General features: G+C 42.0%; 1 protein-coding gene, 2 non-coding genes and 1 pseudogene across 9 annotated transcripts; 2 read left to right on the top strand and 2 right to left on the bottom strand.

Moving 5' to 3' along the window:
• Window positions 1-1,972: 1,972 nt before the first annotated feature.
• LOC114691763 lies at window positions 1,973-33,375 on the bottom strand (annotated as a pseudogene).
• A 20,556-nt stretch (window positions 33,376-53,931) lies between these two features.
• Window positions 53,932-127,045, top strand: Lin54 (lin-54 DREAM MuvB core complex component). Of its 7 annotated transcripts, none has more exons than XM_028867265.2 (13): window positions 53,932-54,076; window positions 72,751-73,469; window positions 78,583-78,706; window positions 88,888-89,030; window positions 103,054-103,270; window positions 110,891-110,964; window positions 111,302-111,499; window positions 114,365-114,456; window positions 115,114-115,185; window positions 116,455-116,557; window positions 116,709-116,846; window positions 121,340-121,542; window positions 124,790-127,045. In XM_028867265.2, exons 2-13 carry the CDS (start codon window positions 72,783-72,785, stop codon window positions 124,989-124,991), a joined length of 2,253 nt encoding a protein of 750 aa, XP_028723098.1. In that variant the 5' UTR covers window positions 53,932-54,076; window positions 72,751-72,782; the 3' UTR covers window positions 124,992-127,045. The 7 variants fall into 7 exon arrangements, with proteins under 7 accessions (XP_028723098.1, XP_028723102.1, XP_037065115.1 ...); XM_028867269.2 differs by having other exon boundaries at window positions 53,935-54,076; window positions 72,751-72,803; XM_037209220.1 differs by lacking the exon at window positions 53,932-54,076 and adding an exon at window positions 54,349-54,766 and having other exon boundaries at window positions 124,854-125,003.
• Window positions 87,121-87,243, bottom strand: LOC114691893. Its single transcript, XR_003734294.1, has one exon. It is a non-coding gene; the product is annotated as a small nucleolar RNA SNORA40 (small nucleolar RNA).
• Window positions 101,523-101,659, top strand: LOC114691892. Its single transcript, XR_003734293.1, has one exon. It is a non-coding gene; the product is annotated as a small nucleolar RNA SNORA7 (small nucleolar RNA).
• Window positions 127,046-127,284: the final 239 nt, after the last annotated feature.

The following is a 127,284-nucleotide window of genomic DNA, read 5'->3' as shown; positions in this document are numbered from 1 at the left end:
GGCAATAAAAAGGATCGAAATAACATGGATAAGTCATTACACTAAATGAGAGAAGCCAATTATGAAAGGCCATAATAATATTATTATGATTCCATTAATATCAAATGACCAGAACAGACAAATCTATAGGGCAAAAATATATTGGTAGTAATGCTACATGACTCTAGAGAGAGAATAAACGGAAATGTTCCTGAAAGGTAGTTAAAGGACGGCTCAGACAGTGGGGGTTTGAACAGGAATGGCCTCCATAGACTCATGTGTATGAATGCTTGGCCCATAGGGAGTGGCACTATTAGGAGGTGTGGCCTTGTTGGAGGAATGTGCCACTGTGGGAGCGGGCTTTTGTGGTCTCTTATGTGCTCAAGTCATGCCCAGTGTGACAGTCTCCTTCTGCTGCCTGATGATCAAGAGGTAGAACTCTCAGCTCCTTCCCCAGCACCACGTCTGCCTGCACACTGCCATGTTTCCCACCATGAGGATAATGGACTGAACCTCTGAATTGTAAGCCAGCCCCAATTAAATGTTTTCCTTTATAAGAGTTATCATGGTCATGGTGTCTCTTCACAGCAACAGAAACCCTAAGACAATATTTTTCCACTTACCTTTTATGACAAGAAAGCTCAAATTCAAATCCAAAGATCAACTATGTTAATTCTGGAAACTTTCTACCTAGCTTTTAATTAATTTATATATCAGGCATTTTTTAAAAAGAACCCATGGCTGCTTAGAATATAGAGAGTTAAAAATTCAAAAGGTAAAAAAAAAACAATCAAAAACAGGAGGAATAACTTCAGTTAAAGCACATACATATTACTCAGTTGGGCTGCAAATTTAATTTTAATATTTCTAGAAGCAAAGCAAAATATGAGAATCAACTTATATTCACAATGTGTTTGACTAAGATAAAAGTTAATTGCTTAGAAAGAACCAGAAATAATCTTACAACCATAAAAGAATTTTTCTGAGATTCCACATAGAGAAAAACAGCCTGAAAAAGAAAATGTTAGGGTGAGACACACAACTCAGTATGTTTTAGGACCTGAGTTTGAGTTTCCCCACAACCACACTGGGTGGATTACAATGGTTTCTAACACTAGCTGATGAAACATCATCTTCTGGCCTTCCAGGACATCTCCACATATCAGGCATATACTCATACTGACACACACATATACACATAAATTTAAAAAAAAAAAAAAAAAAAAAAGAAAACCTTAAAAAAAGTCATTAAAAGAAATGTCTTTAAGTAGAAAGATGGGGAACACCTGAGTGCTTCTTAAAAGTATAATCAAATACAGAAAATGCAAACAGGTCACTCATCTGGCTAAGCTCCAAGCAGTAAAGACTGGATAAAACGTCACCTTTCTGCTAGCCCCAGTATAAATGACTCCTCACAACTAATTTCTCTTTGGTACAGTGTGACAGTGAGTCCAAGTCAGTGGGTCTAGCTGACATGCATGTTGAATCTGTTCTTTGAATGTTTCTCCATGTTTACATCTATATGTTTAGTATCATGGTCACTATAGCAAGTACTTTAAAACATCTGTAGACAAAGGTACATAAAATAATACTATGAAGAAAATATTTAAAAAATTTTTCCTGGCAAAGACATTCTGATTTAAGTAGACACATCATTTAAGCAGAAAATGCAAAGGAGCTCTATACTGACCATTGAGCTCTGACAAACCTTAGGCAAGCCATGGAGCTGAATTTTGCTCTTAATCAAGAATGGATAATTATGCTCTATTACAGTCTATTATTTCATGTTATTTACTAGTGGCTTAAGCTTTTTAAAATCCAGGTGCCATAGGTATTCTCTATAATTTTTCAGTTTTCACAAAATGCTCTCTAATAGGGCTCTTTTAGACTATACCACAAACCCATGTCTGTGTTTGACATTCCTCATCTGTTAACAGTCCTCCTTGTATGAATCAGGAAAAGTTACTTGAAATACTCATCTAGCGTACTCCTACTAGCCTGTACCTAAGCGTTCCACCGCACACACACGTAAGACAAGGCCATTACCGTCGGCTGTAGTTGCTTTCTGGTGAGGCATCAGCATTGCAGCAAACTCTTGAAGCTGGTTCCCTCGGATGATTCTGTCTAGGTACATTTTCTCTAGGATCCCATATGCAGCGAGCTGCTGGCACCGTTCATCCTTAAAAAGAGTAGCGAGCATCCGAGAACGTTGCTGTCCTAGGGGAACACAGGACTGTTAAATATTGTTTCTTCAATGACAAAAATCATCGCATTCTACGACCCCATGTCTGCCTGCTAAAATACAATCCCCATCACAGATATGTAGTATAACATACAGAATGTTCTAGGAAAGTCACTGCACCACTTAGTTAATGCTCGGCTGCTGCTTCTATGGGAGATACAGAATTGGGTTCTTCTAAGCCCATAGGTAATTTTTTGTCAGCCTTAATCAATCTGCAACTTTGTTTCATGTTTCTGTTTAGAATCTTACTTAACATATACTGTTAATTCATTAGCCTTGAACTCACAGCTGACACTAATTCTGCCAAAATAAAGTTTACATGACACTATTTTGTCACACAAAATCCCCATATGAGACTGCCTCTCCTAAGGAACACTAGAGGGCATGGTAGTGCACGCCTGCAATCCCAGCACTCGGGAGGCTGGAGTATGAACAAGGATTGCCAGAAGTTGGAGGCCGAGGGCTGCAGGTCAGCCAAGATCTGGTCCACAGCAAGATCTGGTCCACCTCTAGTTCCCACCAACACCTACACACCTACACCTACACACACACACACACACACACACACACACAACACACACACACACCAAAAAACACTAGAGAATATCCAGCAGTATGTCGGGGACCATTTTAAACAGCAAAATCACCAAAAAAGGGCACAAAAACTATAGAAAATGAAACCCCCATTAGCCCACAAGAAGGACACTTGTTTACAGTTTAAAAGCTAAGCTACTCAAAGATCACTCTCAGCTGGAACAGGAATTGGATAACTCAGATTTTGCTACTTACTCTGCACATATCTGAAAATGATTTTTTTAAAGAAAGCTGAGAGTTTGGGTTAGTTAAAAATAAATGTTAATGAATAGATATGTTCACCAACAAAAGACTACAAATAAATGAGGATAACTGAATATTCACATAAAAACTATATACGCAAAGCATGGAACACCCTTCTGTAACCCCAGAACCAGTCTGAACTACACAACAAGTTCTGGCCAGCCAAGCTGAACACTAAGATCTTGTCCCAGAAACAACAATAAATTCTTCTCTGCTAAGAAACAATATTCAGTTTCAACTTCTACATTTAAGGATCTTTATATAGCTGATGACAAAAAATACCAAGTGAACAGAAGTAGTACTGTCAATCACCTTCCCTTTAAAATATAACTCTAGGTTTACAGAATAAGAATGTAGCCACAAGGGCACCTAGTAGCATCCAGTGTCTAAATCTTGGATTTTGTCCTGGCTAGTTTTATACCAACTTGACTCAAGCTACAGTCATTTAGGAAGGAGAAACCTCAACTGAGAAAATGCCCACTAGACTGTTCTGTGGGCAAGCCTCTGGAGACATTTTCTTGACAGTGACTGATGGTAGGAGGGCCCAGCCCACTGTGGATTCCCACCCCCCTACCCCCCGCCCCTTGGGCTGGTCCTCCTGGATGGTATAAGAAAGCAGGCTGAGTAAGCAATGGAACAAGGCAGTAAACAGGTTCCTCCAAGGCCTCTGCTTCAGTTCCTGGTCTCCAGGTTTCCTGCCTTGGCTTCTCTCAATGGATTAGGACCTGGATATATAAGCAAAATAAACCCTTTCCTCCTCAAGTTGTTTTTGGTCCTGGTGTTTTATTACAGCAATAGAAATCCTAACTAGGGGGCTGAGAGATGGGTCAGTGGTTAAGCACACCAGCCGCTCTTCCCGAGGACCCTGGTTACATCCTCAGCACCTACACAGCAGCTAACAAAAGCCTATTAATCCAGTCCCAGGAGTTCAGGTATCCTCTTCTTGCCTCTGCACACATAAAGCATACATGTGGTATACAGGCATTACATGCAGGAAAAACACTCATACATGTTAAATAAAATAAATGAGAGAAAAAAAAAAGGAATCCTAACTAAGATAGTATTCCATTTAAAAGAAATAAAAATATTTATAAATAGATCTTAAGGCATGATTTTGGCATGTTTTTTTTTGTTTGTTTGTTTTGTTTTCCAGTGCTGGGAACGGAACATATTCCTAATGTATAGTAAGGGTATTCTTTTATGTTAGAATGTAGGGAAATATTGAGAGACTAATAGGAACATGTCCAAGTCATACTGGGACAGTGGAGCATCAAAAAGTATAACAACTCAGGAGGCAGAAGACTTCTGTGAGTTCAAAGGTCAAGCAATGGTCTACACAGCAGTCAGGACAGCCAGAGCTACACAGAGAGACCCTGTGTCAATCAAACAAATAACAATTGTACACCATCAATGAATAAAAATAATCTCAAATATCTAAGAAAGACTCAGGCTGGGGATGTAGCTCACTCAGTTGGTGGAGCTTGCCTGTCATGCGCACCCAAGTGGGAGCCCAGAACTGCACAAACCAGGCGTGTAGTACATGCCTGTAATTTTTCACATGTCCTCTTACTAGTTATTAATTTATTTGGGACAGTTTTGTATGTAGACTGGCCTCAAATTTGTGATCCTCCTGTCTCCATCTGTGGGATCACACCACTGTACCCAATGAGAACAGGTCTTCTACTATTTGTTTGACAAAATAGGAAATGTCCATCAGGCAGCTCTGCGTGTACAACAGCTGTCCCAGAGAGACTGCAAGCTTAAGTATTCTTACTGCACAGATCCCTGAGATAACTGAGGGACAAGGTATGACTAGTCAGGGTGTGTGTGTGTGTGTGTGTGTGTGTGTGTGTGTGTGTGTGTGTGTGTGTTGTGATTTTGAGTGAGAGTATGAAGTGTGCCACAGCACACAAATGTGGAGGTCAGAAGATAACTGTCAGGAGTTGGTTCTCTCCTGCACTAGATGAGGACTAAACTTAGGCCACAGGCTTGCATTTTGGAACCATCTTGCTAGCCCTTGGTACTTTTTTTATAAATGAACATATAAGGGAGTGTGGGGAGGGGAGAGGTAGAGGACACAGCTCAGTAAGAGCCTTGCCCACTATGTGCAAAGCCCTAGATTGAATCCCAGCACCAAAAATACTTTCAAAGCAAAAATGAGCAAAGTGAACCTGTAACAATAATAGAAACAAGCAGTGGTATTTGAAAATTAGAGTTTTCAAGTACAATTTAAAACTTATACTTGTTTCTATGAGCTTGATAGCTTTTTTATACTTGAAAGTTTTTCTGATAAGATCAATAATATAATATTCAAAGTAATTTTTATAATGTCCACTAAAATGTGTCACTATTAGGAAGTTTACATAATTCAGGAAGCCAGTATTTTCCAAATCTAGTAAATGACAGCAGAAAATTCTGCAGGGTAGACACTTTCAAAGTGGGAGACAAAAAGGCTGGGTGAGGTTCATGGCTGTAATCTTCAACTCAGGAGCCAGAGTGTAGGGACAGGTTTAAGGTCAGCCTAGTCTAAGCAGGGAGATGCTTCCCAAAAAAAAAAAAATGAAACGAAGAAGAAGAAAGAGAAGAGCGTACAAGTACAAGGCAAACCAAAGCTCACCGGTGGTGTCTCAGATCCCACACAGCAATTAAAGTAGAGGAAACTACAGCATTTGTAATGTTAAATATAGTGTCAAAACAGTATACCCACAATTCCTTCAAAAGTCATTAAAATGTGCCTCGATTCTGGGCGATACACCTGAGCGAGCTAGATTTCCTTCACGCACCTTAAAATGCTCATGGAGACAGTGCCTGGAGGAGCACCCAGACACAACTCATCGGTGCTCTACTAACCCGGCCATGTGACAGCTGCAGAACAATGGCAGAAAATCCTGTGATGTGCTTAGCATGCATGAGGCCCCCGGGTCCTTCCAGTGTTTGTCTGTCTGTCTGTCTGTCTCTCTGAACATATACACATATGCACAAATAATAATGAACTTATGCATGCAAGGTTTCACAAAGTCCATTATAGGCAATAAATTGGGGGGAAAAATTATCATTTTCTTTTATACGTGAAGAGCTTTTACAACTCAAAAAGAAAAAAAAAAGGTCAATGGACATGCAAGGAGCCAGGTGTGGTGGTGCACACCTTTAATCAGGTGGAACATTGACGACTGAGGCTTGTCTGGTCTACAAAGTGAGTTCTAAAGACAGCCAGGGTTACACAGAGAAACCCTGTCTCAGAGAGAGAAGAGAGAGAGAAGAGAGAGAAGAGAGAGAGAGAGAGAGAAGAGAGAGAGAGAGAGAGAGAGAGAACGAGAACAGAGGGTTATCAACAATGACTTCTTAAATACACAAGAAAAGATGCATTCATTATAATAAAATATGAACTAAAACCAAACTGAAATGTTATCTTTCATCTACTAAATGGACAAATAGTGAAAAAAAAACTGTTGATACCTGTGAAAAATCAGGTACTCATGAACATCTTTGTTTGGAGTGTATTATCATAGCACAATGTACATTTTCTATCAAAAGGTTATGTACCTTTGGACTTAGAAGTTTAACCTAATCCACAAACTCATCCCTGTGCACAATCACTGCTGCATACAGGTGTGTTCAATCTTTTGACGCTGTGAAATGATGTTATCAACTACAAAGTTCACACCAGAGAACCGTGCAATTGAGTTACAAAAACAAAAAAACAAAAAACCCCTCACACTTTAGGTGAGTTTACAATTTCATGTTGGATCACGGTCATAGCCATCCTTGGCTGCATACAGCTTACAGGCCACGATTGGATAGGTCTGGATGATAAAGTAAAACAATAGAAAATCAAAGTGAATTTATATACTAACATGCAATAATCACTGATACTTAGTTGAAAGAAAAAGTGGTGGCTTAACCCTTAACCCTAGCACTCTGGAGGCAGAGCAGGTGGATGTCTGTAAGTTCGAGGCCAGCCTGGGCTATATAGGGAGTTCCAGGACAGCCAGGACTAAATAAAAAGACCCCGTGTCAAAACAGAAGAGGAAAATAAATGAGAGTTCTAGGTATGTCATGAGCTCTCAACTTATTAGAGTTCCTGGAGGATTTGAGAATGGTTAGAAAAGCACGGCTTAGAACTAACATTCCTTCACAACAGTCTTTTCTATTTAAAAGTTGTGTGCTTTACAATACCACACTTTAGTAAAATGTTGATGTGCTGAGGAAAGAATGAATGCTAGGTCTAAAACTGAAGCTCAAAGGGTTAACAACGGAAGGGCAGAACACCTGAGATTCTTTGAAGATTGTGTTACATTTCTTTATTTTGTATGCATGACATGATACACCTGTGGAGGTCAGAGGACAACTTCCAGGCGAGGTTCTCTCCCTCCACCATGGGTCACCAGGTTGGCAGCAAGACCCTCTACTGAGGGGTCATCTCACTCACCCAATCTCTAGACTTCATCTCTGCTTTCTCCTCAGTAGTTCTCAGTTAATTCAGCAACCAATTTTTGATTCAATGAAATTTTAGAAATAAACTGTTACTTCTTACTATTCTTTTTTTTTTGGTTTTTTGAGACAGGGTTTCTCTGTGTAGCTTTGCGTTTCCTGGAACTCACTTGGTAGCCCAGGCTGGCCTCGAACTCACAGAGATCCGCCTGCCTCTGCCTCCCGAGTGCTGGATTAAAGGCGTGCGCCACCAACGCCCAGCTTACTTCTTACTATTCTTAACATGTGGTTTACAGGCGGATACATTCACCTTAAATTTTTTAAGAGAAATCGTTTTGTTCCTGTTTTTTGTTTACATGTTTAACTCACCTTATTGTACACAGACACCCCAGAAGGAGAGTCCCTCGCTAAGCAGGCCAAGGGTTACCTTATCCTAGCGTCCCTGAGCAGAGCCCCGCCTGTGAGCACAGCGCACGCGTACCTGCCGATGCCAAGATGGTGCAGTGCAGGGCGTGCTTCAAGGCCTCGAGCCTCTCGCTCTCGTGGACGATGGTCTTGTAAGAGAGTTCGTTGTATCTTTGGGCAGCTTCAATAAATTTTCTTCTGTAATCAAGGACACGTGCATAGCATACCTGCGGAGGACAAATGTCCAATTAGGGGAACTGGAAAGACAACGTGTCCTAGTTAGGGGAGGAAAGGGAGCTTGTGTCAAGTTGACACAAAACCAGCCAGTACACGCAAAGAAAAGAAGCAAAGGAAATTCCCCAAATTTATCAACATTCGTCAGATGTTTTGAAACATCTTGGTATATAATTCATCAATACAAAGTTAATTCCAAATTAGCTCATTTGTTACCTTATAATGTATTTGTAACTGTTCATTGGTGGATTCATTCTGAAGCAGGGATGCTCGATTTATATAGGCCTCAGCCTGAACAGGATCATCATCCTCCAGATACAGCCTAGCAATCTTCAGGTAAGTCTCCAGTTTATAATCTACATTGTACTGTCTAGGATAAATAAAAAGCAAAAACAGACAAACAGACTGAGTATTTTGTCAAGAAAATTTTTAACAAATAATAAAATTCTTACTATAATTACATTATAGAAAAAAGCTAAGATTCCCTGATCTTTTATATTTTATCATCACTGGTCATATCAAAGCTGCTCCTAGTCCTCAGATAGTCTCACAGAACAAGTACACAAGTGCCACGTTTCAGGCTTATCAGACATTGCTAGTGGAACTACACCCAGGCTCAGCCTGCCTGGACAACAATCTGGCATTAATTCCCCAGTGATCCTCTGAATTCTTTACATTGTATGCCTTTAAGTCACTATACTATACTTCCAGATACCAAATCCTAAAGACTAGAGGGGATGTAATTACAGTAAGTAACAAGAAGTAACTTGTAAAGTTACTCATAATTACTTATGCTAGGAAAAAATGGAAATCACTGTATCGGATTTATAGGAATGAAGCTGTGGTGTGTAAAAAGGTGGAAAAATACGTAGTGATAACATTACTAGGTGCTTACAGACACCATCTATTTTTTTTTTTAAGTGAAAAGGCAGGCTATGGTGACACACACCTTTTATCCCAGCAATCTGGATGCAGAGCAGGCAGATCTCTTTGAGTTTGAGGCCAGCCAAGTCTACATACCAAGCCAGGGCTATATAGCAAGACCCTATATCAAAAATATAAACTGTGGAATACAGTAGTATGTCAAACATCATTACAATGTACTTCTGCTACCCAAGTAAAGTGCGTTTGTATACAGACAACAAAACCTCATCTTGATTAGGGGAGTGGGGAGAGCGCAGGCGGCCTGCCTTCCTGCTGCCTGCTTCTTCTTCCTTCCTTCCTACTGGTTACATCGTATTCCAGGAATGAGAACTGGAGACCTTACATAACTCAAACTCACAATTCAAGATGAATACTCAGAAAAGTAATCTTTTCTATTTGCCAGCCAAAGCAATAATACCTTATAGCAAGAAAGGGAAAAAAAAAAAGCCATTAAAATTCACTTGGCTCCCCCCTGAAATTAATTCTTGTTCTTGATTGTTGTGGGGAAGGGACAGACCATGGAAGCATGTTCATGAACTGAAATCGTTTTGTTCAGCTTATTTATTATCAACAGTTTATGTTTTCCACTCACAATTTAAACTGATAGGAATTGTTATATCACGTTAAGCTTCTTTAATTTTCAATTTTCTATCAGGTAACTATTTCCTATTTTAAACAATCAAATGAATAATTTTAAAGGGAACTCGTTCCCTTTTATCCAAAGTTCGACTCCACTATTGGTCCCACTCTCTGGGTTCCCAGGCCCTCTACAACCGCAGCTGGTGCCTGCACTTGACTTCACTGAGACAGCAACCGAGGACCCGCACAAACCCACTAGCACACACGGCCTGTTCTCGCGTTCCTCACATCCCTGCGCCAAGTCTGCCCGCAGGGAACATCTGGCATTTCTGACGGTTACGGCGAGGCATGGCAATGCGCTGCCCCTGAGAAGGAGGGTCAGGGCTGCTTGACCTTGCAGGACAGCCCTAGACGAAGTGTGGCGAACCAAGATGATGCCTGTCTAAGATGCCACACCTCCTACAGATTCCTCTCTTTTATACTCTTCTTCGAGGTTCCATTGCCAATTACTCAACATCAAACTTTTGTTTTTTTGAGATAAGGTCTCTCTATGTAGCCCTGGCTTGTCCTAGAACTCACTCTGTAGAGCAGGCTGGCCTTGAACTCACAGAAACCCACCTAGCTCTGCCTCCAGTGCTGGGACTAAAGCGTGCACCACCATTCAAATCTTAATTTCCAGATTTAGTTTATGGATCATAAACTAAAAAACCTCTGGGCTGGAGAGATGGCTCAGAGGTTAAGAGCACTGGCAGCTCTTCAGAGGTCCTGAGTTCAATTCCCAGCACCCACATGGTGGCTCACAACCATCTGTAATGAGATCTGGTGCCCTCTTCTGTAGTGCAGTGAATATATGCAGACAGAACATTTTGTACAATAATAAACAAAAAACAAACAAACAAAACCCCTCTAACCTTCACGTGTGGTCTCCTACACTAATTATTGTCTCCTTTTTTTTTTTTTTTGAAAACTCCACCAGAGAGCTGTCTACATTCACTTCTCCAAAACAGGCTTCAGTTCTCCTCAGTCTCACCAATGCCTCCCGTAGCCTTGCCCGCCCCACACCTGATGAATGCTAACCCCAGCCAACCCTTAGTCCACTCGTTATCAGCATGGCCTCACGCCTGTTCTTTCCTCCTTTGGCGTCTAGGAAGGAGCACACTCTACTGTTCTCACCCCAATGGACAATCCTTCCCACGTGCTATGACTCCCTCCAGCCAATTCTCTCTTAAGGTTGGAGTGCTCCAGGCCACAGTGCTCACTCCTCTTCTCTAACTACATCCTTTACCTCCCTGGAAAGGTATCAATCCAATCTAGTAGGGAGGCAATGGCTCCCAAATGTCTACTTGTAATCAAGCATGCTGCACTACCTGCAGACTAAAATACTCTACTCACTACTAGTTAACTTAACCTAGTTATCGCAATACAAAATGTACACTTGAATGCCCCTTAAAACCTACTCCTACAGGGCACGGCAACTCCATGTTTCCAACTGCTCAGACTTGACTATTTTGTATATTCCACAGAGGAAATTAAGCAAAGCCACAGGCAATCTCCAGAAGACAGCATTTCTCAGATCCTCCTCCTCAGCTATGGCTGTGCATAAACTAATATCGCTATTTCTACTTCTGCTGCTAACAGTTTATTCTCTACCCAGTAGTTAGTGATTCTGTAAGACACAGATCACATCATGTCACTTTGCTGCTCAAAGTCATCTAATGGCTCACTCTCATTTTCCTTTTTTTTTTTTTTTTTTTTTTTTTTGAGGGAAGGTCTTACTATGAAAGCCCTGGCTAGCCCACTACTCACTGAGTAGACCAGCCTGGCTTAGAACTCACAGAGATCTGCCTGCCTCTGCCTCTTGATTGCGTGGCCTTCTCATATTTCTTTGAATCAAAGTCCTTACAAATGGCTTCAAGAACCATCGGCTCTGATCCCTAGGACTGACTTCCTTCTCTTGTCTTTCTCTGTGTTACCTCTACTCACACTGGTATCCTTATTCTTAAGAAAACACTACAGGTACGCTGACACCTTAAGACCTTTGTGTTAACAACACAAAGTGACTTGTCACACGCTGCCCTCGGACAGCTCACAGTCACTTCCTGAGAAGCACTTCCTACCATCTGACATACGTATTTGTATCTTCTACATTAGGAGTAAGAAAGAGTGTTAGTGAGCACTTCTACACGTCCATCCAAATCCACTCTTTACTATACTTTTGTCCTGTTCCAGAGGAATCCCCACCAACACTTGGGCTGCATTTCTCCAGTCTCTTCTTTCTCATAGATGGAGGCAAGATGCTGTCTTATGAAGCAACCTGGAATGACAGAGATTTACTCTAACAGTGCTCTCCTTCAATACAGTAAGCTGATAAGAATGCACAGGTTATGTAGATCATCCAATTTTTCCTATCAAGTGTGCATTCACAGAATATCAAAATAATGCACTGAAAGGACACATTTCTACATTGTGGATTGTGGCAACATTTTGTTTTCAGTATTAAATTTTGCTTTTGTGTTGCAACATACATGATGTTGGAGTTTCCCTATGTCTTTAATCTTAACTTGTAAATAATCTTACTAGGGCTACTGAGATTGCTCAAGACAAAATGCAACAAAGGCTATAATCTGAGTTTGAGCCCTAGAACCCATAGGCACGCCAAAGAGCAGAACTAATTCTACAGACCTGTCCTCTGACTTTTACCTGTGCATGGTGGCACCTGTTTACATACCCACATATCACATAATAATAAATAAAATCAAATAAAAAATCTTTACTAGGGCTGGAGAGGTGGCTCAGAGGTTAAGAGCAGTGGCTGTTCTTCCAGAGGACCTGAGTTCAATTCCCAGCAACCACATGGTGGCTCACAACCATCTGTAATGAGTTCTGGTGCCCTTTACTGGCCTGCAGGATATATACAGGCAGAACACTGTATACATAATAAATAAATAAATCTTAAAAAAAAAAAAAAAAAGAAAACTTTACTAACTCTCCAGTTAGAGCTGCAATATCCTAATACTTATTGTAAATGCTGTTTGACACAGCTTCATACAAAACATGAAACCAAGCAACTTTTTCCCTTAAGGAGTTAATAACATCAGATCATAAAATAACCTATTATTTTAAGATCAAAATCTGCTGTTGTAACACAACACGTCTGGTACACATGTGAACGCACAGAGACTGAGCGGCCAGCACAGGGCCTGCAGAGGTTAAGCCAGCCTGGGCTCCAGCCCCGAGAGGTGCAGTAAACACACAGCCGTACACCTCCCCAAGAAGATGTTTACAACGGATACCCTATGGCAAAGGGACCATCAGTCTCTGTGGGTCTATCAGGCCCACACCCAACTCAATGGGATTTCTGTGGACTTCCTGTTTCATTTTGCTTTGTTTGGGCATTTTATTTATTTTATTTTATGTGCACTGGTGTTTTGCCCACATGTATGTCTTTGTGAGGGTACTGGATCCTGGCATTACAGACGGTTGTAAGCTGCCATGTGGGTGCTGGGAACTGAATTCGAGCCCTCTGGAAGAGCTGTTCGCTCTTAACCGCTGAGCCATCTCTCCAGCACCCAACTTATTTTTGTCTTAGTGCTTCTTTGTTCCTTTGTTTTTGATTTTTGTTTCTGTGTCTTTGTAGGTTTTGTTCATTTGTTTCTTATTTTGGTTTCTTGGAGGTTTTTGTGTTTTTTTGTTTTTTTAAAGAAAAAAGAGGCAGGGTGGTGGTGGCGCACACCTTTAATCCCAGCACTTGGGAGGCAGAGGCAGGTGGATCTCTGTGAGTTCGAGCCAGCCTGGTCTACAGAGTGAGATCCAGGACAGGCACCAAAGCTACACAGAGAAACCCTGTCTCAAAAAACGAAAAAAAAAAAAAAGAAAAGAAAGAAAAAAAAAAGAACATAAAGTTGGGGTGGGTAAGGAGGTGGGAGCTCCTGGGATAAATTGGGGAGGAGAAAAACATAATTAAAATACATTGTATAAAAATTTCTTCCAGGGCTGGAGAGATGGCTCAGAGGTTAAGAGCACTGGCTGCTCTTCCAGAGGTCCTGAGTTCAATTCCCAGCAACCACATGGTGGCTCACAACCATCTGTAATGAGATCTGGTGCCCTCTTCTGGTGTGCAGACATACACACATACAAACAGAACACTGTATACATAATAAATAAATCTTTAAAAAAAAAAAATTTCTTCCAAAAAAAAAAAATTACCAGGAATTAGGACTTCAGTCTCCTGATTCATTAAAACAAAATGAAAACAAAGCAACAAAATCTCTTACCTGTTCTCAAGGAAATGACTCGAGCTGGATCTTCTCCAAGGTGAAGTGATAGATCTCCTTGGCTGTGCTGTCCGCAGGTTAGGGAGGTGTGTGCAGAAATCTGTCAGCAGTTGCCGTGAGATCACAAGACTGACGTTCTCATTCACCACTTATTAAAAATAAGATGAGAAATATGAAACATGAATAATCCTAAGTTTCCATTAAGCAGTTAAATTTCACTTAAAATTATCATTTAAAACCTCTATGAGGGCAGCTTTCAATGTATTACTCAGAGACTTATCTCATGCTACATAATTAGTTTCCTTATGCTGGATTTTACTAATTAGATTATCTACCACAAGGCAGGAAAAATATAGTAACTTTTCTAAGAAATGGAGAGACTGGGGAAAATTTATTTCTTGAAAATTTTACACTTTTCCTTTTTTCTCTTATTTTTGTACAAAAGGAAAGCAAAGAGCATCTATACAAAACCTTAATTGGGGTTTTCAAATTTGAAGATAATTCAATTGAGAAATAACCCAACTGTAAGCAGTTAGAAGTCTGGAATAAAACAATCTCAAAGCACAGTTACTATTGGTTGTTGTACAACAGGCTGACAAGGCTTTCAAGAATTACTCAGTAACAGAAGACAAGCAGGACACTTCCAGTCTACTCACTCGCTTCCACAAAAGCTTTCAAAGCTTCTAGTTGTTCTGTCCCAGATAACTGGATGGCTTTTTCCAGAATCTGACGATACCTAAAACAGTATCACATAAAAATAATGAATGTTTAGTTTCTACTTGTCAACTTGAACTGATCTAGGACCACTGAGGAAGAGTCTCCACGAGGAGTGTCTTAGACTGGCCTGTGGACACTTCTGCAGGAGACCCCGACTGCACTAACTAAAGGTGAAGACCCTCCCCTGCGGGCAGCACTATTCCCTAGGCAGGGGATCCTGAACACAACTACTGAGAACGAAAGCTGAGCACAATCACACATGCACTTATTCTCTCTCTGCTCTTGACTGTGATGTGGAGCAGCCTCAAGCTCCTGCTTCCTTCACTTTCCAGCAGTGATGGACAGTCACCTGGAACTGTGACCTGAAATAAACCCTTTCTCCTAAGTTGCTTTCACCGTATCTTATAGTGGCAACAGAAATGAAACTAAGACAGTCACTGTCTAATAAATAAATTCCTAAGTTGTTTATTCATCTTACTGTCTATCTGTTTCTGGGGTTTCTGAGTCAGAGTTTGACTGTGATATAGGTCCAAGCTGGCCGTGAATTCTCTACGTAGCCCAGCTAACTTGGCAACCCTGAGCTTCCCAAATGCTAGGATTGTGGTTGTGCCACCATGCCTGCCTATTTATTCCATTTCTACCACTAATTTGACACGTACTCAGTCTTTTCAATTTACCCTACTTCCTCTCATTAATCTGTAGTTGGCAGTTTTCTTTACAGCATACTGAAAAAAATATCTGTATTTTTTAAAGTTTCCAGCCCATCACAAGAAATACTAAGCCTCAGGACTGGTGAAACAACTCAACAGATAAAGTTACTTTCCACCAATTCTGACACCTGAGTTCCATCCCTGGGACCCACACACTGGAGAGAACTGATTTTCCAGAATTTGTTCTCAGACCACTACACACACACACACACACACACACACACACACACACACACACACACCAAAATAATAATAATAATAATAAACAAACATAATCTTAACAATCTGGGGCATGAGCGGGGGTGGGGGCTGATGGGTGGGGGTGGATTCAAGACAGGGTTAGTTCTCTGTGTAACCCTGACTGTCCTGGAACTCGCTCTGTAGACCAGGCTGGCCTCGAAGATCCGCCTACCTCTGCCTCCCAAGTGTTGGGATTAAAGGTGTGCACTATCCCCGACTGCAATCGTAACAATTTAAAAATAAACACGAAACCCGTAAATCTAAGGTGCTACCTCTAGTTTTTAATATTGGGTACCAGATTTTTTTTTTTTTTTTAAATTTTCAAGCCCATCAGAAGAGAAGTAAATTCATAACTCTGTGTTACTAGCTCTATGTAACTGAATCTAACATGCCTTTTTTCTTGAAAATTCCATTTAAAATTAGAACTAAAACACTAATTTTGGGGCTGGAGAGATAGTTCAGCTGTTAAAGGCTAGGTTCACAACAACAGAATACCAATTTTCTTTCATGTGTCTTCTTTGTTTAGTTTAGTTTTGTTTTTTTTTTGAGTCAGGGTTTCTCTGCATAGCCCTGGCTGCCCTGGAACTCTTTTTGTAGACCAGGCTGGTCTTGAACTCACAGAGATCCGCCTGCCTCTGCCTCCCAAGTCCTGGGATTAAAGGCATGCACCACCACGCCTGGCTCTTTCAAGTGTCTTAAAACAATGAGCTACATTTTTCTTCAATTGTATGTTATACAGACACACAAGACATTATTTGAGGTGACCAGCTTGTCAACCTCCTGAATCTAGGATCATCAACAATAAGATAATATTGCCTAGACAGACTGAATGTCTTAGTATGTCCAAAACAAACTCCACCAAGCCCAATGCACTAACAATGATCTTTATGTTGTCAGATGTCTGCATTCAGTCCTAGCAACTGGTTTACTATCCATCACCACATACGGTTCAAATTGGCACTATAATACAAGTAAGAGAAACGCTAAAAGTAAACAGTAACGATTACCAGGCAACAGTGAGTTCCTTCCTAAAACACAAGCCAAGAGGACGGGAGCTTCACCACTGAAATACACTGTCTTGAAGGGTATGTGGCACCAAGTGAGCAGATATAACATTGTACTTCCTAAACTGAGTCAGAAGAGGGCTAAATTTTATTACTTTCATCTTTTTATTAATCTTTAAGATTTTTTTATTTATGTATCTGTTGGTGTGAGCATCTGTCACATGAATTTGGGTGCCCATGGAGGCCAGGAAAGGACATCAGATCATCCCTGGAGCTGGTTACAGGTGGTTGTGAGCTGTCCAGTGTAGATGCTGAGATACTAACACCAGTTCTCTAGGAGTAAGTGACCAGCATTCTAACCAGTACCCATCTCTCCAGCCTCTCTTTTGTCTTTTAAAAACATTAACTGCCAGCAGTGGTGAATGCCTTTAATCCCAGCACCTGAGAGGCAGAGGCAGGTGATTTCAAGGCCAGCCTGGTTTCCAGAGTGAGTGCCAGGGCAGCCAGGGCTACACAGAGAAACCCTGTCTCAAAAAACAAAAACAAAAACAAAAACAAACCAAACAAACAAACAAAAAACAGAACAAAAACCAAGCCATTTACTATTGAGCTCGTGCGATGGCTCGCAGTTAGGAACAGTAGTTACTCTTGCAGAGGACCAGGTTCACTTCCCAGCACCCACACGGTGGCTCACAACATCTGTAACTCCAGTTCCAGGGGTCTGACACTCTTCCTGGCCTCTGTGGACACGAGGCACACGCACAATGCAGAAACACATGCAGGCAGAACACCCATACACATAAAATAAGTTTTAAAAATATTGTGGGTGGGGTAAAAATGCCATGGTGTACATGTAGAAGTCAGAGGACCACTTTGTTGAGCTGGTTTTCTCCTTCCCCTTTACGTGGGCTCTGGGGATCAAACCCAGGTCTCCAGGTTTTCCTAGCAAGCATCTTTACCCACAATCCAGGTCAACTACACCAATCTTTTTGTTTATTTGTTTGTTTTGTTTTGTTTTTTGAGACAGGGTTTCTCTGTGCAGCTTTGCACCTTTCCTAGAACTCACTCTGTAGCCAGGCTGGCTTGAACTCCGCCTCTGCCTGCCTCTGCCTCCTGAGTTCTGGGATTAAAGGCATGCACCACTACCACCTGGCTCCATTCTTTATCCTAACACATTATTTTTAAAAAGCACTAGTTAAAAACATTTTATTTGTTTCTGTTTTCTGAGCTAGGATCTCCCTTTATAGTCCACGTTGACCAGGACTCAGGATCACCTTGGCTAAACTCAGAGACTCCTCCTTCCTCAGTTTCCCAGTGTTTGAACTATAGGCACGAGCCAGCATATCTGGCTAGTTAAATGCATTTACAAACATAACAACATTTCAATAATTCAGAAAGTGGTTCAGAATGAAGCTTAGAAGAAAAACTTGCATAAATAGGACCTGAACTCATTCAGACTGGTGATATATTTTGTAGGCTCATTTTCAAAGTCACCATCCAGTTTCATTCCCAACTCATCCAAAATCCCCATCCCTAGTTACAGAAAACCACAATGGAAGCAGGAGTGCTAGCAGGTGTAAGAAGGAAAGGTGTAGTTAGAAGTTTTCCTGTGTCCTAGCTGGCCAGCGGTCAAAACAAATCTCTCCCACTCATTTCCCCCAAATAAACACACAGAGGTTTATATTAATTATAACTGCTTGGCCATTAGCTCAGGCTTATTACTGACTAGCTCTTACACTTAAATTAACCCATAATCTTATTTATGTTTAGCCATGTGGCTTGGTACCTTTTCTCAGTTCTGCCTTATCATCTTGTTTCCTCTGTGTCTGGCTGGTGACTCCTGACCCAGCCCTCCTCTTCCCAGAATTCTCCTCATCTGCTTGTCCTGCCTATACTTTCTGCCTGGCTACTGGCCAATCAGTGTTTTATTAAACCAGTGTACAAGGGCATTATCCAACAGCAGAAAGGAAACAGTGAGCCTTTAGAAACAGAAGTGTTACTTTATGTATTATTAAGTCTGACTCTTTAAGGGATAGGACTGATGTTAGAAAACTAATTCTAATGAATATCTCATTTTAGCTTTCTCACTCTTATAGTATGCACACACACAAATTCATGTATACACAAATTATTTACATATTTATTGATCTGGGTACATTTTCAGATAGGTCATTTTTTTTGACTGATTTATTTTCAAATTCAATTATATTCTATTAAATCAAAGTTATAGCTAAGGCTTATATTTACATACTTCTAGAGTTTTTATACATGCTAATATTAAAAGATGAGTACTCAGATAAATTTGCTGCCTAACCTAAAGTTAAAATTTTCTGATGCCAGGTGTGGTCACCCACACCTTTAGTCCTAGCACTTGGAGGCAAAGCCAGGTGAATCTGCATAAGTTCGAAGACAGCTTGATCTACACAGTAAGTTCCAGGACAGCCAGGGCTACATAGAGAAACCTTGTTTCAAAAAAACCAAACAACAACAAATTGAGCTTTATTTACTTTTACTTTGTGTATAGATGTTTTGCCTACATAGATGTCTGTGCACAACAAGCATGCAGTAACCACAGTGGCCTCTGTGGCCCTCTTCTGGAAGAGTCTGGAACTGGAGTTACAGATGGTTGTTAGCCACCAAGTAGGCAGGTACTGGGAAATGAACCTGAGTCTTCAATAAGAACAGTGTTAACCTGAGCCATCTCTCCAGTCCGATTACTCTAAATTTTAACACATAGTTTCAAAACTTATTAGTCTGTACTAGTAATAGGAAGAACAACCAAAAGCAAATAAAAGTTTTCAAATGAAGTTTTCAACTGACCCAAATGGCCTGCTTAAACTAGGTGTGGTGATGTGCCTATAACCAGCACTTGGAGGCAGAAGCAGTAGTAGGATCGTAAACTCAAGGCTAACCTGGGCTAAAAAAGGGGGACCTTTTTAGGTCTCAAAAAAACCCAAAGATAGCATGTAAGATTTTATGTATGGTACCAAAAAAATTTACAAATAACTTTAGTCTATGACAGTCTTATAGCAGAGAAGGTAACAGTAAGAAGTTTAGCAATGTATAGTAGCACATGGCCTGTAATCCCAGCTCCTGGAAGTCTCAGGTAACAGGGTTAAGAGTTCAAGACCAGGGGCTGGAGTTGGCTCAGCAGTTAGGAACACTTACTGCTCTTCCTGAACTTAATACTCATCACCAACCAGGTGCTCACAGCTGCCTATAACTCTAGCTCCAGGAGATCTGATATCCTCTTCTGACCTTCCTGGTCACCTGCACCCATGTGACATATACACTCAGACACACAAGCACAATACATATAAGTTTAAAATAATTCATTTTTTTAAAATGATTGGTACAAGTATGTACTTACTATTGGATTCCCATTTACAGTAATGATGAATATGTGACTGGACCAACTCTCTGTTAAAAAACAACAAGGCTGGATTGGAGAGATGGCTCAGTGATTAACAGCACTTGCTGCTCTTCCAGAGGATCTAGGTTCAGTTCCTAACACCCACATGGCAGCTCACAACCATCAGTAACTCTAGTTCCAGGGACTGATGCCTTCTCTGGCCTTCAAGGGCACAAAGCACACACACGTGTACATAGATGTAAGCAAACACTAACACATATAAAATAAAAAACAAGCATCCATTTTTTAAAAACACAGCCAGAAAGGCTCCTAACCCCCTGTGGTGGTTTGAAAGGAAATGGCCCAAAGGGAGCGGCACTAGTAGGAGGTGTGGCCTTGTTGGAGTGGGTGTGGTCTTGCTGGAAGAAGTGTGTCACTGTGGACACAGGCTTTGAGGTCTCATATATGCTCAAGCCACACCTGTAGCATGAATTCTAATTGGTCTTAATAATCAAAACTCCATGTCAGATATTGGGGTAAATGCTAAAAGATCAGAGAAGTAAAGGAGCAGCCACAGTCACCTCTTCCCTCCACGACACCTCAGACTGAATAGGGGGCCGAGCTCCTGTCTCCGCCCGTCTTATATTCCCATCTACTGGAGCTGCTTGTGCAGGGTCAGAAGGTGTCTCCCACCCGAGTCACCACCTTGCCATCTAGGTTTTCCTCTTTTTTCCCCAAGCCTCTGAGTGAGCTTGAGATTTATTCTGTTGCAGTCTCTCTGCAACAAACTCCACAGGTGCTTGGGCTCAATATACTGCCAGAGTGGTCCCTCATCACCAACCAGTGCTGCTTTTAGGCAGTTCCTGCTGCACATGTTTCTTCCCCATGATCCCTTGTGTGCCTTCTTCATACAGTGGGTTCCCTGGACCCCTCCTCGGGCTGCTGCCACACTAGGTGGCTGCCTTGACACACGCTCCGGCTTCTACTGTTCTACACAACAGCAGTCAGCCTGACACTTCATCATTATCTGAGTCGGCAGCAGATTTGGGGAGACAACTGGGAATTCTTAAAGGGAGGAATTGGTTAAAAGAGAGAGATTTTTCCAACATTAAAAAATGGGAAATACAGCAGGACATGGTGGTGTGTGCTTTAATTCCAGCACTCAGGAGGCAGAGGCAGGCCTCTGTGAGTTTGAGGCCAGCCTGGTCTACATCGTGAGTTCTAGGGCAGTCAGAGCTGTTACACAGAGAAATCCTGTCTTGGGAAAAAAAAAAAGGGGGAGGGAAACGACACTATTACAATGGAGGGAATTAGGTCTGATAATATGCTGGATGGTTTGAAAATAGAACAATTAAATGAGAGCATAATTAATTTAGATGGGATTTATGTAATGTCACTTATAAACATTATTGGTTTTATCTTTATGAATAAAAAAGTTGCTAATGTAGAAAAGCAATCTCTATATGATGACCACATTCTGGCTTTATGCCACACAGCAGCCTTGAATGCTTGGGACAGAATTGAAGAAGCAGAAAGAAAACTGGGTCATTTACTAAAGTTATACAGGGCCGAAAAGAAACTTTCACTGATTTCTTACAAAGATTGACTTCAGCAGTAAATAAAATGATACCAAATTCAGAAGCTAGACAAATAATAATTGAATCTCTGGCTTTTAAAAATGCTAATACACAATGCAAAAGGGTAATTAGGCCATTAAAGGCAAGGTCAGCACCCTTGGAGGAATGGATCCGAGATATAATTAATATTGAATCTCATAACCATGATGATGCTTAGATAGGAGAGGTGATTTCCAGAGGATTGAAGAAAAATCAAAATGTCAAGTGTTTCAATTGCAGTAAACAAGGTCACCTAAAAAGGGATTGTAAACGTGGCATTCCTAGAAACAATGTGTTTTCTAAGCATAATCCAAACAGAAAGCCCTCCCTTCTGGATTATGCAGGTGTGGCAAAGGCAAACATTGGACTAATGAATAAAAATCAATGAGGAGCAGAAAAGGTAACCTGTTGCCATTAGAAAACGCCTTGAGGGGTCTCTCGCAGGACCCATGTCAAATTCAGTTCAGTCATTTCCTGTCATCATGGAGGAAACTCCTTCCCAGAGCAATTAAAGAACTTAATGTTTATTGTAAGAAACCACACTGCTCTGGATGATAGACCAGCTATAGAAGAGAGAACAAAAATTCAGGAGAAACCATAAAGCAAAATTGATAAAGATTAGATTTGAACAAGAGAGACCACTTACTTAGAAGAGATGATAGTTCATCAAACAGCATGGCTGTTCAATCTAAACTAACCTATAAAACTAACAAATGCTTTTCATTTGATCAGATATAACTTGCCAAAAGGGAACTTCCCAAATTAGGGTTGGGGAAGAGTTTTGTTTTTGTCTTTCAGAAGAATGAAGGCATTCAGATAAAGAATCTGAAGAACACTGAACAAACAAGACATGAAGAAAAAGGACAAATTATCCAGAAAAAAAAAAAATGTCCCAAGAAAGAGAGTAAATTGACCTATTGGTGTGTCTCATATCCAACAGGGTAAACTTTCATAAATCTTCCCAAATGTTTGTTTCTGCTGTTCTGTACAAATATAAAATGCAAATAGTCTCTTTGTAGTCACAGTTCAATTGAAAATCAAAGCTGGCTTAAAGTTGGAGCATGGCTCTCTCCTTCTCTAAACCCAAGCATGCTTGTTAAAGTAAATTCAAAATCTCTGTCTCAAGTCGAAGAGCCACCTAATATGAGACAGAAGAAAAACCAAAATTAGGGACTATTCTATTGCCACTAATCTCATGATCCTTTGGTTTTATTTTGACTCTGTAAAGCTTTTCTTAAGGTATATTATCTCAAAATTTATAAGATCAATATATTATATATATATGTATTTTTATTTTGTCATGACATTAATAGTCATATAAAGTACTAATTCTAAAAAAAGGCTTCATCTAGTTTCCTGTACATGATTTCAGGTTTGAGTCTCTATCAGGTAATTGGGAATTAAGTTTTTGTACTCTGGATGTACATAACAAATATTCATCCTTTAACCTCTTTGAAATCTACTGCAAATGACATTAAAATGTTTAAGTGTTCTGCCGTGAACCATGACCACACCTAACAGCGACCTTTGAAGTCTCCAAAAGGATGATGGGACCCCACAATGACAATTCCGCATGCACTACGATAATGCCACTAAGCTGACAAAAGCCACCTAAAGATCAGCTTTGGAATACAAACTGCTTAGGACAATTTTGAGGTAGCTAGCTGAGATGATCCAGCCTCACAGACTACTCCAGCCAGGACTTGAGACAAGCACTGCACTTTTCTATTACCCAGAGAATGGACAACAAATAATACGGCTACCTCTCCCAGGACTTGACAATTAACCCAAATTTTTCTTTTCAGGGTCCCCTAAAGATGCCATTGCCCCAGGCAGCAGGAAGTAATTTTAAGAAAACAACACCCACATTCCCAAGAGGTGGGGGTAGGTAGTTTTTGGTCTTTCAATGGGTTATGGATAATTGTCATTGTTTAGGGTGGTTGGCAACAAGTTGTATTGGTAAGGGTCAGGAAAAAAGCTGAACAAAGGAGATTAGATCCAGGGTTCTTGTTTTGGAAAGAAAAAGGGGGATATAGAAATGATAGGATAAAAGGATAGACTGCCTAGCAAGTGCAAGTCCCTGGGTTCAATCCTCAGCTCCAAAAAAAAAAAAAAAAAAAAAAGGATTATTGAATCTATTCTGAAAAATAAAGTGGGATATAGATATGATAGGATAAAAGGGTAGATTGTTAAATCTACTTTTAAAAAGCAACTACGTGTTTTAAATATTTTACATTGATACGGATCTTTGTATATTGACACAAATTTGAGTTATTTTTGTTAGAACATACTGTATATACATTTCTATTGTTGTTTAAACTATTATACCTATACAACTCATCTAACAATGTAATGCAAATTTCTAGTCCTTGAAAGTTATTATTACAAACTATTTAGGATAATAAAGAAATGCAGGTGAATAGCCACCTATTACAATCAAACTTGTCATGTTAGGCATGTTTTCAAGGTTAAACAGATATTTTAGATAAACAAGTGGTCTTCAAACACTTCAGAGATCTACAGAATATGGCATTTAAGATGTTTTAAGCCGGGGAGTGGTGGCGCACACCTTTAATCCTAGCACTCGGGAGGCAGAGCCAGGCAGATCTCTGTGAGTTCAAGGACAGCCTGGGCTACCAAGTGAGTTCCAGGAAAGGCGCAAAGCTACACAGAGAAACCCTGTCTCAAAAAAACAAACTAACATTCTGGGTTAGGTCCTCAGCTCCGACAAAAAAAAAAAAAAAAAAAAAAAAAAAAAAAGTTTTAATAACATAGGTTTTTTTTTTTTTTTTTTTTAAATGACAATGAGACATGTCTGCTCCTGGCAGCACCAGTCTACGTCAGAGATGATGAGCATCGAAGAAACTCCATATGCAGTTTACTTTCTTTGTGGCAAAAGTTAGCCACTGGGCAAAAAAGCACTCTTGCCTCGACTGCTGACAGTATGCTGTCCAAATTGGACAAACAGGACACAAAAGAATGACTGCCGAACTTTGCTAAGACAAGATGGGACAGCCCTTCAAAAATCCTGCTTCACAGATAAGTCTGTCAGATATGTTAGGCCTGTAGGCCGAAGATGGATGCCCCAGTGTTGCAGAGGAACCTTGTGTGACTGTCCAGGCCCCCAGCTGTCTCTGTCATTTCTCACATTTTTGGAAGTCACTTGCTTGCACTTCCTGCTTACTCAGGTAATATTTCCTTCTCTGGTCTCTGATGGAGTTGAAGACTAGATAGTTATAGTTACGGTTTTCCTTGTTAACAAATTCAGAAAAGAAACTCACTAAAGAGATATAAATGTTTTAGGGTTGAGAGACACTAAAAGATAGTTTTGGTGATGTAAGTTAGAATAGAAATTGAATTAGATACAACTTTTTGGACTCACCAAGATAGGATAGATAATGAAGTATTGTCTCTGAATTTGTCAAGTGTTTATGGACTAGACATTGTTAATGTATTTATTGCCTGTGTATATTGTATACAGTTATTGTAGTTACTGTATATAGTCTTTCTTATATTGGTTATAACCTTTTAGACAAAAAGGGGGAAATGTGATTATTTGGTTTGTGCTCTACCAAAGCTTGCCTGAAGATCAGAGGGTGGGGCTAGCCATTAGTTAACCACAGAGGTCTAGAGGTCTGTACCACAGGAAGTGATAAGGCAGGTAGAGATAGGAGCTCAGCTCCCTTTTTGGTCTGAGTGTTGGGGAATATTATTTTAAGGTATGTTACTTTTGTTTATGTTGCATTTGTTTAACTCTGTGAAACTGTGTTACTGTGCCTGTTTAAAACACTTGATGGTCTAATAAAGAACTGAACAGCCAATAGCAAGCAGAAGAAAGGATAGGTAGGGCTGGCAGGCACAGAGAATATATAAAGGAGAAATCTGGAAAGAAGGAGGACCCAGGGGACAGCAAGCCACAGAGTAAGAAACAAAAAAAAGGTATACAGGAATAGAAAAGGAAAAACCCAGATGCAAAAAATAGACGGGGTTAATTTAAAGTTAAGAAAAGCTGGCAAGAAACAAGCCAAGCTAAGGCTGGGCATTTATAATTACAAGTAAGCCTCCATGTGTGATGCATTTGGGAGCTGGATAGCAGGGTCCCCCTAAACAGTAAAAAGCAAAAACAAACAACAACATCTGAGGAGTTGTGGAGGTAAGAGGTGACTTTGACTGCTCCTTTATTTCTCTATCTTTCAGCATTTACCCCATACCTGACTTCAGGTTTTGATTATTAAGTCCAATTAGAATTCATGCTACACATGCCCAGTACTTACTGTTGCTTACGTATTAACATGTAGCAGCTCTTTCTCCAGCACCATGTCTGCCTACTTGCCACCATGTTGCACCATGATGATAATGGACTAAATCTCTGAAAATGTAAGCCACTCAATTAAATGTTTTTCCTTTATTGAATTGTCTTGGTCATGGTGTCTCTACACAGCAACAGAAACCCTAACTAAGACAGACAGACAGACAGACAGACAGACAGACAGACACACACACACACACACACACACACACACACACACACACACCAAACAACATAGGCAATCACCATTGCTGTGGTTTGTCCACTAGAATTAGATGGTAAGGTGCTATTGCTGAAAATCACACATGCTCTGGTTACAAGACACAGAGATATCAAGCTGGGCTGGAAGCTTCCGCTCTGCTGGTTAACCCTCACCGTGACAGAAGGTACTGTTGAAGAAAGAATTGTCAACAAGTCTAACTTAGCTGTGGACCTTGTATTCAACACTACTGACTGGCCAAGCAAGGTATGCCCACTGGCATAATAATGCCAAGTCAATAATGGAGATAACCAACCACTTTCTGATTGGATTTGACTTTTGTGGGGGGAATTCATGTCTGATAGTGTAGACTGAGTCAAAAGCCCATGGCTGGAGAGGCTATAGGCCCTAGTATGGAAGCTGCTATAGGCATTTTGCAGACATATGCCCATCAAACGGTCTTCAAAATAATTATGCTTATTCTATAGATAGTGCTACTATCATCTTTAGTCAGAGCAGCTTCTTTTTACAGTGGGCAGTGGTAATTTATAAAGACTCACAACTGGTTATAGAGTGACTAGGATAAATGACTGTTGAATATTCATCAATGAATGAGATTTCTACACCACCCTCTCCAAGGCTCAAGAAACATCCCAGTAAAGGGAGTGGAAAGACTCTAAGAGTGCCAGTGAGCTAGCTCAGTGGAAAAAACACCTGCCATGCAAGCCTAATGTCTTGAGTTCTATCCTTGAAACCATGATGGAAGGAGAAAACTGATGACTTCTGAAATTTGTCCTCTGATCTCACGTGCACCTGCACACATATACACACGTGTACACAGCTTAAATAAGTAAATGGAAAAGACATGGGGAACAGGGAAAAAAATAAGAATGTAAAAGTGAACCACAGCTTCTTCCTGAAGGCATTTTCTAGTCCTCAAAGCAATGGAGGGAGAAGTGAGGTGGTAGACACTTCTAGTACAAAGAAAAGGTGGGCTCTACTTTGGAGCACTCTGTAAATCTGCTGGAAATACTGAAAAGCAAGTTGCTGTTTCTGGGAGACTAATTCAAGTTCTTTGTCTGCCAAACAAGGAAACGTAAGCACCTTGAAATAAGGTACAAATTCAATACCAAGGATTATCTAGAAGGAAAAAATTGGAAGCCCTTTGTCTTAAGACTGTTAGCAGGTGCTGAGAGAAGGAAATGAACATTTTTTGACACACGACTCTGGCTCCAAATTGTCTCTAAAAATAGCTTTGAAAATAATTTGCCAAAAGACAAAGATTAGTAAGGCACATGATAATATTAACAAGCATCAACAAAAGTAACAATCAATGCAAGAACTAGGAACATATGCTGAAGCCAGAAAAACTGTAATACAATTACACTAGGGAGATAAGGTAAGCTCTGAAGCTCAACAAGGAAGTAGGAACTGTGTTGTGTCGTTTGGAAAACAAACCATCAGGAATTACAGAACTGAGAAACACTATAACCAACTTAAATACTCAACAGCAAATGAGACAGCTGAAGAACTTATCTAGAATGAAGCACAGAAATAAAAAAATACACGAGAGAGAAGATATACAAGTTCCAGTACATTGTTCTGAACAGAGGTTTCACTGGAGTCTAGAGGAGAAAGAAATAAGACAGAACAGAGGTAATGAAGAGGTATTACTTAGACCACAAATAGCGGCTTATGCCTATAGTTGCAATACTTGGAAGGCCGAGGCAGGAGGATTATAGTGAGTTCAAAGTCAGTCTGAGCTATACAGACACTGTCAAATAAGGGGGGCGGGGGGCGGCACGCAGGCAGACAGGGAAACAGATAATCCAACAAACATTCTCAGAACTGCTCACAGAATCTAACCCACTGGGCTTCCCAGTGAAGCTCAGCTGAGTAAGTTTGAATATTTTCAGAAGGTGGCCACAATTCTTTCACTCCCAGTATCTATGTCCTTTTGCAATTTGACTTTGTAGTTTTTCACATAAATTTAAAAAAAAGTTTATTTCCCCACCACATTCTAAACTTGTTGACCAAGAAAATGCAGCAGAAATGAAATGCCCATTCTGTCATTATCTTTGGAACCTTGTTGTCACATATTAGCCAACCAACTCACAAGGCAGAGCAGTGCACCTGGTCTGCAGCTCACTGTAGATGCAGTCAGTGCACCTGGTCTGCAGCTCACTGTAGATGCAGTCAGTGCACCTGGTCTGCAGCTCACTGTAGATGCAGTCAGTGCACCTGGTCTGCAAGCTTGCTGTAGATGCAGTCAGTGCACCTGGTCTGCAGCTCACTGTAGATGCAGTCAGTGCACCTGGTCTGCAAGCTTGCTGTAGATGCAGTCAGTGCACCTGGTCTGCAGCTCACTGTAGATGCAGTCAGTGCACCTGGTCTGCAGCTCACTGTAGATGCAGTCAGTGCACCTGGTCTGCAAGCTTGCTGTAGATGCAGTCAGTGCACCTGGTCTGCAGCTCACTGTAGATGCAGTCAGTGCACCTGGTCTGCAAGCTTGCTGTAGATGCAGTCAGTGCACCTGGTCTGCAGCTCACTGTAGATACATGCAAATGACTACTGTTTTAAGTCACTGGGAGTTAGGAGTTCATGATATGGGGCTATATGCTGGCTTGACTACTATGTGACTTCAGTTTCTCTGTGTTTGTGTGTGTGTGTGTATTCCTCCCCCTGGAGTCCCTCCCACTCTCAGAAGTCCTTTCTCACTTTTCCTAAATAAAGCTGTTTACTTTGAACAAATAAAAAGTATATTTTCTGCTTTTTCCTCCATATATAATGCTAATAACATTATCTACTTGCTCCATAGTGTTTGCACACAAACAGCATTTATTCTAGACATGGGAAATCACTAAAACTGTCCTGGAGGATTAACAGAGAACCAAAGAACTTGAGTTAGAAGGGCCTTTGAGGTTACTGTCTCTCTGCCACTGCAGACACTCATGCATATGCTCATTTTAACACATCTATTCCATTATTATTAAGAAAATTCTAATCCAAAGTATACCTCGCTGGAGCAGAGTACACTCTTATTTTTTCTTCTGAAAAAGTCTTCTCAGAAAGCAAAGGCAACTAAGAAGTCTTCTATTACTAATAACTTCTTTAAAATGAAATGTTAGTTGGTCCTGGCAGGGCACATTTGTAAACCCAGTTTGGGGGAACCTGAGGCAAAAGAATCAAGAAGGAGTTTGAGGCCAGCCTGGGCTACAAGAAACCCTGTCTCAAAACAACAAACAAACAAAAAGAAATGTTTAAACTGCAAACACCTCCCAGCCTTCTCTGGATTCCTCCCATACTCTAGAACTGGAAGGAAGAAGTTTTAAGGGTTGTATTTTCATAAGATTGATTCAACAAAGACCTATAACTCATACCCTGATATCTGACCTCAAAGAAACATTATTTTAAAAATAAACTACATTCTGGTCCGGGAAGTGGACAAATGAACAAACAATCTAATCTATGTCCAAGTAAAGGTAGGCTATTGCTGGGCCCAGGCAGACCAACTAAGCAAGCTCAGTGTGGGGATGGGTCTGAGTATGTGAGCAAGCATCCCGAAGTCACATCTAAATCAAATGTTGAAGACCAAGTAGGTTAGTCAATTGAGTTAAGACAGATCATCACAACAATTATTTTCACAGGGTCCCTTTCCAGTTCCTCTTTCTCTTCTAAAGGTTTTGACTTTTGGAGTTTTTAAGATAGGATCTCATTATATAGCCCTGGCTGTCCTAGAACTCAGAGATTGATCTGCCTGCTTCCAACCCCCAAGGGCTGGAATTCAAGGAGCGCACCACTACCCCTGGCTTCTAAAGTTTTTCTTGAAAAGAGATTTATTTACTTTTATGTGGTATGTGAGTGTTTTTGGCTGCATGTATGTCTGTGCACCACATACGTGTCTGGTGCCCTTAGAAGTCAGAAAAGGATCCCCTAGAACTGGAGTTATAAAGGTTGTGAGCCACCATGTGAATGCTGGGAACTGAACCCAGGTCCTCTGCAAGAACAGTAAGTAGTCTTAATAGCTGAGACATTGCTCCAGTCTTCTCTTCGAAAGCTTCTAAAGTAAGAGGTAATAAATATGCATGTTATATGAAAAGAAAAGGCAGCCTATATCTGCAACAACAACAAAAAAAATGCTTTTTATATGGCCAGTTTCTTATACTAAATTTGGATAATTGTCTATTCAATATCAGAAAGCACTTCTAATTGAGTTTTGGTTTTTGGTTTTTGGTTTGTCCGTCCCACCCCACTCCCACCCCCCGAGACAGGGCTTCTCTGTGTAGCTTTGGTGCCTGTCCTGGATCTCGCTCTGTCGGAACAGGCTGGCCTCGAACTCAAGAGATCCACCTGGCTCTGCCTGGGTTCAATTAGTTCTGTCCCCTCCTGGCTATTTACTGATTTAACAATATTTCTTGAACAGCACACTGCATGGGAACCGAGGGCAGTAGCATTAGGAATCTTGTACTTCCTAATTCCTTAATGTGGAAGCTGTTGTTTCTCAGTTCCCAATATGAAAACCTTAGATGGACAGATGTCTCCGGTGTTTACAAAGGTATGTGGCTGGAAAACTGTTTTGTTAGGAGGGTAAACATCCAAACACAGGGTTTCTCTGTGTAGTTTTGGTGCCTGTCCTGGATCTCACTCTGTAGACCAGGCTGGCCTCGAACTCACACAGATTCGCCTGTGCTGGGATTAAAGGCGTGCACCACCACCGCCAGCCCCTAACACATTCTTACTGGTAAATACCCAGAGCCAAGGCCAAGAATATTCTAGAAAGCAGCACTGAGGGCTGGAGATGGCTCAGTGGTCAAGAGTGCTTGCTGCTTTTCCAGGGACCCTGAATTCAACCCCCAGCACCCGTCAGGTGGCTCACAACCACCCGTAACTCCAGGGCCAGGGGGTGACGCCCTCTTTTGGTACCCATGGGCTCCTGCACACAGACGGCACTCACACTCACACACGTAAATAAAAATAATAAACTGCATCTTAAGACAAGAAAGAAAGCAACATTGAGGGAGGACGCCCCAGCTAGCTAGGACTGCATGGCCTACCATTTACCAAGCCAATTATTTAAACTCACGTGGTAAACTACCACAGTAACAGTGACTCACACCACCCTTGTCCATATTCCTTTGCAGTATCACTTGGCTACTAAAAAGTGAGTGGTACATTCCATTTCCTTTTCCCGTGAGCCCGGGCTGGTTTTGTTATTGTTTTCATCAGTCTTACAGAGTTGATGGGAAACTTCTTAACTAGCCTCAAGCCTTGCAGCTTCCATTCTCACCCAGGTAGAACACTCTGATGGAGGAAGTCCCAGAAGAAAGCCAGAGCCAAACTATGGAATGAGCATAAAAGACCCTGCCAACAATCAGATATCTACACAAGCCCAGCCCTAACAGAACTGCCAGCCAAATTAATCTGCATAGTTGAACCAGGTAAGATCAGGGATACAACCCAGGCAACACCAGAATCCTGAGGGGGAAAAAGAACTTTTACACCACTAAACTGTGTATTGATTAAGCAGCAATAGACAAAAGAAACAACCCACTGGAGGCATACTGCTGTTTATCTCCACTTCAGCTTATGAAGTAGATAGAAAGTCAAAGTTCCAGAAGTCTTTCCAGTTGGAAAAGCTGTGTCTTATCTGATAACTGATACGTTTTCTGTAATACAGTGGAGAAGCAAACGAAATACAAGAGAATACACAAGCTAGCTTTACTTTCATCCAAATCTATAATTATAAAGTATTAATACACGTAAAAAAAAAAAAAGACTAAACAATGAAGACATAGTCAACTATTTGCAACTCCTGGAATAAGTCTGTTTGTATTTACCAAATGCTTAACAGTAACAATTCTATGACGTTTTCTATATACCAGGGACTGAATCAGTTATTTAAGTGTGGTAAGTACATAGACACACTCATTTTTTTGAAATCAGATAAGACTAAGTCTCATTTAATTATACTACCATTTTTTTAAGCAGAAAAATGAAGCATAAAGTAGTTAAGCCCAGGGTATAACTAAATTTACCAGCGGAAAAACAGCACAGCCGCCACACAACATACACAGCATTTCAACGTGCAGGCCTGAGCAAGAGTATCCCACCAATTAAACTAACGTGCTCTCAGCAGAAAGAGCCGGGCTCGTCCTTAATCCCAGGACTCCGGAGGCAGAGGCAGGCGGATCTCTGAGTTTGGGGCCAGCCATGTCCACAGAGTGAGTTCCAGGACAGCCAGGGCTACACAGACAAACCCTACGTCGAAAAACAAAAAACAAACGAACAAAAAAAAAACGCCTTTCCGCAGAAAGCAAAGCTGTGAAATCTACCAAAAGAGAACGACTTAAACTGTTCCACGACGACTACCTGGGGGAGCTGACACGTCTCCAATTCTGACGTGGAGCAGACCTAAGCATTCTAAGGGTTCGACAAAATTCCTAGGCAGCCTACGGAAACATCACTGTTCTTGACATCCTAGGCCTAGGGCAGTCTGCCCGTGTTCTCTTCTACGGAGTTGGTGACAGACTGAGCACCCAGAACAGAAAGGACCCACACACGCTTAGGAACTTGAGAGGTGCTGGACGTCATGACAGCGGCCATACCTCCTCGGCCCCCCTGTCATCCTGGAAAGCCTTCTCTTAAAAACCAAACACAAACAAACAAACAACTCTGCCTCGAATCGTACAATTATAAATGTATCTCCAGCAAGGCGAGGGCGGAGGCGGCCGCAAGCCCAAGTCAAACTCGGTGTGGCTGGGCCGGCCGGAGACGCTAACGAAGGCGGCCACCGCCGAGGGAGGCAGCCGTCATCTTCCTCGCCACGCTTCCCGGGGCCAAGGGAACCCACAGAGGACGCTATCAAGGACTTGAGACGCTGGCGGTCGGCCCGGGTCTCGGGGCGCTCAGGACCCAGCACACGGTCCCCTGCAGGGCTCCGCTGCTCCCTGCATTTACCGCCAGAGCCGCCTGGAGGCCCGCCCCCCTGGGCCTACCACCTCGGCCCCAGGCCCGGGGGCCTCCGCCACCCCCGGGAGGGTGAATGGGTGGCTTCGCTCCCGCCTCTGGACTCCCAGGGAGTACTCACTTGCCCGCCAGATCTTTATGGGAGCCGCTCGAATTCATGAGCTGGGCCAAATCCTGTCGCACGGCAGCCGCCATCTTTCTCCCAGCGCAGCCACGGCGGCGGGACCTCTCGCAGCCAAAAAGGAAACGAGCGCGGTCCTCCAGGATGCGGGCAGAGGGAACCCGGAGGGGCCATAGAGTCGCGCCTTGACGGGCCAGAGCGCCGGGTCTGGGAGCCGGCATTGGCTCCGCCCTCGGGCTTGAGTGACACGGAACTCCTCTCCTCCGCTTTGAGACCCGCCCAGGCCTCTCGAGGGACGCCGGCTCTCACGCTCCGACCTGGGATTGGCTGAAGGGCCTGAAGGCGTGTGCCTTGTGCAACTACAGGAAGGGCCCGGCCCGTTAGAACTAGGGCGGCGGTTGTCAGTTCCGGGCGTAAGGATGATCGTTCTCCCCTTCTTTTTTAAGGCCTCCCTTAAACTACCTGGGCTAAGGAACGAGCTGTGTGTGGTTTTTATTTCCAGGCACTATAGTCCAACACTGAGAAAACAAACAAACAAAAACCCCAACACACACACACACAAACACACACACACACACACAATTTACCTGGGAGAGAATGCACCATGATCAAGAAAATGACCCTCCCAGGACAAGGCTGCACCATTTAGGTGTGCCGGTGTCTGCGTGTCGTTCCCCCCCACACACACACAAACCCACACCTGTGAGAAACTCAGCCTGCATACTTTGTGATAATGGTGGACTGCTTTCAGCTCATTCCCCTAAAATAAAAACAATAAATAAGAAATAAATATTTTTTTTTTTTTAAAAAAAGCCAAGCTGTAATACCAGAGCTCCAGAGGTGGAGGCAGGAGAATCAGGAGTTCAAGGCTATGTCCCTGAATTTAGTGAGTTCAAAGCCAGCTTGGACCACCAGAGACCCAGTCCCACAAAAGTCTAAGATACAGATTTCATGTACACACACTCCCCTTTCTCTGTTGCACCCTGTATCTTTTAAAAGTATTGGTCACATATCGCACTTTGTTCAGAACAATGCTATTGTTCATCTATTGTCCTGAAGTAATTATTAGTGATACTGCCTTCGCTTTAGAAACTGTTACTTGAATGACAAGTTATATGGTCATCTTACTTTTACATGAGACTGTATTAGTACATTATTCATGTATTCTTACAAAACTTTCCAAAAGTACAATCAAATTAATGTAAGACTTGGTATTCTCTTCTTTTCACAATAACACAGCTTGTTGGTCTGCCTTTGGTGTTTTCACTTTTCAGGTGATCTAGCCATATAAGTCCAGTTCTTTTTTTTTTTAATCTTTATCCTTAAAAGTAGTGATGATAAATTATATTTAGTCCTTGCTAATTATATTTAGCAACAATGGTGCAGTGAATAACCTTATATATGCATGATTTAAGACAGCTGCAAGTAAAATACACTCCCAAAAGTGAATCAAGGTACACACAGTTTGGGGCAGATATTGACAAATTGCACTCTGCAGGAGGATTCTAGTATTTTGTCCTCCAGTCAGATATATTTAGGATTGCAATGCAATTTCTTTTTGTTTTCTTTTTTGTTTTGTTTTGAGACAGGGTTTCTCTGTGTTCCCCTGGCTGTCCTTGGACTCCCTCTGTAGACCAGGCTGGCCTTGAACTCACAGAGATAGGATTGCAATTTCTTACAGACTTACCTACAACAAATACTAAACTGAAGCATTTTACCATCCTGGTATGTTATAAATGGCATCTTCTCTCTACTGGAAAGGGCACAGAACAAGGGAAACAAAGGAAAATAGAGATTATCCACACCAATCCAATCATGTTCTTTTCACAAGGATGCTTAGCATCACTGAGACTGGAAACTTACTTCCCAATAAGGTTTTTAAAGGGGGGCTTATGCCCACAAAACAGTAGGTCAGGTCTGTTGGCACAGACCTCTTAAGGACTGCCTAGAGTACTTAGTGGGACCCTGTCTAAAAATAGCAAGTAAAAAGAAGACTAGGGCTATACTTTATACCTAAGTGGTAGAGCATTGGCTTACCATAAATGAGGCCCTAGACTAATTCCCAGTCCAAGAGTGAGGGAGAGGAAAAAATGAAGGAAGAAAGAAGAGAGAGAGATGGACCAAGGGGATGAGGGATGGAGGGAATTGGCCGTCTCTACTACAACCTGTCCATCTGACCACCTAAATATCTGTGTGTCCTTTTCACAGTAGAATAGCTTCCTTCCTTCCCCAAGGAAGAGAGTTCAGCTTCCCACACAGGGTTAGCAAAAAAAAAAAAACCAAAAAACAAAAAACAAAAAAAAAAACCCTACAATTTAAAGAACTTCAGTTGAATATACTTTTTTATTTTAGCACTTTTCAAAATAGAGTAAATGTTCCAAGAAGAGGCACATAGTTATATAGAAACCACCACCAACAACCCCAAAAAAAGAAGACACGGGGAAAAGTGAGCCTGGCATAGGAGGTGGTGCCTGCAATCCCAGCGCTCAGGCAGCTGAGATAAGGGGACTCACACAAGTTTAAGGCCATCCTGGACTACATAGTGAGTTCCAGGCTAGTCTGTACCACAGACTGAGATCCTGTCTCGAAGGGAAAGGGAAAGTGGTTTGGCTATTTCAAAGTTGTTTTCTTTGTAAGACGGGACCAAAAATATAATTTGAAAAGTCCCAAGTTATTTTGGGTTGATTTAGTTTTTTGTTTTGTTTTGTTTTTGAGATTGGGGAGGGGGGTTGTTGTTTTGTCTTTTGTTTTGTGAAAGTATAGAACGTTGAAGAAGTTTCATCAATATGCTAATTGAAATTGTTTGTTTGACAATCTCTTTAATCGTATGTCTCTGAAGGTGAAATAAATAGCTTGATGATATATGCTTCTGTGAGTCATTCTATTTTTGAATTCTAGCCTAGTCTTTAGGGGCAAGAGTGGGAGCTTGGTCCAAAGCAATGGGATTCTGTGATTTTATGTGACATGTTTACATCTGCTAAAAGTCTAGGATGTTAAAACAAAACAAGACAAAAAGGTTCCTGAGGGACTGGAGAGATGATAGCTCAGTGGTTAAGAACGCTTGCTTTTCTTGCAGAGAACCTGGGTTCAATTCTCACCATCTATATGGTGGCTCACAACTGCCTGTAACTCCACTTCCAGGGGATCTAATACCATTTCTGGCCTCCTGGAGCTCCCACACAGAAGTGGAACACATAAGCTCATACAAGCAAACACACATACACATGAAATAAAAAGAAATCTTTCAAAAGTAATTTTTAAAGCACCGGCTAAGGGGCTGGGGAGATGACCAGTGCATAAAGAGTTTAATATACTAGGAGTTTGGATTCCCAGCGCCCACGTAAAAAGTTAGTCTACGTGAGGTAAGTCCTGAAGGCTTGCTGGCCAGCCAGTCTAGCTGAAAGAGGAAGCTTGCAGTTTTGTGAAAATGAGGTGAAGACAGATGTAGGAAGACCGCTGGCCTCCACATGTGCATGCATGGGTGAGTACACATTCACACACTAGTGCAAAATCATAACAACACAGACTCACTCTCAAAGTTTCTAATTTACTATGCAGCTTAGCAATCTCCACATGATTAATTTTTGTTTATTGTTGAGAATGCTCACCTTTTTGCTTAACCAAACCCTCTTTGGCATATCAGGATTGCCAATATCATTGCCTGCTGCACTCTGGGGGGCATTTATTAAGTAGAATAAAGATCAGTTGAATGCAGGGAAGTGATAGTAGAGCTGATAACCAGGACAGCTACTGAATGATTGATAGAAGGGCGGCATACACATTGCCAACTCACCGAGCAAAGAAATGATTCATTCCCCAAGCAGCACTGAAAAGAATGGCCAGAGAATTTATCATACTACTTAAAACAGTGCTCAGCTTAAAACCTAGGGATTGTTTGCTTCTAGAATTTTCCATGTAGCATTTTCAGTTAACTACAGGTAATTGAAGTCTCTGAAAGTAGAATCAGGAAGGTGTGGCACAAACCTCGACACTGTCGTACCTCAAATACGCCTTCTTGATCTCCTTGGGGTCAAGCATGTGTGGTGTAGTGGGTGTGTAAGGGGTTGGATGAAATTAAGAGTTACTATAATTAAGGAGATGTTGAAGTTCCTTAGGGCTTGAACAACCGAGGTCTTTTCTGTTTTTTTTTTAATATATATTTTTTTACATTTTATTTAGATTGTATGTATGAGTGGTGACGTAATAGGTGGTGACTGTGGCTGTTCTGCTTCTCTGATCTTTCAACTTTCACCCTGATATCCGGCTCTGGGTTTTTTTTTGTTGTTGTTGTTGTTTTTTTTTTTTAATTAAAAGACCATCTAAGATTTGAACAACATATGAGTGCTCTGTATGCCAGAAGAGGGCAACAGATCTCGTTATAGATGGTTGTGAGCCACCATGTGGTTGCTGGGAATTGAACCCAGGACCTCTGGAAGAGCAGCCAGTGCTCTTAACCTCTGAGCCATCTCTCCAGCCCCTCTGAGTTTGTTTTTACTATGGTTTCTTTGGCTTTCAGAAAGCTATAATAGTTTGCTTCCAGACAGTCCTGATGCCCAGTGTTCTTTCTAGAGGTAATTGTTAAACCTGCCCTAGTTGGTTCATTCCACACTCACATTCCCTTCCCCTCCCCTCTCCCACCCCCTCCCCACCCCACTTTAACAGTTTCCTTCATAGTTAACTGTCTGGGCATTCCATTGCACTGACGTGGATCTCCTGGACAAAAATCATAAGGGTAGCAAACATCAGCATTACAACACACAGGTTTGGGAGTTTCCAGAATCTACTGGTTCCTGAGAGTTCTCTGGCTAAAGATAGGTACCACATCTGTCAAACAATGTTGACAATCTTATCAAAAGTGACAGTTCCAGGGCTAGAGAGATGGCTCAGCAGTTAAAAGCACTGTCGGCTCTTCCAGAGGTCCTGAGTTCAATTCCCAGCAACCACGTGCTGGCTCACAGCCATCTGTAATGAGATCTGGCGCCCTCTTCTGGTGTGCAAGCATGCATGCGGACAGAACACTGTATACATAATTAATAATTAAATCTTTTTTTAAAAAAGTGACAGCTCCTCTGTGTTGAGTGTTTTCTGTTTATTTCTACCCATTGGTTGTTCCTCGAGGGAATCTGAAGATGGTGGCTGAAGCAGGAGGTGCGACTTCAACGTGGGCTCCCGTTAGAATGAGCAGTCCCAGTGTGCTTTTCAGACTCACCCAGTCACCATTTGCCTTGGTGATGCTATCCCCAGGATGTTTTCCCCCTGACAACAGACAAGGGGAGGGGGCACTGGTCTTGGAGACTCAGGAAGATGTGGCACAGACCTGGACACTGGTGTGCCTCAGATACACCACCTTGATGTCACTGGGGTCAAGTGGAAATGGGATAGTAGAAGTATCCGGCACTGAATGAGTCCAGATTCTGAAGAACACTGCATCTAAGCCACAGATCAAAACCAACATTTTGTGTGTGTGTGTGTGTGTGTGTAAGTGTGTGTGTAAGTGCGTGTGCAGGCGTGTGTGTGTGTGTGTAAGTGCGTGTGCAGGCATGTGTGTGTGTAAGTGCATGTGCAGGCATGTGCGTGTGCAGGTGTGTGTGTGTGTGTGTGTGTGTGTGTGTGTGTGTGTGTGTAAGTGCGTGTGCAGGCGTGTGTGTCCGGTGTCTTCTACCAATCTCCACCTTACTTTTTGAGGCAGGGCTTCTCACTGAACCCAAAGTTCACCAAGTGGCTTGACCAGCCAATTGATGATCCACCTGTCTCTGTTCCCAAGGGACTGTGGACTTGAACTCAGGTCCTCATGTTTGAATGACAGGCATCTTACCCATTAAACTCCCTAACACCAATATATTCTTTGTTGGTGTTGTTGTTTGAGTTAGGGTTTCATGTAGCTCAGGCTGGCCTGGAATTTGTATGTAGCTGAGGATGATCTTGAGGTTTTTGATCCTCTGGCCTTTACTCCCTAACAGCTGGAATTATATGCACATGACACGACTCCTAGCTGGGCAATCTACTGTGTGTGTGTGTGTGTGTGTGTGTGTGTGTGTGTGTGTGTGTGTGCGCGCGCGCGCGCGCGCGCATGTGTGTGTGTGTGAGCACACACATTCGTTCATTGGAGGATCCACCTACCACAGCCCAGGACGGGGTTTACATAGCGCACCATGTGTCCTGCCGTGGGCAGCTGTTACAGGGGTTGGGGTCCCAGCGTGTCAACTCAGGTCCTCACAGGCACCCAACTGAGCTGTTTCCTGAGCCATAGCCAATGCATTCTTGTTTTTTAAATAATTTATTTGTATTTTACGTACATTGGTAGTTTGCCTGCATGTATTGAAAGAATAAAAAAAAAGAAAGGTGAAGTGGGCACCTCTCGGCGGGCCCTGCCAAGGCACGCCACTAAGCAAACACTCCAGAGTTCGTGCAAGAGGTTTATTGGGGGGGGGGTGAAAGAGCTAAAGGCCATGTCAGAGTGGGGACATATGAGAGGCAGGCAGACAGACAGACAGAGAGACAAGGGAGAAAAGAGAGGAAGAAGAGAGGGAAGGAAGGAGAAGAGGCAAGAGAGCGAGCACCTGGGGGGCACTTCTATGGGGTGCACATGTCACATAGCTAAGGGTGGAAAGGCACTTGGCCATAGGTGATGTCATAGCTGCTTTGGCGGAGGCAGGAAACTAACATGTCTGTTTGTGGGAGGGTGTTGGATGCCCTGGAACAGGGGTTACAGACAGTTGTGAACTACCATGTGGGTGCTGGGAATTGAACCCCAGTCCTCTCTATGGTTAACTAATGGCTAGCTCCACTCTCCTTCAGGTAAGCTTTGGTAGAGCACAAACAAAACATCATCACATTTCCCCTCTTTTTGTCTAAAATAAAATGTTATAACTAATATAAGAAAAATTATATGCAATAAGTACAATAACTATATACAAATATATACAGGCAATAATTACATTAACAATGTCTAGTCCATTAGCATTTGACAAATTTAGAGAAAATACTCCAATTTCTACCCTATCTTGGTGAGTCCAAAGTCTTGTACCTAATTCACCTTCTATCCTAACTTGCATTACCAACCTATCTTTTGATGTCTCTCAAACTTATACACTTTACACCTCTTTTGTGATTTTTCTAAATTTGCTAACTAAGAATATTATAATTATGACTATAACTATCTAGTCTTCAACTCTATCAGAGACCAGAGAAGGAAATAATATTACAAGAGTAAGCAGGAAGTACAAGCAAGCAACTACCAAAAATGTGAGAAATGACAGAAACAGCTGTGGGGCCTGGATAGTCACCCAAGGTTCCTCCACAATGTTGGGGCATTCATCTTCAACATACAGGTCTAGCACATCTGACAGACTTATCTGTGAAGCAGGATTTTTGAAGGGCTGTCCCATCTTGTCTTAGCAAAGTTCGGCAGTCACTTTCTTTTATGTCCTGTTTGTCCAATTTGGACAGCATACTGTCAGCAGTCGAGGCAAGAGTGCTTTTTTGCCCAGTGGCTAACTTTTGCCACAAAGAAAGTAAATTCCATATGGAGTTTCTTCGATGCTCATCATCTTCTCTGAAGTAGATCAGTACTGCCAGGAGCAGACGTGTCTCATTGTCATTTTTAAAAAAGAACCTATGTTATTAAAACATCTTAAATACCATATTCTGTAGATCTCTGAAGTGTTTGAAGATCACCAGTATATCTAAAATATATCTCTGTTTGACCTTGAAAACATACCTAACATGACTACAAGTTTGACTTGTAGGTGACTAACTACTCACCAGCATTTCTTTATTATCCTAAATAGTTTGTAATAATAACTTTCAAGGACTAAAAATTTACATTACATTGTTAGATGAGCTGTATAGGTACAATACCTTGAAGAAGAGTAGAAATGTATATACAGTATGTTATAATCAAAATAACCTTAAATTTGCATCAATATACAATGATATATACATAATAATATCAAAGTAAAATATTTAAAACTAGTAGTTGCTTTTGGTTTAAAAGTAGATTCAATAACTACCTTTTTATTCTATGTCTATATCTCCCCATTCTTTTTATTTATTTTTTAAATCAATAAAGGTTCTATTTGAACAAGAGAGACCTTTTGTTTTTTGTTTTGGATTTTTTCTTAATGATTTATTTATTCTTATTTTATGTACATTGATGTTTTGCCTACATGTATGTTTGTGTGAGGGTGTCGAATCCCCTGGAGGTAGAGTTACAGGCAGTTTGTAAGCTGCCATGTGGGTGCTGGGAATTGAACCCAGGTCCTCTGGAAGATCAGCCAGTGCTCTTAAATGCTGAGCCGTCTCTCCAGCCCCTCCTCTTTCTTTTTAGAATGATGTCCCTGAATCTAATCTCCTTTGTTCAGCTATTTGCCTGATCATTACCAAAAACAATTTGTAACCAACCCTCCTAAATGATAAGAAATATCCATAACCCACTAAACAACCAAAAATCACCCAACCCACCTCTTGGGAATGTGTGTGTCATGTTCTTAAAATTACTTCCTGCTGTCTGGGGGTGATGGTATATTTAGGGGACCCTGAAAAAAATTGAGTTAATTTTCAAGTCCTGGGAAAGCTAGCTGTATCATTTGTTGTCCAGTCTCTGTGTAATGGGAAAATGCAGGGCTTGCCTCAAGTCCTGGCTAGAGTAGTCTGTAAGGCTGGACCATCTCAGCCAGCCACCTTGAAATTGTCCTGTGCAGTAGTTTGTAGTCCAAAGCTACTCTTTAGGTGGTATTTGTCAGCTTAGTGGTATTATCATAGTCAAGTTAGAATCGTTATTATAGGGTCCCATCATCTTTTTGGAGACTTCAGAGTTCACTGTTAGGAAAGTTTATCTTTCGCTGTAGAAAACTTAAACATTATTAATATCAAAATGGTAAGTTTAAATTTTAAGATAGTACTGTACCTTAAGAAAAGTTTTAAAGAATCAAAATAAATTTGAAGGATAAGAGATTTGTGATAATGATGGTCCCTCAATTTTGGTTTTCTTCTGTCTCATACCAGGTGACTCTTCTGATATGAAATCGAGACTCTGAATTTTCTTTTAACAACATACTTGGGTTTAGAGAAGGAGAGAGCCATGCTCCAACTCCAAAGCCAGCTTTAATTTTTAATTGAACTGGGACTACAAAAAGACCATTTGCATTATGTGTCTGTAGAGAATATCAGAAATAAATATTTAGAAAGATTTATGAAATTTTATCAATAGGCCAATCTACTCCTTTCCTTGGCACATATTCTCTGGATGATTCATCCTTTTTCTTCAGATGTCTCATTTATCCAGTACTCTTCAGATTCCTTAGTTGGATGCCTTCATTCTCCTGGAAAGACAAAAACAAAACCCTGCCCCAACCCCAATTTTGGGGAGTTTCTCTTTTGGTAAGTTATATCTTATTAAATGAAAAGCATTTGTTAGTCTTATAAGTTAGTTTAGATTGAATGGTCATGCTGGTTGATACATTAAGTCCTTTAATTACTCTAGGAAGAAAATTCCCCCCACAGTGAATGACTGAACCAAATTTGACATGGTGGCCTACAAGACATTTCCCAATGGAAAAGGGTTACCCTGTCTGTCCTTTGTTGATCTGCATTTATTGGTCCAATGTCAGTATTTGCATACTCCAGAAGGGAAGGGCCTTCTGTTTGGATTATTCCTAGAAAAAACATTGTTTCTAGGAATGCCCTGTCTACAATCCCTTTTTAGGTGACCTTGTTTGCCACAATTAAAACACCTAACATTTTGATTTTTCTTCAAGCCTCTGGAAATCACCTCTTCTATTCAAGCATCACCATGGTTATGAGATTCAATATTGACTGTATCTGAGATCCATTCCTCTATGGGTGCTGATTTTGCCTTTAAAGGCCCAATTTCCCTTTTGCATTGTGGATTAGCATTTTCAAAAGCCAGAGATTCAATTATTATTTGTCTAGCTTCTGCATTTGATATTCTATTTGATATTCATTCTATTTACAGCTGAAGTCAATCTTTGTAAGAAATCAGTGAAAGTTTCTTTTGGACCCTGTATAACTTTAGTAAATGACCAGTTCTCTTTCCAACTTCTTCAATTCTGTCCCAAGCATTCAAAGTTGCTGCACAGTATAGTTCCAGAGTGTAACCCTCATATAGAGACTGTCTTTGTACATCAGCATAATCACCCTCTCCAAGAAGTTCGTCTTCAGAGATTTCCATACCTCTAGCCCTACTTCATTGTTCAATGGTCGTAGTCTCATCTTTCCTCCAAGTCCTCCACTGTAATTCAAGACTAGGTTCCAATATTGCTGTGACCAAGTCTCTCCAGTCTTGCCGGACAATTCTGTTACTAGTTGACCATGAATTTTAACATCTGCTTCACAAAAGGTGAATGTACACTATATGAGACCATTGCTTCCTTAAATCTCCTCAAATGTAACATTTCCACAGAAGTCCAGTCAGCCCTTACAAGCCTTGGGGATATCCGTCATTTGACAGTTCCTTTGTGGTGACTGGATAAATTAAGGTTGGTTGTTTGAAAACCTTGGGCTGTTCCACTCTAATTTTATAATGTAATGCTGAGGTTGGTTCTCCTTTAAATTTCTCTGTCTGTGTCTGTATTATCTCTATGATCTGTTTTAATAAGTTTTTCTAAGGCCTGTATCTTGGCACTCATAACAACTATTTTATAAATAAACCAAGAATTATCAAACTGATAAGCTTTATATTCCTGTTTCCTCCTCGAAAGTGCTGGGATCAAAGGCATGATCCTCCTAGTGCTGGGATTAAAGGTGTAATCCACCATTGCCCGGCTCTATTTCTCGTTTAGACTGGTTCAATCTGGTGTTGCCCAGGGTGGCCTTGAACTCATGATCTTCCTGCTTCTTCCTCCCAAGTGCTAGGATTAAAGTGTGTGCCACCACTGATGGCCTCTATGGTTACCTAGTGGCTAACTCTGCCCTCTGATCTCCAGGCAAGCTTTATTTGTCAGAACACACACAGAATATCCCACAACCATTGTTACAATTGATGACAGCCAGAATGCTAGGGATTCTCTTTCTGTTGTATTAGTGATTTTGTCCTTTTCCTTGGACAGAACTAGAAAACATGTATTTTAAAGGTGAAATAATGCATGAGTTCATACAGATACTTCCAATCCTAACCTTGTCAGGGTTACACCAGTATCTTCTAATATTCACAGCCAGAGTCCCAGTTAACAAGTATATTAGGAAACCGAGATTCAGGATATCCCATAATCACTCATTATATTTGCCTCACACTAGGCTTCCAAAAGCCTCCAAGAAAATACTAATACTACTACAGAAATATGATTAAGAGAACTACTGAGGGGGCAGTGGGATGCCTCAGCAGGTAAGGGAGCTTGCTGCTAAGTCTGATGACCTGAGTTCAATTTCAGGGACACACATGGTGGAAACTGAAAACCATGGCATGTGCATACTCTCACACATACACACATAAGATAAATAAATCGGGCTGGGGCTTTGGCTGAGTGGTTCAGAGCACTTCTTCTTGAAGAGGACCAAGGTTTGGGTCCCAGCACCCATTTGGCAGCTAACAAATACCTGTAACTCCAGTTCCAGGTGATCTGATGCCCTCTTCTGATCTCCACACTGTATGCACATGCATATAAACAACCACATACATAAAATAAAAATATATCAATCTAAAAAGAAATTGTAAGTTATTGTTCAAATGTAAAGATGTGTGGCTGTTTCAACCTTGCCTGCCTAAGGCACCTGATTGGTCTAACAAAAAGCTGAATGGCCAATAGCTAGGCTGAGGAGGGATAGGTGGGGCTGGCAGACAGAGAGAAAAGAGAAGGGGAATAAGAGAAAGGGACCCCAGGGAGCAGCCAGATGCTGGCCAGCGAGGCAGGGGCCAGCCAGACAGACACGGAGGAAGCAGAAAAGTAGGACATACAGAATGAAAGAAAGGTTAAAAGCCCTAAGGCAAAACGTAGATGACGAGAAACAGGTTAAATTAAGTTATAAGAGCTAGTGAGACAAGCATAAGACAAGACCGAGCATTCATGACTACTAACAAGTCTCCATGTCATGATTTGGGGGTTGGTGGTCTGAGAAAGCCTGCTACAGTAAGTATAATTTTAAAGAGTGAAATACTTTCCTGCAACCTCCCCTCCCCATTTCCTTTGGTGCTCACTGGCTCTCACAAACACCCGAGTGGCTAGGAGAACAGACTAGCATTACTGCTCCCAGGTTCCCATTTTAAAACTGAATTATAGCTACTACTATGAACTGTCTGTTCTTCATTTTTGTTTTAAACGGGTCTTGCTGTGTAATTCATTCTGGTCCTGAACTAGCAGCAACTCTTACCTCAGTCTCTTGAGTGTTGGGATTACAGTACTTACCACCCATCATGCCCAGGTACTTTCTTCCTTCTGACTTGTATGTATTCATATGTCTACAAGTGGTACATATTTAATGCTTACCATCAGCTCATATATTGGTATCTCTCTAGTCATTTTAGTTTTCTGAATCAAGTTCTTTATTTTATTTTATGTGCATAGGTGCTTTTCCTGCATGTATGTCTGTGCACTCCCTGTGTGCCTGGTGTCTGCAGAGCCCCGAAGAAGGTGGTGGAAATGTAGTCACAGACAGTTGTGAGCTGCCATGTGGGTACTGAGACTTGAACCCCAGTTCTCTGGGAGAGCAGCCAGTGCTCTTAACCACTAAGCCATCTCTCCAGCCTGAGACTAGTTCTTTAATAGAGTTCTCAGAAAGACTCATGGGGAAATATATTTTTCCATGTTCTTGGATGTTGTTATAGCTAGTGTCTTATCTATTTGAAAGTCACATGTGTTAGGTACTATAAACTGATACACTTTTGTTGAAAATCTGAAGATATTTTCTTCCTGGAAAATATCTGATGAGGGTCTAATTTTATTGTCACTTGTTTACTTTCTCCTTAAATGGTCACAGGCTCTTTTCCTCTGAAGTCCAGGAATTTTGCTAGACAATGTGTCAAAACAAGGTTTCTTTGGTGACTTTGGCTTTGGATTGTTTTGTTTGTGGGTTGATTTGTTTCGCAGACTCTGGTTATACACCCGGGGCTAGACTTGAACTTTCAATCCTCCTGCCTCTGGCTCCCAAATGCTCGGACTGATTACAGACATATGCCACTATGCCTGACTCTTTGAGTTTCTTTCTTCAGAAACTATTATCATCTAGGTTAGTTCTTTATCTTTCCACTTTTCTTCAAAGTCTCTCAAGGATATATTTATATGTGTACAGGTGTGCAGAGTCTATAGCTGGATTTACTCGTGGCTGTGAACTGTCTGAGTTCACTGTGAGTACTGGGACCTGAACTCATTCATGTCCTTTGCAGGAGAAGCATGCTCTCTTACTGAGTTCTCTCTCCAGCCCTTACCATTTCTCTTTTGGTATTACTTGCTTTGTTACTTACTCTTGGTTTTCTTCAGGTTTAACCCTTAACTTTTTTTTCAGTGCTAGCAATCTGAATGTAGGGCCTTGCATATGTGGGGCAAGTAGCTAAGTCTTGGCTGTATCCTCAACACTAATCTTTAACTCTAAAGTGACATTTTAAATTATTTTCCAAGTCCTGCCTCTCATGTAAGTCTTACTATGTTATTACAGTCAGTCCCATATCATTTTCTTATCCATTTTGGTAGTATGGAAGTATATTTAAAGATTAAAAAAAAAAGTTTGCTGGGCTGGTGATATGATTCATCAGGTAAAGGCATTTGCTGCCAAGCCTGATGATCTGAAGTCAATCACTGGTCCCCAAGGTGGAAGGAGACAGTCTACCACTGAAAGTGTCCTCTGGCTTCCCAGGCACACATTCACAAAATCAGTGAAATGCGAAAAACTGGACTGTCATTTCAGTTTTATGGATTACTATCCATCTTCTAACACTCGCTCACTAGTAAACATTCTCTGGTATTCAACACAAGGCTCTGTCACTTCCTTCTTTCTAGACACGCAAAACATTGCTGTCTCTTAGATTTAAAGATTTATCTTTGCTATTTTTGTTATTTGTGCTTGTGTGTGTGTGTGTGTGTGTGTGTGTGTGTGTGTGTGACTGGGAGGCAACTTCATTATCTAAAGTTCACAACAACATTGCAGAAAATCTACAAAAGCTGCATCCACTCCTGCACACCCCAGATGCAGCTCAGCTGGCCTCAGAGTCTTCTTTCCCAAGCAACTGTTGCTGTATAAAATCTTGAGGGAGGGGCCTTGTGAATCTTGTAAGTTTCAGGAGCTTCCTGAGACCCAAGAATTTTATTTATTTCCTGAGATTTTGTAAGTTTCATTTACTTTTTGGGCCTTAAGCAGCCTACATTTAAGAAATAATGTTTCAATTTGAAGAAAGTAGTTGCAACACGTGGTCTATCTGTGAGGTGAGGCCCCACGTAGCCTCACACGATTCTCTAGGCCTCAAGCTCTAGAATTCCATAATGACAGCAGGAACTTATCAAGCAGGGCAGGAACCTGGAGCCGGGAGCTGATGCAGAGGCCACACAGAGGTGCTGCTTACTGGCTTGTTCCTTGAGGCTTGCTCAGTCTCCTTATAAAACCCAGCACCACCAGCCTAGGGATGGCACCACCCACAATGGGCTGGGCCCTCCCTAATTGATCACTAATTAAGAAAGTGCCCTACAGCTGGATCTTATGGAAGCATTTTCTCATGGAGGTTCCTTCCTTTCAGATGACTTTAGCTTGTGTCGTTGACATAAAACTGGCCAGCCAGCACACAGTTGTCACTCTTATTTTGGCATTCACTCTTATTGATCCCTAACAGGATGTCTACGAGACACGTGCTTGTGAAGGTTTGCATGTCCATGCATGTCTGTCACCCTGACTACTCAATGCAACTTTCCAGTTTTGTAGCCACCCAGTCCCAGTGCTGTGCTGCCTCTCACCAGTCCCTTCTCTTCCCACATCTTAGCAACTTCTGTGTTCTAACATCAGAAAGCGCTTCTGTTCGTAAAGACTTACCCAGGACACACTTAGGTGTGTCCTTTTTCATCCATCCTGCCTGGAACACAGACAGGTCTAAGTCTATATTTGAGGGACAGACATTTCCTAAAAGCATTTAATTTTCACTGTTCTGTTTTCTGTCCTTTTTTTCCAGATAACCATTTATTGAGCTGTTTAGATTTATCTTCTTAGTGACCTGTATTCTTCACCATAATTTCTTAAGATAAGATACCTTTTCCAGGCAGGTGTGGTAGCACACCCCTTTAATCCCAGTACCAGGGAGACAAAGGCAGGCAGAATTGTTGAGTTTGAGCTCAGCCTGATCTGCATAAGGAGTTCCAGGCCAGCCAGGGCTACATATTATGAGCATGTCCCCCCCCCCAAAAAAAAATCTTTTCCATATCTCCACTGTGGGGTCTCCCTTTTCCTCACGGTCCGTTGGCCGCCAGTCTGAGAGGACAAAGGGAGCAGAGGCAGCTTGCAGGGCTTTGTAGGGTTGTGAGTACAACAGAAAGAGCCTTCCAGGAGTCAGCTTCAGTGAGACAGCTCAACCTCATCCCAGAGCGAGGGGAATATATAGGATGGGTACAGCAGTGGGGACATCACCTGATAGGTGCTCATATATGTATGCTTCCTTTGCATTTGGCAGCAGGGTCCCATTGTACAGATGGGGGGACACCACCCAATTATCACATGGGCAGCAGGGGAGAGCATTGACAGGGACCTGTGTCAAAGGTCACACTTAAGTCAGGCATCCAAGCTCAGGGAGCTTCCAGAGAAGGTCAGGCAGAGAGTAGGGAGCACCTGCAGGAGGAGTCTTCTGTTTTGTGCCTAGCTCGGAGAGCCGTCCAGACATGGTGAACTGCCACCTTAAAACAGCAGGGCCTTCCAACATCAACCTAGTAAAGAGAATTCAATAATGTAATATTTCTCCTTCAACATATGAATGTAGTTTTTTCTTAGAAATCCAGATTTGGCCAGGCAGTGGTGGCCCATGCCTTTAATCCCAGCACTGGGAAGGCAGAGGCAAAAGGATCTCTGAGGTGGAGGCCATCCTGGTTTACAGAGTGAGTTCCAGGATAGCCAAGGCTACACCAAGAAACTCTGTCTTGAAAAAAAAATATATTAATTTTATGTCACATTGAGCCAATTTTTCCCACTAAATGAGTTTGTCATAAGCTTCCAGAAATCTTCCAGTCTTTAAAAAAATTTGTTAATAAGGGATTATCGGGTGTTGTATTAAAGAGGGTAATATGCTAAGGCTGGCCACGGAGGCACATACCTATAATCCCAGCAGCTGGGAGGCTGAGGCAGTGAGACAGGCACCAATCCAAGGCAAGCCTAGGGCTACACAATCAAGAGCCTGTTTCAAAAAAAAGTGGAAGGTAGCATGTTCCTGTTGACTGCGTCTGTAGAGACTTCTTGGACTTCAGACAGGGGCTGTCACAAGCCATGGACATTACTCCCCCACCCCCGAGACAGGGTTTTGCTATGTGGCTTTGGAGCCTGTCCTGGAACTCGCTCTGTAGCCCAGGCTGGCCTCGAACTCACAGAGATCCACCTGCCTCTGCCTCCCGAGTGCTGGGATTAAAGGTGTGTGCCACCACCGCCTGGCCACCAAGGACATTCTTGATAATCTTTTGGAACTGACCTGTGGTAAGGACATTTTATTAACTCATACTTTGTGACTAGTATTACATCTGGTACAAAATAGGTACTCAGTAATAATTTGTTGTTCGTTTTTACTCTTTTCTTGGGGGGTCTGCCACCCAGCTTCCAAATAAATTACAAATAGAGGCTTATTATATTGTGTATGAATGACCGGCCTTAGTTTGGCTTCATTTCTAGCCAGCTTTCCTTATCTTAAATTATCCCATCTACCTTTTGCCTCTGGGCTTTTCCCATTCTCTACCTTCTGTAAATCTTACTCTTACTCTGTGGCTTGCTGTGTAGCTGGCCCCTGGAGTCCTCCTCCTTCTCTGGCTCCTACATCTTAGATTCCCAATCCCAGTTTCCTCCTTCTATATATTCTCTCTGCCTGATAGCCCCGCCTATTCTTTCTCCTGCCTTGCTATTAGCCATTCAATTCTTCATTAGGCCATCAGGTGTTTTACACAGGCACAGTAACACAGTTTCACAGAGTTAAAACAAATGTAATATAAACAAAAGTAATACAACTTAAAATAATATTCTACTACAGCAATTTATTTAATTTTGTTTTCTAATAATCCTACCCAATGCTTACATATATGTTCCTGCTTTTATTTATTTATTTTTTCTATTCTATTTTCCTCAGAATTGCTTTCAGTTGGACCTGAGGGCTTAGCTCAGGGGTAGCATACTCCCTAAGCACTCAGTAAGTGTCCTCAGCATCAGTTGTTTTTCTTTTTCTAAAAAATTGAAGATCGCTTACAATGTTTCCCCCAAGAATTGCAAAGCCACCATAGAAAGATGAGTGCCGTTGGCCACCAAAATCACCAATTCCAACGGTGGGCTGTGCAGCGGAGGGAATGAATACATGGTCCACCTGCATGCTTTATTTGTGTTTAAGTAAACCACAAAAACTGCAAAGAGAAAAACAATTGAAAAAACAAAACTCAGAAACCCAAGCACTGGGGGTGAGGACACCGAGCCCTCCATGGACAGTGGCTGCCTGATCCTCACAGCTACCAAATGGCAGGCCGGGATTTCAGGCCAGCCAGTGGATCCAGACACCAACGAACCGGAGCTATTTATGATTATTTTTTAATAAATACTATTAGTCTCTACAATATTTATATTTCTCACTTAAATTTTTTAGCTTAGTCACTATGGAAAATATTAAATAGCTGTTATATCTCTACATTTAAAATTTTACATTTATTAATTTGTGGGGGGCATGTGTATGCCACAAAACACGTGCATATGTCTGAGGACACCTTGAGAGAGCTGGGTCTCTCCTTCCTTGCGGGTCCTAGGGGTCGAGCTTAGACTGTTATGCTTGGTAGTAAGCAGCCCACCCGCTGAGCTGTCCCACCAGCCCCCACATCTCTACTTATTTATGAAGTACTTTTTGTTGTTGTCGTTAGAGACAGGGTCTCACTGTGTAGCTCTGGCTGTTCAGGTTGGCTTTAGACTCACAGAGATCTGCCTGCCTTTGCCTCCCACGAATTCTGGTGTTAAAGTTGTGTATCACCAGGCCAGGCTTAATTAAGTTCTTGGTAAGAGTATTCTTGTAATAACGGAAATGGCCTCGAACTCACAGAGATCCACCTGGCTCTGCCCCCGAGTGCTGGGATTAAAGGCATGCACCACTGCCGCCTGGCTTAACTGTAGTCTTGATCCAAGGAAGGAAACCTTGTCTCTCTGTGTGTGACAGGGGTGGTGTCTCACTAATTAATCCAGCCTCAGCCTCCAAGAAGCTAGGATATGGGTGTGTGCCACCCAGCCCAGCTAAAAGCTTTGATTCTTGATCTTATATGTATTTCATTTACTTATTTTTAAGATTTTATTTTTAAATTATGTGTATATCTGTGTGTGTTTGTGGTATGTACGCATGAGCATGGGTGCCCTTGGAGGCCAGAAGATGTTGGATTCCCTGGAGCTGGAGTTATAGGTAGTTGTAGGCCACCTGATATGGGGTGATGGGAGATATTGGGTCTTCTGCAAGAACAGTATCTGGTCCTAACCATGGAGAGCTCTCTCCAGCTCTTTCTAAGAACTGTAATAGGGGTTAGGGATTTAGCTCAGTGGTACAGCGCTTGCCTAGTAAGCACAAGGCCATGGGTTCGGTCCTCAGCTCCAGGAAAAAAAAAAAAAAGAATTGTAATAATCAGCATATTTGCTGAGTGTTACATAATGCACCCCAAGATATCATGGTTTTTTCCTTTATAATAAATTGCACCAGTCTATTGACTCATGGAAGACTATCATTCTCCACATAGACTAAATACTTTGTCATGGTGTGCGCTATTTTTACTACCAGATTGGTAACACTGATAGAATTGTAATGGTCACTTTAGTCTTTGTAACAAAATCACAGTAAAACCAGAAATGTTTCCCTAATCTTTAGGTGCTGTTTTATAGTAGTGATATCAGAATTGTGCTACCCCTGGTGGAAGGGACTCAGAATTCTTCTATCAGGGCTCGAGTGTGCGTGGTGGGGTGGGGTGGGATTTTCTCCTGAAAGTCAGCCAAATTTGGGAACTCCATCTCTGCCCTCTTCCTTCCAGAGATGCCCCACAGTACCGCTAGTCTCTTGACCAGGATTTCTGGCTAGTTCTCAAGGTTTCTCATAAGCTGAGTTCACAATACTGATCCCCAATAAACCCCGTGTGTATTCTCCAACATTGTCACTGTTGGAGAATTCTCTCTAAGCCTATGCTAATTTCATCCCGTGGGCTTGCTGAAGCGTGGTTATAGCCTAACAGTTCAGGCCAGTATCTTGTAGCTGCTCCACACTGGTAGCAAGAATTCTATGTATTTAGCTGTCTGAATCCTGGGAAGTTATTTTTATTCTGTAGATGGAAAAATAAACACGTTACATAGGAGTTAGTGGAGGTACCAGAACTTAAAATCAGGAATATGTGGTTTTAAAGTGATAGCTTTAACATAACTCTCACGGCCTCCATGCTGTTCCGCAGGTACTCATGCTACCTGCATGGCTTCCATGGTCCTTTAGCGACGCACTTCACAGTAGTACATTTCCACACTCAGGTTTTCTGTTCTTTCTTCTGTGTAGTTCTTGTCTGGCAGAGTAGCTTGCAGAATACTTTCGAGGCCTTTTTTATTTCTTGGATTCATATAAATATCCCAGGAAGTGAAGGGAAAGATCATTTGTAGTTTTTTTTTTTTAAAAACTCTTTGCCCGTTGTGGGCCCAATATCCAGCTCCCAAATAAATACACAGAGACTTATTCTTACTTATGAATGCCTGGCCTTAGTTTGGCTTTCTAACCAGCTTTTCTTAAATTATCCCATTTACCTTTTATTTCTGGGCTTTTATCTTTCTCTATTCTATATACTTTTCTTTCTTTCTTACTCCATAGCTGACTGGGTGGCTGGCCCCTGGCATTCTCCTCTCCTCCCCTTCCTCCTGGATCATCTCCTGTCTTATTCATTTATTCTCTCTGCCTTCCAGCCCCGCCCATTTCTCTCTCCTGCCTAGCTATTGGCCATTCAGCTCTTTATTAGCCCAGTCACGTGCTTTAGACAGGCAAAGTAACACAGCTTCACAGAGTTAAACCAATGCAAAGCGACGTAAAAGAATGCATCACGACTTTGCATCGTTAAACAAATGTTCCACAGCATAAAACGAATGCAACACCTCTTAAACGATATTCCACAATGATTGAATACAAAGAATCCATGCTGTATTCGTATAAGATGTGGACTGTCTTGCAAATCGAAATATCAAAAACTCCCTTTCAAAGTAAGTTTAACTCTGCCTGCTCCTCTCCAGGAGCATTTTGGCGCTCCTCCCAAAATTCATGTCTAAACCCTGAAGAGATTGGCATTCGAGAAAGGATGTCGACTCCCGCCTCACTCAAGCTCATCCCCAAGCGGCCCCGGGGGCGCGCTGGAAACCGCACCTACTGTGTGGTCTTGTCACCGAAGCCGGGAGCGTGAACCTGCGGGGTCCCCGCTCCGGGCCTTCGCCTTGACGGAGGCCCCAGGAGGAGTCACGTGGAGCCCGAGCGCGCTCCCCACCAGCCTTGCGCAATGACGCGGCTCGGGTTGCCAGGGGGCGGGGCGGCGCGCGGAAGGGGCGGGGCGGCGGCTGCCGGCGGGGGCGGGGCGGCGCAGGGGCGGGGCGGGGCGGGGCGGCGCGCGGGCGGGCGGGCGGGGCGGGGCGCCCGGCGTATTATGGGATGCGGCGGTGGAATGGCGCTGGGCGCGTGATTTTGAACAAACCCGGGTCTGTGTTTCGGAGGCGCCGCCGCCGCCGCGGCTGCTGGGAGCCCCGGGAGCGCGGCGCGAGAAGGAGGCGGCGGCGCCGCCGGCTCGGGTGAGTGTCAGCTCCGGAGAGCCGGGGCTGAGCGGCGGGGACCGGCGCCGGGCCCGCGGGGAGGTGGCGCGAGCCGGGAGCGCCGGCCGGCCGGCTCCCGGGCAGCTGGGCCGGTGGGCCGCGGCGGGCGGAGGGTCGTCGGGGCGCGGCCGCGAGCCGCCTGGCGCCCGAGAGCGCGGCTGTCACTCGGCGGGGTCGGCGCCGCCCGCTCCGCGCTCGGGAGGAAGGGCCCGGCGGCTGTTGACAGGCTCTCGGCGCGGCCCGGGAAGCAGCCACCGGCCCCGGGCTTCTGGGAACCGGTTTTGCTGCTGTGTCATTTCGTACCAGCGCCTCCTTTCGCTGCTGCCCGCCGCCGCGTTCTTCCTACGCCCCTTTGTATGGACTCCTCGGGGTGTGTGTCCGTTTCCCTCGCGAAGCCCACCAGCCAAATGTCATAATGTCCCCGCGGTGCACGGGGGAAGGGAGCGGGCTGGGACTCAGCCTGGCCAAGCAACGGTAAACAACCATCCGAGTGCCGGTAGACCCGGCTGTTGGTGGGGGAATAAAGTTGAAAGATGAAGGCACTGGGAACCCTTTATACGCTCAGCCTCTAGCGGGCTGTGTATAAAAACGCGCCGGGAGTGGGTGGGAGACAGCGCTTGAGTAAGCCAGAGCCTGCTGACTTTTATATGGAGTTGTCATTCAAACAAGGTAGGGAAATGAAATGGCTTCTGCTTCTACCTTATTCTTAGGTAAACTTAAGACAGTAGAATAGCCCTGTTCACAACCCTGAGATTCAATTTTAGAGCTTATGTTGTAGCTGAATGATAAAAGAATACAGCTTTTGAATTGGCAATTATTAAGACTTTCTGAAATTAAACCGCTAATTTTTGGAGAATGCTGGTCCCATTAAGAAGCCTTGCAGCTTATGTGTTCTTATTCCTTAGTTGATTAAGCATTCCTTGTATCCTCTTTTGGCTACTTATTAAACTAAACGAGGAGAGGAACTGGAAGGGGTGGATAGGTCATTCCGGAATCTTGTTCTAAAGCAAGCTGTTTATTTTCATTGCATTGAACAAGTGTATCAGCAGCAGATGGTTCTTAATTTGGAAACTTAGATCCTAAAACCATTTGGCAAGGGATTCTAGCGAAGAGCTGTGTTTTCTGTATGTTAGAAGGCGATCATTCAGGTTTCGTTCATGTCTCCACAGTTGGAATTAATCACTTTAATTCAATACACTGTAAATTTAGTGGCACTTGTACAACTTAAACCAACGACGTAATGGTGTTGTTCATGGACAGAAATGGCCCAAGTTAAGTGGAGAGGGGAATAGTTCAGAACTCTATTCTTAAAAATTAAAAGCAGAGCAAAACAAAACATGGTAGGATCAGCACCTGTAATTAAGGGGTGCCCGAGAGTCAGACACGCATATGGAAATAGCTGTACTGTCAAAGTAGTTCTGGGGGTGGAGAAGAGTGCCAAAGTTGCTGAGTGACGTTAAAGGTCTCCGTCTCCGAAATGTACACAAAACACGGTCTGCCATCTCAAGTGTTTTTCTGGAAATGAAAGAGTTTGGGGTCTTTTCTGTTCTTGTGTCAGATTCCGCTTGGGCTTGCCCTCTTAACAGATATCTAGGACTTGGAATCTCGCAGGTATCACGACTCCCGTTGGCGTTCCTGCAGGGCCCGCGGGAGCTGGGTGTCTGGTCCTGGGGTGCTAGGTCTGGCTCTGGCTCGGCTCGCCGGTGAGCCCTAGAACCTCCGGTGCGCGTTTGAAGGTTGGCGGGGCGGGCGGGAGGTTTCCCCGGATATGTGGGTGTGTGCTGCTCGGGAGGGCGGGCCGGGGCGGGAGCAGGAGGAAGGGGGAGGTGACTGGCGGCGGCGGCGGCGGCAGCGGCGGCGGCGGCGGCCGGGGCTCGGCTGTCGGGGGAAGCTGCTGAGCTGTGATGGTGATGACGAGGTGAAAATGGCGGATCTTTCGAAATACAATCCCGGCCCCTGACATACCAGAGGCGGCAGCCGCGGCGACATCGCCACCCCGGCTCCCTCCTGGGTCCCCGGGTACCCTGTAGTGCTTCTTTTCGGGCAAACTGGGAAAGGAAGCAGCTGGACAGAGCTACCGTGCACTGGCAAAACAAGCACTTCCCCGGGCACGGAATTGCCCGGGACCTTCTGGAGCCCGCTCCTCAGAGCCGGAGGGTGGAGAAAGCAGCAGCCTCTGGAGGTACAGGAGAAGGGGGGTACCCGGGGGCTCTCTGTCTGCAGAGCTCTTTATTTGGGAGCTGGGGGAGGAAATGCGTTGCGGATCAAGAATGACTTGTCCGGAGTGCAAAGAATCAGTAGCCTCCTAATGACATCAACATTATTTTTTTGAGTATCAAGGGCTGAGTTCGCTTACACCTAAGGCTGCTGCTGAGGCCTAGAGGAACCGCTAGTACTTATCATGATTTCCTGATAGAATACTTAAAATACCCACTCTGGGGGGGTTGGCTGATGGTGTTCAGCAGTTCAGGGAGTTGTGTTTCTTTGGGGGAGGCAGAGCATTGGCATTTTCTTCCACATTTGATGTTGGTGACAGAGCATGGTCTAACTTGTTGGGGTGTGGGTCCTCACCTATTTTTGAACATATGGACCACTGTTGGAGCAATCAAAAAAAATTTAGATGGCGCTGTCATCCTTGGGGTGGCACCTTTGAACCGGCCACTTGGCAAATAACAGTTGATACTGTAAATCATATTTTCTGCTCAGTTTTAAAGGGAATTTCTTCTCTGTCTCCATCTAATTTCATGAATTCAGAGAGCGAAGCTATGGAAGATTTTATAATAGGCTGTATACTACAAGTGAACTTCCATTCTGCTTGTGAGTTAACCTTTACATGAAGCTTGATGCAAGCCTTGAGCACATTAACCTGATAAAGATACTGAAACCTGTTAGAGTGCAGATGCCGCGTCTTTGTCCAGGTAACTGGAGCACTGCCACCTTGATCTTAAGGCTTGATTGACCTTTAGAGTGGCCCCGGCTTACTTTGGTCACCTGAGGGTCCTGACTGTCCTAAGTGTGCTGCTGGGTCCTTAGCCAGTCTCCTTGTGTACAACAGGAGTGATACTGGAATTTTGTACACTGATTTGGGGTCCTCCTTATTTCCTCAACTTCAGTGGTAGAAGGTTGGGTCAGTGACCTTGAATTAGGAGAGCAAACAGGTTGATATTTAAGAATTGCCTACTAGCTATATTTATGAGGAGCTGGAGCTCCAGTGGCGCAATCGGTTAGCGTGCGGAACTTATATGAGTAGCAGTGGATTTTTCTTTCTCAAGTTGTCTACAAAGTAAAATGAAGTACTTCATATATTAACATAGGGTATACTGTGTATATACAGGCAAATACCTTGTCTGAATGTGTGTGCACAGTCTGGACTTCGGCTTTCACCCACTGGAAGAATGAGAAGCCAAAGAATGTCTAAAGCAACTGTTTGAAGGGTGCTTAGAAGATTTAATGATTGTTGTTCACTAAAAATACAATTTGAGGGGCCAGCCATATGGCTTAGCAGGTAAAGCACTGGCCATGCTAGCACTCCTGAACCTGAGTTCAGTCCCCTGGGATGCACACGGTGATAGGAGAACACCACTGTCAACTTGTTCCCTGACTTCCTCATGGCAAGTGTGCTCCCCCAACAAATAAATCAATGTAGAGAATATTAAAAGTGTGTCTGAAGACATAGCTCATCCCTTACGAGTGTTGTACCTGTCTGGAGTTCCCAGCACCCATGTGAGGCAGCTTCACGGCTCCTTTGAGCTCCAGCTCCAGGGATCTGATGCCTTCTTCTAGCTTCCTTGGGAACCTGCACACACGTGGCATATACACACATACATAAAAAAATGAATCTTTTTTTAAAAAGAAGAAAACATTACATACACACACAATTTGATCTTGCATTATTCAGTAGAAATCTTTTTTTTTTAAATTAAATTATGCTGCAATTTTTTGGTCCACATCAATTAGCTTACTTAGTAAGAATTTTTAAAACTTAAAATACTTTGTTATTTTTAAATGGGGTCTTGCTTTGTAGCCCAGGCTAGCTGTGTGTGTGTGTGTAGGTGTTTTGGCTACATGTATGTCTGTGCATTGCATTCATGCAGTGTCCTCAGGCCTTGAATACTCTGGAGCTGGGAATACAGACGGTTGTGGGCTGCTGCCATATGGGTACTGGGTCCATTGGAAGAGCAGCTACTGCCCTTAACTGCTGAGCCCATGCTCAGGTTAGTTTTACCTACCAACTCTATTGTCTTTTTTGTTGATTCTTAGTGGTTACCCCCAACCCCTCTCCGTATTTAGTCTCTTTCGGTATCAAGGTTGTCCTGAAATTTGTATTGGCACAGACTAGCCTCTAACTCCGAATGGCCCTGCCTCCAAAGTGCTGGGCTTACAGGTATGAGCTGCCATGTCTGGTTTGTGAAACCTTTAAACTACCTTCTCTCTCTCTCTTTTTTTTTTTTTTGGTTTTTTTTCAAGACAGGGTTTCTCTGTGTAGCTTTGTATTTCTAAACACGTAAGTACAACCCACTCAGTCTATATAATAATTATAGTTACTTGTATGTATATGTTTTCAGGGCTGACCTTTTGTTTTGACTAACTAACTGAACTGGTATACTGTTCCCTAGGGGAAGACTATTCTCCCTATCTCAACATTCCTTAGGTAATTATCTTTTTTTTTTCTTTTTTAGTTTTTTGAGACAGATCCGTCTGCCTCTCCCTCCCAAGTGCTGGAATTAAAGGCATTTGCCACCACTGCCTGGCACTAGAGCTCAGTTTTTAGATCATTTTAGTAAGGAAAATTGCCTATTAGTAATTTAAGTGTATTTGAATGACTGAAAATAGAATTTGCCTCTGGAGAAAGTCAGGTATCTGTTTTGTTTGGAGAGGAACAATACAGATGTTTTGCTTGTTGGGTTGGTTGCTTTTTTTTGGAGACAGGGTTTCACTGTAGCTCAAGCCAGTCTGGAACTGGAGATTCTTCTTGCCTCAGTTTCCCCAGTGCTAGGATTATAGATGTTTGGTATCACACCCACTTTAGAGTTTTATCATTATTTGTCAAACAGGTTAAACATCCCTAATCTGATCCAAAATGTTCACTCAAAAACTTTTAGGTTTTAGAACATTTGGATATTAATGTAGGGATAACATTAGAAGGAAAAGCTATACATATATCCCCAGTGTGAAACTTGAGAGTCTAAAATACTTCTGATACCAAGCATCTTGGATAGGGAATAGTCAGCCTTTATTAGGGGCTGTCTGTGAGTCCTATACTATTCTAGGGATATAGGAAAAACTAATTTAAATATGATTGCCCAAGAGGGCTTTCAGTTTGAGAATTGTTGGAGGTAAAGCTGAAACTATAGGTTAAAGGGGCCTTACTACAGTAGGCTCTGATTGCATACCACTTTTGAGTAGAGTGGCAGCCTCACAAATATACTTAGGGACATAAAGCCAGGAATGTTTATGTAAGATGCGCTGTCTTGTCTGAGAGGAGACAAGTCGAAACACCATAGTGTACTCCAGGCTGGGTGGAGTAATGCGTGCATAATCTGCATTGTACAGACTACAATACAGACTAGTATTTATGGAGGTGTGTCAAAGATTAAAAGATCTATTTTTTAAAAATTAATTTACTGTTTGTGTGTGAACTCACATGCTATGGCCCACATGTAGAGATCAGAGGACAACTTGAGAGTTGGTTCCTCCATGTGGATCCATGGATCAAACTCAGGTCATCAGGCATGGTGGCAAGCATCTTTACCAGCTGGCTGCTGAGCCCTCACTCCTGCCCCAATTAAAAGAGCTTAAGCTTTTTTTTTTTTTTTTTTGGCATGCTTTATTGAGAAATATAGAAAATTAATGGCCTAGAGAAGAAAAACATGCAAATAAAGAGGAAAATGAGAAAAGAGATACAATGAATGGCTGAAGAAATGAATGTAATTTAAAGGAGATGGTATTTAGCTGGATATGGTGGCACTCACCTTTAAATGCAGCACTCAGGAGACAAAGACAAGTGGATTTCTGTGATTTGGAAACCAGTTTGGTCTAGATAATAAGCTGTAGGCCAGCCAGGGGCTACACAGTGAGACCCTGTCTAAAACAATAATAATGACTTTAAAAAGACATTTGAAGAAAAGTATTCGGAAACTATTGACCAGTGTTCTTTTCCTTTTTATTCATTTGGGACATAGTGATGACCTTACTGGGTATCAGTAGGAGATGAACATGGGAATCCAAGAGGCTTGGTTAGTTAGCATCTGTCTGGGTCTGGATTCTGGTTGCTGTGATACCTGATGAAACCATCAATTCTAACTCACAACTCCAGGTTTCAGTGTGCCATTGCAGGGAAGCTAGGGTGGTGGGAACCTGAAGCAGCTAGCCATACCCTCCAGTATTTGGGGCAGGGGTGTCACTTCTCAAACTGGTTGATGCTATCTTCTGGACATACCATGCCATTGCACCCATGACTCAGCAGCTGTGCTTAGCTGCACAAGACTGTCCCAGAACGGAACCGGTCAATCATGGTGAGGAAAGCAGGGTGGCAGGAGCACAGACAAGGCTGGCTAGCAGTCTGGAAGCAGAGGCAAGTGTTGATGAAGGAATAGTAAATGCATAAAAACAGAACTTAAAGGGAGAAGCAAGAAAGAAATGTGGAGCTACAGTGCACCCATGTCTTCATAATGACCTTGTGAGTGAGTGTGAGATTACATGTGTAATGGCTGCTTTTGTGTGTCAACTTGACATGATGTAGAGTCATCAGAGGGGAAGGAGCCTCAGCTGAGGAAATGCCTCCATGAGATCCAGCTGTAAGGCAGTTTCTCAATTAGTGATCAATGGGGAAGGGCTGAGCCCATGATGGGTGGTGCCATCCCTAGGCTGGTGGTCCTGGGGTCTATTAGAAAGTAGACTGGCAATGTTGGAGAGGATGTGGAGCAAAGGGAACACTCCTCCACTGTTGGTGGGAATGCAAGCTTGTACAACCTCTGTGGAAATCAGTATGGCGGTTTCTCAGAAAATTAGGAATTGAACTACCTCAAGACCCAGCCATCCCACTCTTAGGCATATACCCAAGGAATGTTGATTCATACCATAAAGATACATGCTCAGCTATGTTCATAGCAGCACTATTTGTAACAGCCAGAACCTGGAAACAACCTAGATGCCCGTCGACTGAAAAATGGATGAAAAAAATGTGGTACATATACACAATGGAGTACTACTCAGCAGAGGAAAACAATGAAAGCTTGAAATTTGCAAGCAAATGGATGGAACTAGAAAAAATCATCCTGAGTGAGGTAACCCAAACCCAGACAGTCATGGTATGTACTCACTCATAAGTGGATTCTAGATATAAAATAAAGAACAATCAGACTACAACCCACAGAACCATGGAGGCTATATATATAACATGGAGGTCCCTAGGACGACTGTGGCTTATAATAAATTTCGGTTTTACTCAATTACTGAGCAAACCTCAATGAAACATCTCACTATTAAGATAAGAATACATACTCTATCAAGCTGATAATAGAAAAATAAATAAATTTTAAACAATAAAAAATAAATAAAAATAAAAGAAAATTTTGAAATATTAGACAAACAAACAAAAAAAGAAAGTAGACTGGGCCAGGCGGTGGTGGCGCACATCTTTAATCCCAGCACTTGGGAGGCAGAGCCAGGCGGATCTCTGTGAGTTCGAGGTCAACCTGGTCTACAAAGCGAGTTCCAGGAAAGACGCAAAGCTACACAGAGAAACCCTGTCTCGAAAAACCAAAAAAAAAAAAAAAAAAGAAAAGAAAAAGAAAGAAAGTAGACTGAGCAAGCCATGTGGAACAAGCTAGTAAGCAGCACCCCTCCATGGCCTTAGCATCAGCTCCTGCCTCCAGGTTCCTGCCCTGTTTGAGTTCCTATCCTGACTTCCTTCAGTGATGGACTATGATGTGTCAGTGTAAGCCAAGTGAACCTTTCCTCCCTGACTTGCTTTATATTCATGGTGTTTTATCACAGCAATAGAAGCCCTAACTAAGACAAACATCGAGTAGAGCCAAGATTGGAAAATAGGTCTTTGATGTGGAATCCTAATAGAGAGTGTGTTGTTTGAGATGAAGTCCTCTACATAATCCATGCTGGCACTGAATGCATGATACTCCTGCCTCAGCATTATTGTGTGTTTCTTCTGTGGTAACACTCTGTAGTAAGTTCTTTAAAATGTAAAAGTGTAGCCTTTTATTTCCATCTATATTATTTTAAACTTTTAGATACAATTTACTTCTTTTTCATTGTCACTGTGCTAAATCAAATCTGTTTATCTCTGCTGTGGACTTTTTATTGTAATAACCCTTTAACTGTCTGTCCAATATAATGCTGAGATGAGGTTGCCTCTCCCAGGGTACAGCTATGGTTGTTCTGTTTGTTGAGTTGAAATCCTCTTTCCTTGGACTCGACTTCAACATTGATGAAGACACATGCTAGCACATAGCTTCCATTCCTAGGATAAAATTAGGTGATGAATCATATAACTAAAGGGCCAACCCCTTTTCCTGCCATGCTCACAAGCTCGGGAGGGTTTGTCTTAGTGAAGGTTAGTATGCCCTGCGTGCGACCCTAGTTGAAATATGTAAGGTTATAAGATGCTCTAGAGACTTTTGAATGATTACTTACAGACTGACCAAATCAATTAAGCGTTTCCTATTAGAAGCTTGAACTCCCAGTTCAAAAAGGCATACACAGCTTCTAATCCTCTGTATTGTATGTGAGTCTTCGCTGTCTTGTTCCCCTGTCTTCCCTCTTTTCCTTCTTCCTTCTCTGCTTAGCCCACTCTGGAGTCTGGCTATGTGACTCAAGCTGGCTTTGAAAATTGCCTCAAAATAAAAATCCTCCTGCCTCCCAAGTATTGGGATTTCTAACATGTACCACCATTCTGTGCTCTTCCAAGTCTCTTAACAGGACGAATGTGGACTTAGTTTTTAATAGTGGAACTTTAAAGGATAGGACCATAGCCATATTTAGGAACTTCAGTACTCTCTCTCAGTGGTTTGAAACAACAGAACAGTTGGTTTTGTGTTTTTTATTCAATAAGTTGCTTTCCTTTTTTCCTTGCTATGTACAGACAGTCCAGGCTTGCCTGAGACTTGGCAGTCTCTTTTCTGGGGTTAGTGGAATAAGTGTTTGAATACGCCTGACTGAACATGAGTAAGGACATGGACTATGCAAATAATACTCAAAGTCAACTTGACCTAACATTTTAGAACACTACCTCTAGTTTATGTGTTCAAGTGCACAAGGTGAAACATTCACCAAGATAGATCATAACTCACTCCCAAATCTCTTATTTCAAATTATGGAAATGCTAGAGTTTCTGTCTTCATTGATACAAGATACATAGAAAAATCTCCAAATGTTTAGGTATTAAATGCTATCTATTATCTGTGTGTCAAAGATAAAATCACAAGGACTATTAGAAAATGTTTTGAAGTGAATAAATGATAGTAGAAATTCATCTTAATGGAATGCATCTAAAGTAGTGTTGGTATTCTTTGTTTTTTGTTAGTTTGTTTTTTATGTCTTAATGGCTTATTGTAGGTATAGAAGACTTGGGAATCAATCATCCTGCCCTTGAGAACTGTAACTCTGGGAGCCAATGTGGTCTTTAGTATGTCTGGGCTGCACTATCCCTTTGCTTTTTAGTAATGTTTTCTTGCCATTTTGGGGAAGAAACAAAACAAAGCTTTGTCAGTGATCTGTACCACAGCTTGAAAAATTATGTTTTTCTGGAGAAGGATAGATAGCAAACATTTGAAGTTTTTCAGGCATAAACTTGCTCATATATGTTATCCCTCAATCATCTAGAAATTTAACAAACAATAACAAAAATACCCTTAGGATGAGAGTGATGTAGATAGAACTACACTGTGGGCCTCCAGGCTGGACTCACTAAGCCCTGACCCTTGTTGCCATTTTAAGATTCTGGAAAAAGGAGGTCAGATTACACCTGAAGCACTCAGAAGGAAGAAGGGAAGCATCGAAGACAACATTGAACAAGGCTAAAAAGGACATTGAAATCTCCAACTAGATTATCAGTCAGGAAAAAAGGGGGAGAGCCAAATACCAGTGGGAGGAATGAAGAGAGGACTTTTCTACAGAGCCTGCAGATGGTGAAAGGAAAGAATATTATATATAACTTTAATTATATATAATTAAATATAATTATATAGTGCTAATAAACTTGGCAACTTAGAGGAAATACATGAATTCCTTCAAAGACACAAACTATCAAATATCAAAGTGACTCATAAAGGGTTTATCAAAGATATTAAATTTATAAGTTTAACAAAAAACCTTTTTTTGTAAGCCAGGCACAGTGGTTCCTTTCTATAGATGTTTGCCAGGTTGAAGCAGGATCACTTGAGGCCAGCCTGTGTGCATGTAAGACCTTGTCTCTACAACAAAAACAAAAGAAAGCTTCCTATAAGCTATGTGTCTCTATGTGTCTTAGATAAATTCTAAGCAACATGCAAGGAGGAAGTAGACAATTCTGTGCAGACTTTTTCTGAGCAGAGAATGTGCTCCACTTCATTTTGTCAGGCTAGCACTATTCCCAGGCAGATGCTACAAGAAAAGAAAACTACAAACCAATACATATCATGAATATAGACAAAAATGCTTAGCAAAATATTAATGGAATAGAATTCAGCAGTTTATACAAAGTGTGATACTTGATGAAGTGGTGTTTGAGAATGTAGAACTGGATTGGTAATAAAAATCAGTTTAACTTGCAGACTAAAGTGGAAAACCATCTGATTTTTATTTTGATAATTTTAGAAAAAGCATATGGCAGAATTAAGTGTGTGTGTGTGTGTGTGTGTGTGTGTGTGTGTGTGTGCGCGCGCGCGCGCGTGCGTGTCTGTGTGTTGCTGGAAATAGAACATTGGGCCTTATATATACTAGACCAGTGTTCTACTAGTGAGTTCTGTTTTCACCCTTCACCCTTCTGTGCTTGCATCTTGATATGGACATTGGTGGATTAGTTACTTTTCTGTGCTGTGATACAATACCATGACCAAAGAGCAACTTAAAGAAGAATGTTTATTTTAGCTTACAGTTCCAGATGGCGAGTCCATTGTGACAGGGAAGGCATGGCATAGGAGCAGGAAGCTGGTTGAATACATTTCTCTCCATATACAGGAGGTGCATAGAGCAAGCAGGAAGTAGATGAGGCTGTTAACCCTCAGAGTCCTCTCCCAGTGATGTACTTCCTCCATCAAGGCTGTATCTATCAAAGTTTCCATAACTTCCGCCAAACAGCCCAAAAGCTGGGGATTCATTATTCATACATGAGCCTATGGGGGCCATTGCTCATTCAAACCACTACCCAAGTTAGCCCTGAACTCACAATCTCCCTGCCTCATCCTCCTAAGTTCTTGGATTATATACAAGAACCACCATTCTTCATTTAAATTTTTTAAAATTATTTTTACTTCATATATCATCCATCATATATGGATGCCTTGCCTGTGTGTATGTCCATGTACCATCTATGTACAGTGCCCTCAGTCCAGTAGAGGGCATTGGATCCCTTGGAAATCGAGTTACAAATGGTTGTGAGCTGCCATAGGTGCTCTGAGTCCAGCCCTGGTCTTCTGCAAGAGCAGCCAGTGCTGAGCCAATTCTCTAGGCTTGTTTGTTTTTTTTTTAAATGATAGGCAAGATGGCTTAGTAGATAACGGTGCCTTTGGCCGAGCCTAATGACCCACCTCCAGTCCTGGTGATTCACATGGTGGAAGGAGAGAATCAACTCCCTCACTTTGTCCTCTGATTGCCACACTTTCACCATGGTCCTTGTACACTCACCACACCACCACACAAATAAATATAATAAAAAAGATCTTTGAAAAAGTCAGGAAACAGAATGGAAGCTAACATTTTCAAGTTGATAAAGGAAATCTGAGAAACCTACAGATTAACAAATGAGATTGGAAAGCAGGCAAGGATGTTTGTTTTCATTCCCCTAAGTCATCATTTTGTGTCATGACACAGCAAATATTGTAAGGCAAAAGAAATAAAAGGTGTGCAGATTAGAAAGGAGGAATTACAGTTGTTATTTGCAGACGATATTGAGCATAAGTAATCAACATTGAAAAGCTACTACAGTGAGTAAGTGGGCTTGGGATGCAGGATACATGGACAGCATACAAAAACCAATTGTATCTCTGTATTAATGACAGACATTTGGAAAGCAGGGGAAAACCATTTACAGTAGCTTAAAAACAGAGTACTTATGGCTAAAAACAGTATGTAGCAGATGTATACACTTGGAGCATAAAACATTGCTGAGATAGATACCCTGTCGGGAGACGACTCTGTGGGTCTTTGCATTTCTGTACAAGTTGCAAGGAAATCAGTGACAGCTGGACAGCTGTTTTTTTTTTCTTTTAATTTTTTTTTTTTTTTTTTTTTTTTTTTTTGGAGACCGAGTTCTGCTGTGTAACAGTCCTGGCTGTCCTTGCTTTGTAGACCAGGCTGGGCCTCAAACTCATAGAGATCTGCCTGCCTCTGCCTCCTAAGTACTGGGTTTAAAGGCGTGTGCTACCATTGCCCAGCATCAGCTCTTGTTTTAAAAGATCTTTTTATGGTGGTGCATGTCTGTGATCCTAGCTAGTGGGTGACTGATGCAGAAGGATCCCAACTTTCAGATTAGCCTGAGCTACTTAACCAAACCCTGTCCAAAATAAAATAGAGTAGGAATGTAGCTCAGAGGCAGTGTATTTGCCTGTCGTGGACATGAGTCTGGGTTGTGTCCACCAAAACCAAAAGCAAATGGCCTTGGATGATACAGTATCCCTCCCTGTAGCAAAGGGTAGCTTTGCTTATTGTCCAATCTAAGAAAAACACTATCTCCCTCTGCGAGCAGTGGGGATGCCAACTTCCTGGATGTCGGGCATCAGCCTGGGCAACGCCTTTGTCTTCTCAGTGGGCCTAGGGTCTGGAGGAACTGGCTTCCACGCGATTCTCTCGTGCTTTTCCTGTTACTACTAAATGAACCAACAAACAAACTTTGTCTCAGACTCAGGACTTTGTGGTTTCTGCCTCTGAAGCAGTAACTGGTTACTTTGTTTCCTTGCTTGCAAATTGCCTTTTTTAAAAAACCAAATCTCCCACCTCAGTTTGGGCTGTGGCTCCTGGAAAGGAAGGGAGAAGACAGGCCCTTGTGGGCTAGGAAAAGGATGTGTCTGGTAGTAAATGATGTCATCTGTGAGTTAGACAGCTTGGACGGAGAGGGTTTTACCTGTTGAGTAATTAGAGGCTCAACCGAGGAGTGGAAGCTCACTGAATGATGCTTACTCACTGTACACACTCAACCCCATGCCCCTAGCTGAGGATTGTAAGCCCACAGGATGACACTTGACTTGTTGTACACATTCAACTCCATGTAAGTTAAGAAGCCTTCAAAACTTGTGTGGGGACTTCGGCAGGTGGCAGCGAGGACATGGAGCTTTGTGTTGATTGAAAACCGCAGGAGTTTGGTTGGGCTACAAGAGTGAGTTCTTAGGATTGAAAGAAATGCCAACTTTGCTTATAAATGTGGAGTCCCAAGCTCCATCTGTGTCCTGATCTGAAGGAAAGAGGTGGATGAAGGTTGGGGTGAGGTGTCCCTGTCCTTAAGAAAGACCAAAGTCCATCCCTATGTGTCTACACCCCATTTTAAAGCACATTATAAAGAAGGGAAAAACAAAACAAAACAAAACCCAGTTGAACTACTGTAGGTCGGGGCCCTTGTGTGCTCAGTCCCTGTGACACACAGAGTTGTATAGTGTGCCCTTGCTTGCAGCATGATTTTAGATTGATCTTTACTGTTGCACTCATTACTAGTTCTCTTCCTTTCAACTCTTAAATAATACTCTACAGCACAGATCTCCCATGCCTTGTATATCCATCCACGTAACACTGGGCATTGGAACTTTCACAGTTTGAAACTGCTGTGAATAACCCTGCTGTAAACATTAAGTTCAAGGTTTGATGGTCTTTCCATTTCTTTTGAATAAATACCTAGCAAGACTAAGGAGTCAAACTTTGATGGTTCTGTTGGATGCAGGCACTCCGATTACCTCATTCAATAGGGGTAGAGCATCCAAGTCATGGTTGGATAATGGAGAGCCTGTGTGGCTGTGGGTGGGGCCCTCTGTTGTGTGTGGTAGAGACTGTGGCTATGGGTGGGGCCCTTTGTGTGTGGTAGAGACTGTGGCTGTGGGTGGAGCTCTCTGTTGTGTGTGGTAGGGACTGTGGCTGTGGGTGGGGCCCTTTGTCATGTATGGTTAGGATTTTCACTGAAACATGTCATTGGTGTTGGTATTTTGTGAGCCTGTACTGTGAATGCCTGTAAACCTGTCAGTGTTCATGGAGCTATGTTCAATACTCAGAGTGTTTATGGCTCTGACTGTATTCAGTACCCAGTTCGTGTACCATGCCTCACTTCTCCACTTTCCCCAAAGTCTGCAAACCCTAGTAATTACTTTTAGCTACAAATTATTGTGACTGATGATTTTCCAGCATATGTAAAGAACTCACTCAGCTCAATAAGAATCCTAAAAGCTAGCATCCCCCTAAAACAGGTCTTAAGGCTGGTGTTGCTGAAATTACAGACATATGCTACCATGTCCCAGCTATTAACAAGCTCGCTCGCGCTCTCTCTCTCTCTCTCTCTCTCTCTCTCTCTCTCTCTCTCTCTCTCTCTCACACACACACACACACACACACATACACACACACACACACACACAATTTGCAGGTGAAAAGATGGTCAGCATGATTAGTATAGTTGTCAGTGGTAAAGTATATACAAGGCAAGCACAGAAAAAAAACTAGATTCCTCATTTGCAAGGAATATCTTTTCTGATTGACTTATTTAATGTGATGATTTCCAATTACTGAATTCTCGCCTATAGAAACAGGAAACAACACTTGAGGAAAACATGTAGAAAGGATTGGAGCTGTAACTCTGTGATAATAGCTCTTGTGTAGCCTGTGCAAGTTCCTATGTTCAATCCTTGTTTCTAATCTTTAAAAGAAGATGGAACAGTCTCAGTACATTGTTTAAAAATATATAGAGATTGGCCTGATGTGATAGCCCACACTTCAAACCCAGCATTTGGGAGGCTAGTGGGTATATAAATAACATAGCCAAATTTCATGCCTAATAAATTATAACCCAAGGGCTGGTGAAGTAGCTCAGGATAGAGTGCTTGCCCTAAAGCTAGTCCCTAGAACCACATAAATCCAGGTGAAAAAGCACATGCTTGGAATCCCAGTACTTGGGAGGTAGAGGCAAGATTAGAAATTCAAGGTCATTCTTGTCTACAAAGGGAGTTCAAGGCCTACATTTGAACCTTTCTCAAAAACTCAACCTTTTTTTTTTTTTTTTTTTTAAAAAATATAGGCTTTGGAAATAACTGGCTAGAATGCTTTCCTAGCCTTCATGAAGCCCTGGTGTGATGTCCAGCACCACACAAACCAACACGGTGGTTCAAACCTGTAATGCTAAAATTTAAGAGATGGAGGCAGGAGGATTAGAAGTTCAAGGTCATCCTTGGCTTCAGAATGTAAGCTAACCTGAACTGCGTTCTCATGTCTCAGAAAACAAGCCCCCACCCCTGCCTCAGTGTGGCTGGAGAGATGGTCCAGTAGTTCAGGGCCACTGGCTGCTCTTGCAGAGCACGTGGACTCAGTTCCCAGCACCCATGTGTTGCTCACAACTGTCTCCAACATTGTCTTCTGGCCTCCACAGCACTTATGTACACGATGCAGTTACATACATGTAGGCAGAGCACACATACACATAAAGGTAAATAAACTTTTAAAATACAAAATCTTAGCAATTCTCTATTTAGATATTTATTCAAAGGAAATGGAAAGACCATCAAACCTTGAACTTAATGTTTACAGCAGGGTTATCCACAACAGTTTCAAACTGAGAAAGTTCCAATGCCCAGTGTTACGTGGATGGATATACAAGGCGTGGGAGATCTGTGCTGTAGAGTATTATTTAAGAGTTGAAAGGAAGAGAACTAGTAATGAGTGCAACAGTAAAGATCAATCTAAAATCATGCTGCAAGCAAGGGCACACTATACAACTCTGTGTGTCACTGGGATCGAGCACACCAGGGACCAGACTTACAGTAGTTCAACTGGGTTGGTTTTTTCCCTTTACAACAGTGGCTCTCAACCTTCTTCATGCTCTGCCCCTTTAATTCAGTTCCTTAGGTTATGGTGACCCCAACCATAAAATTATTCTTGTTGCTACCTCATGGCTGTGATTTTGCTTCTGTTGTGAATAGTAGTGTAAATATCTGATATGAAGGATATGGGACAACCGTGAAAGGGTTGTTCCATGACTCCAAAGGGGTCCGGACCCATAGATTGAGAAGCACCGCTTTACAACGTGCTAAGGTAGAGCTGGAAAAAGGGCTCAGCGGTTAAGGTTAAGAGTGCCTATTGTTCTCCCAGAGAACTGGAGTTCATTCCAACACCAGTATGGGGTGGTCCACAACAGCCTGTAATTCCCTCCAAGGGATCTGATACTCTGCTATCTAGTGGTTTGGTAGGTGTAGTATATATTTGACTTAGCATTTTGTGGTAGTTTTTCTGGGACAGTATCTTATGCTGAGGAACATCTGTACACGATTCCCTGTACATGAAGTTCTAGTATGAGCAAAAATGCAAAGCTTTTCTGATAGACAGCACTTATGTAGTGTGGGCTGTAGCTGTAACCAACCGTCTTATTAAATAAGAAACACAGAACCAATGTAAAAGAGAAAGCCAAGAGGTCAGAGCTCAGAGCTAAAATCTCACCCTTCCTCCTGCGGTGCTCCTAGCTCTCCGAAAGAGACCTATTTCCTGTGTGTAAGTCTTTTCATAGTCTTTTGTTCTGCCTTCTCATTGGTTGTAAACCCAAACACGTGACTGCCTCGTCACTGTCTGTATGTACAGCCCCCCAGGTCTTAAAGGCATGTGTTTCCAATGCTGGCTGTATCCCTGAACACACAGAGATCTACCTAGCTCTTCTACCAAGCGCTGGGATTAAAGGCGTGTGCCACCACCGCCACACTCTTGCTATGGCTCTAATAGCTCTGACCTCCGGGGCAACTTTATTTATTAACATACAGTCAAAATCACATTTCAGTACAATTAGAATACCACTACAGTGGGCTTTCAGGGCAGGGAGTTAACTGGGAAGGATTAGGCTGATTTCAGTCTCCGTTTAAAAACTCCAGTGGTACAATGTCTATGATAGTATAAATTTTCAGTTAAAATGACTAACTTTGGACCATACAAAATCTGTAAAATAGGGATGGTAATGCTACACACATCAGGTTTGGGGAGGAAAATTATGCCACTTTTGCCATAACAAGATCTCTCTACTGATGGCTTATTTTGGCAGCAGCAATATTTGCCACGGCTGCTAAGTGGTTTGCTGTTTGTATGTGTTAGTCTTCTTTCGTGTAACGCAGGCTGCCGCAGACCGTGCGGCCGCGGACCGTGCTGTCCCGGACCGTGCTGCGGTCCTTCCCCCTCAGCTTCTCAGGGCTGAGGTTACAAGTGTGATCCATGCCCACTGTGTGTGCCAGCTGTGTGTGCTGCTCCTAAGTGTTCAATGCTTGTTGTATATTTTAAAGAAATAAGGTGAGTGTGGCCACGCCACCTGCGGTCCACGCCACCTGCAGTCCCAGCACCCAGGAGGCTGAAGGGTTAAGACAGCCTGCTCCGGGCAGTGAGATGACATCATGCCTCCCAGAGGAAGAGGAAGAGGAAGAGTTGCTGATTGGGTTCTAAAGGGTTTTGAAGTTCTCTGAGCAAACTTCACTGCTGTCTAGTCTATCTAGATCTGCTAGGTTGTCTTTAATACATGTTGATACTGGAATTCACTCATTTTTTGAAAGTTCTGATTTTTAGCTAAAAGCATGACAGCTGATTTGTCCATAATCTGGACTTTTTTTTTTTTTTCCCATGATGGGGACTGGCTGTATATTCTTTTTCTTTTTTATATTTATTTATTTTTATTTTATACGTATGTGTTACCTGCTTGTGTGTGCTTTGTGCCTGTGGAAGCCAGAAGAGGGCTTGAATCGTCAGCAACTGGAGTTCTAGAATGTTGTGAGCCGCAGTGTGAGTGCTGGAAACTGAACACTGCCCTCTGCAAGAGTGACAGTTGCTCTTAATTGCCGATCCAGCTTTCTAGACTTGTAAATTCTTCAATAGTTCCCCTTTGACACTTTAAATGGCAGAGGACTGGGAAATCTTTCCAAAGAAAAATTCTCTTAGTATGAAGCTAATTGATTAGACTTAGGCCACGTAGTCCATTTGATCTCCATTCATGAAGTGGAATCATCTAGAGACTCCTTTGACATTTAATGGATGTTTATAAACAGGGTATTGCTATACATGTATAGGACCCAGACAGATCATTGAAGATTTAAAGATATTTCCATATCTTAGATTCTTAAAAGCTATGATGTGTGAAAATGGTGAAATCTAGATAATTATCAGGAATGTCCTTCATTTAATTATTTACCAATTTCAGCACTGTTGTTTTGTCATTTACATTTTTCTTGAATGTATTTTTAAAAATCTGCTTAAAACCTGGTAACGATTTTCCCCTTTTCTTCCAGCACCCGGGCATCTTCCTAGAAGCAGAGCGATCATGGAGGTGGTGCCGGCCGAGGTGAATAGTTTGCTTCCAGAGGAGATAATGGACACTGCTATAACTTTAGTGGATGAGGATAGTATTGAGGCTGTAATTGTGTCATCCCCAATTCCCATGGAGACAGAACTGGAAGAAATTGTCAACATAAATTCTACTGGTGACTCTACAGCCACGCCCATTTCCACGGAGCCAATCACAGTGTACAGTAACCACACTAACCAAGTTGCAGTGAATACCACAGTTACTAAAGCAGATTCTAATACCACAGTGAAACCAGCATTTCCAAGTGGCCTTCAAAAACTTGGTGCTCAGACTCCTGTGACTATATCAGCCAATCAGATTATTTTAAACAAAGTATCACAGACATCTGATCTTAAACTTGGCAATCAGACCCTTAAACCAGATGGACAGAAGTTGATTTTAACAACTCTGGGCAAGTCTGGTTCACCAATTGTTTTAGCACTACCCCATAGCCAACTGCCCCAGGCTCAGAAAGTTACAGCTCAGGCCCAGCCAGGAGACGCTAAGTTACCACCGCAGCAGCAAATTAAAGTAGTTACCATTGGAGGGAGGCCAGAGGTGAAACCTGTCATTGGTGTCTCAGCACTGACCCCAGGAAGTCAACTGATTAATACTACAACTCAGCCCTCTGTGTTACAGACCCAACAGTTAAAAACAGTACAGGTAAAAACAAAAAAGGGGGCATATTACTTAAAGTGCATGTTAAAAAAATTAAACTGACTCAAAGTTGTGTTTGCAGGGTTGTTAATTGCATAACTTTTAATGAATTCTTTTGAATGTTTTAAAGTAATTGTGTGGATTTGTTTTGTTTTTAAATTTGATATGTCTAATGCTCATGAAATTTTTTGCCAGAAAACTTATAGCAAACTAAGTTTTGGTTAAATTTCCGAATTGTTTATTTATAGCCTTTTAAGCATTTTATAGATAGTGGTAGTTTGGCTACAGGGGTATTATTTTGCTGGCATAAAGGTGCCCAACTTAGTGCAAAACCATCAAGTAATCAGTCTTTCTCTTTTCTTGGTTCATTCATGACTAAAGCTAGGAAAGCTTGGCTGTTTGCTCCGAGAACCCTCGGAGGCGGCAGTAGCTGATGCTTGCAGCGCTTGTCTCCTACGGGGAACTTACTGTCCATCACCGCTGTTCATGTTTGCAGTTTGAGGAAGACAGTGAATGTCATGGAGCCGAGCACAGGGCTTGCTTGAGTCATCCCTGCGCTGTCCTACTGGCTGTGGAACTGTGGGTAGCTTGCTCTCTGAAGTTTCTAACCTTAGCTTAAGATGGCTACTTGATCATTTAACAAAACAAAACAAAGCAAAGCAATATAGTATTACACAGTTCTCAAAACATTGAGGATCCTTCAGAATGGCACTTAATAGTATAGCCCTTAATAGCCCTCAAATAGTAGATTACCAGGTCATACATTAAATGTTTTTCATTTTTTTTATGGCCAAAAAAAGACTCTTTACGCTACCTTCAGAGTGCTTAGAAATACAGTGATTCGCTTAGAAGAAGGAGACCACAGTACATGCCATGTTTGGAAGAGTTGTCTGTGAAAAGAAACCAGAAGGCAGTCCGTTGTTGTGGCTCCCACCTTTAATCCCAGCAGAGGCAGGTACATTTCTGAGTTCAAGGCCAGCCTGGTCTCCAGAGAGAGTTCCCAGGACAGCCAGGACTACACAGAGAAACCCTGTCTTGAAAAACCAAAAAAAAAAAAAATAAAAATAAAAACATAAAGAGAAAAGAAACCAGAAGGTGGCCGGGCGGTGGTGGCGCACGCCTTGAGTCCCAGCACTTGGGAGGCAGAGCCAGGTGGATCTCTGTGAGTTCAAGGCCAGCCTGGGCTACAAAGCGAGTCCCAGGAAAGGCGCAAAGCTGCACAGAGAAACCCTGTCTCAAAAAACCAAAAAAAAAAAAAAAAAAAAAAAAAGAAACCAGAAGGCATGAGTGAAGCAATGTCATGGAAAGAGTGTCAGGAGAATTGAGAGAGGCGCTTCCTCATAGCTGACACTGACATTCAACTTTTGTTACTGTGTGGGGAAAGCTTAGAAACTTGACTTCTCAGGATCTCTGCATTCAGAAGCTTAAGCTTTCCCAAGCCCTGTGACTTGCTCTGTCCTTTCTGCTGCTGTTTAATAGTTCATGTCCCCTGCTTCTTCGCCATTACCTCTCGTTGTGATCTGTTTATTTTGCTGAGGCACTCTTGAATGAGATAGCCTAGCCTGTCACTGTGAAGTATCCTGTCCTTAGTGTTGAAACCTGTTTTGATTAGCTTTGGTGGTGTGGATCATTATCATGATCTCAAAGAACTAATAATAGAAATCAGTGTACAGATATGGTTTCAATAACTGATTTATTTCTATCCACTAATTTCTTACCTTAGTTTTCTAAGTATTGACAATAAAAAGACTCTGGCCTAATACACACTTGTTTTATTGTTGTTGGTTTTATAAAACCAGATTCCATTTGTTTTAAAAGCTTTATTTTTATTTATTTATTTATTTATTTATTTATTTATTTATTTATTTATTTATTTATTTATTTATTTATTTATTTTGGTTTTTCGGGAGCTCACTTGGTAGCCCAGGCTGGCCTCGAACTCACAGAGATCCGCCTGGCTCTGCCTCCCAAGTGCTGGGATTAAAGGCGTGCGCCACCACCGCCCGGCTAAAAGCTTTATTTTTTAAAGGAGCATATAATAGAGCCGAGCATGGTGGAGCATGTCTTAATCCCAGCACTAAGGATGTAGAAACAGGTGGATCTCTGTGAGTTTGAGGACAGCTTGGTCTACATAATGAGTTCCAGGACAGCTAGGAGGACCATAAACCAAAAAAAAAAAAAAAAAAAAGTAAGTTAATTAAATAATTTAAAAAAAAAAAACCAAGGAAACCTATTTAGAATATTTTCTAAGTATCCAGTTGATTTTAGGTAGCTCAAATCTTTCTAACTCAGAAGCAACTTATGAACCCCTAAAACACTTCAAAAAAATAAGTAACTACACATTTATAGTTTTCTACATTAGGCCCCATAATAATGAGGTTGTTTCGAGGCATATGTGTATACAAATCTGATTTTAAGTTTGCTGTGAGCACTGAGGTTGTTGCGTGTGAGCAGCAGGCAAGAATGAAGGAGACCCATGTTGAGAAGTAATGAAGTAGCAGCTGGGGCAGGGTGACGGTGGGTGTGTAGTCACACTTAATTCCAGACAGCTGACCGCTGTCCCGGGTCGCAGTGCCCAGGATGGGAGAACAGTAAGCAGCGAGCAGTCGGGGGCAGCATAGCCCCTTAGTGGCTCCTGAATGTGTCCAGATATTGGCTTACTTTTCTACCTTACTTGTAAATTTTTTTTTCCACTTTTATCTTAATTTGCCAATTCCATTAATTTATTGAAAATAATTCTTTAAAAAATTGTAGGGTTGCTTTATGTTTAAATTTATTTATGTGAATGAATGTTTTCCTTGAATATGTATGCATGTATGTATGTATGTATGTATGTATGTATACCATGTGTGTACCTAGTTCCCACAAATCCCAAAAGGCATCAGGTCTTTTGAAACTGGACTTACAGACAGTTGTGAGCCTTCATGAGGATGCTGGGAATGGAACCTAGGTCCTCTGCAAGAGTAGTAAGTGCTCCAAACCACTGATGAGCTATGTGCGTGCCAGGCAAGCTCTCCAAATGAACCTAGGCCAGGAATCAACCCCTTTTCACTTTGGTTTCTAAGCTACCCTAGAACAAAAGTGTAAGTAAAATAAAACTTGAATAAAGAGTCATTTTCAAGGGCATGCATAAAGCCCTGCTTTCCGTATACGTAACATAAAGCCAGGTGTGGTGGCTCATGTCTGTAATCCCCATGCTTGGAGGTAGATGGAGAAGGATAAGGAGTTCAAGGCCAGCCTAGGAAATGTGAGGACTTGTTTCAAAAACTAATTTTGATTCCTTAATGGGTCTGGAAATTGTTATTTTGAGCAGTGCTCCACTAAAGGAATATAGCCATAAGAGCACGATGAGATCGTTTGTTTGAATAATTAACTTGCTTTTGGGTCCATTGTTTAGACTTTTTCCTGTTTGGTAAGCATATAGCATATAACGGTGAAGGCCAGGAAAGGGGAAGTACTTTCAAGTCTTCCTTTTAATAGCTAAGGTTATGTGTTTCTAAGACTGTCTACCTCTGTGGTCACTAGTACTGTGTGTGTATGTGAGATTCCATTTTGCTTTAGAGCTTTAGAAAGACTTGAGGAGTGCTTCCCTTCATGTCTCTGGATGGCATCAACTTTCTAAAGTATAATTAATTTACTCAGATATGTCATGGTTTATAACCTGTATCTATTGTTATACACTAATGGATTTCTTGTTTTTGAAAACATGATTTCCTGTCAGAGGTACTTGTGTCTCTAATAGGTTCTGAGTGTAAGAAAGGAACATTGTGAGTGTAAGATAGCATGCTGATGTAAGCTGAGCACATGGAGCTGATATGTAACTGTGATCAATACTATTTCTGATAGGTTGCTGTTATTCATGTTGGTCATGTTTATTCATTTGAGTCATCTCCAGTAATAAATAATACTTTAGGGTCTCATTATGCGTATCTGCCAAAAGGTAAAGTATTTAATGTTCTTCACACACTAAACTTTGAGTTTTATGCCAGGTAAGTTTCTGTTCCTTCTTTGTAACAGCTGTGTCCTTGCGTTTTGTGAGAATTCCAATGTAAAAACATTGATCTTGAGTATAGTGGCTATACCTTGGGAATTTGAAGCCAGCCTGGTCTTCTTAATTAGCTTCACGAGAATGACCCTGTCTCAAAAAATGAAAAAAGTAACTGTACCACACTGGTACCTCTGTCTTCTTTGACTTGTGGCAAATTTTAGTTCAGGTCAACAATGTGTCCATTATTTTAACTTCATGTTGGATATGAGTTATAAGTAATGTATGGATAGTCCCTTCAAGGAGTTTAAAGTACAATAAGTACTATTTTAGTAAATATGTTTCAGAGCCTTTTACAAATCTTTGTTCTACTAAACATGTCTCTTTGTAATTGACTTCAACTGGTTCAGTTCTTCCTTTACTCTTGGTGTGTGTGTGTGTGTGTGTGTGTGTGTGTATGTGTGTGTGTGTGTGTGTGTGTGTGTAGCTGAAAGTTTGCTAGGCATGGAGATGTATGCCTATAATCTTAGTACTTGGAGGTTGAGGCAGGGAGATTGCCATGAGTTCAAGGTGAACCTGGGCTACATAGTTTCTCCAGGCCAGCCTGAGCTGCTGAATGAGATCCTATCTCAAAAAAAAAACAAGTGAAAAAGAGAGACAGTGAAAAGAAAGAAAATGTAGTTGTAAATCTGTAATGTGTAATAATTTATAGCTTGGATCATAGGCGAATGTAGCCATGCATATGTGTGCAGCGATACTTCACTGCTTGTATTGTATGTTTTGAACTCTTGTCTTTTTGTTACTCGATAGTTTATTTGGAAAACTAACATTGTGCATAGTGTTTCACTATTAAACATTATTATTATTATACTTTACTATTGTTTTCTCCATCTGCATGTTTCAGAGAGACTAGGGATTTATCCTGAAACTAGAGGTATTAGGACACGTGATTACAGATATGATCATACTAATATTTTGGTGAATGGATTTGTTTTAATTGTTTTATACATTAATACATAGATAAATTTGCTAAATGACCTGACTTTACGTGTACTACTGTATGAATCTTGTCTAACTTTTACTGCATAGATTTTTATGGAAACAGATGTCTTCATAGTTATTTATATGTTTCAGATCGCTAAGAAGCCTCGAACACCAACCTCGGGTCCAGTGATCACGAAGCTGATCTTTGCAAAACCAATTAATAGTAAAGCAGTCACAGGACAGACAACTCAAGTGTCACCACCAGTCATCACAGGTTATATTCCTTTATAGTCTCTCAAGTTACATGGATATCTTTCTTTTAGAGTTAGAGAAGGCTGTTCTGCCACCTTCAGATGTTTTCAGTGCGGCAATCATAGCTTAGTCAGTAATGTTTTTGCATTCTTTTTTGATGAAAGTAAATGTTTTCATACAATATATTCTGATTACAGTCCCCCTCCCCCAATTCCTCCTGTGTCCTCATTCCCCTCCAACTCCTCCCAGATCATCCCCATCTCCCCGATCCCAGTTCCTTTCTCTCTCTTTTTAGAAAACAAATAGGTTAACAAAAAAACAAATAAACCAGAATAAAAAAACAAAACAAAATAACAAAAAGCACAAGAAACACTACACACACACACACACACACACACACACACACACACACACACACACACAGAGATACATACACACAAAAACAAAAATCTATGAAAAGCGAGATGGGAAATCATAACCCAGTTCCTCTGACTAAACTGGGCTCTCCAGCCCCCACATGCAATTCTTCATGAATGTTATCAAACAATAGTTACTTAAGTATTAACAGAATTTAAGCTATATTACATTTACCAGCACTCTCCTTAGTGTGATCAAGTTCCTCCCCTGCCCCCTTCTTCAAGACAGGGTTTTTCTGTGTAGTTTTGGTGCCTGTCCTGGATCTCACTCTGTAGCCCAGGCTGGCCTCGAACTCACAAAGATCCATCTGGCTCTACCTAGTGCTGGGATTAAAGGCATGCGCCACCACCACCCAGCCCCAGTTCCTTTTTATTTTAGACTTAAAATGTGTTATTACCAGTAATCATTTTGGATATGCAAACTTCAAGTATTCTGTTAGGAATGTAGTTAAGATAGTAGAAAAATTGACTATGCCTAAGACCTTGGTATCAATTCTCAGTAATACAAAACAACAAGAAAATTCCAAACAATAACAGCTCTGCCTGATTAGTATGGATACCACCATGGATGCTATTGTTCAGTTTTTGGGTCATTTATAATATGTTGCAACTTAATCACAGATTTGCCTTGTAATTGCAGACAAAATCCATAGAGATAGCTATCTGTTGTGTTATTAGAATTATTGGTGCTAAGTTTAGTTTGCAGAGATAATTTCTTATTTGTGGAGGGGTGTAGGGGTAGGATCTTGCTCTATAGCCCTGGCTAGCCTGGCTAGTCTGGGTAGCTCTGTAGCCCAGGCTGGCTTTTGAACTCAAAGTAGTCTTTCCTCCCTAGTGCTGGGATTATAAGTGTTCATTTAGTGCCCAGCTTAATTCCTTCTTTTGATTAGTTCTGTATAGCCTTTAAATTGTTTTATATGTCACATTTTAAAGTACCAAAGTAATTGCCCTGTATTACAAGTAGTAGGTTATATCATTTTTATATTGTAACTAATGCTGTTTCAAAATATGTTAAGATTGTTTTTAAATGGGGAGTTCTCGTTGAAGATGGATTTACCTATGTATAACTGGTTTCTCTAAAATACAAATTTGATCTTGTCAAAATCCATGCTTAAAATAGTCTTTGCTTTGTTCATTTCTTGGCTTTGACCTGTTGGGATGCTGGTGTTGCCGTAGCTGTTAGGACCTATGGGTAGCCTTTTCCCTCGCCCCCGCAGCAGCCCAGACCTGCTGAACTTGGAAGAAGAGATCTCAGCACGTGGCTCAGCAGCAGCCCCCTTGCCTGGCCTGGCTTTCTTTGCATCCTTGCACTGACTTGCTCATTTCAACTCTTGGCCACTCCTCTTGGAAGTCTCTTGGGGTTTAATGAGGCACCTTCATGCCATCGTTTTCATGTGTCCCCTCAAGTTTGATTATTTCTATCATGTATTTACCTTTCTGTTGTAGTTTATTTGTTTTTGAGGGTCTCACTATGTAGTCCTGGTTGGCCTGGAACTCACTCTGTAGACATGCTAGCCTCAACTCACCTCCCAAGTTCTGAGATTAAAGGTGTGCACCACCACACTTGACATATACTTATCTTTAATTAATTTTTTTAAACTGGCTTATAATCTGTCCCCTAGTTATACTCTATTATGATACCTGGTTTCCTTTTTTGTCTCCCCTATGCAGTTAGGATTTTTCTCGATAGTAACCCCCCCCCCCCCCCGCTTTTTTTTTTTTATTTCGAGACAAGGTTTCTCTGTATATCTCTGGCTATCCTGGAACTCACCCTGTAGACCAGGCTGGTCTTGAACTCATAGAGATCGGCCTGCCTCTGTCTCCCAAGCGCTGGGATTAAAGGCATGCACCAACACTGCCTGGAGATAGTAATTTTTGTTTCTTTACCATTTAGTTCTTTAAGAATTACTTTATTTAAAAACTGTTTCCCGGCCAGGTGGTGGTGGTGCACACCTTTAATCCCAAAACTCAGGAGGCAGAGCCAGGCAGATCTCTGTGAGTTCAAGGCCAGCCTGGGCTACCGAGTGAGTTCCAGGAAAAGGAGCAAAGCTACACAGAGAAACCCTGTCTCAGTAAACTAAAAAAAAAAAAAAAAAACAAAAACAAACAAAAACAAACAAAAAAACCAACAACAACAAAAAAACTGTTTCCCAGTAAGGGCCCAGTGAGATTACGTAGCAGGTAAAGGTGCTTGCTGCCAAGCCCAGCAGCGACCTGAGATCAACGTTGCTGAAGGAGAGAGCCAATCTTAAAAGTTGTTCTCTGACCTCCAAATGTGCATCATAGCACATACATGCATGTCTGCATGTATATACACAATAAGGAAATATTAAAATGTCCCACATAGGTGGCTAGCTCAGTGGCATTGAGTATATCCACATTACTGTGCAATGTGTTGTCACCCTTTTTCATCTCCAGAACTTTTCAACTTGCAAAACTTTAAAGTCATTAAACAGTTATCCCTCATTCCTCCCTGTCTCCATGCATCCACTGTCCTGTTTCATGTGATCTTAAGTATGCTATACCCCTGTCCAGGTAAAATCATAGAACATTGATCATGTGATCTTAAGTATGCTATACCCCTGTCCAGGTAAAATCATAGAACATTGATCATGTGATCTTGAGTATGCTATACCCCTGTCCAGGTAAAATCATAGAACATTGAACATGTGATCTTGAGTATGCTATACCCCTGTCCAGGTAAAATCATAGAACATTGAACATGTGATCTTGAGTATGCTATACCCCTGTCCAGGTAAAATCATAGAACATTGATCATGTGATCTTGAGTATTCTATACCCCTGTCCAGGTAAAATCATAGAACATTGATCATGTGATCTTGAGTATGCTATACCCCTGTCCAGGTAAAATCATAGAACATTGATCATGTGATCTTGAGTATTCTATACCCCTGTCCAGGTAAAATCATAGAACATTGATCATGTGATCTTGAGTATTCTATACCCCTGTCCAGGTAAAATCATAGAACATTGATCATGTGATCTTGAGTATTCTATACCCCTGTCCAGGTAAAATCATAGAACATTGATCATGTGATCTTGAGTATTCTATACCCCTGTTCAGGTAAAATCATAGAACATTGATCATGTGATCTTGAGTATTCTATACCCCTGTCCAGGTAAAATCATGGAACATTGATCATGTGATCTTGAGTATGCTATACCCCTGTCCAGGTAAAATCATAGAACATTGATCATGTGATTTTGAGTATGCTATACTCCTGTCCAGGTAAAATCATAGAACATTGATCATGTGATCTTGAGTATGCTACACCCCTGTCCAGGTAAAATCATAGAACATTGATCATGTGATTTTGAGTATGCTATACTCCTGTCCAGGTAAAATTATAAAACATTGATCATGTGATCTTGAGTATGCTATACCCCTGTCCAGGTAAAATCATAGAACATTGATCATGTGATTTTGAGTATGCTATACCCCTGTCCAGGTAAAATCATAGAACATTGATCATGTGATTTTGAGTATGCTATACTCCTGTCCAGGTAAAATCATAGAACATTGATCATGTGATTTTGAGTATGCTATATCCCTGTCCAGGTAAAATTATAAAACATTGATCATGTGATTTTGAGTATTCTATACCCCTGTCCAGGTAAAATCATAGAACATTGATCATGTGATTTTGAGTATGCTATACCCCTGTCCAGGTAAAATCATAGAACATTGATCATGTGATCTTGAGTATGCTACACCCCTGTCCAGGTAAAATCATAGAACATTGATGTGTGATTTTGAGTATGCTACACCCCTGTCCAGGTAAAATCATAGAACATTGATGATGTGATTTTGAGTATGATATCCCTTTATAACATTGATTGTTTTGTACTTGCCTTGCTTCACATGCTGTAAGGTCTTCAAGTCCATCTGTGTTAGGGTGTGTTTGAATTTATTTCCTTTTAAAAGGCAGAACAGAGTGTTGTATGTGTGTACAAGATTGATGGTAGTTCTTTAATGTTTGTCATTTTGGCACTGAAGCTGTTTAGGTTGGTGAGTGTTGTTGAGTGAGTATGTGTATCTTAAAGACAGTGTAGTAATATGTAAAAGCTACTGGAAGATTGGGCTTTCATTCTTGGCTCTTGAGTTGATTTTCTCTGTGATCTTGGATAATTATTTTATTTGTTCATCTTGTGGGAGAGTGGTGTTCACACACAGTCTTCTTTAGCCCAGATGGGGCTCAAAGCTTACTGTGTAGCTGAGGCTGACCTTGAGCTCCTGATTTTTCTGCCTCCTGTCTTCCAAGTGCTGGGATTGCAGGTGTGGGATACTCTACCTGGTTTTGTTTGTCTTATTTCTTTAAAATATGAATACCATCACCTCACATGATCATTGAGATGGTTAAATGAGATTAGCGGACCCTGTTACGAGAGCTTCTAAGATGGTGGGTTACTTCATGGTAGCAATCTTTGTTGTTGTGTAAAAACATCCACCAATGAATTGATCACTCTTAGAATCTGGGCTGAGCTGGGCATGGTGGCATGTGCCAATATTCTCATTTGGAATGCTGAGACAGGAGGATTACTGTGGGTTTGAGATCAGTGGGTTCCAGGACGACCTGGGTTACAGACAGACCCTGTCTCAAAAAACCAACCAAACAAAAAAGTCTTATAATTTAATTTCAAGGTAAAATTATATTACTTGTATACTTCCTTGAATTTGCAGAGTTTAAGATGAATAGTGTTAAGGGTTAGATTAGAAAATCACAAATGCCCTGAATATGGAAGCTCATATCTCTAATCCTCACATTTTGGAGGCTGAGACAGGATGGTTGCTGTGGATTCTAGGCCAGCCAGAACTCAACAGCATGATCCTGTCTCAAAGGGAAAGAGCATGACAGCAGCTGGCATGATACCCAGTGGGCAAAGGCTCCGCCACCATGCCTCACCACACGGGCTTGATCTCTGAGACCCACACGGGGGAAGGAGAGAGCTGACTCACCCAGGGTGTCTTCTGATTTGCACAAGCACATCATGGCCTGTGAACAACCAGACTCACACCACTAAATGAATAATCCAGCAGATTTCTCAAAAACAATAACTTGAGTTTTAAAGTATATCATGAAATATTCAAATATTTGGCCAAAGTTATGCATCAAGCTGTATTTGCCCCTGTGCTGTATCACAGGTTTTCAGAAGGGACCTCTTTCCATCCACAGCATCAACAGCTCATTTGTGTTGTTCATCCTAAGAGGGCGTGACTTCCCCCCAAGAGAACATCAAGGCTTTATTGGCCAGTTATGTGGCAGTCCCACACTGCCAACTAGGTACCAGGATTTAAAGAGCCTGTGATCTCTTCTTGAGGCTTAAGAGCCAGGAGAGTCATTCTTGGGTGTAAGTTCGGTGTTCCCAGCCCTTAGGAGCCAGCCTGGGCACCTGGGAACATCTGTGCAAACCTGCCTTTCTGTACTGTTGGAGAAAGAGGAGGGCTCAGCTCATCCTTGGCTACACTGTGTAAAGTTCTAGGCCAGCCTGGGCTACCCAAGAGCCTGTCCTGGATTCAAACCCTAAAGTAGAAACCCGGAATTCCCTTTGTAGTAAGGGCCTGTCTTCTCAGGGTTATTCTCCATTTAATGTCCATTCAGAAGTGGTTCAGGAGTAGGAGGAATCGGATTCCCTCCTACCCTAGCCTGCCTCACATAGGGAGGGCAGTCCACCAGGACCCACACTGTAACACATGTACTCATCTTCATCTTGAATTGCCTGTGAGACCAAGCTCCTGGAAGGCTTGTTGGGAGGGGGGTGTGCTTCCAGGGCCCTCAGAGAGGTAGGAGAACACACTCACATTGTGGCTTGTGCACATGTGCAATAATAAATCTTATTTTAAAAACAAAATTGTCCCAGCACTTGGGAGGCAGAGCCAGGCGGATCTCTGTGAGTTCGAGTCCAGCCTGGTCTCCAAAGCGAGTTCCAGGAAAGGCGCAAAACTACACAGAGAAACCCTCTCTCCAAAAACAAAAAAATAAAACAAAAAAATAAAAAAATTGTACACTTCATTTGCGTGTGTGGGTGTGTGTGCCCATGCATGTACCCAAAACTGAGTGCAAGCCCTTGTGTACCTTAGAGTATGTGTGGAGGTCGCAAGACAACTTGAGACAGTCCCATCTCTTCCACCGCGTGGAGTCAGGCACCTTACTCAGATGTTCCCCCAGGCTCAGTGGCAGGTGCCTTACCCACTGAGCCATCCCACCAGACACAATAAGCCTGAGAGGAAAAGGGAAGGAATCACAGGTGGAAACTTAGTTGGGGTATCCAAAATCCAGATAGGGTTCTCGGAGACTTACTCACAAAATGGAATCACTTTTCCCTGAGGCAGAAGGGGATTCACCCCTTCCTCAAGCAGATCATCATACTCACAGCTTACATTAAATCTTGTAAAGAGTAGCCAGTTAATATAGGGTTTGTAGGCTGGGGCGTAACAAGTGATGGAACACTTGTCTGAAGTGCTAGAGCCTAGGTTTGTTCTATAGTGACCCACACCTCTATCCCAGAAGGTGACATCTGTGAGCAGGAGCATTGAGTGGCTACTTGTTCTGAATTCCTACTCTGGGACACAGGTTATAGCTGCTGAAGCGGTCTGACCGTGTGCCCATCTTGCCCAATCCCTGAGTTCAGGGTGCTTCAGCACCTCAACTGACTTCCTGGGTAACTGTCTGTGCCCAGCTGCTGTCAGGGACTTCCACTCTCACTCCCCTGTCCCTCTCCCTGCACCTGAGTGCAAGGGGACACCTCCAGTTGGTGTAAAGGGCCAGCAGCACTCTCACCAGCCTTATTTCCCAGGAGAGCACTGGCTCCCAGCGGGCCCAGCCCAACACTGGAGTTGGTGTCCTAAGGCAGGGATCTGTGAAGGGCACAGTGGACAGCAGAAGAAAGGAAGCAAACTTTGGCTTCTGTTTTCTTCCTTACCTACAGTTTGCTTTAAATTTTAAAATATTACTGTGTCGGTAGTGTGGGTGTGTGGAAATCAAGGACAACTTTCAGAATAGGATTTTCTGTTTTTTCTTTCCGAAATGAAATGAGGATTGAACTCAGGTCATCAGGTTTGGGTGGGAAGTGTCTTTACCCACTGAGCCATCTTGCCAGCCCTCTGCAGCATAATTTTTGCCCCGTGTTAGATGATTCCCCCTAGTATTAGTTATCTTTAAGATCTGAGATTGTCTGAGTGTGTTTTCTGGAGAGCTGGTACAGTACACACTGCTCCAGTTCGGCTCCTGCACCCACACAGGCTGCCCACACTAGCTGTACCTCCCGCTCCTCTGCACCTAGGGGCAGTCACCTGTGTGCACAATGTATACTTAGACACACACAAGGCTGGAGGTGTGGCCTAGTGGCAGGCAGCAAATCTGCCTACACACACACACACACACACACACACACACACACACACAGAGTTTTTTTAATTTTTAGAGAAATTAGCATGATGAAATTTAATTACACTCTTCAGTCAGCTTAGGCAAGTGTTCATCTTGACCAGTCTTACTTCCTAAACCCTCTATCCCTTCCATCCATGCACTGTTTTAAAGCAATTTCAGACACTAAGTTTTTTCCTGTAAATCACCTTAATCTACAACATAAATATATTTATAAAGCCAACCATAACAATATCAATATTCATAAAAACCAGTGACCTTAACGGTAGGTTCTAAATATCATAAAATACCACTGCCAATTTCAATTTAATAAAATCACTTTGATGTTAATATTTTCAAATACTTAAAGAAATAGTGTTTACGCCGGGCGGTGGTGGCGCACGCCTTTAATTCCAGCACTCGGGAGGCAGAGGCAGGCGGATCTCTGTGAGTTCGAGGCCAGCCTGGGCTACCAAGTGAGTTCCAGGAAAAGCGCAAAGCTACATAGAGAAACCCTGTCTCGAAAAACCAAAAAAAAAAAAAAAAAAAAAAAAAAAAGAAAGAAAGAAAGAAATAGTGTTTATTATTGTTGACTATGCTGTTTTCAATTTTTTAAGATTTAAAAAGATTTTTACTACATTCTTTATCATGCATATCAAAATTCAGGCTGAACAATGAGTTCTGTATTGCAGAGGATTTATTTTTGTACCCAGCTTTAAGTCTTTGGTTACAAGTTAAACAAAAACTCAAACAAGCCAGGCGGTGATGGCACAAGCTTTTAATCCAAGCACTTAGGATGTAAATAGGTGGATCTGAGTTCAAAGCCAGCCTGGTCTGCAGAATGAGTTGTGGGACAGCCAGGACTACGCAGAAAAACCCTGTCTGAAGAAAAAAAAAACAAACCAGCACCAAAAATGTCATACAGATGCTATAATATGTACAATTGTTAAAAAATAATAAAAATAAAATCTTTTTAAAAAGTGAATGTTTCCTGAAAGACAATACCATTTAAAATGAAGTATTAATACCTAAAGCAATGAGTGACATTCCCAGTTTATTCATAACTCAGTTGCCAATGACTCTAGTTAACCTCAAGACTGGCAAGGGCATCAGGTCAGAGGCGCAAGTGCAGTGTACTCCAGATGGGAGAATCAGAATACTTGGTGAGCAGCAGCAATGATTATTCTATGGACTCCTTCAGGAGTTCAGAGCTCCAGGGCTGGGGCTGACCATAGGTACAATGGTTATTCCATGGACTCTTTCAGGAGTTCAGAGCTCCAGGGCTGCGCCTGACCATAGGTGAAGGCACCTGAGAGGAAAGAGGATCAGACCTTTGGAATTAGAGGTCTAGAATGGCTTTGTGTTCTCTTCTCACTGAGGAGAGAATAAAACTTCCTGATATTTCACCTATTGAAATATGGCTTCCAGTTCCCTAAGTCATCCAGACACCTTGCATTTCCCCAGGGTTGTTTCAGAAGAGTTATTATCCAAGACAGAGCGAAGTGTGGGATCTGGCCAGGGCAGCTAGATGAAATTTTTCCTTCCCTTTTGCTGCTCTAAAATCAGTGTCCAGGTTTGTCCATTCAATTATAGCTTTTATTTTTACTTACGTGTGTGTGTGTGTGTGTGCGCGCGCGCGCGCGCTGTCATATTTGTGTGGGTACCTTCAGAGGCCAGAAGAGGGAGGGCATTATTAGGTCCCATAGAGCTGAAGTTACAGGGAGTTGTGAGTCACTTGATGCGGGTTCTGGGCTCTGACCCTGGTCCTCTGGAAGAGTAGCAAGTACTGTTAACAACTGAGCCATCTCTCTGGCCCCCAGTATTTTTTTTAAGTGTCTGTATGAGTTTTGTTTTTGTTTTTTGAGTCTGATGTATTCCTGGCTAGTTTATTTCTATGTAGCTGAGAATGACCTTGATCCTCAGGTCTCTGCCTTCCCAGTAGTGCCCCATCTTTCCTGGTTTATGAGGTTCTAGGGAGAGATCCATGGCTTCCTGCATGCTTGGCAAGCACTCTGCCAACTAAGCTGCGTGCCAGCAGAACTGTGGATCTTAATTTTGCCCTGCACGGTTTAAATTCAAATAGGAAGACAGCCATGGGACAGGTGAAGTTCAGATAGGAAGACAGCCATGGGACAGGTGAAGTTCAGAAGCAGACTCAGGGCAGAAGCCCTGAGTTGTCTCAAGCTCGCTCTCTGATGGATATGGCTTAACTGTGTTTCGGAGCGTCTTCTTAGGTAATCCTTGGGTTCACTGTAGTTCATTAGGGTCTCACTAATGTCTCTAAAGTCATATATTGGTATATGTGAAACTAAAGCCCTTGTATATATAGGTCGTCATCATGTAAGTAAGTGTTTATAACTATTACTAAATCCATCAACTGATGGGCTGCCTCTCATTTGCAGGTAGGGTTCTTTCACAGTCTACCCCTGGAACTCCATCAAAGACCATAACAATATCGGAAAGTGGCGTTATTGGATCAACTTTAAATTCTACAACACAGACACCAAATAAGATAGCCATCTCACCTCTGAAGTCACCAAATAAGGTAAAAAATGAAATCAGTCACAAATGCCAGATATTGTGATTGCTGCCTTTATTGTTTTACAAGAAACTTCAAATACTTTAATTTTCATATATTTCCAAGTAGATATAGGAACTCAGTGAATACAGGATTAATTCAGTAATCAAATTGTTTACTTTCTTTTCTTGCTTATTGTTTAAGACTTGGTCTACTCTGTAACCCTAGGTGGCTGGCCTAGGACTCAATGTCTCCTGCTTCTGCCTCCCAGGTGTGGTGATCAAGGCCCCCCATTCCCCCCACTTTTCCCCCTCTCTCTGAGCTATATCCTCAACCACAAACAAGGAGTTTTTGCTAGTAAAGATTTTATCTTAAACGCTTGGTGCCATGTGGTGGCGGCACATGCCTTTAATCCCAGCACTCAGGAGGCAGAGGCAGGTGGATCTCTGTGAGTTCGAGGCCAGCCTGGGCTACAGAGTGAGTTCCAGGACAGGCTTCAAAGCTACACAGAGAAACCTTGTCTTGAAAAACCAAAAACCAAAACAAAACAAAAAAACACTTGGTAACAGAGTAATCATTGGTGATTTTTATGGCCCTTATGAATATACTTTTTTTTTTTTTTAAATAAAGTATATGATGTGGTTAGTTATTCTTCAGCTAGTATTTAGCAAAATTACTCTTGGGTAGTAATAAACATATGTAGTAAGTTTGTAGTTATAAAATGCTAAAGTAGCCATTTCTTTATGGAGATGTGAGTTTTTGCTAGATAATATTCAGTACTAGAAAAGGATATTAGATGTTGCTAAGCATATTATCAGTATATTTGAAGCTTAACTACAATTTATTCAAAGTATTTGAAAGCTTTTCATGTTTTGTTTTCATTCTAAGGTGGCAAGTATCTAACTTACTTCTCTAAGACAGACTGGTGTCATTATACCAATGTAGAAAAGCATACAAAGCAGGTATATTTTAAAAGCCACTTGGGTGGAAAATGTTTTTGTTTTTTTTTTCCCTGTGAGATACCACCCTATGATTCTGGAAATACATTATCTTTTGTCCCTGACTTTTTCCTTGATTTACAGCTATTCATAAATTAAACAAAATTGAATGTTTGCTTTATATGATATGTAAATATGGTATCTCATACAGCTTATTAAAGTAGGCATCCACATGCAATAATAGACAGTTTTCTGCAATAGAATGGAGTCAGCGAATTGTTTCAGGCATAATGGTAAGCCCAGGAGCTAAAACTTAAATAAGGGTTTTAACTTCAAGGAGTTCAGTAAGAACATTAGATGGAAGCATGAAAAGTTGTCTATAGAATTTTAATGATTACAAGTAGACTGGTGTGTGTGTGTGTGTGTGTGTGTGTGTGTGTGTGTGTGTGTGTGTGTGTGTGTGTTCATGACCAAGATTTATACAGAGAAGGCTATTCTTGTTTTGTTTTGCCTTCAGTCTCTATAGCCTCGGCTGTGCTTGAACTCAGGGCCTCTCTCATAACTGTGAGAGAGATAAATTGAGGAAATACACTCACAATTACAGAACAGAGTAGACAGCTGAACTTGTCCTCTGATCTGACCGGGAGCCAATCCACCTCACAAGCAGGAGCAGGGAGAAGGGGCATGTGACCCTTCTCCAGCTCCTTATTAGAGGTCATGTAATTGTGTAGTGGTATTTGCTCTGCCCATGACCTTGGGCTATACACAATTCTGCAGATCTGAGTCAATGCCCAGCAAGAAAAAGAAATAAGAGATTAAAGTGAATGTGCAAACTTATCACAGTTCACTCATTTACATTAATATGCACATATAAAATGTAAAGACCACACCACAGTTGAGCTGTTAGAATTAAGGATTAAATTTAGCAAGATGACTGGACATATGGCCAGTGTGTGTTGTTTCTTCAGGACTTGGGATGCAGCTCATTTGGTGCAGGTGCTTGCCTAGCATACATGAAGCCCTGGGTTTGGTTCCCAGCAGTGAATAAAAGTGGACATGATCACACACACCTGCAATCTCAGTGGAGGCTGGTGACCCAGAAGTTGGAGGTCAAGCCAAGCCTCAGTACACCAGCTTGGAATCATGTCTTTAAAAAAAAAAAGTGTGTGTGTGTGTGTGTGTGTATGTGTGTCTGGACCCCCCCCCCATGTGTGCATAACATACACACACACACACACATACACATTTCTATCTATTGTACTATATTAATTTGCATTAGGTATATATATATATGTATATATATATAATTTTAAAAATTATTTTGGTGCTGGGAATTGAACTAAAGTATCATACATTCTGAGCCCAGGTTTTATCACTGAGCTGTATGCTCCTGCTTCATTTAACCAGTGTTACATAGTTTTTATTGTAGAACTTTCACTTTTCTGGTTAAATATATGCGTCAGTATTGTGGGGTTTGTGTTTGTTTTGGTGACTGTTGTAAATGTGGTTGCTTTCCTGATGCTGTTTTAGAGAGCTTGCTGCTCTTGGCCTGAGGTAGTACTGGTGGGTTTTATCTGTGGAAGGCCTGTCCAGAAACTGTTGAATTTGTTCCTTAGTGTTAGCCAGGTCTTCAGGTTTTCTGGCAGAGCCCTCTGGTTTGCATGTGTAAGAGCATGTCATCTGCTGACAGTGACAATCTGACTTCCTCTCCACTGTCCACAGTGTTTCTTCTCTTCCCGCATACTCTGTACGGCACTTGCAGCACTTCATTGAGTAACGAGTAAAAGGGGCTTTTCCCCTTGTTTGAGATGTTTAGAGAGAAAGTTCTTGGTTCTTCCTCATCAGAAAACTAGCTGTTGTATTTTTGGATATGGCCTTATGTGTTTAAGTATGTTCCTTCTGGTCCTTGAAAGCCCTATCCCAAAGGGTTACAAAGTTTCATAAAAATCTTTCTTTTTCTTTTGTATCTGTTGAGATGATCACATGGTTGGTTGCTTACATTTATTGATCGTTGCTGTTTCTGTCTTACTTTGTAGTCCAGGCTGTCCTGGAGCTCTGTGTAGCCCAGATTAGCCTCCAGCTCAGGGCAGTCCTCCTCTCTCCATGAATGCTGTAGGTAACACCTTTAAGGTGCTGTGTTGTTGATGTCGTAGTTACTGTTTCATGGCACTGGGGACCTAGCTTAGGCAAACCCCGTGTCAATAACCCATTCCCCTTGATCAGTTGGCTAGTAGTCTGTTGAGGATTTTTGCATCTGGATTTGTCAAAGATGCCTGCCCATAGCTTTCTTTTGTGGTTGTATTCTTATTTACTTTTGTTGTTGCAATAGTACTGACCACATAGAATATCTTTGGAAGAATTCTTTGATTTTTTTTGTACTAATTTAAACAAATTTGGTATGTGCTATAAATGTTTTAGTTGAATTCAGCAGGGAAGCTATCTGGCCCTGTCTTTATCTTTGAGAGGACTGAAGAAAGGATTTGGGAAACTGATTTAGTCTCCTTGCTTGTTACTGGTTTCTTCAGGTTGATTCTGTGTTTTTCTGAACAGTCGTTGTATAGTTGTTGATGGTCATTCCTAGTGATGATTGTATTCCTGTGACGGCAGTTGGAATCTCTCCTTTTCACTGCTATCTTTGTTTTCTTTCTGAGATGGGATCTTATTGAGTAACCCAGCTGGCCTCATGCTTACTCTAATAGCCAGGTTAACCTGGAGTTAGAGTCTTCTTGCCTTGGCCTCTCAAGTGCTGGGACATGCACCCCAAAGCTTAGTTGAGGGTACCTCCCCAGACATCGCTCTTGTATATGTGAGTAAATCAGGAGTTACTGCTCTCCTTCCGCCATACTGTCCTAGGAACTGAACTCAGGCCCTCAGGCGTGGGGTAAGCCCCTCACCCACTGAGCCATCTCACTCACTTGCCTTCCGGACTTTCCTTTCAAGTCTCATTCTGTAGCTCAGGCTAGCCTGGAACTCTTTCCAAATATTGGAATTGCAGGTATGAGGCACTGTGCCCAGAAGTGCTTTTTTTTTTTTTTTCTGTTGAGACAGGGTCCCTCCGTTATGTAACCCTGGCTGTCTTGCAGCTTGATATATAGACCAGGCTGGCTTGAATTTGCCTGCTTTCTGCCTCTGAGTGCTGAGATTAAAGGCATGTGCTACCACACCCAGGGTCTCCATTTTTATCTCTGGCTAAGCATTTATCATGTATTTTCTAGAATAACTATACTGTTGTAGCTTTAGTTTCTCGTGCATTTTTATTTTTGCATGTTTACTTTTGCTGGGATCTTTGTTATTATTTTCTCCTAACCTATGGTCTGGTTTGTTCCATTTCTAGTTTCTTAAAATGTAACATACGTTGTGTTTTGATATCTTTCCGGTTTTTGATGTGCTGTATTTCCATTTTCATTTTTTCAAGAAATTTAAAACATTTCCTCTTGGTTTCCATAATCTATTGGTTATTTCAGAATAACTAGGATGATATGGTGGTACACACCTGTAATCCCTGTACTTGAGAGGCTGAGGCAGAAGGATGGAGACTTCAAGGCCAGCCTGGGCTAAGTTTAAGACCATCTCAAAAAAGAAAATAAAGAGCTTGCTTTTCATGTATTTATATGATTTTCAAAGTTTTATTATCGTACCGATTTCTAGTCTTGCTGCATTGAGATTGGAAAAAACATGAGGTGTGATTTCAGGATTCAAATTTTGTTGAGCTTTTTTCCATGACTATATGATGTGTCTTGGAAAATGTTGCACATGGTAATGAGAAAAAAGTGTAATTTATAAGGATTGGGTGGAATGTTCTGTTGGTGTTTTTTAGGTCCATTTGGTCTAGGCTGAAGCTTAAGTGATGTTTCTCTTGGTTTTCTGTCTGGATGACATTGCTGACACTGGGGTGTTAGGGTCCTTACTGGAACTGTGTGGAGTCTGCCCCTTCCTGCTCTGACACTGTATTTGTGTATAGCTACAATTGTTCCTTTTTCCTGATTGCCTCTTTATCCTTCTGACAGTTTGATTGTCAGACAGTGGTCTTTTGTAGATGTAACCAAACCGTCTTATTAAAATAAGAAACACAGAACCAATGTAAAAGAGAAAGCTGAGAGGTCAGAGCGCAGAGCTAAAATCTTACCTCCTGCAGTGCTCCTAGCTTCCCCGAAAAAGAGCTACTTCCTGTGTGTCTGTCTTTAAATAGTCTTTCTGTTCTGCCTTCTCATTGTTTGTAAACCCAAACACGTGACTGCCTCGTCACTGCCTGTAGGTACCGCCCTCCAGGTCTTAAAGGTGTATGTCTCCAATGCTGGCTGTATCCTTAAACACACAGAGATCTACCTAGCTCTTCTACCAAGTGCTGGGAATAAAGGCGTGCGCTGCTGCTGCTGCCGCCGCCGCCGCCGCCGCCGCCGCCACCACCACGCTCTTGCTATGGCTCTAATAGCTCTGACCCCCAGGCAACTTTATTTATTAACATACAATGAAAATCACATTTCAGTACAATTAGATTACCACCATAGTCTTCTTTATTGCTCCTTACTGTTTGTGAATTGAAATCTGTTTTACTTCATATAAATATAGCCACTCCTACCTCTTTTGGATTGTTTGCTTGGAATACTCCTATTCTGCCTCTTTGTGTTCTTTTGTGTTAGAAGTGAGGTCAGTTTCTTACAACAGCGTGTGGTTGGGCCTTATTTTTTCATCCAGTTAGTTGGTGTGTCTTAATAGAATTTCACATTTAAGGTTAGTACATGCAGGTAATGTGTTTTCTCTTTCTATGGTTTTTCGAGGTAGGGTTTCCCTGTGCATCTCTAGCTGTCCTGGAACTCACTTTGTAGACCAGGCTGGCCCCAAACTCACAGAGATCCGCCCACCTCTGCCTCCTGAGTGCTGGGATTAAAGACGTGCACCACCACTGCCTGGCATTTTGTTGTTTTATTATTCTTTCTCCCTCTTGTTTTTGTTTTTGTTTTCAAGACAGGGTTTCTCTGTGTAGCTTTGCGCCTTTCCTGGAGCTCACTTGGTAGCCCAGGCTGGCCTCGAACTCATAGAGATCCGCCCACCTCTGCCCTCCTGAGTGCTGGGGATTAAAGGCGTGCGCCACCGCCGCCCGGCCTCTTTCTCCCTCTTGCACACTCTTCCTTTATGATTAAGTAATTTACTGTAGTAATGTGTTTTGATTCCAGATTATTTTGGTCTCTATTGAAGAGTATTTCTTTATGGTTACCATTAAGCTTACAGTAAAACTTATTTTGATTGTAACAAACTGTTTTGAAATTATTTCAGCTTAAGCTTATCAAAAGACATAAAAAGAAATACAGAGAGTATATATGCTATTACAAATTGTGTCTGGTGTGGTGGTACATGTCTAACCCCTGCGTTCTAGAGGCAGAGCAGGTGGAGCTCTGTGAGTGTGAGGCCAGCCTGGTCTACCGAGTGAGTTTAAGGCCAGCCAGAGAGGCTCCATAGAGAAACCTTGTCTTTAAATAAGTAAATGAATCTTGCATCCGTAGGGCCAGGGTGATGGTCCAACAGGCAGAAGTCCTTGATGCACGCCTGGTAGCCTGAGTTTGTTCTTCAGGACCCCCATGGGAGAAGAAGAGAACTGGCTTCTGCAGTTTGTCCTCTGCCCTCCACACTAGTGCAGTGCTATCTACACGTATGTGTACATCACCCAAATAAATAACTAAATGTAAAAAACAACACCAAATTGCATTCTAGTACCTGGGAGGCTGAGGCAGGAGGATTGCCACAACATCAAGGCCAAGTTAGCCAGGGCTACAATTAAGACTCATATAAAAAACAAAGAAGTATTATAGAAGAATTTCAAGAGTGTAAATGTAATGGTCTCTCTCTCTCTTTTTGTCTTTGTCTCTCTTTCTCTCTGTGTCTGTCTGTACTTGAAACAGTCTCACTGTATGGCTGTCCTGAAACTAGCTATGTATGAAACCACACTGGCCTTGAACTCACAAAGATTCCCTACTTTTGACTCCTGAGTGCCGGGATTAAAGGTGTCGCTCTCTTTGCCTGGGTACAGTAAAAAATTTTAGATGCAGCCGGGCGGTGGTGACACACGCCTTTAATCCCAGCACTCGGGAGGCAGAGGCAGGCGCATCTCTGTGAGTTCAAGGCCAGCCTGGTCTACAGAGTGAGTTCTAGGAAAGGCGCAAAACTACACAGAGAAACCCTGTCTCGAAAAACAAAAACAAACAAACAAACAAACAAAAATTAAATAAATAAATAAATAAATTAGATGCTATGGAATTCAGATACAAGTTTATAAAAGAAAAGACAAAATACAAAATTTTCACTGCTATATATAGTCTGTTTCAAAGAATGCAATGAATAATCAGTTAATTATTAACAATATGTTACGATACCAACACAATTACCCTGATGCTCCTGGAAGATTGAGGCACAAGGATCCTGCATTCAAGGCCAGTCTAGGCATCTAGTGAAACCTTTGTCAGAGAAGGGGTGGAGGAAGATGGCTCTTGGGTTTAATGGGATGCACTTTAAAAACGGATATAACCATCTATTTTCACATGCTGCTATTTCATAGACTAGAAGATGGCATAGGCTAGAATTTACAATTGGCTGAGTAAAGCTTCAGTCTTCCACTGGGCTGAAAGAGACGAAGACACAGGAAAGGCACATGAGGGAGGCTTTTACAGAGCACACCAGACAGTAAGCACTTTACTGGGTAAAATTCAGTTGTATCACTTTATTTTATGCCAAGAAGAACAAAGATATATCTGACTTTATGCTTAAAAAGCAGAAGTACAGATTTTTCGTAAGCAACGGGTAGTCTTTAATATTATAATTATTTGTATTTTTTACACTAAAGTGCTACATTCACATGGGTTATTGTCCTTAGCTAGGCAGAGGTTACCTGGGAGGTTAAATAATGATAAGGGCTTCCTGTTATAAGGAATTGTCATGCTCAGTTGTCGGCGGCTGTCAAGGTCTGCGGTTTTGTGTGCCCTCTGCTGACACCATGGAAGCCACTGAAGGGCTTGCGGTGGGTAGGTGACAAACTGAATGCAAGTAAAGCAGAGTCTTGAAAGTATTGACGTTGTGGTTAGAGTAATTGATGCAGAGGTACGGGGAAGAGGGGCAGATGTTGACTAAAGAAGCAAATGGAATTCTTAGCCCATAGTGTTTTTTGCTAGAGTATATTGCAGTTGGCTTGTTTATACACTTTAATAGTCGCCATTTCTAAACTAAACATATTATTTATGAAATTTTATTTTAGGTTCATTTATCTTATTTTATGTTTGTGATGTTTTGCCTGCATTTATGTATCTGTATGTCTGGTGCTCTCAGAGCTCAGAATAGGGTGTTGGATCCTGTGCTGGCTGATTTTGTCAACTTAACACAAATCTAGACAGATCTAGGAAGAGGGAATCTTAATTGAAAAAATGCCTGTGTAAGATTGGCATGTAGGCAAGTCTGTAAGGCATTTTCTTTTTCCTTTTTCTTTTTTCTTTCTTTCTTTTTTTTTTTTTTTTTTTTGAGATAGGATTTTTCTGTGTAGTCTTGGCTGTCCTGGAACTTACTCTAGACCAGGCTGGCCTCGAACTCAGGAATTGACCTGCTTCTGCTTTATGTAGGTTTGGGTTACCATGCCTGGCTATAATGACTTTTCTTGATTAATGATTGGTGTGAGAGACCTTGCTCCCTGGGGCAGTGCCACTCCTGGGCAGATGGTCCTGGGTTGTTTAAGAAAGCAGGCTGACATCATCAGAGAAGCTTCCTCCTGCAGCAGGTGGGAGCAAATGCAGAGACTTGCAAACAGACCTTACCTAGAGGGTGTGGAACACTCAGCCCTAAATGGGCGTGTCTCCATCAAATCCCTCCCCTCAGGGCTCAGGGAACCACGTGGAAGAGGAGGCAGGAAGAGTGTAAGAGCCAGAGATGGGATGGAGGACACCAGGAGAACAAAGCCCTCTAAATCAACATGAGCAAAGCTCATATGAACTCACAGAGACTGAGGCTACATGCACAGGTCCTGCACAGGTCTGTGCCAGGTCCTATGCATATATATTATGGCTTCCAGTTTAGTGTTTTTATGGGATTCCTGAATGTGAGAATGGGTGGGTCTTTGATTCTTGTGCTTTCTCTTGGGCTCTTTTCCTTGTGTTTGTCTTGTTTAACACTAATATGATTGTTTATGTTTTAATCTTAATTATATTTTGCTATGTTATGTTTTATTTTTATCTCTTAGAAGCCTTTCTTTTTGAATGAGAGATAGACAGGAGAGATAGATCCCCATGGGCGGGAGATGGGGAGAAACTGGGAGAAGTAGAGGAAGGGGAAACCATAACCAAAATATATTATGTGAGAAAAAATATATTTTCAATAAAAGGAAATTTAAAAAAGATAAAGGAAGAAGGCAGGCTGAGCAAGCCATGAGGAGCAAGCCAGTAAGCAGCACCCCTCTGTTGTTAGCTGTTTTTACTCTTTGGGAGGCCGCCACCCAGCTCCCAAATAATCACACACAGACTTAGTCTTTCTTATGAATGCCCGGCCTTAGCTTGGCTTGTTGCTAGCCAGCTTTTCTTAAATTATTATGTCTACCTTTTGCCTCTGGGCATTTACCTTTCTCTATTCTAGATTCCTTTCTTTACTTCTTACTCTGTGGTTTGCTGGGTAGCTGGGTGACTGGCCTCTGGTGCCCTCTCTCCTTTTCTCACTCCTTTGATCTTCTCTTCCCAGATTTCTCCTCCTATATATTCTCTTTGCCTATATATTCTTTTGCCTTGCTATTGGCCATTCAGCTATTTATTAATTAGACCAATCAGGTAAAATAACATAGCTTCACAGAGTTAAACAAATGCAACAAAAAAGAATGCAATTTGCAGGGCGGTGGTGGCACACGCCTTTAATCCCAGTACTCAGGAGGCAGAAGCAGGCAAGTCTCTGAGTTTGAGGCCAGGTAGTCTACAGAATGAGATCCAGAACAGGCATCAAAGCTACACAGAGAAACCTTGTCTCAGAAAACAAAACAAAACAAAAGAATGCAACTTAATATTCCACAGTACTCCTCTATGGCCTCTGCTTCAGTTCCTGCCTCCAGGTTGCTGCCTTGGGTTCCTGCCCTTCTTCCTTTGTTGGTAGACTGTGATGTGTAGTTGTAAAATGAAGCGAACTCTTTCCTCCTCCAGTTGCTCTGGTTATAGTGTTTTATCACAACAGTAGAAACCCTAACTAAGATGGATCTCCTGGAGTTGGAGTAGGGATGATTGGGAGCTGCTGTGAGTTCAGGGAACAGAACCAGGTTTTCCTCCAGAGCAGACAGTATTCTTAGCTGCTGGGCCATCTCTCCACCCCCAACTAGTTTTCCAACATAAGGAAAGAAGATGTGAAAAAGAAAGAAAAAGGGGATAGGTACGTCCTAGTGTTCACCCACCACTTAGAAGCATAGACTGAAGACCTACTGTATGTTAGTTAGGGCAGTACTCTTTTTAGGGAAAGGTGGATATATGAAACCTAAAGGTCTATGTAGTGTAAAGAAAATATAATTTTAACAATGAGCCAAATAATGGTACAAACATAAAATTTCAAAATCAAGAAAAGATAAAAGGGGTGGGTCGATGGCTCAGCAGGGCAGGCTCCTCCTGCCAAGGAAGGACCTGAGGACCTGAGCACCTGAGCTTGGTTTTGGGGACCCACATGGTGGACAAGAACACCAGCTCCAATGGTGCATCAGCTCCAGTGGGGAACACTGGAGGATGTGTCCCAGCATGGGAACACTGGCCTGAGCTATGTTTTCGTATAGATGTGTTTCTGGATAGACGTCAGCCACAAGAGCACAGGACTGGAGATGAGGAACATGTTACAGCCACTGTGATTCGAGGTGGTAATGGCTTGGAATGGAGAGGAAATAAACAGGGTCAGATGATGAATAATCTACAAAACAAAGCAAGTTTAGGACTAGTTGCCTTCCTAATTAGAAGGAGGTATGCACCTGCAGTGAGGTGCTAAAGTCAGAGAATGCTAGTCACTTAGTGTCTGACTGGCAGACAGGGGCAGGCGAAGGCTCCTGAAACCAGTTCTGGGTGTTCTACAAACATCTGGCAGGAAGTGATCTGAGCGGTGACGGTACAGCAACGCTGAAAGTTAGCACCGAGTTTGAGAAGTGGCCCCAAAGGTGGTCACTTATGCTGTGAGGCCTCTGTATAATTTGAAGAGAAAGGATGTTCTTTTCCTTGTATTCTGCTATAAGCCAGCAAGAGTGAACTAGAGTAGGATCCTTTGAGTTCTCTGAATTTGTATTTTGTTTTTTGTTGGTGTTTTGTTTTAATTTAATTACAATGTATTGTGTGTGTGTGCTTGTGTTTGTGTTGGAGTGTGCATGGAAATCAGGACAGTTTGCTGGGAGCTTCACATATGTTCAACAAGTGCTTGATCATTGAACTACATCCTTAGACCTGATAGGAAGATCTTCAAACAAAAAACTTTAAACTGAAATTAAGAGTTCAGCAGTTTAGATGCATAGTAAGAACAAAGCTCCTTCCTTCCTTTTTGAATTTCCTGTCAATAGACCCACATTTAAGAAAATCCCACAGTGAATTCTTGAGGCAAAAGGTAAAGTAAGAAACATAAAGAAAATAGGATAGTAAAAGTAAGTTTGTAGGGGCTGGAGAGATGGCTCAGAGGTTAAGAGCACTACTTGCTCTTCCAGAGGTCCTGAGTTCAATTCCCAGCAACCACATGGTGGCTCACAACCATCTGTAATGAGATCTGGTGCCCTCTTCTGGCCTGTGGGGATATGTACAGACAGAACAATGTATACATAATAAATAAATAAATCTTAAAAAAAAAAAAAAGTAAGTTTGTAGATGTGCAAAACTAGTACCGTAAGACATTTGTGTGTGAGATGTCAGGGTCACGTCTAGGCCTTGTACATGCCAGACCAGTAAGGACGGTAGCACTGAGCAACATTCCCAAAGCTCATAGAATATTAGCCCAAAGAAGACAAAAAAGGAGAGAGAGAAACACCAAAAGGTTAAATTATTTGAAAGGAGACTGCAGTGAGTGATTGAAATGAAATATGTGACTGTATGTATGACATGTAAATAGACTTGGGCCAGCGATGCCTTAGTGGCTTTAAGTGCTGGCTGTACAGGTCTTGGCAACCTGAGTTGATCACCAGGAAGAAAACTGACTCGAATCCTCTTATCTCTGACCTCCAGGTCCATGTTATGGCACACATGTGTCTGTCCTCACCCAGGCAGACACAACATAACCACACATATATAATAATAATAGATATGTGTTTTAAAAGTGGAGACAGATTTGTATACTGATTTAAAATGTAGTCAGATCTGACTTAGGCAGTTGGAAACCAGTTAGGGATAGCTTATAAGAGTGGTAGCTTCAAGCTTAAGATAAAGAAAAGTTTAACAATGAAAGGTCTGAGTTTTTGTTATTAACACTTTCTTTGTATGTGTATGAGAGTTTTGCCTTTTTGTATGTCTGTGCACTGTGTATATAACCTGGTACCCACAAAAACCAGAAGAGGGCCCTCAGGTCCCCTGGACCCTGGAATTATAAAGGAGAGTTGTGAGCCAGGTCCTCCACAAGTGCTGGCCTCTTGAGATTGCGTCTAGAGTGGCTAGTATTCCGCCAGCTTCAGAAACAGGAGGAGAGCAAGTTTAGCAGAGGTACCCATTGCATTCCCAGTTTGCTCAGTAGCTGGTGATTGGAAGACACTCTGCAGCATCACTGGGGGAGGGGGAGGGGGAGAGAAAATAGCAAGTGCTCATGACTACTGAACTGTCTCTTTAGTTATCTCCACCCCCATTTTTAAAAATTTGTTTTGTTTTGCAGTGCTGTGAATCAGGCCTGAGGCCGCTCAAATACTAAACAAGCACTCTGCTACTGAGCTCTGCCCTATGAGATAGAAAAAAAAAGTGTGAAAAAGTGAATTTAGATTGTCATCTGGCGGTTGTCTGTGTGAGGCCTTTCTGTAGACTTAAGTGGGGGTATATGTAATCTTTTATGAGCTAATATATTACAAGAGATTAAACTGCCTTTATTTTATTTATTTATTGTTTTAAGTAGGGTTTCAATGTGTCAGCGCAGCAGCCTTGACAAACTCACCATCTGGCCTCAGCTTCTTCACTGCTGAGGTTGCCAAGTGTCCACCGCCCACACCCAGTTCACCTTGGCTTGTATGGACAGTGTGTTAAACATGAGTCACACGTAAATTAGGGACATCTCATGAGACTAGTTGTTTTCTGGGCTGCTTCTGAAATTTCATTTGCTTCCTAGGAGGTCTCAGCTTACTATCTGGTAGAGAAAATTATTAAAACGATTTTTAAAACTTTACTCAGATTTGTTATGCCCAAATTGGTTAGTTTCTCTAGACAACCATTTGTTGGAATAATTTTGAACTGTATTTGCATCATGCCCATAGGTTTGTGTAGCAGGGTGGTGGGTGTTGTAGCCTTTCAAAATCAACTATACTTGATATGGGAATAGAATGGTCCTTCTTTAGAACATATTCAATAAAAAAACAATGTAGTTAGTTTATTTGGCAAAAACATCTGTATTCTCTTTCTAATTCTGAGAGTCAAAAAGATAACTTTGTCATAAATGTTACCTAATAGCAACAAAATTGTGTGCATTCTTGCATTTTTTTTCAGTTTTAGTTTTTTTTAATTTTTGAGACTATAAGTATAATGTTTTTCTCTTTCCTTTCCTTTCTCTAAACCTCCATATCTCCCTCCTGCTCTTCTTCAAATTCTCCGGAGTTTTTTAAGATTTATTTGTGTGTGTGTGTGTCTGTGTGTGTGTGTGTGTGTGTGTGTGTGTGTGTGTGGTTTTGTGCGTATGAGTGCAGGTGCCTGGGGAGGTAGAAGAGGGCGTTGGATTCCCTGGAAATTGAGTAGTAGCAGGTAGTTGTGAGCTGCCTCACATTGAACTTGGGGACCAAACTCTGGTCCTCTGGAGAGAGCTTATCACCTGAGCCATCATCTCTCCAGCTCCAGCTGAACAGTCTTTTTCATTTCGTTCTGAACAAGTTGTTGAGACTTAAGAGCACACTCTGTTACTTACCTCAATGACTGTCATAAGTTAACAGGTTAATGGTAGACATGTTCTGTATTATTTGACAGGCAGTGAAATCAGCTGTGCAGACCATCACTGTTGGAGGGATGAACACATCACAGTTTAAGACCATCATTCCTCTGGCAACTGCTCCCAATGTCCAGCAGATCCAAGTGCCTGGAAGCAAGTTTCATTATGTCCGACTTGTTACCGCCACAACAGCCAGTAGTTCAGCCCAGCCAGCTAGTCAGAATCCCAGTGTAAACACTCAGCCTCTTCAGCAAGGTTTGTGACCATGTTTCTTTTAATGGCAATAAATGCTTTGAACACTGTGAAAGAACATTGCTTCTGTTTTTACATCTGGCATTTCCTCCAACAGTATGAACAAGCAGTGGTTACAGAAGACAGTGAAGTAAGAGCATAGTTGTATGTAACTACTGTTTCATTCTGGGAGAAGTTAGTTGCTGTAATACCAGATAATCATGAGTATCTGTTAATTGACTAGCTATTTTACTGGTAATTAAACCCCTGCTATTTATGTCAATGGGATAGCTTTATTTACTCTCTGAACTAGACAGCTCTTTGCTAAAGCTTGGGTCAGTTGACATGACAAGTGATCAGTGTATAAATAAGAATGTGGCCAGGTGTTGGTGGCGCATGCCTTTAATCCAGCACTCGGGAGGCAGAGCCAGGCGGATCTCTGTGAGTTCAAGGACAGCCTGGGCTACAGAGTAAGATCCAGGACAGGCACCAAAACTATCCAGAGAAATCCTGTCTCCCAAAACCAAAAACCAAAAAAAAAAAAAAAAAAAAAAAGTAACAGTTAGCTTAATCTTTTTTTGAATAGTACTTACTTTACTTTAAGATTATCGTTGGCACTCTACCGATCAGCTGATGGAGTGCTTGCCTTGCATGCACAGGGCCTCGGTTTGCTCGAAACACCGCAGGCTGGGTGTGGCTATGCACACCTTGTCAACCCAGCACTTGGGAGGTGGGTGCAGAAGGAGCAGAAGTTCAAGGTCCTCGTTTATGTGGCAGTTTCAAGGCCACCCTGCAGTAAGACTCTGCCAACAGACAAGCGTTCCTGTTACCTGATACAAATGCACACACGTAACTGTTCTCGTGCTTGGCTACTTTTCAAAAGTTGAGCAGAATGAAAGGTTGAGAATAACTTAGAGCTTAGAGCCTGTTTTTCTTTGGAAAAGTGCTTTATGTTCCCACACTGTCAAATTGAAGAGATGAGGATGTGGTTCAGTGCTGGGGTGCTTGCCTAACATATGTAAGGAGGACTTGCGCTTGATCCCAACACCACAAAACCAAGCGCAGAGAGAAATGCAAGAACCAAATACCAGAAAGCTTTTACTCTGAGTTCCCCGTGGAGGGTGGGTCAAGTGCATTGCACTCATGTGGAGGTTCTCTTGGGGAAGCTCGTTCTCTCCTTGATTATGCGAGCTCCAGGGATCAAACTCAGGTCTTTAAGCATGGTGGCAAGCACCTCACCCCCTGCGCCATCTCCCTGGTCCTGTCATAGCATTCCTCTTCACTTATTTGTTTGTGATTATATATGAGTGCTCTTTCTGCACATATCCCTGCAGGCCAGAAGAAGGCACCAGATCTTATTACAGATGGTTGTGAGCCACCATGTGGTTGCTGGGAATTGAACACAGGTCCTCTGGAAGAACAGTCAGTGCTCTTAACCACTGAGCCATCTCTCCAGCTCCTATCATAGCATTCTTAATGAAAAGGAAAATGAAACTTACATTTCATGAACTAAAAGAGTCCTTTTTTTTAAAGTTTTCAATACTTATACTTAGTAGGGATGGATCCAGTCAGTGGTATTTTATGGGTGTTTGCATGTGTGTAGTGTGCCATGACTCCATTCCCAGTGTAACACGAGCTTGTTTTATTCATTGGTAGAGTAAACACAGTGAACTGTAGATGTGGGAAGGGAGAGGAGTGGAATTGGACGTCCCACAATTCTAATGTGTTTACTCCTTCTAGCTCCCATCTCTTTCTGCATCACTCTACTCCGTTTTTTTGTCCTCCTTACAGTCTCAGGCTGACTCCTGCTTCCAGACCTCTTTACCTCCCTCTTGCCTCCTCCACCCTTCTCTGCCCTCTTCTAACACACCCACATACGTGTTCTGTGTGTGCAGTTTCTCTCATAGGCACCTGTATTTTTCTTTTCTGTCTTTACATAGGAGATCTACATATTTGTATTATGTAGTATTTTATAGGAATAGCAAGGAATAGCAAGTTGAAATAGATGAGCCAAGAAGGTGCTCTAGTTCATTAGATCTGTTATTGCAAATGTGGGTTCCTAAGTTTTCCAGGAGGCTGTGTGCAGCACACATTTGTGCATGCATGAGGAGGGGCGGCGAAGACAGCCCCATATGGATGGGATGGGCAGGTCACAGCCCTTCAGTATTCTTTCTCTGAGCACCAGGGGATTATCCCATCCATGCTGCTTTTCTGTGTGCTCACAGGAGGGTGACCGGTCTCTCTTCTGTCCAAAGAGCAGATGCTGGGGTCAAGTGTACATTGGAACTTTCTTTTTAAATCCAGTATTGCTAGCGCTCACCTGTAATGGTTTTTATAACTTTATTCATCCTCTGGTGTAACTGAGGAGAATCAGTCTAGAAATAACTTCAAATCCAATGTCACTGCACTGTGTTTAGTCACTGTTCTGCTGTGAAGAGACACCATGACCATGGTGACTCTTATAAAGGAAAATATTTGGGGCTGGCTTACAGTTTCGGAGGGCTAGTGCATTGTCATCATGATGAGAGCACGGCATGGCAGCAGGTATGGCCGGCGTGGTGCTGGAGAAGGAGCTGAGGGCTGGGTCCTTTCAAAGAGTTCCATCCCCAGTGGCCGAGCATTCAGACACGAGCCCAGGGGTCATTCTTATTCAAACCACTGCATACTGTTTATGCATTTTTCTTGTAACTTTGTTGAAATATTTTATATACACCTTCAAATTCTCTTTTATTTTATCTTTGTGTGTGCACACACTTGTGAGTTCAGGCTTACACTTGTCACAGCACATCTGGAGGTCAGAGGACAGACTCGGTGTCATTTCTCACCTTCTTGAGAACTCCTGTTGTCTCCTGCTCAGTACACCAGGCTAGCCTACTCCTTGAGCTTCCAGGATTCCCCTGTCTCACCTCCCATCTCACTACAGGAGTGCTGGAATTAGGCACTGTACAGCATCTGGCTTTTTGTGGGTCTGTGGGGCTCATGCTTAGGAGGCAAGTGCTTACCCCACTGAGCTGGCCGTCCAAGCCAGGCAGAGTTGTGCGGTCATGCTCACTGTAGCACTGGTGTGTGCTCCCCGGCGCGTGCTCCCTGGCGTGTGCTCCTGGCGTGTGCTCCCTGGCGTGTGCTCCCTGGCGTGTGCTCCTGGCGCGTGCTCCCTGGCGCGTGCTCCCTGGTGTGTGCTCCCTGGCGTGTGCTCCCTGGCGTGCCTTGTACCAGCCTGCTCTCCTTAGAGCTGTCTTCCAGGACCATCAGTGCCTCTGCCTTTAGCTACTAGCCTGCTGGTCTCCATCCGAGTCAAGAAGAGAGAATTCCATTGCTATCCTGATGGCCTTTTACACGAAGAAGGCTTTTTCATTTATTGTTAAAACAGCTGTTTCCCCGTGCTGTCTTCGAGACCAGGCTCCAAGCTTTACTCTTGCACAAATGAAACCCCAGGTGACATCCTTCCTGTCTTCTGTTCCCACCCCCTTCAAGGCTCTGGAAATGGCAGTAAGCAGTTTTCATAATTATACCTAATTGACCCTGGACCATTTCCTGAGTTTATCCATTGTTTCTCTACATCAGGTTTCTGTCCTCTGCAAGACAGCTCACCTTGAGTTTTTAGTCTAACAGCCATCCGTGTTCGGATAGCTCTGCAATGACTAGCCTTTTCTTCCCTTCCACCCTGTTCCTGGCACTGAGGGTGAGGTGGTCATTTCCTTTCACTTCCCCCCCAGGTCTCTGGCATGCAACCCCCCTCCCCGGCAGCACCCACGCCTTCATGCTTGCGCTCTCCTGCTTTGTCTTGGTTCTTGCAACTTGAGTTGGCTGTTTTGTTTTTCACACACTGCTACCAAATAAATTTTCCTTTGTGCTGTTGTAATAATATTTAGGTACCTCAGACTCCCTAGAAACTTCTCATTGCCTATAGAGTTAAAAATATAGAATAAGAGTGGGCATGATGGCTCATGTCTATAACCTCAGCACTGGGGTAGGCAGAGGTAGGCAGATTTCTGTGAGTTCAAGGCCAGCCTTGTCTATATAGCAAGTTCCAGTCCAGCCAGAGCTATATAGTTCTCAAGACCCTGTCTCAAAAATTAAAATTAAATTTAAGAAAACAAGCCCTTGCCGGGTGGTGGTGGCAGCGCACGCCTTTAATCCCAGCACTCTGGGAAGCAGAGGCAGGTGGATCTCTGTGAGTTCGATACCAGCCTGGTCTACATAGCGAGTTCCAGGACAGCCAGAACTACATAGAGAGACCTTCTTCTCTCTCAAAAACAAACAAACAAACAAACAAACAAACCACAAAATAAGTGTGCACTTACTCTACTGTAGCATTCAAGGTTCCTCAGCATCCTGCCCCGCGTCCTCTGTGTCTCCTAACCCTGAAGTCCCCCAGACTGGTGTTTCCACTGACGTGTGAGTGCGTGCTGTGCTGCAGAGGGAAGCCCTGCCACGGCCTGTGGCTGCCTCCACTCCTGCCTCATGGCGGGGCCTCTCCTGGCGCCCGTCTCGTACTCTCCCCGCAGGCCCATTTTCTGCCAACGAAGGTGTATATTTGTTTTTTGTTTCTTTGAAATCTCAAGGCTGTTTACCTTCTTGGTAGTAGTTTTTTTTTTATTTCTTGAAATTTAAATATAATAACATCATTTTACTTCTTCCTTTCCCTCCCTCCGTCCCTTCCCATGCATCCCCCTTTGCTTTCTCTCAAATTCATTGGCTCTATTGTAGACGAATGTCTAAATAGTCTTATTAAATAAAAAACACGGAGCCAAATATAGGGGTGAAAGTCTTAGAGAGATCAGGGAAACAGGGAAAGTCACCAGCCAACCTCACCTCACCAGCTTTGCAGCTTCCAAATGCCACGACTTCCTGTCTACCCACACACATAGGCCTTGCTGTTCTGCCATCTGATTTGCTCTCTCCGTTCAACTACGTCACTTCCTCTTCCTACCCAGCTCTGTTACTTCCTCTCTGTCTGTACAGACCTCCAGACCTCCGTAGTTAACTAGTTTTGAATTTAAGGCGTGTGCTATCACACCTGGCTCTGTTTCCAGTGTGGCCTTGAACACACAGAGATCCTGCCTCCCACGTGATAGGATTATAGGCGTGTGCTAACATTGCATGACTTCTGTGTTGTGGCTGGCTTTTTCCTCTGACCTCCAGGCAAGCTTTATTTATTAAAGCACAAATAAAATATCACCACATTTCAGCACGAATAAAGTATCACCACATTGCCCCCTTTTTGTCTAATAAAAAATTTAAAAATGTTATTACTAAGAAAAACTATATACACAAAGTACAATAACTATATACAATATATACAAACAATAAATACATCAACAATGTCTAGTCCATTTGCATTTGACAAATTCAGAGAAAATATCCCATTTTCTATCCTATTTTGGTGAGTCCAAAATGTACCTAATTCACTTTCTATCCTATCTTGTATTACCAACAGAAAACTCTCTTATGATGTCTTTCAAACTTATACACTTAACACCTCTTAGTAAGTTTCTTTTCTGAATTTCTTAACAAGGAAAACTATAACTATAACTATCTAATCTTCAACTCCCTCAGCGACCCGAAAAGGGACTTTTACTTTAACTGAGTAAAAAGGAAGTACAAATAAGTGACTTCTAGAAAATGTGAGTTATGACAGAAACATCCAGAAGTTTTCTCCAGTCCCGCCAGGCTCCCCTAGTCCCTTGGCCTGCTTTTAAAATAATCACTCAGAAGCTTATATTATTTATTACTGCTTGGCTATTAGCTCAGACTTATTACTGACTAGCTCTTACACTTTTTTTTTTTTTTTAGCTCTTATACTTAAATTAACCCATAATTCTTATCTATGTTTATCCACATGGCTTGGTACCTTTTCTCAGTTCTGCCTTGCCATCTTGATTCCTCTCTGTCTGTCTGGTGACTCCTGACTCTGACTTTCTCTTCCCAGAATTATCCTTGTCTGCTTATCCCACCTATACTTCCTGCCTGGCTACAGGCCAATCAGCGTTTTATTTATCAACCAGTCAGAGCAACACATATTCATAGCATACAGAACGACATTCCACAGCACTCTATTTCTTTAATTATTGTCACACACACACACACACACACACACACACACACACACACACACACACACGCTCACACATGCTCATAAATATAATCTGCTCAGTTTCTATAAAGTACTTGTATGATTATGATTTCCGTTTTCCTGTGGGTCTTGAGAGGTGACTCAACAGTCCAGATAGCACATGCTGCTCTTGCAGAGGACCTGGGTTCAGTTTCCAGCACCTATGTGCCAACTCAACAATCGTCTGGAACTCCACTTTCCTGGGATTTGACACACTATTAGAACCAGACATGTGGTGCACAGACATAAAAGCAGGCAGGCAAAACACTGATACAATAAGATAAATCTAAAGAAATTTTAAGTAGTTTTTCTTTTATTTGGGTGCTTGCCTAATCTGTTCAACAATATAATCCTAAGAACAAATGCTTTATATTTTAGTTTCCTGGGGAGCACTGGCCAGAATATCATTTATTTAGTAGCAGTGGTTATTTACTTAGTAGTAGTGTTGATAACTGATGTTTATGGATACTTGCTATTTGGTGGAAACTATTTTAGTCCCCTTTAATGAATTAACATTTTTAATCCTTATATTTCCATCTGGGTAGTTACATTCAAAATCGCAGGCAAAGAGAACACACAGTTAAAAGTGGAAGAACTGGGGTTCAACCCACTAGATCCTCTGACCTTAGAACTTACTCTTTTCTAATTACTAATGTGTGTGTGTATACATTCCTGTGAGTGTGTATGCATATATTTGAGTGTGTGTATGTGTAGTTATGCACATGTATGCATGTATGTATGTTTGTGTGTACACGTGTGTGTGTGTGTGTGTGTGTGTGTGAATGAATGTGTTCATGATTGTTGTGTGTGCCTATGCTTATTGGTGCATGAGTGTGTTGTATGTGCACATGCATGTGTGTGTGTGTGTGCATGAGTGCATGGCATGGGCACACATGGATGTGTCGGAGTTGTAGGAGCTGGTTCTTCCCCTCCATCATATGGGTCCCGGGGACATCATATGGGTCATGGGGTCCGCTATACCTGCTGAGCCATCTTGCCAGCTCAAGAACTCTTTTTGCCCTGTTGTCGATTTTAAATACTGAGTTGTACAAACATGATCTTTTCTCCAGCTTGAATTAAAACACAGAAGTTAGGAATAGTAGCATGGAACGGTGTACTTAGCTGAATTTATAAATGGCAGATATTTGCTTGTGTGGTGAGCACAGGCAGAAGGAGTTTCAGCGGGTAGTCCCTCCGCTGGGTGAATTACTCACCTTAGAGTAAGCACCTTGGAAAGGGAACTCCCTTTTTTGTCTGTTTGCTTTTTGTTTGAGACTGGGTCTCTCTATGTAGCCCTGGCTGGCCTGGAACTCATTGTGTAGACCAGGCTAGCCTCCAGTTCACAGAGATCCACCTGCCTCTGCCTCCCAAGGAAGGTAACTAGCTTGATTAAAGATTGCGCAAAATGAGAATCGAGTGGAATGCTTTAAGCTGTTTCTTAAGCATGTCTTGAAGGAGAATTATTCTTAAGTGTCTTGAGTACTGTTCTTTGTAAATAAATTGTTCTTTTTTCCTCCCCTTTTAAAAAGCAAAACCAGTGGTTGTTAACACAACCCCCGTACGGATGTCAGTTCCGTTCGTCCCGACTCCGGCCGTTAAACAGGTGAGGATTGCACCGTTTCTCAGTTGTTCCCAAAGGGCAGCTGGAGTTTTAAGTTCAAAGATGAGATTTAGTTATAAGAGGCTGGACATGGGGGCACATGCTTTTAATCCTAGTTCCCAGGAGTCAGAGGCAGGAGGGTCTCTGGCTGTTCAAGGCCAGCCTGGTCTACAAAAGGAGGTCTAGGCCAGCAGGCTACACAGAGGGGGAAAAAAGAGTTATATGTAGGAGATTTATACTAAATTGAGCAGCTTAATTAATTGATTTTTTATTATATAATCACAAATTTACCTTTAAAAACTTTTTTTTTAATTGTTTAAAAATTTTTTTAATTGTTTAGGTTGTTCCAAAACCAATCAATTCAACTTCACAGATTGTAACTACTAACCAGCCACAGCAACGGCTTATCATGCCGGCCACTCCACTGCCTCAGATCCAGCCCAACCTCACTAACCTGCCACCAGGCACTGTGCTGGCACCGGCTCCGGGAACAGGGAATGTGGGCTATGCGGTGCTTCCGGCTCAGTATGTTACCCAGGTACGTGGGAATGGAGGGCGAATGCTTCAGACCGGCTAGTTGGCGTTAGAATGGCTAGCTCTGCTGTGTTATAAGGCTACTATAAACATCAGCTCTGTGCTGAAATAGCTCTTCCTAAAAGTGGAAATATTAACTCAACATTTGAGTTTAGTTCTTTGTTTAGAATTTAGAAATATATAGCACAAATAAGATTGGGCAATTTGGGGCTGAGAGATGGCTCAGTGGTTAAGAGCACTGGCTGCTCTTCCAGAGGACCAGGGTTCAATTCCCAGCAACCACATGGCAGTTCACAGCTGTCTGTAGCTCCAGGTCCAGGGGGTCTGACACCTCACACACAGGCAGGCAAAACACCAATGCACATGAAACCAAATAAATCATTACAAGTTGGGCAATTTGGAACAGCTTGAGAGGGCAAGACTATAGAGTAGAGAGCTAGTAGACATTAAGATGGGTGGTGGTGGTGCATGCTTTGAGTCCCAGCACACGGGAGGCAGAGGCAGGAGGATCTCTGTGAGTTCAGGCTAGCCTGGGCTAGAGAGCAAGTTCCAGTATTGCCAGAGCTACACAGAGAAACCCTATCTTGAAAAACTTAAAAAAAAAGAAAAAGAGTTAACATTAAAAATCAGAATCCTAGTGATTTAGGAAAACCTGTGCCCACACTAATGTTCATCTGCACATACCCTTGAAAATAAGCTGAAATTCACATTTCTTGGGGACTTCTTTTGAGACACTCTAGCCTAGGCTGGCCTGGAATTCACCATGCCTCCACCTTCAGTGTGCTGGGATGGGGGGATAGGCATGAGCCACTGTTTTCAGCAAAGGTTTCATATCTTACAGAGAGAGAGAGAGAGAGAGAGAGAGAGAATGTGTGTGTGGTGTGTGTGCGTGCATGCATGAGGGGCACATGTCTGCAGGTGTATCACATGTGTGTGCTCACGTGTTCAGGCCAGAAGCCTGTGTTTTCCTCCATCCCTCTCCACTTTTTATATTGAGGCATGGTCTCTGACTTAAACTCAGAATGTGGCAGATCGCCTAATCTAGCTGGCCAGCTGGGGTCCTGCCTCCACCTTCCAAGCACAGTAATTTTGGTTGGGTGTAGATGTAATTTTGAACAGTTTTATTAAATAAGAAACACAGAGCCAAATGCAGAGTTAAAAGCCTAAGAAGTCAGAGCAGCAGCCAAGGGCTAAGACCAAGACCATTTTCTTACCCCTTGCTGCCACTGCTGTCCTTCCCCTGAGAAAGAGACCTACTTCCTGTGTGTCTGTCTTTTTATTGACTTTCTGTTCTGCCTTCTCATTGGTTGTAAACCTAACCACATGACCTCCTCATCACTGCCTGTCTATACAGACCTCCAGATCTCTATGGTTGGTATTGAGATTAAAGGCATGTGTCTCCATGCTGGCTGTGTCCTTGAACACATGAATCTGCCTGTCATGTGACTGGGATTAAGGGCGTGTGCTACCACTGCCAGACTTCTGCTATGGCTTGCTATTAGCTCTGACCCCCAGGCAACTTTATTTATTAACATACAAATAAAATCACATTTCAGCACAAATAAAATATCACCATAGTTGGGTTACCACAACTGCTGGGCATTTACATGAGTGCTGGGGATCCAGACTCTGATCCTCTTTTCTTGTTTGTTTGGGTTTTTGTTGTTGTTGAGACAGGGTTTGTCTTAGTTAGGGTTCTCTTGCTATGAAGAGACACCATGACCACAGCAACTGTTATAAAGGAAAACATTTAATTGAGTGGCTTACAGTTCAGAGGTTCAGTCCATTATCATCTTGGTGGGACTTGGCAGCATGCAGACAGACATGGTGCTACAGAAGGAACTGAGAGTCCTACATCTTGATCCAGAGGCAACAGGAAGTGAACTGGTGGAGCTTGAGCAAAGGAGACCTCAAAGCCCACCCCCACAGTGACATACTTCCTCCAATAAGGCCACACCTCCTAATAATGCCACTCCTTATGAGCTTATGGGGGCCAATTGCATTCAAACTACCACAGCATTTCTCTGTGTATCCCTGGCTGTCCTGGAATTTGCTCTGTAGACCAGGCTGGTCTCGAACTCACAGAGATCTGCTTGGTTCTGCCTCCCAAGTGCTGGGATTAAAGGCGTGCGCCACCAAGTCTTGGTCCTCTCTCTTGTATGGCAAGCACTTTGGCCACTGAGCCATCTCTGCCCCAAGATGTCATATTTTAGTGATTTGTTCCTGCTCTCTGCCCCTCTTTGGAATGGAAGCCATGTATTGCCTCTTGTCAAGTTGGGTTGGGGGTGCTGGTGACAGGAAGCAGATGCAGATGGAGCTTTCCTCTGCTGTGTCTGGATCAAGCCAATGAGCACTGTGTTCCAAACTGTTGAATTGATGAGTTCTGATCACAAGACAATGAAAACCCACATGTGTTCTTTGCTATTTACTCTATTTTGTGTGGCTATGGTTTTCAAAAGTTCAGTATTTTTTCCATGACATTTCGTATGCTTACACAGCCTTGCAGAATAGAAGTTGTGCATGGACGGCCCCTTTTCATTGTTTGTGATGTGATGAATAATACAGTGCCTATCTTAGAAGTTAGGACATGTTATTTCAGTACCTGTAGGATGTTCACCTAGAATTTCCTATAATCCTGACAGAGTCTTTTGTGAAGTATTTTTTTTAATATCTGTAACATTCAATGCTGTAAAACATTCATGCATTTTCACTAGTATTAGTTGAGGTCTTTGGAAACACACCATGAGGCTTATATGAAATCCCCCATTGTTTTTCCTTTTTTGAGTAGACATACTTCTTACTCATTGTTATGTCTGAGAGTGCTATCCATTTTTGCAAATATTATATGAATTTATTTCTTTGCCAATAGTTGCAGCAGTCTTCATATGTATCTATAGCAAGCAACTCTAATTTTACTGGAACATCTGGTATCCAGACACAGGCAAGGCTTCCATTCAATGGGTGAGTACTTTTTAAATATGTAAATTCAGTTACTAAGTCAGTTTAAGCACAGCATTAATAGATTTATTCCAAATATGTTGCATTTGATTTTCCCTTTAAAGCTGTGTATTTGTCTAAAGGACTCTGTTTTGAAATACTTCAAGTGAACAAGTGTGGAGAGCATCAGTGAGGACGCCCTATGGCTTTGCCAGTTTTACCATGTTTTCCCACTCACTCTGAACATTGTAAAGTGATGTTACCTGTTGTTTTTCACTGGGTTAAGCTTTGGCTTTTTGTCATTGTTTCGCTGTTGGTTGCTGCTTTGCTCTAGCAGCTTGTGAGCAGTGTGGAGTTAGTTAGAGGGGGTCAGTCCATCCCTGCTGCCCTGTCCTTCCACACACCAGCTTCTCCTTCCTGCTTTCCTTTCATAAGTAAACCCGAGGAGCTTTGGGGCTGTTTTCAACCTCTGTTCCTTTAGAGGAAAGAATGTGTGTCACGTATTCTTGACAAGCAGTTGTTGATCATATTTTTAAAATTGTAAATGGAACAATCTAGTAAAATTTTGCTAGAAATGGATGCATCTATTTGTTTTACTTTAGGAGGAATTTATAGATTGAAGTTGTTTCTAGTTTTAAGTAATTTAATTAATTGAAATTATTTTTTTGTGTCTCTGGATAGCATAATCCCATCAGAGTCTGCCAGTCGGCCCAGAAAACCCTGTAATTGTACAAAGTCACTGTGTTTGAAATTGTGAGTAATTTATTATTCTTTGCTTGCTTGATACACCTAGAAATGTTCTTAAAATTAAATGAAGTTAGTTGGGCATGGTAGTACAAGCCACATAATCCTAGCACTTGACAATGGAATCAGAAGGATCCTCAGCTACATAGTGAGCTGGAGACTAGCCTGAACTACATGGAACCCTGTAAGTAGTTAGATGACAGATAGATAGATGGAGAGATCTAAATAAACTTAAATGTGAATGGTTGAACACATGCTGTAGCATAAAAACTATCCTTCCATTGATTTAGAAGAAGATAATCCGGGCATGGTGGCCTATGCCTATAATCCTGGCACCGAGGAAACTGTGGCAGGAGGATGGACAGGAGTTCAGGATCATCCTGGCCTATCTGTGGTAGTGAGTGTGGGACAGCCTAGACCATAGTGTAAGACTCTGTTTGTAAAAACAACAAACAAAAACAGAAGAAAATAATGTTAGAGTTTTCCATACACAAACGAGTAGGGCCTAGGGACCCAGCAAAATAAGACCTAGGTTATGTCTCATTATTAACAAGTTTGGTCTTGTTTATAACCTTATGTGGTCCCCCAGCTAGGAAGTACTGTAGTTTTAAAGTCACTGAGTGAGGGCCTGAGAGTTGGCTCAGTAGTTAAGAGCACTAGTTGCTCTTGCACAAGCCCAGCACCCAAATAGGTGCTCACAATCACCTGTAACTTCAATCACAGGGTATCTGACACCCTCTTCTGACCTCCATGGGCACCAGGCACACACATACATGCAGGCAAAACACTCAAACACATAAAATAAATAAAAAACAAACAAGTTAATTAGATAATTAATTTTCTCATTAGGATTAAACTAAAAGATCTGACATGAGCAAGTTCAGTAAAATGTACTGGTTCTATTGGAGATTTGGGATCCCAAGCAGCACTACTCCAGTGCCTGCGAGTCTGTAGTAAGAATGAAGCCAGTCTCCTTTTGCTCAGGACTTTGAAATAACTCACTTTAGGGCACATCAAATCACATAGCTCTTGTGTTGGCATCTGTTAGTTGGACTAGGTTTTTGGGATGAAATTCCAGGAGTTGGTGGCTCAGATTTTGAGCTCTCATATGTGATTGACAATCTGTATATGCGGTTGTTAATCCTGTGTCTAAGGAGCTCTGAGTCCATTCCTAAAATGTAAGACATTTATCACAGAGGTAGAAGGTATGTGTATGTATAATTATTTGCTATTTTATTTAAAATGACTTTTTAATCTTGTACTGATTTTTATCTTCAGATACTGTGATTGCTTTGCAAATGGTGAGTTTTGCAACAACTGCAATTGTACCAATTGTTACAACAATTTGGAACATGAAAATGAAAGACAAAAGGCAATAAAGGTGATTCTTTTCATTTAACTTACAAAAATCTCCTTTTACCTCTTTTTAAAGAACTCGGTTGTTTTACAAAGGTAAATACCACTTCTTTACTTTTGAAATATTTAAATTGAATCTATGGTTTAACCTCCGTTGGTGTTTGTTTGTTCCAAAGGCATGCCTTGATAGAAATCCGGAAGCCTTCAAGCCGAAGATAGGGAAGGGAAAGGAGGGAGAGTCTGACCGGCGGCACAGCAAAGGGTGTAATTGCAAACGGTCAGGATGTCTGAAAAACTACTGTGAGTGCTACGAGGTAAGACGCTGCTGGTGGAGGTCATCCAGCCGCCTTTCGGAAATGTTACTTCACGACTGGCAAACCAGTGTGCTGTTAGAATTGTAAACATGCAGTTAGTGCAGGGCCCTTGGAGGAAAGACTGGCACCTTCCAGGCAGGGCTTGAGAAGAGCCGTTCCTTAGACTCATCATTCCAGATGGGGGTCGCTTTCATTATCTGAGCTACAAGTCTGACTTAATTAATGGTCATTACTCGAGTGTGTGAATCAGAATACCAGTATACTAATTTCTCACTTAAAATGGTAGCATCGCCACAGAGTGCCTGCAGCAGAACTTCTGGACCACGTACAGTACTACCCAGCTCCCTCCATGGACTTCTTAGCTATGTATGGACACCAAGTCGTCTGCATTCTGGGTAACCCTGACATCAAAGGTTGTCCTGACTAACTAACTAGGCCCTTGAGGAGGACTGCTCTGCAGGAGGGAGCACATGACTTGTTGTAGTTGAGTTACCGTTTACCCTGAGCTCACTGGATCCCTGCTCACTACTTCCATGATGCTTGTCCAGCTGGGTTTGTTTCTGGGCCTGCTGTTTTCTCTCTCTGGAGAATGTATTTGCTGCTCTGTCTTTACAGATCATGTGTAAAATCATCTGCTTCTTGCTTCAGACAGAGTCTTTTTTGTTTTGTTTTGTTTTATTTTGTTTTTTTCAAGACAGGGTTTCTCTGTGTAGCTTTGCTCCTTGCCTGGAACTCACTCTGTAGCCCAGGCTGGCCTCAAACTCACAGAGATCCGCCTGTCTCTGCCTCCTAAGTGCTGGGATTAAAGGTGTGCGCCACCACCGCCTGGCCAGACAGGGTCTTAAACTTATTTATTTTCAAAGCTTAAGTGTAACAGTCTGCCTGTACCTGATATTAACCCTTTGGTTGAGTCCTTCCTATAGTTAGCTCTTCTATATTTTCAGTCTTTCAATGTCATTTTCAAAGGGGAACTCTCCTCACCCCCAATCTTGACAGAAAGCCTAGCCTTTCATTTGGCAAAATCACACAACTCATGGGTACACCCTTCCTTCGAAAATATATCCTGCATTCCCATTACTTTCTCCCATATAAAACTAACCCTGTTAAGGTTTTGTGTGCTGTGTTCTTTGTGAATTTACTATTTAAAAAGTCAAGTGCTGGTTGGTAGAGCACTTGCCCAGAATGTACAAGTCCAGCTTGTATGTATTTATCGAAAATGAATAATGTAATCAAAAGGTCAGTTTCTCTCAAGGTAGGAACTAGTGTGTTCATCCCACAGTCAATTGAAGTGGAAAGCATAGGACCTTTTTAATTCTGTGACTTCCTGAAATCCAGCAAGCCAGTTTTCCAGCCAATGCTAGAATACTTTTGCTTTTTCATTGGACTAATTCATAAAACATTTGGCTTGTGTATATAAACCATGGCATAGAAAACTTGGAGTGAATATGTATGAAACAAGTGGACCATTTTGGATTTGAAAGCCATTAGAGCAAATCTACAGAAAGAAGAGAAGACAGGCTTTGCTCTAAAGCGAAGTCCAAGGGGCACAGTCGTTTGTGTCTATGGCACAGAGCAGTCAGGACAAGCTCGCTCGTGTGAACCTCACAGTATGTGAACATAATCATTCAGTTGAGCTGGTAACAGGCTATAGATTAGTAGAAGCAGAAAAAACAGTGGGGTGGTTAGAAAGTGTTAGCAACTATATCCCGACAGACACTCTGCTTAACAACTGATTTGTCATTCTAAAACTCATTTACAAAAAGAACAGGAAAATGAAAAAATAGGAATATATCAAGTAATGAGTAGCAGTGGTTAATTGGCCAGTTGGATTGGTGATGTTTTCAGCAGTTTGAGGTTTTTGTTGATACCTTGACATGCAGTTGAATTGGTTTTTGGTCCTGTTGGTTTACCTCTGGACAACACATTCAAGTTTATCTCACCTGTCCTCAAGGATTATTTGATTATGTGTGACTCTGCATGCTGTTTAAATACTTCTGCTCTTTCTTGTGTTACCCAGCTCTGCTTCGACTTCTGGGGAGGCAGAATTAACAAAGCTAAATAGATAACATATTGTTTTCCCATTGGCACATCGGCTGCATCTGAACCTACTGCTGTTTCAGCCAGTGCTTGTGCCTCTGCAGTTACTGGCCACTTCTCAAGCAGCTGCCCAGGACTTTACATCCTGCAGGATCCACCTCTGCCGCTGCCACCATCTGTAGTTTTTCACTAACTACCAGTAAGACTGGAGAGTCAGAGGGTGGGGTGAAAACCTGCTAGCTCAGAGAGCGTAAGGAGCAACCAGCTGACCTTCCCTCTTCAACAGTGTCTCGGAAAGAAAGCATCCTAGTGCTCTGCCAAACCAAAAAAGACTGCCATGCTCCATCCCTCCCTACCACTTCTGTGTGTCTCTGTCCATCTTCCAAACTCCCTGTGGCTCTCTAAGATTACTTTCTGTCAACAAGTTTCTGAGCCAGCAACTAGTGAGCCTTCTCACCCAAGGTTGATTTTATTTAATTAATGCAAATGCAACTTGGGGTTTACAGTGTGATTGAATATCCCACAACAGCATATTGTTATAATTTCTTTCCTGAGCTCTGACCCTGTCTCCAAAAAATAAAAAAGGGAGGCTGGGCGGATGTGGTGGCACACATCTTTAATCACAGCAACTGGGGGGCAGAGGCAGATGGCTTTCTAGAAACTCAGCACCAGCCTGCTTTATATTACTTCCAGGCCAGCCAGAGATACATAGTGAGGCCTGTCTCCCAAAAATCAACAAAGAAACAAAAGCCCTAAGTCAGCAAAAGATAGGGAACTCCAGTTCTAGGCAGTCTAGTGCCCTCTTCTGGCCTCTTCAGATATCAGGAATGCACAGGGTACATATACATCCATCCATTCTGGCAAAACACTCATACACACTATTTGAGACAGAATTTCTCTGTGTAACAACCCTAGTTGTCCTGTAACTTGCTCTGTAGACCAGGCTGGGCTCCAACTCACAGAGATCCACCTGCCTCTGCCTCCTGAGTGCTGGGATTAAAGGCATGTGCCACCACTGCCCGGCTGTGCTTTGCTGTTTACACCTTCCTCATCACATTGGAAGCCCAGAATGGTGGCGCACACCTTAATCCCAGTACTCAGGAGGCAGAGGCAGGTGGATCTTTGTGAGTTCAAGAACAGCCTGATCTACAGAGTGAGTTCCAGAACACCTAGAGCTATGTAGAGAGACCCTGTATCAAAAATAATCAAAAAAATTATTTTGGATAATAGTACAAAGAGTTATAGTGCCTGTATTGGTGGAAATACTGGAAAGCCTTAATGTACACATTGGTGGTGAGGTGTGAGAATCAACCTCACCACTTCACTTACAGTACACATATGCTTTGACCTAGAGTCTATTCTAAAAAATCTAGTTCAGAGAAATAGAAGTTGTATTTGGATATTCCTCCCTCCAAAACAAACAAACAAATAAATAAATGCCAACCCTTTTTATGAATTGCTTTGTTCCCCAAGAACTTAAACAAACACCCACTAGGGGATGAATGACCCAAAACCATGGCACATCACGCCAGGGCCAGCCCTGTGGGTGGCTTGGAGGAGACAGAGTTGTGAAGTTAAGGAAAGGAGGTGCAGCAGAGCGGGCGGTGACTTTGTAAGACAAGCGGAAAGAGAGTTCTGTATTTGTCAGCTGCTCTTTGCACCAAAGGTTTGGGGTTTCGGGCTTATTTATTTATGTGTGTGTGTGTGTGTGTGTGTGTGTGTGTGTTTTAAGTGGTTTCATGTAGCCTAGGCTGGCCTTCAACCACTACATAGCTCAAGCTGGCCTTGAACTACTATCATCCTGCTTCTGTTTTCCAAGTGCTAAGTTTATAGATGTAGGCCATTACCTAGCTTCAGTCTGTGTCTTTATGTAAATATACTTTATATTTTTACAGAGGGGAACATACTGGTTTATGGTTTTGGATTGTCCAAGGGCTTGAGACTGAACGAAGGAGGAAAAGCCAACGCATGAAATCCCCCTTTTCTCCTTTTGTCCTTTTGAGATAAGCTCTCATACTTGTAGCCTAGGCTGGCCTCAAATTCATGAGAGTCTTTGTGCCTCATCTGACCAAGCCCAGGCATGAAATCCCTTTAATGTGAAATTGTGAGTTTATCTGCCTAAGTGTGAGGTCACTGGTGTGTTAATGGTGATGATTGAGGTTGGATTCTTAGTGACCTTTTTAAAATGTTTTCATGTGTTACTTATATTCATTCTGGAGAAAATGTTAGTCCTATCTGTAGTCAGAGTGGATGAGAGCTGGAAGGCCTGGAGTGAAGCAGTGTTCTCAGCTAATCCTTGATTCATCCACCGACACAGCCTTTGTTAGCAGAGCATACTTCCATCGAAGCTTACCTCAGCTGACAAGATAATGCCAGTACTTTCCTGTTGCGGAACAACCTACTTACAGCAATTTTCTGCTTTTGATTTGGAAACTTCCATTTTGTAAATCTTTCAGGCTAAAATAATGTGTTCCTCAATCTGCAAATGCATTGGCTGTAAGAACTTTGAAGAAAGCCCAGAACGGAAGACCTTGATGCACTTAGCAGATGCTGCTGAAGTGAGGGTCCAGCAGCAGACGGCAGCCAAGACCAAGCTATCCTCTCAGATCTCAGACTTGCTGACGAGGCCGACCCCAGCTCTGAACAGTGGAGGAGGAAAGTGAGTCAATACTTCTCAAAGCCTTTTTATCTGGTTCTCAGACGGTCATTTTTAGTAAGGTTTCTTTTTAGGGAGACAAGGTTAAATTCGGACTCTGTGCTGTTGTCAACCTGAATTTTCCATTTCCCTCCGCCTTTCTTACCTTTTAAGTGAGGTGAAGAGCAAGCACGGTCAGAGTCTGTGCTGTTGTACAGTGCACAGAAGTGTTGTAGTTTGCTATGGCTCTTAACTGGATCTCTGCTGACTTGAGGTAAGTATGCGATCTGAGGAACTTGGAAGGAACCCAGTGTTTGTACTTCTTTCCTTGTTCCTCCTCACTTCCTTAGTTCTCGGGACGAGTCTGTGTTCTTAGACTTTCCCACCCTGCACTGGAACAGTGTAGTCTCATTATTTTCTGTTTCACTGGACTCTGAACTCTGGAGTAGAGACAATGATTAAGTCAGACAGTAGGCACAGCTGCTCAGGAGCTGAGGTAGGAAGCAGTGGAGTTCCAGGCCAGCCTGTGCAACAGAGCAAGACCTCATCTCAGAACAGCCGAGCATGGTGGCACACACCTTTAATCCCAGCACTCGGGAGGCAGAGGCAGGTGGATCTCTGTGAGTTTGAGGCCAGCCTGGTCTACGGAGTGAGTTTCAGGACAGGCTCCAAAGCTACACAGAGAAACCCTGTATTAAAAAAATAAGAATAAGGGGCTGGAGAGATGGCTCAGAGGTTAAGAGCACTGGCTGTTGTTCCAGGGGTCCTGAGTTCAATTCCCAGCAACCACATGGTGGCTCACAACCATCTGTAATGGGATCTGGTGCCCTTTTCTGGCCTGCAGGCTGAACACTCACTGTATACATGATAAATAAATAAAATCTTAAAAAAAAAAAAAGAAAGAAAGAAAGAAAGAAAGAGAGAAAGAAGAAAAAACAAAAATAGGTAGACCTGTGTTTTCTATCTTAGTTACTTCTTAGTTGGTGGAAAAAGCACTCTATGTCTCTGGTTTCAGCTTTCTGGTAACTGTAGGAAGCATTTCTGTTGCCAGTGATTTTCAAGGTCTGCTGTTAACACAGTCATTTGGACTTGGATTTTTACTAGTCAGTGTATTAGAGATTTATTTGAGAAATTATTAAGAGAATGAATCTTGTAAATGATCTATTACAGAGGTTTTCAACATGTAGGTAGTGACCTCTTTGAGAACCTTTTCACAGGGGTCACCTAAGACCATCCTGCATATCAGATATTTACATTACAATTCATAACAGTGGCAAAATTGCAGTTATCAAGTAGCAACAAAAATAATTTTATGGTTGGGGGTCACCACACCATGAGGGACTGTACTAAGGGGTCATAGCACTGGGAAGGTTGAGAACTGACCTATTAAATACTTATGTTAAAGAAAGGTTCAATATTTGTAACAGTGAGGTGCTTTTTTGGTATAAAATTGTTTGATTATTAGGTTTTTTTCCTTTTGTTTTAATTTTTAGAGACAGGATCTTACTATGTAACCCATACGAGACTTGAAATTTGTAATCCTTCCATCTCAGCCTCCTGAGTGCCAGGGTTACACACTGTGCTACCACACCCAACTTACCTGTAAGTGTGTGTGTGTGTGTGTGTGTGTGTGTGTGTGTGAGAGAGAGAGAGAGAGAGAGAGAGAGAGAGAGAGAGAGAGAGAGAGAGAGAGAGAGATCAGAGGATTCTGGAGTGGGTTCTTCCTTTTGCCTTTTATGCCCAGGGATAAAACTTTGGTTATCAGACTGGCCATCACCCCAGCCTCTTAGGACGGAAGTATCATTTACAAAACTTTCTTGACTGAAGTATGTAAAAAGGGGCAGATACCTAATTTTTAAAAAATATTTTAATGATACTTTAAGATTACTAAATCTAACCTCTGGATATTAAAGATATCACTACAGTAAAACAGTTCAGCCCCCCCCCCAAATGTTCATGATGGAAGTATAAACACAAAACTATATGCTATAGGGCTGGTGTTATAGCTCAATGATAGAGCATTTGTGTGTGTGAGGAAGTCCTGGTTCAACCCACAGAAATGCAAGCGCACACAAACACATACACACACATGCACACAAACACTACACACTATAATTAAAGCTATGTTTTTGAAAAATTGTATAAGGCCTAGGAGATAGCTCAATAAAGATGGACCTGAATTTGATCCCCAGAACCTACATTTAAAAAGCTGGGCATTTTGTCAGGCAGTGGTGGCGCACACCTTTAATCCCAGCACTCCAGAGGCAGAGGCAGGTGATCTCTCTGAGTTCGAGGCCAGCCTGGTCTACAGAGTGAGTTCCAGGTCAGGCAGGGCTACACAGAGAAACCCTGTCTTGAAAAACCAAATAAACAATAAAAAAGCTGATGTGGTGATGTACATAACTAATCCTAGCTCTGGTCGGTAGACAGGGGAATCTCTGGGGCTCACTGACCAACAAGCTTAACCGACTTGGTGAGTTTCAGGCCAGTTGAGTCCTTGAAAGACAAGGCAGACTGCCCAAGGAATGCTACCCACGTTGTCTCCTGACCTCCACATGTGCATGTATGTACACGTGCATGCACAATTTCACAAAAACATACTAAGAAAAAGGCAGAACTGAAAAATTATGCCAGGATACTTACTTGATTTTGTTGATGCCATACCTGAAATTCTTTCTTTCTTTTTTTCCTTTTGTTTTTTCGAGACAGGGTTTCTCTGTGTAGTAGCCCTGGCTGTCCTGGAACTCACTCTGTAGACCAGGCTGGCCTCAAACTTGAAGAGATCTTCCTGCCTCTGTCTTCTGAGTGTTGGGATTAAAGGTGTGTGCCAGGCATCCGGCTTTTGTTTGTTCTTTCTAACAATATAAGGGAGTGTGGTAGAACCTTGTTTTCAGTAATTCTTTTAGTTCGCAGTAAGGTTCATGGAATCCCTCTGTGTGTCAGAAGGAGGACACCAGACCAGGACAGCACTGGTGGGGTATTCGCACGCTGGGAGACTGAGGGGTAAAATGCCCAGGATAGGTTAGGATTCCATCTTCTCTTTAGCCAGACACATTGTCTGGGAAGTAGATCTTGTTTTTTATGTTAAATGTATTTCCTGGTAAATCTTTTTAGATACGCTCACTGAGAGCAAAACTGTGTCTTAGAGCCCTTGAGGATGTGTTTAACTCACAACCCTGATGTCCCTTATGCTGGTGCAGCATGAAGGTACCAGTGGAATCCCTTATCAACCCCGTGATCATCTGTGTTTCTCTCTCGAAAATCATTTCAGATTGCCATTTACATTTGTAACTAAGGAAGTAGCTGAAGCCACGTGTAATTGCCTTCTTGCCCAGGCAGAGCAGGCAGACAAGAAGGGGAAGTCAAAGGCAGCGGCAGAGCGGATGATACTTGAGGAGTTTGGACGGTGTTTGATGAGCGTCATCAACTCTGCAGGAAAAGCCAAAAGTGACCCTTGTGCCATGCACTGCTAACTCCTGCACAAAAGACGGACGTGAACTGCACAGAGAATCTAAGGTGCCAGGACATTGGATTTTCTAGAAGATAGTTTAACAATTACTGCATTTTAACTCAGCCCTTGTTTTAAGAGACCTGAAACTATAGTATTGAATGAGAAGAAAATTTAAATGAAGAAATTAGTACATTTTAAATCTTAGTTAATTCTGCCTCTGTCCCTTCTAAATTTTTTCTTTAAAATTTTTTCTTTTATTGTATTATATATTTTTTAATTTGCTTGGGTTTCTTAAGAATTAGATGTTCTGTCCTTCTGATTCTATTGACAAAGTACATTCATAAATTATTGTAATATCCTTTATAATGTATGGTGTTGTATGACTTTGTTCAGTAGACAGAGCCAAAGCAGCGTGGGTAGGACCCATTCTTTGGCTCCAGATCTAGAATATTCACAGGTAGAATGTCCACATAACCAGATTCTTAATGAAACATATAATATTTTGTCTAGAAAACACCATCCTTTTAAAGAAAAATCAGCTTTTTTTGGGTGGATTCTGGAATACTGTGTTGTCTTTGGGAAATTGGAAGGGGAACAATCCCCATCACACTTTTCAGATATGAAAGTTGTATTTTCTTTAAAGAAAACAAAATATTAAGGGACAGTAATTTTCAGATGATGGGCAGTATGTCTCTGATGAGGAATGGCTAACATGTTCTGGAATATCTTCATTTTCTTTGAAGGAAGTGGTATATTTTACAATAATTGTCGAAGTCATTATTGATAACTTCTAAAATGAGAGATTGTGTGAATTGAAGTAAACATTTTATGCCAAGATAATATAGGACTCATAAGCATCAAGTATAAAATTTGACTTGGATGGAGAAGCAAGAACACAAAGCTGTGCGATCATGTATGATGAAGTTTTTATCCACACAGTTCTCTGTAGAGTTTTGGAACTAAATTTGAATCAATGTATTACCTAATTTACTGAAATGGGCTCCTAGCAGCTTTCACTATTGTAGTGAGCTACTTTTTATAAAGGCAGTTTAATTCAGCATTGTTTTTAGCCAATGATTTGGTATAAGCTGGGGTATGTGTGTTCTCATAATTGCAGAAATAACCTAAATCATTTTCAGTAACTAAAGACTGTATGATCTTAAGAGCCTATTGTAGTAGGATTCTTGAGTTTATGACAAGGGGGCAAACTATGTTGGAATTGAGGCATTTTGCAAGGTACCTTAGTTCTCGGTAACTATTAGCCTATGCTTATTATTACCCTTCCTACAAGGATTTTATAGTTGTATGTAGTAAGTGTGTATATATGTTCATATGAACATGAAAGATACAGGCAATAGAAATTAATGAAAGAGGATTCCGTTATTCATTAAAGTATCCTCCTTTTAAAGTGTGGATTTATAAATTATAGGGCAGTGACTTTAAATGTAGATAATGCAGACATTCTTAGCACCTCAGTCTAGTGTGTCGAAGTAAACTTTGTATAAATGTAAATTAGTCTAAAAGGACAAAATAATATCTAATCAAGTTATTTTTCAAAAGACTGCAATAAGTTTTTGGTCTAAACCTGAACTTTGTTCATTTTGTATATATTATGTGTTAATTCTAATTGCACCATTGTGATGTGTATTTATATACAGTGTGCAAAATGTTTGTGAATTTTTGATTATAATTGTAGATTATGTATGATGGCATTGCTTAAGAATGTTTTGCTTGTAAAAATTTGAAGGTGCAATCAAATGCTACTAGTTTTGATTTTTCAGAAGCTTCCTGAAGTATCACGCCCTTCCTTCTGTCTGGTACTCACTGAACAACCTTTGTATTAGGCTTTTACATCACATCGCTGAACAAAGTTAATAGCCACATAATTCACCAATTTTAAAAGATTATTTGGGGAGGGTTCGGTATATAATTTTTAAGCCCTATTTACATCCCAAAGTAGAAAGATTATATTTACTAGAGCTATTCAAAAAGTACACTTTTCTATATTGTAAAAACAGGACAGAAGAATAAATCATACAGAAAATAAACATTTATACTCTTCTGTAAGAAAAAAAAGGTTTTGCATTTTTTCTTTAGTTTAGTAATACCAGTTTTAACCATTTCCCATGCAATAAGCCTTTTTAGTTAACCTAATTTTCAAGTACACTTGACATTCCTTCTGAAAAAACTTGAAAGCTCTCATCTTTGCCCAGTTCGTTAGCATGAGTTGCATTGAAATGAGAATATGTCTATGCTTTTTCCACTTCTATGGCAGAAATACTGTCTACTCTCCTAGATGCCTGATGCTTTCCCGA

Source organism: Peromyscus leucopus, chromosome 10 (assembly GCF_004664715.2).
Source record: "Peromyscus leucopus breed LL Stock chromosome 10, UCI_PerLeu_2.1, whole genome shotgun sequence".
NCBI classification, from domain to species: Eukaryota; Metazoa; Chordata; class Mammalia; order Rodentia; family Cricetidae; genus Peromyscus; species Peromyscus leucopus.
The sequence above is the reverse complement of the archived record's forward strand: the minus strand, read 5'-3'. Positions and strand labels throughout refer to the sequence as shown.

Coding starts and splice junctions, on each gene's coding strand:
- Lin54 (XM_037209219.1), top strand. CDS start 54,745: ATGGAGTTGTCATTCAAACAAG. Junction 115,186..116,454: donor AAGTCACTGTGTTTGAAATT/GTGAGTAATTTA, acceptor TTTTATCTTCAG/ATACTGTGATTGCTTTGCAA. Junction 116,847..121,339: donor ACTACTGTGAGTGCTACGAG/GTAAGACGCTGC, acceptor TAAATCTTTCAG/GCTAAAATAATGTGTTCCTC.